General features: G+C 39.7%; 4 protein-coding genes across 10 annotated transcripts; 1 reads left to right on the top strand and 3 right to left on the bottom strand.

Annotated features, from left to right (window-relative positions):
• The first annotated feature begins 717 nt into the window (after positions 1 to 717).
• On the top strand, positions 718 to 52942 carry phc2a (polyhomeotic homolog 2a (Drosophila)). 3 transcript variants are annotated; one of them, XM_036592509.1, is made up of 15 exons: positions 718 to 818; positions 25371 to 25632; positions 28358 to 28498; positions 29869 to 29946; positions 31352 to 31516; positions 32395 to 32547; positions 33954 to 34272; positions 44544 to 44914; positions 45416 to 45581; positions 49438 to 49646; positions 50051 to 50180; positions 50337 to 50451; positions 50561 to 50684; positions 50771 to 51059; positions 51724 to 52942. In XM_036592509.1, exons 2-15 carry the CDS (start codon positions 25435 to 25437, stop codon positions 51876 to 51878), a joined length of 2613 nt encoding a protein of 870 aa, XP_036448402.1. In that variant the 5' UTR covers positions 718 to 818; positions 25371 to 25434; the 3' UTR covers positions 51879 to 52942. The 3 variants fall into 3 exon arrangements, with proteins under 3 accessions (XP_036448402.1, XP_036448401.1, XP_036448400.1); XM_036592508.1 differs by lacking the exons at positions 718 to 818; positions 25371 to 25632; positions 28358 to 28498; ... (4 more) ...; positions 44544 to 44914; positions 45416 to 45581 and adding an exon at positions 48459 to 49179; XM_036592507.1 differs by lacking the exons at positions 718 to 818; positions 25371 to 25632; positions 28358 to 28498; ... (4 more) ...; positions 44544 to 44914; positions 45416 to 45581 and adding an exon at positions 48459 to 48772.
• Positions 52943 to 53220: 278 nt separating this feature from the next.
• Positions 53221 to 87759, bottom strand: eif4g3b (eukaryotic translation initiation factor 4 gamma, 3b). Of its 4 annotated transcripts, none has more exons than XM_036592510.1 (35): positions 87114 to 87759; positions 83282 to 83354; positions 80801 to 80977; positions 76560 to 76652; positions 76154 to 76186; positions 72275 to 72454; positions 71516 to 71630; positions 71300 to 71406; positions 71074 to 71199; positions 69753 to 69843; positions 69577 to 69666; positions 67718 to 68578; positions 67220 to 67299; positions 66888 to 67104; positions 66675 to 66799; positions 66459 to 66578; positions 65192 to 65347; positions 64788 to 64985; positions 64452 to 64598; positions 63946 to 64182; positions 63251 to 63355; positions 61841 to 61976; positions 61409 to 61497; positions 60952 to 61048; positions 60747 to 60867; positions 59758 to 59972; positions 58228 to 58343; positions 57896 to 58068; positions 57455 to 57580; positions 57254 to 57335; positions 56973 to 57071; positions 55237 to 55383; positions 55062 to 55143; positions 54735 to 54881; positions 53221 to 54620 (listed from the first exon to the last, which is right to left on the bottom strand). In XM_036592510.1, the coding sequence occupies exons 1-35, from the start codon at positions 87272 to 87274 to the stop codon at positions 54439 to 54441; spliced, it is 5304 nt and encodes a 1767-aa protein (XP_036448403.1). In that variant the 5' UTR covers positions 87275 to 87759; the 3' UTR covers positions 53221 to 54438. The 4 variants fall into 4 exon arrangements, with proteins under 4 accessions (XP_036448403.1, XP_036448404.1, XP_036448407.1 ...); XM_036592511.1 differs by having other exon boundaries at positions 80870 to 80977; positions 83282 to 83381; XM_036592514.1 differs by lacking the exon at positions 69577 to 69666 and having other exon boundaries at positions 69753 to 69840; positions 83282 to 83381.
• Positions 87760 to 90691: 2932 nt separating this feature from the next.
• On the bottom strand, positions 90692 to 92110 carry LOC118822876 (guanylin-like). The gene is made up of 3 exons (XM_036592198.1): positions 91934 to 92110; positions 90989 to 91181; positions 90692 to 90800 (listed from the first exon to the last, which is right to left on the bottom strand). The coding sequence occupies exons 1-3, from the start codon at positions 92003 to 92005 to the stop codon at positions 90736 to 90738; spliced, it is 330 nt and encodes a 109-aa protein (XP_036448091.1). The 5' UTR covers positions 92006 to 92110; the 3' UTR covers positions 90692 to 90735.
• A 3906-nt stretch (positions 92111 to 96016) lies between these two features.
• Positions 96017 to 104022, bottom strand: lactbl1a (lactamase, beta-like 1a). 2 transcript variants are annotated; one of them, XM_036592020.1, is made up of 6 exons: positions 103917 to 104022; positions 101917 to 102026; positions 101522 to 101679; positions 99946 to 100193; positions 97954 to 98059; positions 96017 to 96995 (listed from the first exon to the last, which is right to left on the bottom strand). In XM_036592020.1, exons 1-6 carry the CDS (start codon positions 104020 to 104022, stop codon positions 96017 to 96019), a joined length of 1707 nt encoding a protein of 568 aa, XP_036447913.1. The 2 variants fall into 2 exon arrangements, with proteins under 2 accessions (XP_036447913.1, XP_036447914.1); XM_036592021.1 differs by having other exon boundaries at positions 101917 to 102003; positions 103903 to 104022.
• Between the last annotated feature and the right edge of the window lie 13579 nt (positions 104023 to 117601).

Raw genomic sequence — 117601 nt, forward strand, 5'->3', positions numbered from 1 at the left:
GACTGGGGGTGTTCAAACTTTTGCAAACAACTGTATGAGTGTGTCATGTGGTGTTTCTCATTTGTGCACAGCATGTATTACATAATAATACTCTAATATAATAGTAAACGTATACATTCTTTTTTTGCACAAAATATGATTCTCTATATATTTTCAAATGTAAACATCCCCATTTTTATTGTCTTGTATTACTATTGTAGTACTATTTTATTACTATTGTATTACTGTTTTGTACTATTATTTAAACAGTTTCTCCAGCTACTTTTGTGTATTATTAAAAATCATAAATTAATCAAATCAAATTGATCTAGTGAAATTTAAGCTTTCATAAAACATTTTCTAAAGAACTGTAACTGAATTGAATCACTGTTACATAGCAGACATAAACCACTATTCAGGTATACTAATACTAAATGGAACAAGCATTATGCAGCTAAACCTTGTTCCTCTCCCACTAACTCTGCACTCTTACATTGCTGTGTACGAATGTGATGGTGGAATCCCACAATTCTTTTTGTAGTCAGTGATTACATCCTACGTACTACAATTCTGTCACAGCCATTCTACTGGAAAGGAGAAGAAGAAAGCAAGGCAGCGAGAGCCTGAGTGACACGGAGGTCTGTGATTGGTGAGATGAAGTCATGTGCTTCCTTTTGGAATGCTAATTCATGCTGATTTTCTCCCCTCCTACCCAGCTCCTCCTCTCTGACTGGTGTAGTCTGTCCTGTCGGACAGAGCTGTGCTCAGAAATGGTGTAGGATATCAGGAAAGAAAGGAGAGGCTGCAGCCGAGGAGAGAGGACGAGGTCTGTGTTGAAGGTATGGAGGCAGTGATTTGTTACTTTATGCACTTCATTGTTGCCTTTTGTGTGACTGTTCATGCTACTGAGCCAAGGACCATCTCACTTCTCTGTCCACGCATGCATATGTGTGTTCATACATTTGTGTGAGAGAGTATCAGTATGTATCTGTGTGTTTTGTATGTACACTGTAAATGTCTGTAGGGATAAGAGAGAAGAGGAATATGTCCTTCTCTGCATGTGCCGTATACAACACGTGTGTTCATTCAGTTGAATTCCACCACATACTTTTCATGCTGTGCATGAAAATTGTGCTCTGCAGTGCACAGCTGGTCTGGACTGAGGTGTATCTGACTGGGGTTTGAAGCATACAGGCATTCACCTCTCTGCAGGCACTTCCTGGGATTTGAATCATTTCACCTGAGAGATTAACAGAGGCAGAAAGCAGAGGCTTTTTAACCCTAACCAAACAAGAGACCAGCAAGACCAGCAGACAACTGACTTGGACATCATATCTATAAATAATGGTGTTAACTAATTCAAACAGCACATAATTATAGACTTTTCTGTTCCACTTAAGGGTGGGCGATATGCAAAACTACTAACATCATGATACTTCATGATGCGTGATATGTACCGTAATTTTACGTTTTAAGGTTTGTGAACTGTTTAAAAGCGGCAAACCATTCAAAGTGGAACTACATTTGAAAATGCTATGAAAACTGAAAACAAGAGGAAAAATCAAGTAATCTGAAAAAATAAAATTAACTATACACTCGCAGAAAAAAAGGTTAAACTGTCATTGGGGTGGTACTCTTAAGGGTATCATTTCAGTACCTTTAGTTCGGGAACATAATTGTACCATAATCCATAGAAATTATTTATTTTTATATTTGTTAAGATCTCCCTGTGTTCACTCCACTTTTTATAGTATTGTTGCATTAGGTTATGAAAAAGTACAAATCTGTACCCTTCACCTGGGAAAAAACTTATTTAAGGTTCACAGTTGGACCTTTGAAGGTACATTTACATTGTTTTTTCTGACAGTGTATCAGTTGAGGTCACATGGGCTGAGATTCAATCATTTACTATGCCATTTATGCAGTTATTGTACACTGGTGGTTGTTATAGGCACTTCATCATCAGTGTTAGGGTAGTTGCTCAAAAGTAATCCGTTACAAATTTCTGATTTCTTCTCTCAAACTGTAATTGGATTACTTGTACTTATATTTCATTACTCATTACTTTACGTCTGAGCTACTTTCTTAACCTCTTAAATGGCTAGCTGCCCACCGCCAGACCCAATTTTTATTACACACTTCTGTAATCTAAGAATAGCTCTGACAGTTTGCATTGAAGTCCCTGTAGTCCACTGTATAATAAGACTTAGTATGTAATAAGCCTGAGATTTATTTTAAGGGGTCAAATCCACACAACTGTACACGGCAAAATCCGATAGTCCTTTTCCGTAATTCATTTATGAAGAAATATACAATTACAGTAAGCATCATTTAAGGCCTGTCACTATCATGCCTTTGAATACGGCATAGCTAGATATGGTTGACTAAAATTACGAATGGCTGAGGCTTTTGAATGCTGAGAAAATTAGCTGAAATACTTCAAACCTGCTGCCCCAGAATCTTTAAAATAAAATGTAAAGCTTACAGAACTGTTTCTGAAAGGAAGCCATGTCTGGCCTGTTGAGGTGAGTTTGGGGATCTGTCTTCATCTTCGGGGTTCTGTGTCTGTTAGCAAGATTAGATGCTTCAACAGATTGTTTGCTGAGTCTACAGCTCTTCCAGCACTCATGCTGCTCACATTTGCAATCAAAGTCAGCGATCAGTTGTCGCAGGTAGCACACAGGTGTGCAGACTATGTACAAGCACTGACACGGATAATATACAAAGAGGAAAATTACGACTAACATATAAGTAGCGCATGTAAATGTTATGTGTTACACCACTTTGTTACTGGAAAAATAATTACATTACTGTAATATGTTACTTTACCACGTTATCCATATAACTGTCTACTGTTGGTCTTAATCTTTTTATGTTGCTCGTAGTTGTTCAATGTTCTGATGTACTGAAGAAAAGCATATTGTGATGTCAGTTGTCATGATAATGCATATCATATCTCCCACCCCTAGTCTTGGACTAAACTGCAATGGCAATTGCATTTAACCATTAAAAATTCCATTTAGATTAATAGTGTTGGCTTAGGTTTAATCTGGGTCTGTGAATCTGCCCAGTAATTGTCCAAAAAGATACAGTGCATCCAGAGCCAGATGAGTGTTACACTAGTTGTTCAGCATGGCAGGGAGAGATGGGGTGCTAATATGATGTGTTTAACCACACTGCCTCTCAAATAACACGGCCATCTGCACCCTCTCCGCACACTTTGGTCTGACCCCACTGCTCTGTAAACAAAAGCTTAGACCACGGTCATACTTGCATTGCACTTGTGCGCAGTCTCACATGAGCCTATATCTTCTTAAGAATTTGATAGCCCCTTGTGTTTCGGGTATTCCTGTGTAACTTCAGCTGTCCTAAGTGCAATTAGTGTGATAACAGACACCCAAGCTATGATTGTTTACCTGTTCTTATTTCAAACAAGATCTGTTCACTCAATATAAGACACTAAAAGTCTGTCAGTGTGTGTTAGGTTTTCTTGATTTGCCCAGTTTTATCTATTCTATGTCTGCAAAGTAGCTTCAGCATTGTTCACAGACACTCTTTCAAAATAAGACAAAAACAATGCTTTGACTTCATGCTGTTACATGCTTGAGAGAGTTTCACTGGAAATGAGAAGTGAAGCTTTTTTGGCTGGTTGATCTCACAGCTCTGCTGAGGAGATCTGCTATACAACGTGGCTGGAGTGAGTAGCTCAGGCTTCACACTTGTCTCTCTGGGGGGTTGATAAGTCAGTCTTCAGTTCTGATCTGAGGATCCATCGAAGATATTGAGGTTTTTGGCTGGTTCTCCTTTAAAGCACCAGGGAATGAGGTACTCACTCTAAATACGGTGGAGAATCATGTTGCCAGAATCGTCACTCTTTTAACAAAACCTCACGTCTTCAGAATGGAAACTTTGAAGCAGGAAGAACAAAATGTTCTTAACTCTAACCTTAATGTAGGTTAGCTATGATATATTGTTCAGCTGTAGTAAATGTAGTACAAACAGCTATTTCTTGTAAAACTAATGCATTACAGGAGTTGCGTGATTTGAAGCTAGCGTAGCGGTAGCTTGTGGCAATTCCTTGTGATTTTCATCCACTTTCATGTTTTGCATTATAGCATGGCATTTTGTTTTGCTTATGAGGTTATACAAAACTCGCCTGTAACATTTCCAACTGTCTAGATTACATTTTGTAGGAGACTATAGGAGGTGTCGAATGCTGGCATCACTGAATATCGTTTTAGCAGTAAAAAAAATTATTAAACTGTACAATTTTACAACAGTCGGATACCGTTATTTTAAGGGTAAGTTCCTGGCAACCCTGCTGCCAGTTCTATACCATTTTTTTTACAGTGAAAAGCTGGTTCTAACAGTCGCTAAAAAGTCTGGTAAATCGATGCAAACACAATTAATTTACTGCAGTTCTGTTTTTGAACCAGTCAAGCCTTCCAACTTTGTACAAACATATTAATCAAACTAAATATGACTTGTGCCACGCACTGATAAATGTAACAACCTACAGTACATGTTTGATGAATCTGTGCATAACATTTTTTAAAAAAGTAATCATTTTGAGGTCAGATGGAGGGATATGGAATTTTCTCTTTGTCTGTTTGGGGTGACTTGGTTGTAACACCATGTTAAAACTACCTCCGCCATGTGGAGGCTGTAGTTTGGCCTAGCTAGCTCCTTTTGTGAGTTATTCTGTGACTTATATGCACAACTCAGTAATCGAAAAACACTTGAAAAAGATTACTTTTACAGTACAAAATGCAGCAGAATCATAACAAATATGTGTCAAAATTGCTGTCAAAATCTAAGACAATGTTTTTATAGCAATACAAGAGGTTGACCAAAAGCACGTGTTTAACTGCATAAAATATCTACGTTACATTTTACCCTACGTTAGGCTGTGCCCCGCTCTCCCCTATAGGTTGACTCCAGTGATGTGATGCATATTGAAGTGCTGATAGCCCTGAGAAACAGAAGCAGGTGAGTGGGGGTCTCCTGGGCCGCAGCATTTACAGTGGTCTCCGCGCACACGTGGGGTGCAGACAGACGCTCGGCTAAATAAACTCCTTCAACTCCTGCACTTGTCTTGACATTCTTATGTCATGGGTAATGCATCCCTCTCTGACTCAACCCAGCCACAAGCACAAAACCAGCCAGGCTTACTGTATCAGTCTTTCTCTCATTATGACTGTCCATCATTCGTTACCAAGCATGTTTGCTGAAGCCTCTGCAGGCCGTCTTGTCTTTCCCTGCAGCCTCAGATTTGACCCTGAAGGAATGTTCTCAGAGCTGTTCTGTGTTTGAGCCATTCTGTTCTGTCATTAAGTCATTCAGGTACTTGTAGCACCCAATAATTACTTTATCAGTCAGTCAGCGAACTGATGAGCTAAATCAGATGTTGTCACATTAGAGTGATGGAGGTGCTGTACAGTAACCCATCAGGAATAGAGCTGGAAGGTTTGAAGGAGCTGCTGGGAGGAATGAGTACCTGTGTAAGATATTATGAAGTGAGTGAGGATGGCCCTGAGGTCTCTCACTCGCTCTTTCTCTCTTTCAAGAGCTGACAGCAACACAGCTGGTTGACATAAATCTTACATCTCTTTCAGTAGAAGCAGATTTTTAGACTTTAATGATTTGATCTCTGACAACTGACCTGTATTCCAACCTGTGTTTACAGCTCCTTTCACTTGGGCTCTGTACACTTTCAGAAATAAAGGTCTGAAACTGTCACTGGCAGTGCCCCTCTTGTCACTGGGGTGGTACCCTGAAGGCTACATCTCAGTACCTTTAGTCAGGGAACATAATTGTATCATAATCCATTGAAATTATATTTTCTAAATTGTATTGCCTCCACCCCGTCTCTTCTCCAGGCTTTTTATTTTATTGTTCTGTTTTAAAACATTCGGTTATGAAAAGGTACAAATGTGTAATTTTCACCTGGAAAAACTTTCACAAGGTTCACAATCGGACCTCAAAACCGCTGCTGTACCTTTGAGGGAACACTTACATTGTTTGTACCTTGATGAATGAAAAATGAACCTGCACAGAACCTTTATTTATAGTAAAAACAAGTGTATATAAAGAGCCATATGTTTTATACAGGTTCTTCTATTGTTACAATTTTGGGATCATAACAATAGAAGAACCTTTTTTGCCACACAGAACCTTTGTTTAAAAAGGTTCTATATAAAACCATATACAACACATTCTCCATCAATCCGAAGATCAATTTCACCATGCAGAGAGCCATTTGAGCATGAAATGGTTTTATATTGAACATATGGTTCCAAACAGAACCTTTGCCTTTACCAAAAATTCTTGGAGAACAATCTTTTAAAGAGTATGGTTCTCGGAAAAACCTTAGAACCCTTAAAAAAGGGGTTCTCCTAGGGTTCTTTCATATAGGCAGTCGTTCTACATAAAAGCATTTCTACTTGTAGAGCCTTTTGAATGCTTAAATGGTTCGTTGCATGGTTACATGGTCCTTGTAAAGTTGAATGGGTCTTTGCAAGAACCTTTTGAAAAATGATTCTATGTAGCACCAAAAAGTGTTCCACTGTTGTACAGTAGTCAGACTGCCTGAAGCCTTTAAACAAAAATGAAAGGAAACAGTTCATTGACATCATGAGGGCTATGTGCGTCAAGCAAACAAGTTAACCATGGAGGAGTCGTTCACTTCCTTTGTTGTGAAACCAACTGTTAAACTTTTTCACGCATTAATGCTCACGTTCACTTCAGAGGAAAGGCAGAGAACCGTGTTTGAAACAGTCTATTGAAAAAAAAATATAAATATAATATGTATGACGTAAAAGTAAAAGAATATTTGTCAAAAAAGACATGAATGACCGTGATGGATTATACTGCATTGGATCTGCTTATCAAGAATATTACATCGTATTTACATCTTCATTTATATTCCTAAATCTTGATCATAGTCGCTGTATTTCAGATCTAATTTGAACATTTTAGTTCAATGGACTTTAGTTATGGATTCAGCAAATGCTTAATTATTTGATGTTGTAAGGACAAATTCACTCATGATGTTTGTAACATTATTAGCCACTCAAAAATAATAGTGGAAAAAATTGTTCCTTGGAGCAATGCGATAAAAGAACCACTTTAGATCTAGAAAATATAAAGATTATTGTTTTATCTAAGCTCCACTCTGACATTTACATCATAATTCATTTTTACATGGCCATTGTCCAACATCTGTTTAACCTTTAGAATTAAACAGGCTGTTTTTGTTACTGTGATGTTGAGACTGATATATGTAAATTATCTCTGTTCTGATTGGCTGTCCTGTATCGTGCCTCATTCAAAAAGCAGTCCAGGCTGTAACACTCCTTATAACTGCGGTGTGAATGGGCGGGGCTAAACTGCTTTAGATAGATTTATGTATCTGTTTTGGTTTTTGTAGCAACACAAAAAAAGTGAATTCAAAACCAGCTGTTTAACAATCTTTGCATACTAAAGGGATTTTTCTATTCTGATATGGACACTTTAAAGAACTATTTTTGTATGTCAGTGTGAACAACCTCAACATAAAATTAAGGTTCTCTACCAGTTAAGGTTTTTTCCTAGAGCCATATTACCAAGCCAAGAACAATTTAGGAGCCTTTATTCTAAATGCATGCTTTTATATTTGTGTTATGTTCAGGACTCAACTCTGTATGGCTCTGGTGCTGCCAAGAGTCTCCCAGCACAGGGTTTAAGGGTTTCGTTGCTGTTTGCATTGATTGATGTGATTACGTGCAAAATCTGTCAACTCCTCCCTCCTTTGCTTATTCAGCAATGCCTGTCAGCTTCATGCTTGAGCGACCCGAGACAGGTGGCTGTTTGGTGAGTTTGCTCAGGTGTTCGGCTGTGTACGCAATTGTCTCCGTCTGACAAACTGCAGAGGAGACCACCATTTGTCCACTGGCAGGAAAGCAACCGCCAAAAGTCTTGTGCTGCTGCTGGAGTGATAAAGTTGTAAGATTCTTCCCTAAAGCCTTAGGGAACCAAATCCTTTTTTTCCCCCAAAATTAGCTTAACCTTGCTCTTGTGGACTCATAAGCTACATAGTATGTCCTGTGAATAACCTTCTGATGTCCACTAAATAGCCTCTTTCAATGAAAATTAGGCAGTCCTAGTGCATATGTGAGCGGTATACTCACCGTTTACAAGGCTGATGCAGGTTGTCCTGGCCACCAACTTAAAGACAACTGTGTTCCCCTACTGTGTCTAAAGGACCCAAAAAATGCTTTACTGAATATTATTAGAATTAATTATAATCAATTCGAAGAGTTGAACTAAGCAAAATCGATTTAGTGATCAATGTGTCTAATAATGTAATGATATAATATTTGAGCCATATTGTTAGATTATTAGACTGTTTGATTGTTACATTGTGAGAAGATGTTAGACTGCTGGATTATTAGATCATTATTAGACATACATAAAGTGTGTCCTAACAGTGCAGAACTCTTTTAACAATAGAATAGTCCAATAGTCTAGTAATCTAAGAGTTTTATAATTTTTTAATAATCTGACAGTGCATTCATCTAAGAGTTTAATTATTCAGTTGAATCAATTTAGTAATTAACAGTGTGGTAATATAACAATCTAGTGATCTAATATTTAGGCCAGATTATGATGTATTTATGCATTTTTCTAGTGATATAAAAGTTAACGCATTAATAACATGATAAATGATTAATGCCACTAATTGTTTCCTAGTTTGACCCTTCGAACCATCCATAGTTCCACCCTAAATCCAAGCTGCTTGTGTGTTGTTGCTGTGACTGTACGATTGTAACCTTTTCATTCAGATTCAGCTTTTAAATGGTTCCACTGATTGCCATGAATTTGTTTATCAACGAAGTGTGTTGAGTCTAAAGTATCATTTACAAGCAAAACACATTGATGATGCCTGCAACACCAGCGATATCAGTAGTGTTAGCACTAAGGATGAAATAGCAGTGAAAAGCTGAAGTTACCCTTGAAACAAGACATAAAGCATAATTGCGTAGGAACATACAGCCAGTGTTTTTCTCGCTGGATGTTGGTAATGAAAATTGGAAACACCTTATTTTCATGTTCATCCTATTTACATTATTTTATGTTCAGGTTCAAATTGAAATAAAGGTAATAAATACATTCTGATAAAGCTTATTTTATCCACTCACATAGCTATAAAAAATGCACCCCTTTTTAAATATTAAATAAAAATCTTAAGTGTCGAAGTAGAACAAAATGAATGCTGTGATATCATGATTATCTACACAAACTAATGTGATTTAATCATTTGGCGGCCTTAATTTTTACACTCTTAATTTCTTGAAAAAAAAAAAAAAATCACATGACGCTCAGTCTGTTGATTAGCTCTTTCCACCTGTGCCCTCTTAGCACTTTCTCAGCCATAACTCACGGCCTGGCTGGCTTTGAGGCCCTTTGTGAGCGCTGTTTTCCCCCGGGCCGCATGTGCTCTGATTCCTCTCCTGCTAAGCTGTGGTTTTACGAGCCACCCACCTCCCCCCACCACAAGTGTTTCAGAAAGAGAGAGAGACACGTGTGGCAGGGTGGTCCTCGCTACCTTCAGCCTTCATCTAAGGGCTGACAGAGGCAGAATACAGCTCTATAAACATGGACACTTTTGCTCACAGAGCAGCAGTGTGTGAGCTTCTTTCTACACTCTTAAAAACAGGTGCTGAAAAAAGGTTCCGTTAAACGATGCCTTTGTTGGAGACAAGTCTATTACGGTCCTTTACAGACAGAATATTGTTTTTGAGCCTTTTGCTATTACACAATATATATATATGTGATATCCAGACAAGATCCTGTAGAGCATCACTAAGTCAAACAAGTGAAAGTGCAGGTATGCAGTGAACAAATGCTGCCACATAAACCCCATCTAGAGCTGCTTGTTCCCATAAGCCGTCATCTCCAAAGGCAATGCTGCTGAAATATCTCATTTATGATAAGTGAAGATAACGTGGTGGGGAAAATAGCGTAAGGGAGAGTGAAAAAACAAAAATATAATATTGCAATGCCTGAAAACATTTTCAATATACATTTAGAGCTGTCAAACAGGTAAAATAATTCATTGTGATTAATCGTATTTTTGGTGTAGTTAATGATGATTAATCACATTTGCATAATTTGCTCAAATTTGACCCTAAACAAAGATTTATTTCATTCAAAAAGCAGTGCATTTAGTTTTATTTATGAGTGGGCAAAATGCTACATCAGTTGTTATTAATTTCAATAACATTATTTTCAACATGTTTGCAGAGTTCAGAAGAACTTAACATGAAAATAAAGTGAACACAGATTCCAGTTTTCATAACCAATGTCCAGGGGGAGCAACAGTGGCTGCATGTTCCAACTCCTCTTCCTCAATGCAACCCTCTCGCTGTCATACCACTACATTACATCTTGTTTAAGGGGAACTGTATCTCTCCACTTTGGTGTTGCTTTTGTTAGTTTGCTGCTCATTGATTTATCCATAGTTGTCACACAAACTCTGTTGAATGTGTTCTGTAACTGGAAAACACTTTGGATCCATCAGTGTAATGCAGCATTTAAAAGCTGTATTTGAATGAAATGGCTAGATTTGCAGATTCCTTTATAACAACATTTAGCACACAAACAGCTGGGCTTCAGCCTGAAACTATGGATGGATGGTTAATGGCATTAAAAGAGAGTGAGGCTAACAGTTTATCACATTAAATTGTTTTTAACGAGTTACATTTGAGCAGCATTTGGGATAATTACAAACAAAAATTACACCACATATACCACATAATGGTGCTCAATGTAAGTATAAGTTTTAATACCTGCCTATTTGCATTTAGGACTGCATTGAGAACCCCTGCCATGGAGCACTGCAGCTTTTACTGAGCTTGGTGAAGGTGCTCCATAGGGCTGTTTGACTCCAATTTTGGAGTCAAATCCAATTCCAGATGGAGTCAAAGGAGATGATTCCAAGAGTGGATTCCAATGATTCTACAAAACCAAGATGTATAGAAAGACATTTGGCAGAAATATGAAGTACAGCATAAATTATATTGGACCTTAGCAAGGAAATTGGGGGAGCTAATGCTAATTAAACTAACTTAGCTCACTAACAAGGGCTAACTAAGTTGTTTGAGGTTTTGGCACTGGCAATGTTGTTTGACTGTAAGCGCTGCACTTAGACTACACAAGATTTCTTGAATGTTTTTAATAGTTAGATGTGAATATAAGTGTACAACCGTCCAAAATGGAAACCTTTGCTTTATAAGTAACCTTTGTTTATCATCTGCTACGATAATGCTAATACCCTTATGGAATTTGATGTGTTATATTAGCATAGCAACAGCTGTGTACATTCAATTTCCCTCACTGGATTTTATAGCACACAGCTGTAGCCTACATAGGGACATTTGAAGTTTGTAACAGACACTCAGATAACCTACTTTTCACTTTGTGTGCTGATATGCTTTACAATATATATTTCCGCCTGTTAGCTTGTTAGCAGTCTGCAGAGCTAGTAGGTAAACCAAACCGTGTTCTAATGTTTAGTACACTTACAGGCCTTTTACTTCATAAACATGCAATTTGAGACTGCAGACATAAGGATATTTGTGAGATTCTTATTTTTCTACCTCTAATCTGAGAGGAACGTGAGTTTGAACCTTTTTTTAAGAGTTAAAAATGTGATAGGAGCGATGTAAACAATTGTAGTAGGAGGATCACTCCCAGAGCTTTTTTTGTAACACATGATCAGAACATGAAATCGTAGTGAAGCTAGTGCAGGGGAGATTCTACTGTGCGTGTTGAATGTCTTGGTATATAGAATTACCAAATACTGGCACTTGTCTGTCTAGAAGTACTGATGATGATGTACTCAGAGAAGTATACTGTAACATATTTTATGACGTTCAGGAAGGCCATGCTATTTTTATGAGATAATAGAGCTTGGTTGTTAAATTGAGCCTATTTCATGCTTCAGCTCCAGATGCATTTCAGAAACTCCTTTTATGACACTCCTGGCCATTTAGTTGCATCAAACAGCAGCCAGACAGCATACGACTATTGCTGTTCTACATCTCAATTTATGTTGTAAAAAGCCTAAGCTCAAATTATCTGGCTCTGTGAGCACCTAATTTATATGTTAATGAGCCCATGATAAACAATTCCTGTAAAGGCACACTTTTCCAAGTCAATGCGAAATTAGAGCCATATACAGTTTACACGGCTGACAAGGCCACAGTGAAATAGCTCTACCTTTTGATCTCGGTTCTTTTTAAAATTCATGCACTCGCATATGGCTACATGTTTATTTCCTTCTTGTTGCGCGTGATACCATCTGTTTTCATGCCTGTTTTATTGCTACAAGGTCACCTTGAAATCGTGTGATGAATTGGATATTTGAATCTTGCAGGAGGCGCCTTCCTATCTAATTTCCTGCTGCTCGTTGAGCTCAATGCATTTATAATGGCTCTTTCTTGATGTTCAGAAGATACAGAGCTCATATCGCTGCTCATGCACAAACATTATCCATATACTTTCATGACATATTCCAGCTGTTGAATAAAGGTGTGTCCACACTACAATCACTGAGTCTCTCTGCTGGGCCCTTCAGTCAGTGATACTGTGACAGCAGGGGCCGTATTTCACCACCTCAGTTCAAGCCTACAGTCCCCCTGCAGACAAAGCAGGCAGTTTTATGGTAGATCTTAAGGAAATTAGGGCCACAAATCTCCCTCTGCCTGGGTGCTACAAAGCGGGCAATGCCCTAACATGGAAGATGATGGAGACCAAAAATGTGAGGCAGGACAAATCTTTTACTTTCAGAGCCATAATCAGTAACTGGAAGGCAGAGCCTGGTGAATGATTTATTGATAGTAAGCCTGATGACTTTCCTACAGGGCGATACTAAATTTTCCATGTTTTTTTATAGAGTTTCTCTGTTGTTTTACCTCTTAGAGTAATCATTTGTTGGTTACAATAACAGCATATATCTTTTAAAAGAGATAGGATTGTCATTCCGCTATACTATGTAAGTGTAGTTACGTAATATATTACTTACATGTAATTATCTGGCTTGTTGCATTAAATAATGTACATAAATGATAATAATAATTTATAGGGCACTTTTCGTACCAGTCACAGCTTTACAGACAGGTGATAAAGCTGAACAGTAATAGAGTATTTGAGTATTAATTATTCTAAGTATTAAGTTTTCATTATTATTAGTGAGTGCACTATTAACACTATTGTTATCCGATTTATATTACTCTTCTTCTAATTATTATTTTTCTGTCAGATTCTTGTCCACTCACTCGTCCCGCAGTTTTAGAGATATTGACACCGTTCCAACTTCAGAAGGTTCGGTCTTATCAGGAATAGTGTGCTGGTATACAGCTTTTTGATCCGACGTATGGTTTTCGTACAATCTTCATTAAATTACAGTTTTTTCCCATATGAATGAATGGGGTGAAAAATTTACCCATCTACTGTACTTCGGCTAAACGGAAAGGCACCGCTTCGCATACACTATCTCAAGGCAGGCCGTCGAGAATAAATTCAATCTAGGTCTGAGCCGCACTCATCTTCCTTTTTTCCTCATCCCTCTTTTTTTTCCCTTAGACTCCTCCCCACACAAGCCCTAATATTTCCTCGCCAGACTGCTTCCAGTTTGCATGTACTCACTCAGGTCTTCAATGCTCTTGAAATTGAAAACAAAATATCCTTGCAATTTTAATACATTGTAAAAAATGTTTGTTGTTCTAACTTTGAACTGCACTGTAGTAACATGTGGTGCAGAGGTCTAAGAATTTACCCCAACGTCAGGAGATTTTGAACCCCAGCGTTTGAGTCGGGTGAATTCTGCTGTCCTCAAATTGAGTTAAATCAGTTACTTTGTCATGAAGTTTTTTACAGTGTTTCTCTTTCTCTCTGTCTGTCTCTCTTTGTTTCTCTATCTCTCTCCTGACTCTCTTTCCTTCTCTCTTTCTCTCCGTCTTTCTGTCTCTCTGTGTCTTTCTGTCCGTCTCTGGCTTTCTCTCTTTCTGTGTTTCTCTTTGTCTTTCTGTCTATGTCTTTCTATCTCTGTTTTTGAGTCTTTTGTCTTTCTGTCTGTCTTTCTGTCATTCTGTCTCTCTGTCCCGCTGTCTTTCTATCTCTCTGTCTCTCTCTTTTTCTCTTTGTCTCTCTCACATCTCTATCTCTTTCTGTTTCCCTCTATCTTTGTCTCTTTCTGTCTGTCTTTTTTCTCTCTCCTCTTCTTTACCCCTCTCTGGGTCTATCTTCCTTTCTCTTGCTGTTTCTCTCTCTCTCTCTCTCTCTCTCTCTCTCTCTCTCTCTCCTGATTTATGGCCTGTTCTCTCTGATGTACACTCAGCAGGTATGTTGGGCAGTGAGCTGGATGTGTTGAGGCCTCTAGCTGTTGTATTCTACTCACTGTTCACTGTTCAGCTCTCTCTGAACAGCGAGTGCTGCTCTCTGACCGGTGCTGAAGGCTCATAACCCTTCAGATTCAACAGGCACTGACAGGACTCCACTCCAGTAGTTGAGCTCTAGTGGCTCCTGTTCCCGTTTCTCTAAATTCATACTTGGCTGGCAGTGTCAAGATAACATGTGATTAGCCTAATATCCTGAGTGCAGCATGTCAGACCAACCACTACCCTGCTACACTCATCTCAGCCTGTCACGTTACATCAGCACTCCAGTGCCATTTAATGTGTCACTCAGGTGAACGTCATCGCTACAAAAGGTGCAGCTTGAACATCTTTTACCACATAGTGGATTACAGCATGTGTATTACAGCAGAATATGATAGGAGTTGTCTTCTCACAGTTGAAGGATGAACAGGAACACCCAGGGGTGGCACCACACCTCCAGCAGTGGTGGGACAGAACTTATTGAATGCAAAAAATGCAACTAGGCCTCTGACTGACTGACTACCTACCTTTCATGTCATGCTAATAACACATCTCTATTAACCTGCTGAGGAACAGTGTCAGTGTCAGAGCTTGTGCTGTACTGGGTTCAGTTTCAAATAGCAAACTCTACCAGCATCTCTGAAGAACATTGGCTGTTTTCATACCTAGTTCATTTTCTAAAGTCCGTGCCAGAGTTTTTGTGATATTGTATCTTTTTTAATTTGGTTCAGAGGGGTTTGGTTCCGGCTACAGTGCACCAATTTGTGCATGTAGGAGATCGTTTATCGGTCAGAAATGTTGCAGGGATGCTCTGTTACTCTTACATTCACCACCATGAAAACAGAAAATAAAGACACTTGTCATCGATGTGAATAACAGTCAAACAGATGATAATACACCTTGCTTGATATCTACTTCTTTATGGTTTGTTTACCAATTTGAATTTAACCAATCAAATCATTGATGCTTGGCCAAAATATGTTCAGTAATCCATGTGCCAAAATCAAAAGCATATCTTTGCTATTATTTTATTGCTCATCTGCTGCAGGAATGATGAGTGTTTGTAAAGAGTAAAATGTTAAAACAGGCAGTACAGCACTGATGTGCACAGTTGAAAGCATGTGATGAATTCCCTAGTTTGGTGTGGACCTTTATAAAAAAATGCATTTCCCCAAGCAGCGACTGAAGTAGGGGTCACTTAAAAGTGTCCCAAGACAAGCAATTCTTTCCAGATCACCATTCATTTCTTTGGTGCTGTCCTGAAACGGGTGTGGTGTTCCACATCAGAAAGGACTGAACTGAATTTTCTGTTTTATCTCTGTATGTCAGCACTCCATGCAGGGAGAAAGTGGGGATTTTCTGATGTAAGCGTTCTGAACTCAGTCAGAAAGTGATGGGTCTCTGCCCCAGTACTTTGAAAAGTGGTGGGTCAAATGCCCACTTGTCCCCCATGGTTCCAACAACACCTGTGGATTTGGGACTCCCATTTACAAATTAGACCTCAGACAGACGTTGGTGAACGACGTGTCTTCTGAGCATGTAAGTTTAATTATCTTAGTGGATTATATTATATTATATCTCTTGGAAATGTCTCCTTTAGTGTGATGAAAATTAGAAACTGTGCATACTTTATGGAATTTATGTGAAATTCATGTTTGGGTTCATGTGAACCCTGCAGTCACACAATGAAAATAATATTACTGAATCATTTAAGAAATAATAAGCACATTCTGATGAAGATGATTTGGTCCAGGATAAACTACACTGCTTTTTAAATGAAAAAAATCTTTGTTCTTTGTTCAAATAAGATAAATTTGCATAATTGATTGTTTTTAACTACACCAAATAATGCGCTCAGTTGAGATTCATTATTTTAATCATGTTCAACTCCATTTTTTTCCATGATATGAAAATGGCACTTGTCCATTACACTGAACATTTCATATAAAATAAACCAATAGAAATGGTCTTATGTCTGGCTTCTGAATACTGCACTTACAAAATACAAAACACTTTATTTATGAATGTGAGTATGACTAGTTGTCTATACAACAGACAAAAAAAAAAGATGTAAGAGCTACTTGAGATAAATGTATTGTGGATTATTCTCATAAACATGACAAATACTGGCGCCTAACTTAATTAAATAACTTTTTTGGTTATTGAAGTGGTGATGAAAAATAATTAAAAAAATATTTTTAATTAACATTTTCCAAATGAAAATTCTCATTACTGAATTTTAGACACCCCCCCCCCACCTGACTTTTGTTGTTATAAAATGTTAACAGCTTCTTTACATAGGTATATTTTACAAAGTACAGTATTTTGCACACTTATCTCATCACATTGTTAGAAATAAAGGTACTGTTAAGCTACGTTTTTCATTCATCAAGGTACAGACAATGTACTTGTATCTTCAAAGCTGCAGTTGCTGGTTTTAAAGTCTGATTTTGTACCTTCAGTATTTTTCTTCCCAGAGGAGAAGTATATGTTTGTACTTAAAATAGACCAATAAAATGCAAACAAGACAAGACAGGCTGTATTGAGTCAATGCAGCTTAAAAAAATTAATAGCTTTGGAATATTGTACAATTATGTTCCCTTTCTAAAGGTACTGAAGAGATACACTTGAGGTTACCACCCCAGTGACTCTGTACCATACAGAGCTCCAATTGATCTACTAAATTATATGAATATTGTTCATCAGTATGATAATTATGGTGCTCAAATAATTATATTTTGTATAATTATCTATAATTATGGTTTGAGGCTGTTTTGTGAGAAAGAATTGAACATTCTTGGCCCAGACAGTCTGATTCTGACACAGACAATATAAGCTGTCCAGCGCTGCACTGCATGCTCTACTCAGAAAGAAGGTGGACGGTCAGTTGTTAGTCAGTAATAATGGCCATGTGTGTGAGATTTTCCTGGTGGCTGGTTGATGGGCTGAATACAGCGCTGGCCTGTCCAGACAGGCACAGATTGGATGTCTCATCCATCTGGTGTCAGTTCACCCTGAGGGAGAGCAGACTGGGCTGTTTGATGTGGTCTAGGCTAACAACCCATCTTTGCCTTAACACCTCTCTCCAGCCCTGAAACTCCAGCAACTACCACTATCTCACAGTGTAAAAACGGCCATGAACTGGCTAACTCTGTATGCTAACTCCCTACACTGCAACCAAAAGTGTAATATTGACCTGGTCAGAGACTTAGAGGAATGATTTGATTCAGTGGTTCTGTGTGTTTGGGGCAGATGGATGGTGTCTGTTTTTGGGATTTCCAGGACAAAAAACATCAGATATTCACCTCCCTCTTATAGACTAGTACCTCATACTGGATAGAGGGCAAATCGAGTGGAATAATGCGCAATGTAAAATGCCAGCCAGCCAAATAATGAAGTACAAGGAGACAGACGGGGGGTTGAAAGAGCGAAAGCAAGATGAGGATGAAGCTTTTAAAAAGAGGGAGAACGACTGTGAACTGTCCTTGAAGTATTCATGTTTAATTGCTTCTGTAAATTTCCACTAATTAAATGGGATGACCTGGAGATTTTAGTCTTTAAAGAAAACCTCTCTGTCCTGCATGTTTGTGTTTCTCTTTGTTGTCTCTGTGTATTCATGGCCGCTGCTGCACTGGCAATCAAACACAATTCCTCAGACGCACTTATATATTGACGGTTAGGGAAGTATTTGAAGGCACAAGCACAGAATTTTGGGGGGCACTTGAGCACCTGCCCCTTTTCTCTCAGACTGTACCCACTTTGTTGGTATATAATAACTGTATTTTATTTTGTCTCCACCATTCTTCAAGATCCATTTCAGTTTAGCCAGAGCAGGTTTAAGGGGAGCCTGGCTGCTTCTTGTTTTTCCCATTTTATCAAAACATGACTGCAAAAATGCTAGAAGACGCCCACGAATGAGTCTTCAATGAATGGGGGTGACCAAAGAAGAATGGCCACAAACAAAAAACAAACCTTTTGCGTGAGACATTCTTTTAATGTTGGAAAGTAGAAGGACGTATTTTATTAAAAATGACAGAAAACTTACGGGTGTCTTTCGTTTTTCTACAGCAGACGGGTTTTGGGTGGTGGGACGTTAGCATTGAGATCTGATTGATTGGTGAGATGATCAGCTCATTGGTGGAGTGACGCGGTTCGCGCTCACTGATGTCATGAACATACCTGAGGCACTGTCAGAAAGTCCTGTGTCTGGTGTTCAAAAGCACTCAAAAATATAATAGCAGTGTTGGAATATATTCACCACTGCCTGTGGTCCTCCTCGGTAACTCCAGCCTGTGATGCATTTCAATACTGCTGGAAACCCCACTGAGAAAAGGCAGATATTCTTTTTAAGAAAGTGTCACATTTCATGTAAATCTTGTTCAGGACTCTCCTAAATCTGCAGAGATTTACAGCTGTTAATGTATTGTATGAATCAGCTAAACTGATTAGCTAGCCTACTTACTTCAGATCAGATTTGAAAAGATCAAATTTGCGTGTCCACACAGCTCTGAAAACATCAGATCTCATCAGAGTCACATTAGGGATTTGTGCCACTTCAATCTGGTAATGTGAACGTATTCACTATATTCTCCTGGTTTTAGGATAAAGTGTTTTATTTAAAACATTGAAAATTGTCAGTAATCACTACGAGTGATCTAGTATTCTAGTGGGGTCTAAAAGGTTAACAAAGATAAAGTTTCTGAATACTAAATCATGAAATTAATACCACCATAACAGACGAAAACATGAGTATTTGAATAATTTGCACTGTGTGATTGTGTTAATATATGTAGGTGTTATAAGATGTAATTATTTTTTGTTTAAATCTATCTATCTATCTATCTATCTATCTATCTATCTATCTATCTATCTATCTATCTATCTAGATAGCTAGATAGCTGTTTTGCTAGACTATTAATTCATTTTAGCTGTGTCCACTCTAGCTAGCTACACTACCAGTCAAATGTTTGGACACACCAGATTGTATGTTTTTCTATTTTCTTGAAACATTTTTTTAAAACGACATTTGATTAGTTAAAAAAGTGTTTTGATACACATTGCTGGTTTGTTGTGGATGTTTGTGGGCGGAGCTCGGTATGTGTGTTGACTGCAGCAATAAGTTTGTTCTCCATTTTGTTTAGAATTTTTGCGACTGAACAAAGCCTCTTTAAAGCCCAGTGTAACTGAAGGCCAATGTTTCTGACTGGAGTCATTTCATATGAACTATTTCATTGTTTTGATGTCTCCATTATTATTCCAAATGTGAAGAACAATCAAAAAGAAAGTGTTAACGCCAAACTTTTGACTGGTAGTTTAGCTGTATGTTCCATATGATGGAGTGGCTTGGGAAAATTCGGGCGATGGCACAGTCATTACATTTAAATCTAGAGGACTATGTTGGAAAATGTGCAGAGAAAAATGTAGATATTATGGAGCAGTGAAGAATGCATGAGAAGCATAATGTAAAAAACATTGTGGGCAGGGGGCTCTATGGAATACTGAGAAAGAAGTGGTTTTTGGAGGTGTCAGTGAAAAAACAACAACACTTGAGCAAATCTTTTTGCCTTTTAGCGTATACGTTTTTGACTATGCCTCATGCTAGACATGTTCTAGCATGTGTGCTGCTTCACCTGAGCACATATCCACTCCTGTTTGGCTGATAATTGTTGGGATGCTCCTTTCCTTTTTTTTATGTTCCACCAGTAAATAAAGGAAAGGGTGTCTATTTGATCTACTATACCCACCAACCCCCTTTTTCCTTGAAAAGTACCTCTAGCACCCCATCCCACCCCCTATTCCCCTTCCAGCACCCAGGCTGGCCTTTGAAGTGCGTGTGTTTAATGATTGCACTGGGTCTCAGTCACTTGTAATGGGCGGAGTTCAGGGGCTAAAGGGAGTGACTGAATGGGTTTTACTGGACATAAGTGATCCCTTGTGGCCTGTGAGTGGATGCAAGAAAGGCTGCCTCACTGCTGAGACAGCTACACTCCTACCCATGTGAGTAGAGCGCATGTGTCTGGATTGTTTATCAGTTATGATTTGTACCTAAAGGAGGGCGATATTGCAAAAATCATCATGATACTTGTAGGCATGTTTACAACTCACAACATGTGTCATTATAGTATTAGTTGTTAATTGAGTGGTTACAAAAGTAAACTGTTTAAGAAGGAACAGGAGGAAAACTAAAAATAGGTAAATACATTAATAAAATAATGGCTAACATTCAATCAGCTGCTTGTTACTGTGCAGTTTGTGTAGTTACTGTACACTTTGTAAACCTGTTGTTTACAGGCTTTCCATATTAGTTCACATCTGTTTTTTATGATATATGCAAATGTTCAGTGTTCTAGGAATACTGTATGTCCAGTCAGAATGGCCATTAAGTACAAAACTTTAATTTTTCAGGAGATATTACTGAGGAGATTAGATATAAGATTTCTTTGAAAGTGAAGGGGAGAGTCAAGGGACAATAAGTGAATCAAACAGGAGTTTCCAAAACTGGAGTTCAAAAAAACATTAAGAAGATATAGAATAAAAAGGACTCCTAACACCATTGCAAGGCCTGATAGACCACCAAAACTGTCATCATCAGATAAACTGTGCTTAAATCTTCAAGAGATAGGAGAAGCTCCACTCTTGCTTCAGATCTGACAAAAATCCACAGGTGTTTCTGTCCATCGTTCCACTGTGAAGAGGACATGTAGCTGTAAAGAAACTGTTACTAAATGAAAGTAAATGAAACAGGCACAAAAAAGAAAATGTGAAAATCTTACTGAGAAGCTGCTGGTATTCTCAGAGCAAAGGACAACCCCGGAGTCCAGACCTCAACATCAATGAATGTGTTTGGGATTACTTGGTTTGTGAGAAACAGAAGGTGTGAAAAAATATCCCTGCAGATTTATGAAAGCAAGTCTCGTAAAGAGAATGAAAGCTGCAATACAGGCAAAGAGTGGATGCACTAAATACTGAAAAACATTTAAATGAAATTCAATTGTTGAGGGCTCTGTTTAGTTTTCTGTTAAAATATATACTTTCTGTCTTTTTCTGATGCTGAAAAATGAACTTACTGGCTGGAAAATAAACATTTGCACAGTACTATATTCACAATAGTTTATCACAATAACAGTAATATGTCATAATATTGATCTCTAGACATGGCAAAATAACACTTTTTCTTTTTTTGATACCAATACAAAAACCTTTCAATATCATTCGAAACACTGAAACTACTGCGCTTTACTACTAGCACCCTAACATTGCTAATATTGGCATATCGATACCAATGTGTCATTACTTTTGCCCACCCATAATTTCAGTCTCCAGCAAATAATGTGGTTTGGGGGTTAAACATGCTTTAGTTTTAAACTCCACTATAAAGTAGTGTGTGATATTCTTTGTATAGTATTGCATTCTTCTACAACAAAGTTTCAGTGTTATTGATGTAGTTAGTGGGACAAAGGCAACACACTCTGTACAACTCATGTCACCTAACTGAGATTTACCTGATGCTTTTAAACTGAATCCAAACGAGCCCTAAGATCACCATCACCATCCTTAACCTAAGCTCCTTTGTGAAGGCAGCGTTTTCTCAAATGCATACCAAAGCAATGCAACAGTGTACGGTTGTGGCTCTCAGACAAGACTGAGCCATAGATCCTGTTGACTCATGTCCTGCAGCCACAGAGATGCCCTGGCACATCAAAGCACAATGCTGGTGATTGGGCTGATGTTTCGTGTGTGGTATTGTTCACACACCTCAGTCTTAAGAGCTGCTAAACCTGGAGCAGCAGAGTGGGCTGTAAACGCATCACAAAAAAGGCCTGTGATCATGACACAGTTTGGTGCTTCATCATCGCTGTTCACTTCAACCCCTCCAGCAAACTCTCATTATACCTGCAGTCTTTAGTGAACAGGAGCTACACTGTAAACTGATGTAAATTTACAGCACAGATTTACAGCATGTTGGGAAAGTGACCAGTACTTCATGCAGCTTGTCACGGAATACTGTAGTGACAGGGTGGACCTTCCCAGCATTCCTCACGTTTTTTGTTAGTTTTGGTTGATTCGCTTAATCTACAGGTTATTCACTTTTTAAATTTTAACATTATTTTCATGTATGAATGCATTTAATATGTTTTGTCATGCTAAACATGATGGTGTTCTGTGTTTTAGTTCATTCTGTTACATGACAACTAATAGATTTCGGTTACTGTCATCTTTGCAATGTTAATGACTGGTTTAAGTGCATGTAATTGCTGTAATAAGATGTTCAGTTCACAATGTGACTGACAAATCGTACTGTGCTCTTGTGAAAAATAGCATGATCATTCTTTTAAATATGTCACAAATTGCATGAACGTTCAAGCATTTGCTACTGGATACTAGCTAGATAGATTTGTTGTGTTTGCCTGTATCATCACATGTTGTACTACATAATCTAGCAAAACTGAGAATCTTCAGACAGTTGTGGGGGCACATTACAGCACATATGAGAAAACTGTACAAATACAGTAATCAAATCTATTTACAAATACAGTCAAGGAGTGTAATTATATAATACAGTATGAGTACTGTAAATAAACAGTAAATGACTGGAGAAATTGCTGCCAGTATATTACTGTCATTTTACGCTAAAATGTTTTACAGTGTAGATGAATAGGCTGATGGGTAGAAGCACATGACCTAGAACTTGCAGCAATGATGTGTAAATCAGAACAACCTTGATGTCATTTTGAACTGGAACCCTGATTGTTAGTGTTTGTTTTCAGAACATTCACTCCAAGTAATCAGTAAGAACCAGTTAGAACTTGAATATGAACACTTGCTTACTCTTTCATAGTGTGCATGCAGTGATTCTAACGTAATGGAAGCTCATGATTCATATTGCTCAAGTTTCATTTAAGTGACAGCTGCAGGCTGACCATGAGACCGGAGGTTAGGATGTGACACGGTCACAGTATTAACACCATCGCTAAGCTTTAATTCAACTCCTCAGAGCATAAAAGCATAAAAGACTAGAACTGTAGAATTGATTTAGTCCACCCTAGTTTGGTGATTTCCTGCTCAAACACACCAACGAGTTAAACCAAGTGTCCCTCAGAACCAGAAATCAATTCTACAGTTCTAGTCTTTTATGCTTTTATGCTCTGAGGAGTTGAATGAAACCTTAGCGATGGTGTTAATACTGTGACCGTTTCACATCCTAACCGCAGAAATAATGACAAAACTATGCTGGCCCTCCTGGACTGTAACTGACCATTTGCAAAATTTATACAAGCCCCCCTTCCTTAGTTACTATCCATCAATCTTTCAGCTCAGGTGACCTGGAATCCCTAACAATTTTGCTAATGGACAAACATACACAGAGGAGACCCTTTGAAAACATTTAATTATTCAAAAAGTGACTTTACAAGATATTCTGCCCAAATTGAGAAATGAAAACATAAATGTAAACCAATTTTAATGAAAAAAAAAAATAAAAATTCTGGAAACCATGTTTACATTAATCAAATCATGAAAATCTTTTTGTCACTGGAATAATGCAACAGGTTTTAATGTCTCATCAGGAGGAGGTGTGAGCTAAGATGAGCCAAAGCTAGCACTAAACACTGGAGCTAGTCATCATTTATCTCATCACCTTTTACAAACTTTAGCAAACTTTAGTCCAACAATACAAAGAATGGCATGTGTACAAGTGAATATACTGTTATACTGATGTATATTTCTACATGTAGAAAGTACATTAATATTGTTAAAAAGTACTGTACTGTACTGTTTCATGTGACTAATTTATCAAGGGGACTGTCAGCAGCTAAGCTAATAAATAACGTAGTTAGCTAACTGATCTTGACATTGCTCTGTAGCATTATTTATCTTTAGGCATCATCATAAAATCAACATTAGTTAATACAGTAACTATAAAAGTTTAGCTTACTTTACAGCCAGCCCGAGTCAGTAGCTTCGACACTGAGCAGTGAGTGTGGTCTTAAACAGAGTTTATTCCAAAACTGTTTCAGCTTTGGGAAGAAAATGAAAACAGCACCACTTTCCAGAAGATCACAATAGTGTTTGTCTGAATTACACATTCCTCAGTAACACCTTTCTACCATTTCTAATAATTCAGGCTAATTTACTGCTGCTGCCACTCTCACTGCAGGAGGTAGCTCTTAGAGGCAATCCTTATCTGTGTGTGAACCACTGCTTTGTGAATGTTCAGACTGAATACACCTGCAGTAGGCGTGCTTATATAAACCTGGAAAGAAGTGCATTATATCCACTAAGTGTGATTGTTATGGATTGTCACAAAACTGTTTTGTTTTTATGTAGAATTAAAGGTATGATATTGACATCATACCTCTCGTTCTGCACATTTAGGACATGGATATCCACTCTGGTACTGGAGATCTACCAAATTGCAGAGTTTAGTTCCAACCCTTATCCAACACACTGAATCCAGTTAATCAAGGCCTTAAAGGGCATGTGAATATTAGAGCAAGAGTGGTGGAACTAAACGCTCCAGGGCTGTATGTCTTCAGGACTGTAGATACTTCTGATATACACTGTCAGAAAAAAGGTACTGCACAGACACATTTTTCCCTCATTAAAGTACGAGCAATGTAAATGTACCTTCAAAGGGACAACAGTGGTTTTAGGGTTCAATTGTGTACCTTAAATAAGTTTTTTCACAGGGAAGAGTACATATGTGTGTGTGTGGTGCGTGGAGTCAGTATAGCTTAAAAAATAGAACTGCAGTGGATTACGGTACAGTTATGTTCCCTAACTAAGGGGAATCAAGACATACCCTTGAGGGTACCGCCCCAGTGACCTTTGAGTACCTTTTTTCTGAGAGTGTAGGATATCTTAAAGAGGACATAGCACGCATGAATGTGGTGAATTCTTGCGGTTGGTCTCTTGAAGTGGGCACTCCACATGTTGAGACTGACTCTGGTGACTGTGCTTTTTTGGTGGCAGGTGGAAGAGAGTGTAACGGAGCAGCAGTAGCCGTGGATCTTGCTCAGCAGGACAAAGGGCTGCCATGGAGAGGGAGCAGGGGTCAGTGAGCTCCAGCCCCAGCACTGCTGCCCCCAGCAACTCCAGCACCACCACCACCACCACCACCAGCAACAGCACCAGCAACAGCCATGGCAACACCAGCGCCACCGCCACCAACAGGCCACAAACTCTCTCACAGATATCAGTGTATGGCGGAATCCCAGACAGACAGACGGTACAGGTAGAGTACTCTTACCACACTGACCACAATGATTCTGTTATACATTACAGAATGCCGTACCAGCTTGGTGTATTTTGGTTCAGATGGCCAGCTGGATGAGTATTTTTCATTCAGTTGGCCATTTTGGATCTACTTTCAGTGGAATTAGAAAGGAAGTTTACCATATGTTGATTCTGGGCTTCCATTGAGGGTAAGTTTCTCTATTTTCCCATGTGGTGCAGTTGATATAGTGTTGACGTTTCAGCATTATTTTAAGGCAAAGTACTGGCCTTGTACTCTTATAAAAGAATGGTTTACTATTTTGATAGTTTACATTAAGATCCATCTGAATTGCATGTTCCTCTACTGCCCTCTACAGGCAGACAGCCACCTGTACTCTTTAGTTTTTCTTATGAAACTGACTGATACTCTCTGTGTAATTCTAACAGATAACAGCAAGTAGTATTAAAAACATACTGCAGTTTTAATGAACGCTGTAGATTCATTGTGGGGAGGAGAAACAGCCAAAATCTGACCAGATTAGCACTAAACAAGAGGATCCTGATGATGATAAGTTTTAGAGATGAAGAGACAGACCACCAATTCGCTGCTGTCGGAAGAGAACCTTGTTTCTCCAAAATGGTAACTTTACAGAAGAAGGAAAAAACCTAATTTATTTTTATTGTAAGCCAATGGAATGAATGTTTTTCCAAGTAGTTTTGGGATGTTTTGTGTGGTCCTTTCATCATGAAATTTACACACAATGCAAAGGGCGAAAGGCATTTTCAAATGATGTCAAAAACTGAAAAATGACAAAAATGGAGATACAAGGTTTTGTTCGACAGCAGCAAATTGTTCCCAGAAGTTATAATCAAGTTGGAAAATGGCTGGAAAATAATAAGAATTAACAATATTTTACTGTTGTTGAATGTTATATATATATAAAATATAACATACAATATAATATTACTTATCACAGTATTATTTATCTCAGATTCAACAGCATAGATAAGAATGGGTTCACTATTTGGCAAGCAACAAGTCACTGCTGCTCTTTTTATTTATGTATTACAACTACTTATTTATGATCTGTAAGGAGTTTTAATTAAATCATTAACAACCATTTTAACTTATTTAAACCATTTTTAAACCCTTATAAGACTCTCTGAGTTTGAGTTCTCTCTGTTTAGCGGGAGGGAGGGAGGGATATCCCCAGACTGACTGACCGAAAGGGCAGGAGTTCCTCATTTATCTAGATTTGCGTGGGACATGCACGAGACAGATGAGTGAACAAGCAGAGGATTCTCTCAAATGGACTTCACACTTCCATCTGCTGCTGAAATAGAACACACTCAGTCGGAGTTGAAGATATTAAGGCTGGCTTGCTCTGCTTTGAGGTATTGGTTTTCATTGTGTCACTATGCTGTGGAGAACTCTGAACAGAAGTCCTGGGCTGGTTAGCCATTCCAGTTGTTGATGAATTAGGCGTCAGATCTTTATCCTGATGTTTGAGATGTTCAGTTATAGTCTCCTAATGACAGAGCTGATGTTTAATTGGATTGTTGGGGTGACCACTGATATTGATCTGACATTTTGCTATTACTTTATCATGCTCACATTGCATTGAGGAGGTTTTGATAAATAGCTGATTTGAGCTGTTTTTGGGCCATTTTGACTTGTAATTTGAAGAAAGTCCAGCTGAAAACTAGCATAACTTGATTGCAGCTTTGTGTCAAGATTTGAAGATTTCTTGCTCTTTTGGTTGCAAGTTCATCTCCTCTGTTCTTAAATAAATCTTCTGTGGCTGTTGATCTGTGGCTAAAGACCATGTAAAGGCAAATGAGAGATATTAAGCCGGCATGCAGTAGTTTTATCATTGAAATTTGGATAATTTTAAACATTATGTAACAGCTAAAGGACAATTATTCATTGTTGTACATAGTAAACAGAACAATTCCACCAAAATGATGTTCAGGCCAGTTATTAATGGTTCATATCATATGCTGCTGTCACCTGTAAACAAGCTTAGCACTTTGTGTTAAAAGTTAGAGTTAAGAGTTTCTCTATAGCTGTAACAGACAGCCGTGTGCACTGCTGGGAGCTCTGTAGCCTCCAGTGGGGTTTTGGCCAGTGCAGTCGGGCTGTCTCTGCTCTGACTGATTATCTGCTGTGATGGATGGCAGTGACCCCTCATGCCATGCTGGGCGTCCAGCACTGCAGCCGAGGACTTACACAGTGTCTAAAGTTTATTGTTTCAGCACTGAGCTCTCCCACAATGAAGGCATTTCCTAAGCCTGACAAGGTACTTTCCATGGAATTGTTGATTGATTACATTCTTGGAAAAAGGGTAGGACACTTTCCAGCATGAGAAAGGTTTGCATTTTCCTTCGTTAGAACTGCATTCAGTGTAATAGAAGACCTTTGAGCCTTGCTGACAAATTGACTTTAACAGCACATTTTGATCACCCATGGTTATTATTATTAAGTCACCAATCAGTTGACTTTTAAAACAGATTTTAGACGTCCATTTACGTTCGTAACGTGACGGACTGACTATTTGTAAAGAGATTTTGATTAGGATGCTCTTTGTTTGCTGGGTTCAGATTGATGTTAGTTTTAATTTTTAATGTAAATTTTAAATACTTTTGTTACTGTGTAAAAAAGGGCAGCTGGCAATTAAAACCATGTAAAAAAAAAAAATCTCTTTCACTTTCTCCCTTCCTCTCTCTCTGTCTTTCTCTCTCAGGTGATCCAGCAGGCTCTGCACAGGCAGCCCAGTACAGCAGCTCAGTACCTGCAGCAGATGTATGCAGCACAGCAGCAGCACCTCATGCTGCAGACCGCAGCCCTCCAGCAGCAACACCTGAGCTTGGCCGCAGTGCAACAGGTCTATTACACACACACACACACAAACACACAAACACATACACACACACACATACAGTTTACCCGTGACAGAAGAAATCTTAGATTTCTTCCTCGTAAGCATTTTCTATACTGGTGTGTGAGAAGTTTCAGAAGTGCCGTTACTCAGAAGCACGGATATCATACATCACGTTCACACCTTTTCGTCTGTACATGTTTACCGACCTTGTCCTTAGGCAACTCAGATGAAAGTAAATTCGCCATAAATCACTGATTGCTCAAGACCTTAAGCTTCAGTGCAGAATCGCAGTGCAGCCACATCAGGCGTGCCAGTAAAAGCAGATCTAATGTATGACATAATGTATGTTTACTGAGAGGTTGTTTTTGCCAAAATAACATTGTCAGCAGTTGATTTAGCGAGACAGTAACATTCACTTCCCTTTGTTTTTTGCAGTTTAGAACTGAGTTACTACATTTAGATTGGGGTATTTTGCAGGTATGTCCCCCTGTGCTTGTGTTTTAAGGGCCAAAAACCTTGCATTTGGGGGCATATTACCACTGACCAGTCCTATATAATCTTCTAAATGTAGAAACTTGTATTTTTAATGGGAGGGCTGTTATCACCCAAATAATAGTATTTCCCTGAACAGCGCATCATAGGGTCCATGGGTAGTGAAGATGTTTGGGCATGAAACAGTCTTTAAAATAAGGTTATTCTGCAGATTAATTAAATTAACGATATAAGAAGATATATTCTTCTATTGTTTTGATGTGCCTAAACTCTTTTAAAAATGAAAGAAAAAAAGGCCTCTTTAAAACCTCTCCATCATATTTATTCATGCAGTTAAGTCTTCCTGAGACATCTGTGGATATTTATCACATTCACTGCACTTCTCAAATCCTAATTTTCAGCTATTATATAAAAAAAAAACACTGTTGTTTGCCAAACCACATCCTGCAATTGTGGACCCTGAGGCGAATGAAAACAAGAGAATAGCCATTAGTTAGCCATACAGGATCAAAATCTACCACTTCCAGGAACTCACCAAACATAGGCAGAGCCACAGGCACTTAAACTCACTAATTACATACAATGTGGTTTCTAGTGGTGGCGAAAATATGCAGGTTTATCGGCTTATCCGGTCAGTACTTTTGTAAAGTTGCATGTTTTGAAAAGCACTTTGAGTGAATGCTGGCCTGATGTGTGGGGTTTGAGTGACAGACTGTGGAGCCAGGCCAGAGGGGAGAGAGATCTGTTTCCTGCCATAGTTGCTAACATCATGTGTGGTGTCTTTATATGTGGAGAGCTTTTACTGTTGATTAATGAGGGCTGGATATGACTTGTGACCCTCTCTCTCTCTCTCTCTCTCTCCCTCCTTCTCTCTCATCCAGGCCAGCATTGTGGCAGGCAGACAGAACTGTAGTCAGAACGGCACGGCATCTCAGCAGGCTGTATCCTCCCAAACCACGGTAAGCTTTATAAAACCTGGCACTGACGTCTCACTCAGCGAGCGTCCGCTTCCGTGGAACAAATGACTGTAAATCTCATTCCAGTTTACTGATCTATAACCGCATATTTCATCCTCGCAAGGTCAGCATGTTATAGCATTCTTAGTATCGGTTTGAATGGACCTCGCTGACATAGAAAAAGACGTTTTAGTTAAGAGAAAAATAGAAGCTGAAGCTTATAGAGAAAATGTGACAGAACTGTGTAGCATGTTTTTATGCGCACAAAAATGTTTTATCAAATTCAAACCATAATAAGACCTCTTATATCTACAAATACAAACATTGGATCAGAAGTTTAGGATCTGTTCTTTCTACAGAGTTTCTGTACTTGCTTACATGAGTAAGAAATAATCAATATTGAATTCTGTGTTTTTATTAATGCCAGCAATAACTGTGACTTCTGTGGGTTAAAGACGTTTCAATGTAAAGGTTTAGAGTTAAATGCTTGAAATTTGTTGATGCTTAGGAATGAATTTATTCCCAGAATGAACCATTCAAAAATATATATACATATTTTTTAAATTTTCCCCAAAAGTAATGGTAAGTCTATGCATTCAGTTTGGGCAGCTCTGTTTAAATGACATGCTTTGCTGATTTTCTAATTGAAAATAAGTTAACACATTTCTGCACATTTTAGTTTTATAATACATAAAAACATATTTAGCATATTTAAATGTAACACATTTTAACATTAAGGGGAAAAATAAAAGATAAAATGTGGCCTGTGCAAATGTTATGGCACGTTTAATATTTTTTGTTTTATTTTTTTTCCAATAAGTTAAACTTTTCAATCACCAAAACATGTCATTTGATCGAGATTACTTGAGACAGTGCCAAGAGTTTGCCAAGCTGGACCCAAACAAAGGAAGGCTACTAAGACTTTACGATTTTTAGGTTTGGATTTAGTACTTTTTGGTCTCTACATGATTCCATGCAGGAGACCACATAGTTCTGCTGTCTTCACTTTTACTTTAAAATGTGCAGAATAGTAACAATAAAGTAGGAAGTAATTAATAATACTTACTTTCTAATGGGCAATTTTGGGCCTCACAACCTGAGATTCATAATAACTTTCTACGAACATGGGGACACTTTATAAAAAATTCAAGATAGCTTATTCAGAATAATTTAATCTGAATACTATCTGGCAGTTTAATCTCTACTGAGATTAAATTTTCTGCCCTTTTGATTCTGTTAGATAAAATACAAAACTAGAGAAGGGAACACACTTGGATTAATACACTGTACGCTGCAGCTTCTTGTATAACAGTCGGTGTATTTTTATTTTATGGGGCAAAATTTGAATAAGTGGTTGGTACTGGTACTGTAGTTTCACACACTATGTTTCCATAATTTTTTCTCCTAGATTAAGCTGGCCAGCTCTCCTGCAGCAGCTGCCCAGCTGATTAGCAGAGGTCAGGGAGTGACCTCCTCTCCGGTCAGCATTAGCCAGCAGGCCATTCTTCTGGGGAACTCCTCCACCCCCACCCTCACCGCCAGTCAAGCACAGATGTACCTGCGCGCACAGATGGTAGGGTGATACCTACACATGTGCACCAAAACACACACAAACAAGCGCTGTTAAACTAGCAGTATATTTATGACCCACTGAAAGTCCCATTCCGAGAAAAAGCCCACCTCTGTTATACAGGGTTAGAAATGAATAGAAGTAGATCTTTGCTATTATTTTTCATGGTTAACCCACAGCTTCCCGGCGAGAGTGAGTCTAATGGTTTTTCCCTCCACATATAAAACAGGAATAGTTGTATGGCACATGGTGTAGAAATAGAAATACCATGTGGTGTGTCCTCCTTTTATAGTGGAAATATGCCCATGCCTCTCTGTTCTGGGTTGTCAGGTCAAGCTTTCCACATTTACAGCTGGAACCAGTCCTTTCTTGTGGCCTTGGCTTATAGCTTTGCCATGGCAGCAGTTCTTTTAGAAAACAAATGAGACCTGAGGTGGTGAATCTAAAACATTATTGTTGGCAAATTCTCCATTCCCTTCATAGCTTTGGTGGAGTATCCAATGGCAAGAAGGAACTGGGTAACACCAGGATGTGAAATGGAGCCTCATCAGTTTCCACTCGTGACTTTATGGCCTGGATAGGCTTAAAATAACTGCTTCAAAATCTAATGATGCTCTAGTGTAGTCTGTTTATTATTATTATTATTATACTTCCATTGTAAATATATTGTTATCCAAAGTGTAAAACTAAAACACCTAAATTGTGAAGTCCTCAGTATGAGGAAAAGCATTTGTTACTTTTTAGAGTATAACTGCCAATGACAAAAGCCTGTGCTGTATTCTGATATACTTAAAAACAGTCATCTTTGACTCATTATAATTTATGATATAATTTACATGTAAACATATAATTATATTTACAATATAATTTATAATTTTCAGGCACAGCAAAATAATCTTGTGCAAGTAGCTAGGAGCCTAGGCCGTGCTGTTCCTTTGTCCCCCCAGCTCATACTCACTCCAACCGCCACAGTCGCTGCCGTCCAGCCGGAGGTGTCCTCACAGTCGGTCAACCAGCAGACCACAAATGCACAGGTACTGCTTTCATATCATTGTACCTGAACCCATATAATATAAAACTTTTTTTTTTTACTTTTTTGAGATAATTCTACAGTTCATACGTTTCATGTATGAAAACTAATCTGCAAAACAGCCCATTTTTAATTAAATATCTACATATTTAGACTACAGCAGTTTAATCCTGCTTATTAACACTGATGTCATAAGGACTGCATTTTGAATGAGGCACAAAACAGGACAATATATTTATGTATATATATATATACATATACACATAACCAAAGTCAAGCGATAAAAATGGGCTTAACTCATGGGGGGCCAAATTCCAGTCCTGCAGGGTTGGAGTCTGGCGGAGTTTAGTGATTTTTCTTTATTTAAAACACATCTGATTCAACTCAGCAGTTAATTGCCAAGTTTAGTTGGTGTGTTAAGAGCAGCAAAATCACCAAATTGTGCTGGATACCAGCCCTCCACAGTTCACCACCCCCAGGGTTTGACAACATACTTTTCAGCAAAAGTAGCGATGGCTGAATACAGAATACACTGCTCTGAATGTATTCAGTAATGTATTCTGTTACAATACATAAAAAAAGAACATATTCAGAATAGATGTAGAATACATTTACAACACATCTTGTCCGCTGCTGCTCCTTCAATCCCCTCAGCAAGAGTCCAGTACAACACAGATGCTAAACTTGCTCACTTGCAAACATGTTCACTACTGAGAAGATTATAAGTTTGATCAGCTCTTTAAAAGATTTCAGTAACACTAAGATTAATAACTGGCTCATCCCATTGATTTATCAGTCTACTCAGGCTTTAGCAGGAACTTGTAAAGAGGTTGTTAACTGAGGTCCACTTTAGAATTCAACAAGCATGTTTGCTGCATGTTGTGTGCTGATTCTAAAAAAGTTTATAAACAAGCATTGATGGTGTTTCTTTTGCATATTGCATTTTTTTTATATTTAGCAGTTAATTATTTTAAAAGTATTCTCCTGAAAATTTACTTTATTTTTACTTTTATTCTAAGTAACTTTTTTCTGAATACTGCTTTTATAGAATGGAACTTGGACAGAATACAAATACTTAATTTTTGTGTCCTGAATATTCCCAATACTATACTGAATAACTGAAGACAAAACAATCACGCATATTTTTTCTAAATATTCCGACATATATTACTGGAGGATGATAAATAAGGATTTTTTTTAAAACAGACTTAATTGAAAATGTATGAAAATGCTATGTGGAAAAAATACATGCAGGAGAATTTAAATTATGCATTATAATCATGGAAATTGCCAACTAATCATTGCAGCTTCATTGAGAATGTACATTTTAATCAATTCATGTTTTAAAATTTAGTAATTGAGTAATCATGGGAGTCCTCACACGCACAAATTTGTTTTGAAATCTCACAGATGCAGGGCCTGGTGCTGCATGGCCAGCAGGGGGCAGTGGTCTCCTCCTCCACTCAGCCTCAGCTGCAGGGTCTTGGTTTGAAGCCAAGCGCTGGAGGTGCAAATCAGCTCACACTGCCCAGCCAACCAGGGCCACAGCTAAAGAGCTCCAGCCTCCCAGGACAACAGGGCCCCACAGCAGCAGGAGCAAAGGCCAGCCCCGCAGACGCTCCCTCAGAGCCAGGGAAGACGAATGAGAGTGCCAATGATGTTGGCGCACGTATGGTCAGTGTGAGCCACAATATGACCACAGTGACCAGCCATCCCCTCATTAACACTGGTAAGAGATCTTAACAAGAGGTCTTGTTTAACTAATTTGGCAGGAGTTACAGTACATGGTACAGGGGAGAGGGGTAAATCTGCTGGAGACTCTTGAATTCACAGTCATCAAAGAGACGGAACTGTATTGTTCTTGAAGAATTAACATTGAGAGTATTCCACCCATTTAACCCTTAAGTGCGTACTTCGGGTCACTAATGGTTTGTGACCTCATCTCTCCCATGTACCTCATCCATCGCCTGTTTTTTGTTGTCAGTTTTATACCACCGTGGCGGTTTGTGAACCACTATCTGTTAGATATAAGACTGTTTTACTAATGATCCAAGGCATGAAGCACTGGTGAAATACTCATTCATTTAAGGGTTACTGGATCTGATCCTCTCTGTCTCTCTTGAAAAAATCATTTATATGTTTATTTATATTTTAGATATCTAGGTATGTGTGACAGTAGAAGAAAGCATGTGAATGAGACAGAGAGAGAGAGAGAGAGAGAGAGAGAGAGAGGAAGAGATAGATAAGAGTGAGAGCAGCAGCTGGCCTTCTGCTATGGAGTGACGGCTGGGTTGGCATGGTGGGCAGCAATAGCTTTCAGTTGAAGACAGCACACCTGCTTTGGGAATGAGAGAAAGAGAGAGAGAGAGGGAGATGGAAACAATAGAGAAAAAGAGAAAAGAGAGAAGGAGAGTATGAAGAAAAACAGAGAAGAGAGATAGAGGAATCAATAGAGAATGATAAAGAAGTGAAGGAAGGAGAGAGAGAGAGCAAGAGAGGGGAAGAAAGAGAGGAGTAGATAAAGAAAGACAGAAAGAAAGAAACAAACAAACAAAGTGAGAGAGAAAAGGGGGGAAGAGGAGGAGACAGAGAAAGAGAAATAAGAGGAAGAGAGAGGGAGAGAGAAACAAAGCAAAGGAGAGAGAGAAAGGGGGATGGATAGAGAAAGAAGGAAAGGAGAGAGAAGGAGAGAAGAAAGAGAAAAAATGAGAACGAAAGAAAGAGTGTGACAGAAAGGGGAGAGAGAAAGAGAGGGGAAGTAATAGAGAAAGAGAATAAGGCATGAAGGAAAGTATAAATAAAGAGAGAGAACTGTGACAGAGAAAGGAGGACAGAAAGAAAGAGAGAGAGAGAAAGAAGGGAATCAACAGAGAAAGAGGGAGGAGGGAAGGAGAGAGAGAGAAAAATAATAGAAGAGAAAGGGAAGAAAGAATGGAAGTGAGAGAGAGAAAGAGAGGGGAAGCAATAGAGAAAGAGAGGGAGGAGGGAAGGAGAGTATGAAGAGACAGAAAGAAAGAAAGAGAGAGAGAGGGAGAAATAATGGAAGAAAGGAGAGAAAGACTGGAACAAAGAGAAAGAAAGGGAAAGAGAGAGAGAAAGAGGGAAGCAATAGAGAAAGAGACGGAGGATGGAGGGAGAGTATGAAAAAAGAAAGAGAGAAAGCATGTGCCAGAGAAAAGGGAGGAAGAGAGAGAGAGAGAAAGAGAGAGCGCGCAAGAGAGAGAATGGAAGAGAGAGAGAAAGAGAGAGAGAGAGAAATAATAGAAGAGAAAGGGAAGAAAGAAAAGGAGAGAGAAAAAGAGGGGGAGGATGGAGGGAGAGTATAAAAAAAGAATAAGAGAAAAGGGAGAAAAGGGAGGAAGAGAGAGAGCGCGAGAGAGAGAATGGGAGAGAGAGAGAGAGAGATAATAGAAGAGCAAGAGGAGAAAGAATGGAAATGTAAGAGACAGAAAGAGAGGGGAGCAATAGAGAAAGAGGGAGGAGGGAAGTAGAGTATGAAGAAAAAGAAAGAAAGAAAGAGTGGGGGAGACAAAGAGAAAGTCAAAGAGAGAGAGGGAGAAATAATGGAAGAGAGGAGAGAAAGAACAGAACAAAGAGAAAGAAAGAGAGAGAGAGAGAAAGAGAGAGAGAGAGAGAGAGAGAGAGAGAGAGAGAGAGAGAGAGAGAGAGAGAGAGAGAGATGCTCTGTCAGCTCTCAGTCGTAGGATATCGTTTACAGCAGAGACAGATGCAGAGCCTTATGCTCAGCCCTCCCTCCACATGCCATTTGGAAAGGAGAAGCCTCTGAATGTGTGCACGCTGCATGAGCTGTATCTGGTGTGGAACCCAATGCAGTGTGTGACCTTGACTCTACATTCCTTTCTAAGATAACTTTCTGAGACTGGATTCTGAGTTGGATTTTTTCTTTTTATATAAACCTCACTCCTGAATGAGTTTTGACACCCGCTCTCTGTTTCTTTAACACAAAAGCCGCAGCATATGTGACTGTGGAGTGTGTGTGTGTGTGTGTGTGTGTGTGTGTGTATGTGTATGTGTCATTCGCTGTGTTCTCAGCACGCTGAGCTCTGTGTGAGTGTAGGAGAGCAGTATGAGTCCTGTCACCGACATTCTTTTAGAGGACGCCTCAACCTTGTCCTCTTTTCCTATAGTTAGCATAATAAGAATAAATCAAAATCAAATCAAATTGTTGCCAAATTTCTTTGCATTTTATTTAAATGAGGGAAACACTTTAATAAGTCTATGGCCTGCACTGCAAAATGTGCATGTATTCCCTCTGTTTGTTTAGAGAGAATTACCTCCCTGCCATGTATTTACAGTATGGGGGGTGAGTAGTGATGTAATATTTGCAAATATGTACCTCAAGATACTTTACATTTTCTTTTCTGTGGCTGGCCTTCATGTTACTGAATGGCCACAAAAGAGCTGCATGAACAGAATGTCACGTTAAATGAATATATGCCAACCGGCCACTTCATTAGAACCACCTCCTTGTTTCTACAAGGTTGTGTCCATTTTATTAGCTCCATTTATTATATAGGATGGGTAGTTATTCAGTTACTGCATACTTTGTTAGCCCCATTTTACCCTGTTCTTCAATGGTCAGGACCCCCACAGGACCACCACAAAGCAGATATTATTTGGGTGGTGGATCATTCTCAGCACTGTAGTGACATGTTAGCGTGTGTTGTGCTGGTGTGAGTGGATCAGACGCAGCAGTGCTGCCGGAGTTTTTAAACACCTCAGTGTCACTGCTGGACTGAGAATAGTCCACCAACCAAAAATATCCTGCCAACAGTGTCCTGTGACCTCTGATGAAGGACTAGAGGATGACCAACACAAACTGTGCAGCAGCAGAGAATATATATATATATATATATATATATATATATATATATATATATTCTCAGGATAATAACAGCACAGGTATGTGTATGTATATACATTATATATATATATATATATATATATATATATATATATATATATATATATATATATATGTATATATATAAACATACATTATCCTGAGTTGCGCTCTTCATTCACATAATGGCCCTAAAGATGAATAGTTGGTGCACATAGACTGGAAGTTCAGTGTATAATGCAGTAATTTATTATAATTATATCACGATAATTATTATAAATATGTTGAGTGGATCAATACAAATGCTCCAGAATGCTACATGGAATACATTCTTTTATTGTAAGAATACTTTTTTCCTTCTCCTATAAAATTAAAAGTGAATTCCAAAATATATTACTCAAAATGTAATAATTGAGATGTAAACAAAGTCACTCAGAGATGTTAGACATGAAATGATTCATAGTTGATAAACTTTAATACATGGATTTCTTTGTAGTGGTGGTGATAGTAATCAGGGGTCATGATGTCTAAAATGCAAACATAGCTATTTTAATTACTATCCAAAACAACCAGTGAACCTGCATGTGTCATGAACTTTTATATTTAATGATGAAAATGGTAAAATATTTTTTAATCAGGTGCTATTTTTCCTGATATTGCCCTGCATGTACCTCTTCACCATGAATGGATTTTAAAAATATATAAAGTATATTTTAGGTTAAACCAGAAGGATAAGTGGTTTAGATGATGTGTGTGTGTGTATTTTAGGTTAACCACCACTGACTCGCCAAGTTTCTCTAGAACGGTGCATTTCACATTAAACCACTTTGTTTACATCTTACCAATTTAATTATCCATACATGTAAGAAAATGGTGGAATTCCCTGTTAAAGCTTTAAAGTGGTTTTGTTCTGACAGCATTGATATATACAGTCATAGTCCTAATAATGTGGCAACTTTAATCAAATCTTGACAGCAAGAGAAGCCAAAAGAAATAGAGTTAAAGTCTGACACCTGTATGTATCTGGATATCTCACATGCTTATTTCCTTCATCCTTCTGCCTGGCCCATTATATTCCTGACACATCATCCATCACAGTCATATTAATAGAAATGAGCTGCCCTCAAGACAAGCCAGGCCTTCATTACACTGCACCAAACAAGTCAAATGGGAGCCACAAGCAGTGCTGGCGTGTTATTTGTGGGTGAGGGTTTCGGATCGGGTGGCAAGTATCAGATCAGGCTGACACATTTCCTGTAGTAGAAACCTGACAGAGAGCTTTAGGAAATCAATAACCTAAGCAACTATATAAGAAGCCAGTGGAACCACTGGAACCCAAACAGACTTGATACCTAATAGCCACAACATCAATCTTTATATAGAGCTTCACTCCTTGTGACTGAGTCAACCACCAGGAACTGTGAGCTAGCGTTACAATAACAGCGGCTTGACTCTTACTGCACTCTTAGTGCTGTCCTCTGGCCAGCTTCTTCCTGGAGCACAGCAGTTCTAAAAGGGATCTGTTATTATAGTAACTTGGCATATATGCTAAATTTACTAAATTTAGAGAGGACGGCCCTTCAGAAGGACTAGCACTGTGAATCTACAGGGAAGTGTGCAGAGAAAAAATGCCTCTCGTACAACCTATATTTTCTTCATGAGGAACTCATTAGAACTTGAAAAGCGCATAGCCAGAAGCACGGACCTCAATATAGCATTTGGACCATGATTGGAGAAAAGCCTAAGCAGGACCAGACGTTTTCTGTGCTGACTCCCTACAACTAGATCTAAGGGCAACTCCAGTGAACCTGTAAAGGGGGTTGGGTGAAGCCCCAATCTCCCGTGTTATGTATGGTGCTGGGTGATATACTGGTATACTATAACTGTACTGTTTTAGTTTCAGTGGTGTTGATAGATAACAAAAACACAATGCATAGAGCTTCAGACTGATTTGGAAGAATAGTTCACAATATATAAAAACTAAATAAAAAGCATAGTTCTTCACTGTAACATTAGTATGTAGCAATTTTCTTTTGAAATGCAGAAAAAATGGAGATACTTGTTTTTTGTTTGTTTTTGGGCAGTGGCAATTTACAATATTGCATAAGGCCCCATTTGATTTAATTTTAGTAGAAAAGAATACAGTGAATAATACAGAAACAGTGAGAGGTGAGAAGCTAGCCTATATCAGGTCTTGTGTAGAGTAATACTCATAGGGTCATTAACTTTATTAATACAAATCATCAGATACTGTGATATACAGGACTGTGCAAAAGTCAGAGACTTCATTTATTTATTTTCCAGTCAAAACAGCCTTTAGTGACTTAATAATTATTCAACAATTAGTGTCAGAAAAAAAATACAAATCATATATTTAACAGAGAATTACACAGAAGCCTCAGCAACTAAATATAATGTCATATTTTTCAGTTTTTAATGTGTCCGATCTTAATCTTTATTACAGCTTCCATTCTTTTCAGGAGGCTTTCAGTTTTTCAAAGAAAAATCTGCTGGGATATTTTTCCACACCTCTAAAGTTCAGTCTTAGATGTAATCCCAAATCACAATGCAAGTAATCCCAAGCACATTCAAGGATTTTGAGGTCTGGCCTATTGCTCTTTTTCTTTATTTCCTTTTCTCAGTAACATCTTCTTGAAAGCTACACATCCTCTACACATCCTTTAGCGCTGAGCTGTTCTCTCACAGTGGAACGATGGACAGAAACACCCATGAATTTTCTTTACATATATGATTTTTATATATAATTTATATATATGACATAATGTGAGAACAGAAGCCTTGTTTTGACCTATTGGCTGACCTTCTATGAAGTATCACGGATTACACTTCATATATGCAGAACTGTTATGTGCTTTTGTACAATTCCACTTTACTGTAAAGGGAGTCTGAGTAATTCTTAAAGTAAACTGAAACTGCTGTCGACCTTCTTTGTACTGCTACTGTTTCCGTCGTCCCTGAAGCGTAACTCATAGAGAAACACTACATGCTGTTCTCCGCTCTCTTTCCTCAAAGCCAGGAAGTCTTACAGACATTTTTTTTCAATGAAGGGCTGCGTTTAACATGACTGGGAGCCTAAAGAGCAGGAATTCATTATTTATTAACATGAATGCAACTTAAACCTGAGACCACCAGGTCCAAAGAAAGCCTCACATCTGAGGCCGTGATATTCAGCAAATGCTTTGAACTTGGCAGGCTATCAAATGTGCGTATCAGAGTAATGTTTGCATTGTGCACAGTGTGGCACTACATGCTCATGAGGTTTGAGCATAAACACACTCCCAGTGGCTCTGTAGAGGCCTTTCAGACCTCCATCCAGTGTAAATGACTGAATGGAAAGAGAATGGAAACCAAGACCTGTTTCTTTTAATTTATATATTTATCTGTGGGTGTCTTTGAACACATGCAACAAAGAAAGAGGTTATAAATAGGGGAGGGTGGAGAAGGTTGTAAGACTTAAGTTTCACCAGTCCAAAATAAGCTACATGGGTGACATCATTACTGTCAATACACACCATGCTGCTGAGCTGACCGGAGACATTTAAAGACTTTGTGTGAAACAGTGACATGCTTATGAAACAAAAATTTAATTTTGAGGTAGAATTTAGGTACAATTTCATGTCTGGACTATAGCTTGGTCAGCACTTGTATTAATAGAGGTTAACTGTACTAATTGGTATTGTCTTAATCAGCAGTTAAACTTAATCTAGTTTAATTTGATGTAAGCAAGTTTCCAACATATTGAGCTGTATAAAAGCACATTGTTAAAAATCTTTTCAGTAGGTGTTTTTGCATGTAAAAACACCATGTAACATTAGAATGAATGCAAATAAACGAATACTGTAAAAAGTAATACTAGAGGCGGGGGGGTGTCTCCATACAAATGGGTGTGCGGAGAGGCTCTTGGGAGGCACCACGCTTCCAGAAAGAACTGGTAAATATGTGCTGTTGCGATGTTGTTTAAGTTGTTGATGGTAGTTGGGATGTGTCCATGTGATACATGTGCTGTTCTGTGCTGGGCTAAGAGGTTGTTGGTGTGGGTAGAGTGTCTGCCATGAAGCATTACTATATTCCTAGAAGTGAACGTGTTATTTTCAAAAAAGTAGTTGATGTTTTGTGTGTTTAAAGAACAAATTTTTGGTTCAGTTCCATTAGCAGCATATTTGATTTAACATATTAGAAGTATTAATTAGCCAAACCAAGAACTGGAAGATAACTACAAATAATACTGGGCTTCCTGAAGGAGAGGTCTGGAAAGGGTTGAATGGACATGTTAGCGATGTAAAATCAGCTACTTGTTGTACTCTTATTTGTATTTATTCTATTATTAATGTTTTTCTAAGTAAATAAGTGTTTACTGACCACAAAAATCACTTTGTAATTCTAAGTTTCTTGAATGCCTAAAACTGTTGCACAATATATACATGCTTAAAAAAAATCTGCCAGTTTCAGGACTGACCAGGACAGTGAAGGTTATAACACACAATGTAACATAGAGGCACTGACCAAAGAACAATACTCATATATTCCTGTGAACCCTGTCAAACTTTAACTGTCAAGAAAGATTTGACTTTTTACCACATTATATGCTGCTGCCTTCTTTCTTGAACTAACACAAACATACACAGTATGAAGCTCCTAGTCTATATTTTGGTATAGACTTACAGCTTCCGTATCAGTGTTTTTCCTGTTTGTCTCTTGCTTTGAATTTTAAGAAAAATATAGAGAAAGTAATTAAAGTGTCCTTTACAAAAAATCTTCACCTACTGTTACAATCTACCCTAGTAGTGGGGCAGGTTGTAACAACAGAACTCTGTTTTTGACACAGTCTTGCTCATTTAATAAGTATGCAGTAGATTTCTACACTATTTATTTGTAGCAGACAAATATGAGTATCCTATATCAAAGTTTGGAAGGTACAGCACAATCAACCATCAAATTATAGAGGCTAAGTCTCACCTACTTGCACATGAAAGTAAGCTTTTTGTTTGTGCTTTCACTGCATATCTTTTTTTTCTTATTAGAAGACCCTTCAGTCAATGGCAAAGGTATCCATTAAATCTTTCATTAAGAAGATGGAAAACTGAAAACGGCACTAAAATATGGTTTCAGGCATGACTTCACTCCACAGATTTATCACTCAAGGTTATTCGGAAATGGGAAGGTTAACATTCCATTCATATACCACAACAAAGTCTAACGGAGCATGACTGCAGAGCAGAAGTGGTAATGCGGTTCTCTCTGATTTAGTCATCCCTGCCGCTTCACGATGACCAGAGATGAGAGAGATAGGCTGTATGCTTCTAAAAGTTGACAGTGCTGGAGTTGAGAACTAAACTATGCCAAACGAACCCATTAACCTATAGCCAGCACTGCTGAGTTGCTAGAACAACGAAACCACCTCCTCAGGGGATCCCACAGGCATCAGGTTTAGAACACAGCACCAAATGCTCAGCCTCGGCACACTGAGGACTTTCACTAGCCAGGTCAGATGCTACCATCTTAGAAAAACAACAAAAGGCTTTATTTTTCTTGCTGAGACGGATTTACATTGCTTGAAGTCAAAGAGGGTGCCAAGAACACGTCGTTTTATGGCATTAGACAGCTTTGCCCTTTTGCCTTCTGGTAAAACCTCAAGCAGGAACTGCTGCAACTGGTTAGCTGGTGTTTGGTGCTGCAACAATAGAGCACTTTGAACATCACTACCACAACAAAACCTCGCCTTCTAGAAGGCTCTAAGGTGTTCTAAAATGCTCTTGGTTAGTAACCTCAGAGGTAATTTGAGGTTCACCTGTCACACTTGTGTCAATGCCAGCTGTTTACCAACAGCAGCAAAAACAGCTTTTGATTACCAGCATAATGTTGGCTCTTGTAGTTTGACAGCTTAGTGCTATTGGTTTGGAGGCAGTAGTCATTTTATATTGACTGGAAACTCAAAGCTAACTGCCAACACACATTAATAATAATAATAAATTTTTACCTATATAGCTTTTTTTATTTCAGTTACAAAATCTCAGTTACAAAAGTGATTTACACAGTGTATAAGTAAAACACTGAGTGGGAAAACACAATGGACTAAATGAAATAGCAGCACAGTTACAAAAAACAGGCGAAAATGAGCCACAGTACTTGTGTATGCTGCCATAAGCAAATCTGTTTTAATCTGGGTTTAAAAACTGCTTGCATTTCTAATATTCTCTGCAATGCTGCTCCAGAGTTTAGGAGCTATATAAGAAAATGATCTTCCACCAACTGAGCTGTAAGTGGTCCTAGGCCTTCCTCAGCTGGTCTGGATGGGCTATAATGCTTCAGCGGATCAGTAAGATATGCTGGAGCTCGGCCAAAGCTTTAAATGTCATAAGAAGACCTTGTAGTCAATGTTCACAGGAAGCCAGAGTAAACTGAAAAAGACCAGAGTAACACCCAAAGTTTCTTCTTGCGTAAGCACACAGGCTTTCACATTCTGAACAAGCTGGAACCTATTGAGAGATACTGCAGAGCAATCAGCCAGTGACATGTCACAGTAGTCCGATCTAGCAGTTTTCCTTATTAGCTCCCTGAATTCATTACTCAGATGAGTCAGCCACGTGTTTATTTTCCCACATCCGATTTCTCATGTATTCAGTGTACTGAGCTACACATTGCATATCATTGCTGTTGGAAGAAAACCTCATATCTCAAAAATGGTAATTTTACAGGAGAAGGAAAAAACCTACTTTACTTTTAATGTAAGTCAATGGAACCAGACTTTTTTTCAAGTCATTTTAGGTCATTTCTTTTAGTCCATTCATCATGAAATTTAAATACAATGTAAAGGGTAACAGGCATTTTCAAATTACATCAAAAACTGAAAAACATCATAAATGGAGATACAAGGTTTTCTTTTGACTACAGCATTATTCAATTAATAATCTATTGTAATTTTAGAGCTGCCAACAGTGTGCTACCATTTTCCCATTTATGTCTGTGTACTGTGACCTAAAACAGTTGCACTTTGTTTTGACACTGTTCAGTAGCATTTAGCTTGTGTGAAATATGATAACTTCATGAATTTTAAATTGAAAACATGACATCCATTTAATAAGAATGCTCACGTACAATGCCTCTGTTTGTTTCAGCATACACACAAATCCAGACCCACCAGCTACTCCAGCAACACAAGCAGCAGTTTGTGATCCAGCAACAGTCCCAGTTGTCTCAGAGAAGCCAAGCCCAGCTCTTACAGCCAGGCTCCATCCAGCCCTGCCTTCAGCCCCAAGCCCAAACCGTGCAGACCGTGGCCATACAGCCCGCCCTGGCAGGCCAGCACTGTGCAATCTCTGTGCTGCCCAAAGCACCAGCTCCCTGCCAGCAGGCCACTGTCTTCCACTCCACTGTGACTCCTCAGGTGCTGGCCCACAACGGGCAGCCTCCCTTGCTGAACTCCGTCAAAGCCAAACAGGTGCAGATAGCAACCGTCAGTCTCCAGTTTCAGCCGCCACCAGCCCAAGTAAGCGAAGATAAAACATATGTTGTTGCTGTCATGTCAAAATCTCATAACTCTTACATCAGCTGTTCTTCAAATTGGGTGTAGCTTCCTATAGAATGGACTAGTAAGAGTAGTTGATTCTTGCTAAGATTGCTTTACATTAATGCACACTAAAACTGAAAAATCTGCATAATTAATCACAGAGATATAAACAAAGTCATTCAAAGTGGTTTGATGTGAAATGGTTCACTGTAGAGAAACTTACTGACTCAGATTTCTTTACAGTGATGGTGATAGGAACCAGGGGTCGTGATGTCTACTGTGCAAATATAGCCTTTAGTTTACTTTACAAAAAACCAGTGAACCTAATGAGTTTTCATATGTAATGTTAATAATGGTAAAATAGTTGCAAATCTGAAACAATAGGTTTTCTTTGGGGTGCCTCAAAACACCCCACCTGTACCTCTCCACCATGAATGGTCCTCCTCTTTGATCTTGTCCTTTTCTGATGCCGATTTTCAGACTGCTACGGCTGCGCAGGATGATGCTGAGGATAAGAATCCTCTTCCAGCAGCCACAGAAGACTGCCCTGTCCAAGGTGAACAACAGCTTCTGTCCTTACCCACACAAGAGCCAGCCAGGACAGAACAATGCCAATCTGACCACAGTCAGACAGAGCACTCAGAAGGTACCACCATTTTCTCAGTTACTGCTTAGTTTCATCTTTGTGAGTTAGACTGCTTGCAACTTTGTCTGAACATGATTAGTAGAGATTATTTACTGACAAGGAAGTGATGCTTAAAAGATTCCCTATATGAACAGACAATGTAGTTCAAAAATACAATAATTTCATCACGTTTTTATGATAAACATGGACCATTTTTTAAAGGCCTTAATTTCGATTAAAGCACAATTCCAGCCTAAACACCAGGCCCAAACTTCTGTCCGACTGCCAAGCTTAGTCTAAATGGCCAGGAGCACAGTGGCCACTGTGTCACTGCCATCTGTAGGCTTGCCAGCCGAAACACAAAGGCTATCCCCACTTTATCTCTCCCCTCAAGCGGAAGAGTAGATCTGTCACGCCCCAGTGTCTATTGTCCGGTCCAGGCACTTGCTAGAATGTGACAGCTTTTGCCATAATTAGAGGCGAGGGGCGCAGCTTTGTTATTCCCAGTGGGCTAGAGGAATAAAGGTGGACACACTCTAGCTGTCTGGCAGGTGTGGCTGAGGCCTATCCACTCAGACATTCAATTATGAATGATGATCAATTACTCTTTTATGAAAGCAATGGGTACTAAATGCATTTTTAGGGCACAGTCTGGAGAGGTTTTGTTGTGAGCTCAATTAAACCATTGAAACCATAAATCATGTCAAGCTGGCCTGAAATGCATGGGTCAGAGCAGCTAACTCTTTGTGAGGGATTGATATATGCCTTTATAATATTGCTTTGTTTTTGTCACTTAAAGCCTGTTCCTTTTTGCCTTTGCTTCTCTGTATGTATGGATGTATGATAAATCTTATTTTTGTATTCTTGGCAGCACGTCAGAAAGAAAACATGCTGGATATTTCCATAAGCAAGGCTGCTATGGCTACATAGTGAAACAAAGGATTTAAGTCTAAGGGGGTCAAGTTCAGGTTTCGAGCAGATAAAGAATAAATTAACAAGCTGGTTGTTGGAAAAATATAAATACAAATATAATTCTCAGAATATGGCTTTATCATTACTAAAGCTTAAATTTGAAAGATGACATAAAAACTCTTGTGCACCTTGCATACTAAACAGAAAGTGTATTCCATAAGATGCCAAATTAAGACCAATTAAGCCAAATTAATACAATAATGATTAAATGTAAAGATCCAGGGTTACCGAAGGTAAAGCAGCATCACATAAAGGTGACTTTATCTGACTGAACTCAAGCTATGCTGTTTCGACTCCCACCTGCTAAGTGTGGGATTGAGTAGCCTTTCATATCTCCTGCTGGATAGAGTTTCCTTACATATACTGTGTCACTCTTGCTTTCTCTTTGTCTCTTTGTGGAACCCAAGACCCCCTTTATCAAAACATTTGCTTCTGGCCTATTCTTAGAGTGGATAATAGATGATCTGATAACCTTTTTCAGTCAATATTGTGTACAGTTAAAGAGAGCAGTGTTTATAGTTGACTGATACAGTAGATCTGTAGTTTGGCCAATGAACTTGGGTTAAAATCTAATTTACATTATTACATTCTTACCCCAAATATAGTCGATCAGCCGAGGCATGTTGGGTGCCTGAAGATTGTTTCTTTAGTTTGTCACTTGGCTACATGGCAAAAAGATTTTGGGGAGTAATAGACTTCTGTTACTTTTTAGCTGCATTTGCCTGGGAGCTCTGGTGCAAAACTTGGCAGTTCGACTGTAGTCAATGTCAGGCTTTAAGAGTTATGATTTAGACTACAGGGGAATTCCACTGATTTTTCAAAAATTCTGTACAATTAAATCATTTAGATGTAAACAAAGTCACTTAAAGTGGTTTGATATTAATGCCCCATGCTAAAGAAACTTACTGAGTCAGAATTGTTTACAGTGGTGGTGATAGGAACCAGACATCTGAGATTTTTAACACCTTTAAAAGACATTTTTAAATTTATTAAAAATGGCTGAGAATGCTCTGCTTGGTGCCTAAATTAAGATATAGTTTTAAATAAGATAAAGTCATTCATAGTGGAGGAGCACACACAGGATGTTATAAGGCAAAATAGTCCCCAAAAGAAAAATATTGCATATAAAAACTCAGAAGACATGTAGGTTCACTAAGGTTTTTGGATAATAAATAAAAAGGCTTTATTTGCGTTGTAGACATTGCGACCCTTGGTTCCTATCTCCATCACTGAGAAATCTAAGTTGGCAAGTTTCTCTATAATGAGTCATTTCGCTTTAAACCTCTCTGCATTGTTTGCACCTCAATGACTGAATTATACAGACATTTTGAAAAATCAATGCAACTCTCCTTTAAGGTTTGATTACTCTGCTGTGTTTGCAGACTTTTCTGTTGCCATAACAGTTGACTTGTCATCGCCAAATGGCTACGGATTATTTACTTTTGCTGCACAAACTGAAGTCATATAAATTCACAGCGAGATACAGCATTCAGAGTGACTCCACTGTTAACCGAGGCTTACAGGTCCAAGGGTTGAATTGGGGACAGGGATTTAACAGGCTTTGGTTAAAGCAGTTGTGAGTTAGCAATCACGTGGCTACAGATTATTCGCTTTTGATCATTTCCAGAATATTTGAGGGTTTTAATCTGGGAGCATAAACTGAAGTCAAACATTACATCTTCCAACTCGAGCACAATTCGCCTGATCTCTAACCAGACAGACGCCTTTTTAATGTGTGCGTGTGCTTTTCTCCCCCTTGGCTCTGCGTGTTTTTGTCATGGAGCCGCTGAAGTCGCTTCGACCAATCACAGAAGAGCTCGGCTGTAAACCTGCGTTTCCATTGGATGGAATTCCAAGTGCGGGGACGCTCGCGACTGCGCGCTGTTTCCTTTTCAGTTCCCCCGTACAAAGAGGATTAACGGAGCGCGCGCGCGCCTCACGCTGTCGCTCGCACGTACCGCTCCGCTCCGCTTTCCGCCGAACCCGAATCTCCCTGAAAGTTTTCTCTTCGGCTCGGGCTGCTTCGCGTGCCAGGCGAACACAGGAGCTCCGTGGACCGGTACGGAGTTCCGGGATACTTTTCGGGGTTTTCGTGTAGCTCTGTCCGCTCCGCCTGAGCGTGTTTTGGCGCTGGAAAGTGCGAGGAAGGACCCCGAGCTGAGCGGAGGAGTCGCCGAGCGGAACAAAGGCGTGTGCTTCTTCTTCTTCTGCCCGCTGCCGACTATTGTGAGGTCCCCGCGGTACGTGAGTGAGCCTTCGGATAAAACTTCGGTCAAACGGATAAAGTTACGAACTTCTTTTCGCCCCCCAGCTTGACGGGAAACGAGGAGGCGAGACGGTAGCTAAGTTAGCTAACGGCGAGCGGCTCGTTTCGTAGATATATTAGCCTTGTTTACAGTCGAGGCGCGAGCGCTCTCGGCGTAAACACATTAAAACGAGGAAGCGCTGCTGCGACTGAGACTGCTGAACTTGCGGATACTTCGCTGTTAAAAAAATAAAACATAAGGGTACTTTTTTATATCTCTGTAGTAGCTTAACTTTAATCTCAGCGGTTATAACTGGTCGATATAATAGACCTAGGTTAGTTAGGCACATTGTTGTGGATGTGAGGACTCGAAGTTGCTCTGAGGAACTAACGCTGGATCGAGTGAGTGTGGCTGGGCTAACATCTCAGTCTGCAGATGTATTTGGGATGAATGTGATGGCAATTCTGTAAAAAAAATAGTCCACATTTCATTCTAGATCAGATTTGTGTGATGCGGATATCTTAGAGCTGGACGATAACTTACTTCAGCAACCAGACATGGTCACTTCAGCTTTCACTGGGCTAGTCTGTTGGGAAAAGCCTTTTTATATCTGAGCCGTGGAGAAATGTCCCCGCTGATGGATGCTGTCCCCTCCACAGGCCCAGCTGCTGCACGGTGTGTGAATGCTAAACCAGGTGTGGGCTTCCCTCCAGCCATGACCTCGGGCAATGGGAACAGTGCGCCCACTGTGACCGGCAGTACTCCTCAAAATGGCGAGAGCAAAACACCCCAAGCAATTGTTAAGCCCCAGATACTCACTCATGTCATTGAGGGATTCGTTATCCAGGAGGGAGCAGAGCCTTTCCCTGTGAGTGCCTCTCTTTTCTGTCTTCATAGCACAGTCCACTCACACATCCTTAGTAAGTTCAGATTCTGTGTCTGCTGCGGTTATATTGGGTACTGGGATTGAGACTGACATGATGCTGATAGGGTTTGTTTAGTATTGAGACTAAAATCTGCAGGTCTGTGCATGTTTGTGTTGTGTCTGGGGTTGGTGTAGGGTCAGTCGAGTCCTATTTTTAGCCAAAGCTTTTTATCTATAGAAACACACTTCCCTCTAGTGGACAGTTAAAATTTGTACTGCTAAATCTTTAATGGAAGTTTCAACAGAAGTGTAACTTGTGAGAATACATAAAAGGCTCTAATATAGCAGTTTAACTCAGTGAGTGGGCATTTACAGTCTTCTGTATAACATCTCTTGACTCATTCTAGGTGGAACGACCATCATTGTTGATTGAGAACCTTAAGAAGCAGAAACAGCAGCAGTTCTACTCAGACCTGGAGAAAAAGGCTCATGACTCTCACACAGCAGACTCTGAGATGGAAGATCTATCACAGCAAGGTGTGTAGAGGCATATATGACTGGATATCGAACCACTTGATTATTCTAAATAAATGTGACTTTCAAAGGTTGGCTGAGAATGCCATGGTTAAGCTCAAGCAAAAACAGTTTTTCTCTTTTATTGTTAAAAACTCTTACTTGAACTTCCCCCTACAGAGTTAAAGAACCAGGAGGAGGAGCCGACACTCTCCTGCGAACTGTGTGGGAAAGTAGACTTTGCTTACAACTTCAAAAGATCAAAGCGGTTTTGTTCTACAGTATGTGCAAAGAGGTATTATATAAGAAGTATAGTTCTTTGTAAAACACGATAACCAGATGCCATTCAGGTGTTTTGAGTATTTGCTATTGGTCGTTAACTCATGCAAGTATTTCGTTTAAAGGTATAATGTGGGATGCACAAAGCGGATAGGTCTTTTTCCAAGACGGCCCACTCCTGAGAACCCCAAGAAACAAAAAGCCTCCAATAACAGTCAGCACAGTACTAGCTCAGAGGCCAAAAAACAAGTAAGGTGTAGCAAGCACATTGACTTTCCTCAGTACAGTTTTCCCCTTCCTGATTTTGATCCCACTTTGTCCCTTCTGTCTTCCAGAATCACAGCACTCACACAGGCACAATGGGGTCAGTGTCATCCACACGCCTCTCCCACCTGAGTCATGGAGAATCCACCCAGTGCTCAGACATGTCCAGTTATGAAGAGCCTCCCTCGCCCCTGTCTGTGGCCAGCTCTGGAGCCCAGAGGCTACTACGCAGGGAGAGGGGGTCAGAGCATGGAGAGAGCCACAACAGGGAGCTGCCTCTTCTCACGCAGCACTTCCTGCCCAGTGACCCTGCCAAATGGAACGTGGAGGATGTGTATGAGTTTATCTGCTCTCTGCCAGGTAGGCTTTGGCACTGCTGAGACTTCAGCGCTGCGTACTGTCACTTTGGAGTCGTATGATGTTTCAGTAGAGTTTGCTTTGTCTAAGATTTGCTTTGTCACAGAAAAAGAACATAAAAGGACTGAATGATATTTGGGAAAAGTTACATTGAAATATTTTAAATTTGAGAAATGTTGCAATATTTGAAAAATAAAAAAGGAGTCAAATTTATCCAAGTAATCTATTCCTAAATGGAGTCGGTTATCAATCTAACAATGGAAAATGAACATCTTAAAGGCAGCAATAGGGCTGCTTGAAATGGACCAAATACAAAAATACTGCTACAATGATAATGCAGTATACCTTTGAGTGAACTGTGTTGTGATGTGTTAAGACTTGCCTGCGTTATTTGTTTGTTGGATCTTGTTTTGCCTTGATTCACCCAAAAACCTTGTTAGTCAGGATGCTCACAGCAGGCACTAAAACGAGTAGTGATTGGTTAGAGCAGGGATGTCTGATCTTATCCATAAAATGGCCAGTCTGGCTACACGTTTTCATTCCAGTCAGGCAGGAGCACACCTGATTCCACTTGCTCCATACTGTGGATCATTACTGATCCTCAAAGCTATATGTAACATAATGGTCTGTGAAGTTTTTAACCCAGAACCTCTCTTTCTGCCCTTAGGCTGCCAGGAAATAGCTGAAGAGTTCCGTGCTCAGGAGATCGATGGCCAGGCTTTGCTGCTACTGAAAGAAGACCATCTCATGAGCACCATGAACATCAAACTTGGGCCTGCACTGAAAATCTTTGCCCGCATCAGTATGCTCAAAGACTCATAGCTTCTCCCATGGGCTGTAGCACATCACCTGGAAAGGACTGGAAATACCCAAACTGCACTGATTTCACTTCATATCCCATAAAGGCTATGAATCCAGAGGATCCAGGGCTGCTTCTCAAATAATCCAAGAGATTTGGCTTGTATTCTTCTCACAGGCATGTGGATGGAAATATCCTTTGGCCTGGTTAGCCTTGCCATGGCTCTATGGATGAACAGTCAGCTTGAAATTGCTTGGATAAAATACAAGCACAAGTAGCTAGACAACTAAATTATGGCCACAAATGGTTCTAATCTTCACACCAGGAAGATTTAATAAGATGCGTAGTTGCAACAGGTTTACAATTCCTTTTGTTTTGGAACTGGAATTATTTTGCATTTCACTGATTTTTGTTTCAGTGTCAAGATTTGTAGTTCAGGTGTTCATCTCAGTGAATTAAGTTCTTTTTTATGAAAAAGGAACTTTAGCCTTGCATAAAATGTGCCCAACTTGTCTATTATGTGGTAGTAAACAATGAACAAGATATTTTGATGCATGCATCTGCAACTGCTTTTGTTCATTGCTTAGATACTGTCCTCTTAACGCCAGCCTGATTTATTAAATACACAAAGGATGGTGTGCATCTGAAAAGTAATTACATTGTCAATGTGCCTAACATTCCCGTCTATCCCAAAGATCAGCCAGAATTCCCATAACTCATTTCCGTTCAGTACCGTGGAGGAATGTTTCAGAATTCAAAAGGTAACTTTTTTTTTTTTTTACTCAAACCTACCAGAGTATTAGAACATACACCGTTCAAAACGAGGTCAGAAAAGTCTTTCATGGTCTGAAGATGAGACCATCTATTATATTTCTAATATGCCAACATTCATTCGTTTTCTGCATTTTGTCCCTCTTACATCCTAAAAACAACTGTGACCTAAACTCAAATTCTTAGTAAATGCCGTAAAACATGTTCCACTATTGTAATTTACATTCAACAGTCGATCAAATGTCTATTTATTGAGAGAAAGTTTCTGATATTGGTTTTGTATTTGGAAGAAATAAAACTTTGTCAAAATGTCAAATGTTTGGATCCTCGTAGTTTAATTTTGCATGGATTGCCTAGAGTTGCCCAGACCTTTTGTCAGTGGGGGCTAAATAGGAATGTGTGCGGTGGACCGAGCGCCAAAAAGACAGAACAGTTTACAAAATAGTTTACAAATAATGCTGGGTGGGTTTTAAGGTGAATTTTAAAAATATATATTTCAACATAACACTATTTTACTAAATAAAAAAAAAAAAATAAAATAAAGAAAAAAATTTTTACTAAGTTTACTAAGTTATATATAGTATAAAAGTATGTTCTCTCAGTGGATGCAGGGGTGGGGTTTGAGTAACTTTTTGGTGGCCAAAATGAATGTCTTCACAGGCCTGAGGACCAAACCTATGACAGGTCTGGTCTAGATGATACTCTACAGTGTCTACATTGTGTGAACCCTTCAGACAAAAGAACTGTTGCACTGTAGGCACTAACAATAATACCTTTCACTAGTCATTAACATACTCTTAGAAAATTTAAACTTGGGAGAATTCAATATTCACATTGTAATATTACATGTAAATTAGCCTGGGAGACAACTGCGATTGGATTCCAGCAGCACAAATACTGTTCTGAGACCACTGAAGGTGTAGAAATAGTGACAAGTCACCTTGATTTGTTTTTTCATGTATCATTTTTGTTTTTAATTTATTTACAAGCTTTAAATTTGCTCTATCAGTATGAAGAATTACAAGCACTTTAGGTTCAGCAACATCTCTTTAGTGTTTTTGTACAAGTTGCCATTTGCTCATTTAATTCCATTCAAAGTTCTTGTTTTGACTGTAATCTCAGCAGTCTCCTGAATGCATAGTTCTGCCGGATTATATGTTTCCACATAGAGCAAGCTAAAGCAGAAGGAAAATTGGTATGGTTATTGAAATAACCTTGAACATCTGACGTACGACCACGTCAATCCTCTCTAGAACCCTGACTGTGTTTTTAAATCCCCCCATGAAGCGTTTTTGTCCTTAACCGAACAATCTGAAAGTCAGGGAGGCTCTTTCACAACTGTTACCATTATTATATTAATAGAATTATTAACATTATTTATTTATTTCTATATCCACCAATGCCTCTTGACCATCTGCAAAATGTTATACACCTTTGTTTGCAGTTCTTAGAAAACAAAAACAAAACAAAAAAAGAACCCATAAATTAGAGTCTGAACTTTTTCAAAGTTTTGTTTCTTTGTAGCACATAATTGTATTAAGTCTTTTCTCTTAAAAAGTAACAAAAAAATTAAAAACTTAAATGAAATATTACTATAAATAATACATGTATTCTTTTTAGTGCTCCAGCAATTTTAAGTCATCACGTCGCTGTATGTCAGTGAACCGTACCATTCACACTGACGCACTCCATTCTTCCCATTGGTGCATAAGGTTTGCTTGTATTACGTTTCGTTTTAGAAGATGCAGTTATTGTGTCAGCGACTATTGTCTTTCAGCACATGTTGGCAAATGTGTCCGTTTTTCCCTCTCGTCAATTGTCCTCGGACTCCTCCTCAGCCTCCCGTAGCCAGGTGAAGAAGGCCGTCACCGACTTGATGGCCACGCCCTTGCCTTGCTGCTCAGCTGGGTCTTTGCTAGATTCCCACTTGTAGAAGGCGTCCTCCGAGATCACGTCTTCATCATATAAACAGTCAAAGAACATCCGGAGCAAGTCTGATGAGAGCAACAAAAGTGATAAATGTGCATTTGCTTTTGCGATTTTCAGTACAGTCCAATTTTAGAATGTGTAACACTTGACATGCATTAGAAAGCATGGTTTGTACTCACTAGGAGGCTGGTCCAGTTTTACTATCAATGCTTGAAGTGCATAAAGTGCTTGCAACTGTCTCTCCGTGTCCGAGTTAAGGTACTTGTGTAATACAGGCAATCGCTTCTGAATAATGGCCGTGTCCACTCTACAAGAGGATTTCTCCGCTGTACACAATTCCCCACAACCAGCACACATACACATACACATACAGAACAGCCATCCATTTAGACTCATGAGAGAACAGAGAAAATACTTCAACATTTGCTTAATTTAAAACATGAGCTAAAAACAATGCTGCATGTTTAAATGTGCTACATTTTCACACCAAACAGACTAACACTTACATTTTACTGCTGCTTTGCACACAGCAGTCATCAGAGCTCTGAGGAAGGGAGGTGAACTCATTTCTGATTCATCTAGGTTTGCCTGAGATGGAGAGATCACAAATTAATGAAGAAATACTAATGGATCAAGTTCAGCATCACAGTACAGTGTGACATTACTTTGGAAGCCTCGTACCTCTACCCAGTCGAAGATTTGTTCATCACTAGCCATGTCTTCCAGGAGAAGCTTTTCAAGTTGCTTGTTCAGTTCCTCAGGCGAGAGCGTTCTCTTAGAGACCGCATCAGCCGGACTTGAGCAATCAGAAAGAGTGAAGTCTAGTTTCTGGTGGAGGTTAAAAATGAAAGTGATAGTTGACATTTGCATGAAATTGGGCCAACAGCAGAACTCCATATACATACATACAGAAATACTATAAGGGCTGGCCCAAACACCATGTTGCATGCTTTGAATATTCAGTATCTGAATATCAAAAATCACCCTTAAAAACAGTAACATCTATGTTCAATAACTAACTATATTTTTTTATTTTTATTATTTCGCTTAAAATATATTCAGTGAGTACCTACAATGTATCAATAGTCAGCCTGAAGCCCAGCTGCTGTATGAGTCACCTTAGCTCCCTGGACAAAAACTTAGTCACCTTGTATGTTTAAGGTGGTAATAACTTCATCCTCGTGCAGCGCCATCTGCAGGAGGCTGATCTGGCTATAAATACTTGCGGTGTGTGTGCGACGGGATTCATAGATTGAAAAGAGGTGGTACAGTGCAGTGAATGTCTCATTCGATGTGTGAAAAATGGGTCACAAAGCAGATGTTAATGATTGGCAAAAAGGAGTGGGCGTGCCGAAGGCTATAGTGTGAAGGAAGTAGCTGAATTTGCAGGTTCATCGACGCAAACGGCCATACATCTACAGGAAACTCACGTGAGAATTGTGCCCGAAACACAAAAATGACAGTTAGTGACCTGATGAAATCTGAGAAATATAACCAAACATGACAAAAAGGGCTCTAACAATCATAACTTGACCGCTGGCAAGTTTCGCGGCTTGTGAATAAAAAAACACTTTGCTTCCAGGCAAGAACTGCTTCTAGCAGTCAGCGCAGGTCCTTCACAACCAATTTCTGAAAGAACATTCTTACTGGAGAGTGTAAGAGCATTTCAGGCTAAACTCAGAAAAAGGTTATCAGTTGTGCTATCTGTAAAGCAGACTTTAGTTGGGGCAGTGGAAGAGGAAACACATCGGCTCACTGGATGAAGAAGATTCACTCTTGGTAAGAACCGTCCCAAACTGCATACTAGCAAACTCAATAGTGTGTAAAAATAGCACATATCCCATTAGAAGTGCACTTACTAGTGTAGTTTGTGAAGTACAGAAGTGTGTGGTTTGGGACGCGGCAATAGTTGTGCTAGCGAGCTCGTTAACTAATGTTGATGTTAAAAGCTGTCCAACTTCCATGTTATGAACTGTAACATCTAAAGTTATTTTGAAATGTATGTTCTCTGGAATCATTAAGAAGTTGGAACAGAGAAGCAAGTAACTATTATTCACAATGGCCCTGTTCAGATTCCAGATAGCGTTTACACTACATAGTTGTCTTAACGTCGAGGCCACTGCGGTGTTCAAATTCGGAAAACATAGAATGTTTCCAAACAGTTTTCTATTTTCTGCAAACATTTGCCACCACTCGCAAACAGTTTCAGGAGTTAGTTCTCAGCGGACATACAGGGCAGCTGGATGGAGGGTTACCGACGAAATGAAATGTTTACACAAAATTGTTCAAATTTAACTGTTCATAGGGAACAAATTTTCTACAAACATTCGGCACTTTCCCATCTGTAGACTTTTGTACAGTTCTGTACAAATCCGCAGTCCGCGTGCATGTGTACTGAAGCAGAGGGAATAGCTCACCTGCTCAGTGACGAAGCTCTGCACATCCTCCGTTTCAGGGAGGAGATCAGACCAGCTTAACCCAGAGTCCCTCCATAAGGCCCCCACTTTCCTATGGCTCTATACACAAAGAAACCCAGAACATTTACTACAGTATCCTCAAAGTAAACAACTGCTTGTCATACATCTTACAAGTGTTAGTGACCTGACGGTATCTGAGAAATATAACCAAACATGACAAAAACAACTCTAGCAGTCATAACCAAGTATGTTAAATGTTGGAGTGTAATTTTCTGGCTTACCATTTGTTTGCATAGAAGGTGCAATATTTCAGAAAATAATATCCCAGCTCTTCCCACAGGGAGTAATGGTTTGCTAAATTCACTGCAAAACCAAAATAAAGGAAACATTGTATCATCCCATAAAACACCTGCAGATATCATTTATAAACCAATCAATCCACCCTACAAAAATGTTTGCCGAGATCCAAACAAAGACCATACCTAAATAATTCTCTCATAGAGATTCCTCCTTCTCGGAGCACAGGATTAACCAGCTCCGCTAAGTACAGCCATATATGGGGAATGTCAATGGCCATATCATCTGCTAACTCAAGGGTTTCTGAGAACCTGTGCCAAGAAAGTGAGAGAGAAATAAAAAAAAGGAAGTTCTGTCAGGAAATCCCCTCTATATTGTGCTGATGTTCTGATGAGGCTAATGGTTCCGTAACAGAGTGTGCCAGCTAAAAGCATTGCAGTCAGCAGTGGAAGCTGATGAGTCAGATTCTCCTAAATTTATAGACTAAGGTAAAAACAAGCATATAAATAATAACACAAATATATCTCCTTTATGAACATACATACACTAACAAGCTGTCATAAAGCAGAGACTGGGGACTCTAACAACAGTTAGAAGGAGCTGGATGGGGAGCACTGCACTCTTACCCTTTAAAGAACTGAGGTTTGGAGAGGCTCCCAGCCTGCAGCAGCTGATGGAACAGCTGGCCCATGTGGTCTCGCGTGATCTGGCTCCTCTCCAGTGTGGATTCCACACCCACCCGCACAAACACATACAGCATCGAGGCCTGCTCCAGCTCCTCCACACACTGCACGGCCTCCTGCACAGGCACACATACACACAGCATGATTATATGTGATGAGATTTTACTGAATGTTACCATATGTTACAGTTTTACCTCACGGTTATGTGATACAGAGACACAGACTCAGTTTGTCAATCAAATTAAATCAGATTGGGTAAAAATTGTGCTGAATACCTTGTAATCATTAATGTGCAAAAACTCATCAATGATGGACTTGGACCTTTTCTCCATCTCCTCCTCAGACAGCGCAGGCTTGTCTGTGGCAGAGCCTGACGCTGCTTCAAGTTTTACTGTCAAACAGGAGACACAAAGCAAACACAACAGAACTCTGATCACATTTCTGCCTTGGGTGCTCTGACACTTAACAGTGAAAAAAGCTGTTTTTCCTTTTCTGTCAGCACAGACACATCTGAACATTTTGAGCAGCAGCAGATAAACGGTAAAACTGTTGGCCACATGGAACTATTTCATGGTTCCTATGAAGGACATTAGACAAGCGAGTGGTATTCAGTGTTCAAGCTGATCATCAAGAGCAGGTACAATGCTTCTCCACTACAGGTTTGACACACTACTCAATATCCTGCTCCTATTGCAAAATACAGCAAAGAAACAAAAGCAGATAGGAAAGTCCTTGGAGGATGAAGGACGACCAACCATTGTCTGTTGTGAAGAATGTTGGATTTAATGGCACATACTGTAGCCTACATACTGTGGTCATTTTAGTTTGTTTGTTTCATGTATTGTCAGCTTTTTTTGGGTTTATCAGTTTTGGTTTTCGATCTCGCTTGTCCTGAATTTCGGTTTTGGTTTCAGTGCGTCTATACTTCTGACACTCACATACTGCCAGTTATAAAAGAGACAAGAGCGCACTGCGGTTTTGTTTGGCATCAACTCACAAGAGACCACTACACTGCAAAAAAAATAAATAAATAAATAGAAATAAACCTCTCTCAGCAGATGAAAACATCCAGTCATTATTTGTGATTTAATATTTCTGATTATGGGATTGTTTGAAGTATATTTTAAGATTATTTAACCTATTTCTATATTTTTTTCACTTGTTCACAAGTAATTTTATCTAGTGAAGGTGGCTTATCCTATGGGCAGGTAAGTTTGCTTGTTACAAGCATTATGTGTTAAAACAATCAAAATTATTATTTAGCAGAACTAGTAAAATTAACTGCCAATGAAATGAGACACATTCACTAGGAAAAATGACTTTTTAAAATGAAGTAAAAAACACAGAAATAGGTTGAATAATCTTATAATACTCTTAAATAATTGTGAACTAATGAAAATATTGCATATATTAATTGGTTTAAGATGTTTTTGCATGTCAAGATTTCATTTTCTGCAGTGTACTGACATCAATACTTAAAAAAAGGCTCTCTTGTTAATTATCCTTCCATGTATCTATTAATTTGCTTACGTTTCAGGTCATTAGGGATGTAAAATGCATTGATCAGAAGCTGGTGAGTCACCTGCATTGCTTTTGCAATATTACAATCGACAATATAACAATTATAATGACATTTGAAATTTCATGATGCATTTCCTGAAGAACTGCAACTGAATTGAATCATTGTCAGGTCAGAGATTTACACTCCTACAGGGCACTCAGTGACCACTCGGTTCCGAAGCACACGGACAGCAGCTGCTAGGCTGAAAGTACAAAGTTGGAGTGTGTGTAAATCTATGACTCACCAGATTCCCTGGATTGGCTGCGCTCCAGTTTGCTCCTGCTGGCTGTGCTGGGCAGCAGTTTAGGCATGTCGGAGACATGTGTCTCCTTGTGTACCTCCTCCTGTGGAGGCTCCTCAGGGGCCTCCTTACCAGCTCCACCCACAGAGGGAGGCCCTGGCCGTGAGGGGCCTGAACTCAACGGCTTATCATTGCGTTCTCGTCCTGAGCTTCCACGACTGGGAAACAAACACACACACACACACACACACACACACACACACACACACACAAAGAAAAGAAAAAACAACACAACAACGCTTTAATCATCTTTAACCCCTTAAACTCTTAGGAGATCTGTATGTAGGCCCATACTTCTTCATACTGTCAAAACATACATACTACTTTCTTAGTAGTTACTCAGTAACTCACAGTAATGACTGATAACTGAGGCTACGTTCAGACTGCAGCTAAGGCCAAATCTGATATTTTTGTTCATATGTGACACAGACCTGTCTTTTGTGTGACAGCAAACAAACAAAATGGATCCAAGAGTTTCAATTCAGATGTGGGCTACTTTTGTATGTCATACTGAAATCCGATATGTGACAATGTGACCTCTGTTTGAACAGTCAGATCGGAATTCATATAACTTTTACATAAGCCCAACTGAATTTATCAAAATTTCACATGCTTGGGAATGCTTTATAGCAACTTAATCAAAATGTGTTACTATGGTTAGGCTTTGTATCTTCTTTGTATCTAATCAGTTCAGGAGTGTGATCTGTTCAGACTAATGTCAGATATTAAGAAGATAATGTGAATAATCAAACAACAAAATCACATTTGGACAGTATATCAGATATGGGCCACTTTGACCTGCAGTCTGAATTTAACCTGACTAACTCTTAAGTTTATTGTTCAATGAGATAAAAAGAGATTGAGATTTTCCACAGTGGTTTTAGAGATGCCTACGACAGATCCTGAGCCACATGTCCAGTGTTGTGCAGTACCTGCTTAGGCTTCTCTTCGAGTCAAAGTCTGACGCAGCAGAGGAAGTGGGCGCCACTGCTGGGGCCGAGGGCTGCAGGGGTGAGTAACGGTTCAGACTGCTGGCACTGGGGCGCAAGACGTCTGGAAAATGAACAAGTACATTACAATTTGTTCACAAAATCAGGCATGGCACAGACCACTGTAATTCATCCTCTCTTGTCCTACCTGATTCACTGGCCTTAGCTCCAGCTCCTCCACTGCTGCCCTTCATCCAGTTGAGCTGTGCTCGGGGCCCCAACTGAATCTTATCATCTATTGTTGACTACAGACACACAAACACAAAGACATTCAGTCTGGTTACATTATATTTACTACATAACCATGATGCTCATTCAGGCACATGGAACAGTGGTATTCGCATCACCAGCAGGTGGGGCAATTGGGTCCTGTGTTGATAAAAGAAGGACCGAGTAGTAGGGCTAGGATGTTTTAGTTGATCCTGAGGAAATGACTGTATCTAAGATCCTCAAATACCAAAAAAGACAGGTCAGGGACAGCATGATCGTTCAAGCAAAGATTCATAATCTAACAAGCTGATTTAGTGTTTTTAATGCTATTTAATGCCCTGGAAACTGGAGACCTGACAGGGAGTAGTCTTTCCACAAATGTGGACAGTCTGTACCTTGGAGATTTTGGGGATCTTGCTGGGGTCTATCGTCCTACTGTTCTTAGGTACAGGCACAGTGTTCCAGGTCTCCTCTCTCTGCAGTACTGAAGAATAAATGGAAATAAAATTATTAAAGAGGGGTAAAGAGTGAGATTGAGATATAGAGAGGTAGGTGAGGACAGCATGTATGTCACTGCATATCTTTGAGCAATTACTGTCACACATCAAAATGAGTGTATGTGAGAGAGAGAGAGAGAGAGAGAGAGAGAGAGAGAGAGAGAGAGAGAGAGAGAGGGAGGGAGAGAGAGAGAGAGGGAGGGAGGGAGAGAGAGAGAGAGGGAGGGAGGGAGGGAGGGAGAGAGGGAGAAGAAGAGAGAGAGAGCGAGCACACAAGAGAGCGAGAATAAGCTATAAAGAGGATTAGCCTATAGTGGAGTTCTCACTGACCTGGTCTCCTCTTGTCCTTGGACAGCAGCTGCTGATGGACCTTTCTCTGCTCTTCCTGCTCTTCGATTTTGGCCTCTTTGTGGATCTGCTCAATGGTCTTGGGGCCCAGGTCAGCTCTACGCGACACCCAATTATGCTGAAACAGAGCAACACACACACACACACATGCACAGCTGTTTACAACACTGTAGTTCAAATCTTCTTGTTGGATTCCAAGTCATCATTACTTAAGTCTGAACCTTAGTGTCATTTTTAGAAATAGAAATTGTCTTAAATTAATTAAAATGCACACGAAGAATAATTCTTCTCTATCCCTTCTCCCATTGTCCATGCATGCCATTTTGCAAGAAAAAACATTTCAAACAATAGCCAGTGAGCCGTTTGTGTCTGTCCTATAAAACCCAATTTAACATGTGTACATACAAGTCATGTCAAAGTTAATGTGTTAATATTTTGTCCATTCATACAGGTATAACAAAATGGACTGCTTTTTAAATTGGGAAAAAAAACACTCTAGGTTTACATAATTGCAAATAAGACAAATGTGATTGATCATAATTAACTACACAAAATAATATGATTAATCATGATTAATTATTTTAATGGTTCGACAGCCCTTGTATATACATATTTTTGTATTGTTCCACTGATCAAACCACCTCCAACATGAATGATTCACTAGTGATAAGAGGACTAAATTCAGGTTCTCTGCAAGTTTTAAAATAGGTCTGAGATTTATTTACTATATAGTTGTACACAAAAGTTTGGGTGCCCTGGTCACAATACATGTTTTGATGATTTTCTAGGAGACATCCTCCAAACCCCATGTGAAATACGCAAAAACTTCAACAGTAAAATACAGGTACTTGACGTACACCTTAAAATATTACATGAATACTTCAAATATTCAAAATTTAAATGCCCCCAGGAGCTCAGTCTTTTAAACCTTCCTATCTGCTCGAACTAGACCCCTGGCATCCTTTCTTTGCTGCAAGTTCATTAACACTCGGGCTCAATTTCTGAGCTGCTGAGCTAACGTTTATAAAACTAATGTTTTATATTGACTGAACTGTACTTAATTGTTGTGCAGAACTGAGGTATAACCGCTGTCTCGTAGACTGTTATTGGGGTAGGAGAGTTAGAGTGCATATTGTCAAACGAGCTAATATTAATTAAAATACTTTTGCGGGCCAAGTAGGATTGTGTCGCAGGCCTTGTGCTTAACACATGGGGGTTAAGTTGTAACTTGACTGAGACACTGTCCTGTTACCTTCTCAAACCTGCAAACTCAGACTCAAGTACTACAACACTTGTTATGCCTACTAGAGGAAATGGTTACTTCCTTGCAGCTTTTTGCAATAACAGTAAACGTAAGAACACACATGCAGAAACACAGATATAGCCACTAACCAGTCGAAGGTCGATGACATCTTGGAGCATGAAACGAATGCGTGATGAAGTCTTCCTCTCCTTCACTATCTTTTCCATCTGGTTGAAGTACTGATCCATTCGAGGCTAAAGGAGAGGAAACAAAAAGCATGAGCAAAGTTCCTTACACAGCGATTCTGCTGACAAACTTTAGATACTGATGTTTGTGTTTTGGCACCACTGAAGTTTCAGCAAAGCCATGTTTTCAGCTGAACTCCTTGGGAGTCACGGTCAGCAGAAGACATTTATGGGTCTCATGAGAATTTTGTTGCTAAGCACACTGCTAAATTTTGAAAAGCAGCCATATGTTTGCTGGGGCTTTGTGGGTAGGTATATTGTCACTAGTTACACTTGGGACCCCTGAATTAAACAGCAGAAGATGGAGACCAGGGATATGCTAATTTTCAGTCTTTAGGTCCAACTCATTTGCAAGAGCTCTTTTTAACCAAGTATATAAAGCAAAACAATAATAAAACAGCACAATGTGAAGTCAAAGATCAATTCTTAACTGATTTGTCAGTCTGAACTGACAATTCTTAACCAAACAGTGACTAAATTAGCTTATGTGACAAAAAAAGCTCATTTGTATACACTTCTAGCTTAAAAATTATGTGGTGCACAATCAATCAATCAATCAATCAAGCAATCAAGCAATCAAATCTCAGTGGCTTGCTCACCTTGGCTTTCTCAAAGTCCAGGTCCTTCCCGATTGTGGTGAGGAGTCTACAGAGGCACTCAAGACTCTCCTCATCATGATTCTTCAGCAGCTTCACCACACAGTCATGCATGATGGCTTCTGTCAGCATGCGTAGTTTAAACAACTCCCCAATGAACTTGATGTTTCCGATGGATCTTCTGCGGGCCTTGTCCTTCGCCTCCTCCAACTCCTCCTGCAGTCTCTCCCGCTCACTGGCCTGAATCAAAGACAAACATAGGAGCCACTTCAGTAAACCAAATCTAGTCTGTGTGTATACACATTCCAAATAAATGATACCTAAAAAATTCAGCAGCAGAACGCTCTCTAGATTTTTCCACAAACTGGCTGCTCTACAGAATCACAGGTAAAACTGATAGCAGCTTATCTTCTTGCAGCATCTTCTGCAATTCCAGCACCTTTTCGTAATCTGTGGGGCTTGTTAATTGGAAAACGAGGTGAAATTCTACTGAGAGGAACAGTGCTTACTGATGAAGCTGCTTCCAGCTCTCGCTGTTTCTTTTCAAAGACATCGTCATCCATTTTGTCCTTCTCAAACTCCTTCTGACAGCGGTTCAGCAGCAGCTTTCGGAAATTCACAGTGCTGGAGGGCTTGTCTGCCATGGGCACCTTTAACTAAAGAGGAAGGAAGACCGGGTAATTAAAGAATTAAATAAATAAATACAAGATCACTGCAATCCCATTAAGCTGTCTGCATCTAAACAGAAGTTGAATTAAATTATAACAAGATAAAACTCAATTCTGATTGACCCAGCAACTACTTTGGTTTTCATGGAGAACTTGTAACAATAACGTGCTACTCACCGTAGCCAGGCAGCTACACATATTGCCATAGGCCACAGAGAAGTTGGGTTCATCGATAGCTTTCTCAAAGACCAGGTCGATGACACCTTTGAGGCGCTCCTCTGTGTCAATGGTGAGGTCAGTCACCTGCTTCATTAGCTGGTTAAACATCTGTGGGGTCAGTTTGTTGAGGATACTGCGAACCTTTCGGAAAAGCTCCTGATAAGACAAAGGAAAAACAGGAAAACTAACTAAGCACTCCGCTGCAGTGATTCCATCCAATTATTATATGTATTGCTCTTAACTTAAGCAAACATTTAGGAAAGGAAATATGTGATGTTTTGTACTCCTGCAAGCCTATCACATTAGATGGAAAGTCTGAAAAACACATCTTCCTCGATGTCACTACAGGATGAGGTGCTGACCTGAGTTCTCTGGGTCTCGGGGTCCTCTGGGACAATCTCCCTCTTCATGCCAGGCTTCCAGGCATTCTCAGCCTTCTTCAGCTGCACCTCATCATTCACAGACACATTCGTGATGATCTTGCGGGGAGGAGGCCGTCTCAAGCCTACATTCAGGAGCTGATTAAAAAAAATAAAAAAAAAATAAAGAAAAGAGAACTGTTAATTATATATATATATATATATATATATATATATATATATATATATATATATATATATATATATATATATATATATATATATATATGTGAGTATATATAGTATTGATTAATATGAAAACGTTTGCCACGTTCATACAAACCCAAAAAAGTTGGAACAGTATGTGAAGTTCCCATAGAAACAGAAAGCACTGATTAGTAAATTTTGTTTGAACTGTTTAAAACACATTCCAAAAAGATCACCTTTCCTTTTACCAATATTTATGTCACCAACTGATCCAGTTTAGAATTTTTTTGCCACAAGTCTTCAGCTGGGCAACCGTGTGGGGCCTTGTCTTATTTAGCACTTCATAATGCTCCACACATTTTCAATAGACAGGCAGGCTGGTCTAGCACCCACCCTCTCTAAATACACAGCCTACCAGCATTGTTTTGCTAAAACAAGCAGGAAGATCTCTGAAAAAGATGGCATCTAAAAAGACAGCATATGTTGCTCCAAAACATGTATATAACTTTTAGTATTTATAGTGCTTCACAAATGTGCAAGTTACCCACTGTTACACCCTGACACTGACTTTGTAACTTTATACTGGTAATAAAAAAAAGGTTAAAAAGGCTGAATAGAAAAACACAATAAATTTCTTCACTGTGTGTCAGCCCATTTCAGCTGAACCTAAGCCCAGAGAAGTCGGAAGTGTTTCCGGACACTGTTGACATATGACTTCCATTGTGCATAGTACAGTCCCAATCTTTTCTGGATTGTTGCGGGCATCAACTTCAGAATAAAAACAAAATAAATAAATAAATAAAAAGAGAATTAAAAAAATGAAGATGATAAGGCAAACATCTTGGTCCTGTTTTGTTTGTTTAAATGTAGATCAAAGTGGTATAACTGCTTTCTGTTTTTATTTGGGTTTTGCCTACCGTCTCATTTTTTTGGAATTGGGTTTGTACAAACAGAGAAAGTAAATATTGTCACCAGGACCAATGTGGCATTAATGTAACTGAATCAATGTTTTTAATAGATTTGTGCAAGCGAAAATAAAAGCGCAGACAAAACAGAAACCTACCGGCGCGCCTCTACTTCCAGGAATCACCCTGCCAAAGTCTGCGAAGGCTGGAGTGAAGTCTGGGCCTCTGGAGATGACCCGTGGGTCCACTTGCCGCAGGGGCAGCTTGTTTTGGTTAATCTGTAAGGGCAGGAAGTCAAGAAGAAGACTGTAAGCCCCTGTTATCCAGAAAGGCCTTATTCTGGTTCAGTAATGTCTATGGTTCAGCAGGCTTACCTTGTCAAGTACCACATCTGAGATGGGAGGAAGCCCCTCAGGCTTCTGCACGCAGGCAGGCATGAACTGGAAGCCCAACAGAAAGTCTCTATTATACTGCCTCTTCCCATTCTTCAGTTCTGGCTCTGCGGGTGGAGGAAGGACAGTGAGCAACAGATGGCAGATGGCAATCAGAAAATCTGAAGGAGACTAGTGTGAAAGAGCGAGCCTCACTTTGTATTGCGTTGGTAGAAGGCTCTTTGAGTGCAGGTGTGAGGACTCCATCACTGCTCTCAGGCTCTGAGGTGTGCTCTGGTCCGTTCCTCAGAGGCTCCACCTCCTGCTCCCCATTCTCCTCCACAGGTGCTGCTGTCGAGCTCCACCGCTCCACACCCACAGAAGGAGGGACAGAGTGCTCCACTGCAGCCTCTTCAGCTGGCTCCAGCTTCTCCTAACACGCATATTAAGACAGTTTGTATCATGACTACTGAGACGTAATTAGTTTGGTCAAAACAAATGTTTTTACCCAATGCAAACATATTACGAGCAGCATGTCTCAAACTCACCTCTTTGTCAGGACACTGGGCTTGCCCCACAGAAGAGTCCTCTTTTGGCTTCTTCCAGGTCTTTGGTACACTAGACGCAGCTGCAGCAACATAACAGGTCAACAATGCTCACACACTGTTACATCCCATCACAGCCAGCGTTTCCCTTATATTTTTAGGTAGTATACCCTTTGAAGCTACCAGCACTGTTGTGCATCTATGGTGTGATCAAATGCTTGCGGCGCCGGAGAAGTTATTTTTAAAAATGCAGTGAATGTGTTTACATGTTTTACACTCTCTATACATTTATTTTAAAATTTACATCAGAAAGATTCACAGGTGACTTAATGCCTGTCATTTCATGCTGGGTCAAAGGAAAATATGATCAGAGCGGATTTGGTATCTGAATAAACTACACTGCATCTAAGCCAAGGGCCATGCAAGTTTGGCCAGGCCGGCCATCCAGTCTAATTTATGGTCAGGAAAATGTTGATAGCATATCATGCATTTGGCATTTACCTTGACTGGAACTTGATCTAAGGTTGGACTGTAATGTGGGCTCCAGTTTTTCCTCTACTGAGACATCTGCCTCCTTTTCGGTTTCTCTCGGCTCTGGCCCGGTTGAGGCTCTCCTGACTGGGCCTGTCTCTGCAGCTCCCTGGCCTGGGAGAATGAGGCTTGGAGAAGGAGCAGGTCCAGGCACAGTACAAACAGCAGCAGCAGTAGTGGTGGCAGCGGCAGGCAGGGAGGGGGTCACAATGCCTGAAGTGACTGTCTCTCCAGCTGCAGGACTTACAGCCTTCACTGCAGGTGCGACAAGGTTGGGCTCCGAGCTGACTGGCTGGGGCCGGGGAAGGCTGAGCTGAGCAGGCTGTAGTTCGGGAGTCTGGCTAGGCTGAGAGGGCTGAATATCTACATCTTCAGAGGGAGGTGTGGCGTCCGTTTCGGCCAGCCCATTGACAGCCTTTACGGTCTGGCCTGAAGATAAAGTCAACTCGGAAGGGGCTCGCTCGGGCTCTAGTTTCTCTGGCTCTGGTGTAATGGCGCGCACAGAGCTAGGCTCCACTGAAGGGGCTGGGGGATCCGCTGCCTCCAAAGCTGAGGCAGTAGGCTTGGAGGAGCTTGGGGCTGGAACTGAGGCTGGAGCTACACTGGGGGCCAGTTCTGGGCCTGAGGGAGGAAGCTCAGATTTCTCAGAGAGATGCAGGTCTTGGGCAGGGGAAGCTGCAAGGACAGGGGCAGGGGCCAGGACAGGAACAGCAGCTGCGGGAGCGGCAGGGGCAGGGCTGCTGGGCTCTCGCCTCTGTGCAGGAGGCTCCCCAGGCCGTAGCCCCGGCGATGAAGACTTCAGCACTGCACCCTCAAGCTTTGGCTTGTCATCTACAAAAGAGGTGTTTGGAAAGCCACCATTCAATTGTGTTTCTAGGTTCATTTGCAAGGTATAATCATGTAGGTGATATCTGCTCCAGTTCTAAACCTGTAGTTACCAACTCTGTTCCTGAAGATTTACCACCCTACAGAGTTTAGCTCTAATCCACGGGAATCAAAAGCAGATCTTGGGTGGCCACAGCTTTGGAGATATTTGTGTTTTGCCACTTCTAACATTCTAAATTTTGCTCACCAAAGACTTTGCTAATCAAAATTTAATGTGATAAAAATATGCTCCCAACAACCATGCAGAGCCTGGTAGACCACCAAACCTACCACCATAGGATAAACAGTACTTAAAGCTTTAATCTTTGAGAGACAGGAGAAACTCAAGCTCGACACTCAAGCTGTTTTATCCATTATTCCACTGTGAGAAGACAATCAACACTATGGGATTAAAAAGATACGCAGCTGATAAGGAGCTTTTAATGACAAAAAGAAATAAACACAATAAATAAAAAAAGAATTGGCAAATCAACCAAAGCTGCTGGTGTTCTCACAACATTGGAAAGGCCACCCCAGAGCCCAGACCTCAACATCACTGAATGTGTTTGGGATTACTTGGATTGTGAGAAACAGAAAAAGCAAACCAAATTTTAAGAACTTTGGAAAGTGAAAAAATACCCCTGCAGACATGTCCTAAAAAGAACAGAAGCTGTAATCAAGGCACGGTGGACACACAAAAAAAAAAAAAAATATATATATTATATTTAGTTGTTCAGGCTTCTGTATATTTTCTATGAAATACATGTTTTCTGCCTTTTTTCCAGGCACTGAAAATGAATAACTAAACTAAATAAATGAATGGCGATTTTTGCACAGTACTGTAAGGCTGTGAGGTAATCCTTTATTAGTTGACTACTGAGCGTTGCTCTAAACCAGTGCTTTTAAATTCAGCTCCTGGTGACTCAGCAACCTGCACATTTTTATGTATTCTCTGCCAAACACACCTGATCCAATGCATGTAGGGTCAGTAATCAGTTGAGGGGCTTGATCAGGTGTCTTGCGACAGGAACTTTTTGAAACTATGTTGTGGGTGCCTAGGAGAATAATTAAGAAACATTGCTCTAGACCTGCACAAGTCAGAAATCAGAAAGCTGAAAGCGGCATTGAAGAGAGGCCTGACCTGGTTTCAAGTCGACAGGAGCAGGGAGGACTTGGGTGCTGTCCACACTGTACATAACGTGCCCATGTTCCGCAATCTGGCTGTTCAGCTGCTGGGATTTGAGGTAGAAAATGTGAGGATAATGAGGGTGTTGACATAAAAACTAGCAAAAGAGAGAAAGAGAGGAGTAAAGAGAAACAGAGTGAAAGAGAAAGAAAGAAATATTGCACATATATGCAGCACACAGACAGAGCGGAAGAGGGGAAATGGCAGTGGGGGGGCAGTACGGCATAGCATAAATAGACAAGTAGGTAGTGAAAGTGGCGAGGAGAGAAAGAAGAAAATAAAGAGAGATAGCATGAAAGAGTGCAAGCAAGAGACAGAAGTACCAAAGCATGAAGTTGGGTGAGGCACAAAACAGCAAAAGACAGTAAACACAAGGGTAGAGGGGGGGTTAGACAAATGGACAAGAGAAATGGGGAAAGAGAGGAGAGACGAACACTGTTAACATTTAGGGAGAGAAGACACAAAGTAAGAGTAACAACACAATAGTGAGCGTTCCCTTTACAGAGAGAGGCTTTCTCCTAGAGATGCCCAAGTTCGTAGGCTATGCCGGATCACTATGGGCATTTACATGTGCTGTCTCTGTAGAGGGAACACAAGGGGAGATCAGGATGAGACAAACGACTGTGAAGCAGAACTAGGATGAAGGCAGATGAAAGAATAGGTAAGCCACGTCAAACATCAAGAAAAGGTTTTTTTATGTACTACAATAGTCAGATTCACATGAACAACTAAAAGGTCTATACAGACAATGCCAGATAAAGTGTGCCAATTTACTCCGTTTTACCTACAGGGAGAAGTTTACTGTAGCTTAGCAACAAAAGCATGATTAACTCAGCGACTGGTAAGCAGTTAAAGCACAGGGCGGGTGACATCAGGTCATAGCCACAAGCTGTGGCTTCAGATAAAGAGATAAATTGGAGATTATGGGAAAAAAGAGGTAGCAGCTGGCTTAGTGATCATCACTATGTGCATGTGATCAATTGGTGATTTAATGTAGGAATACAAATGAAACTGCTTTTCAGCATTAAACATCTCTTTCAAAATATGTGAAGGAGGAAGTGAAAAAGGCTGGATATAGAATTCCCATTATGCCATCAGCTTTTGTTGCTGACTGCATGATGCACACTGAAATAAGGACAGGTAACAAAACCCAAACAACCGTCTCAAACTCACTAGCAATGACTAAGAGAAAGAGTTCTTTGGCGTTGTGGAAGTGAACAGCAGATTGCAGCTGTTTAAGCTCTGACATGTATCTGTATATGATTGAATATCTTACCTGTGGAGGAGTAGGGGTGGAGGATGGCCGTCCCGCTGGAGGGGTTGGGTTCCGGCTCCCGCCCACTCCTGACATGATCTCCTCTGTGATGTCTTTGCCACCCTGGTTAGGGTCTCGGATGCGGATCTTAAAGGGCATAAGCGGGTATGTAGTTAAACAATAAAGTATCCATATCTATTAATTCATTATACAGTATTCAAATTAAGATTACTAGAGAAACACTCACGGTTTTCTTCTCTCTCTTGGCAGGTGGAGGTTGTTGTGGTGTAGGCACTATTATGGATGGAGATGGTGTGTACATGGTCTGGCCAGGATAGTATGGAGGCCCCGCCGCTAAGTGTGAGGAAAAAAATAACCTTTTCCAGTTACAGTTCAAAATGGAAACCACTTGTAAACAGTGGCAAAAGCAAAGGTGGAGAGAGATAAACTAGGCCAAACTCACCATATGCTGGAGGGAAATCTCCTGGAGTGGGTCCAGGGTAGAAAGTACTGGGTCCAGCAGGTTGGACTGAGTACTGTTGGGGAGGCCCCACATATGGAGGAGCACTGTGACGGTACTGTTAATTAAATAAACAAGAAGAGGTGATTACAGGCCCGCCAAATACCACTTATATAGCTATTCTGAGATAGCTGAGGACAAAGTTAGATACAAAAAAAGTGTAAATTTTGACAATTCAAATATTACTTTCCTTAAAGGTTACACTTGAGGTCTGAAGTCTTAATTTCCCCTCTTATGTTTTAGACTTAAAAGAACTGAAGCAATACTTCTTATACAGGCTTATAACAGGAAAACACAAGCATTACCTTGAAGGACCATTATGTATAGTTACATCTGTGACATACATCATCAGTGATGTAAATAAGAGGGTTTAGCGGGGAACACTGCAGAATTCAATGCCACAGACTAGGGCTCAGTTCCCTGGCTCAGACAAGAATACCATGGTATATATTAAGAGTCCCTGAGCAAAACTCCTAACACTACATTCGCCTACCTCTGTAACACGATTAAACTTGTAAAGTCGTTCTGGTAAGAGCATCTGCCAAACGCACAAATGTAAAAACAAATGTCTTAAAAACACAGTGCAGCATTAAAATCAATACATATTTTTCATGCCCTTCTGCCTGTTTGTGGTTGTTATTTCCAATCTAATGCTAGACAGAAAACAAAGGAACAAAGTCTTCTCTGGTGCATTTGTCTAACCTGGGGTATGTAGTATTGGGCAGTCTGAGGTGAGGGGAAAGGCATAGGCGTCATGGACATCATGATGGGCTGACTTGGGGGGTAGACGGTGGCAGCTGGGGCCTGGGAGGCAGGCCTAATTGAAGGGCTGTTGCTTGAAATGGTGGGTCGGGCTGCCTGCATCTGAGTCCTCTGGAAAAACTGGGAGAGACGAGAGAGGAATGATTAGTCATAAACATCTACACTCTTGGTTGGCATTTAAACTGTGTACTGCAAGAAGCAGTCTGGACCTGAAATGTGGACCTGATAATTATGCTACGGTTACTACAGCAAAAATCCAAACTGACTGAAAATGTGTGACATAAAAAAAAATCAAATTTTTAACAGGTACTATTAACTGAAACATGCAAAATACGAAATGAAAACCTTATATTTTAATATACATGCATGGCAGTAATAAAGGGGCAATTAAACTAGCATGAGAAATGGACACGTTTGATGCACCTAATTCCAAAGAGGTGACGCATATAAGATAAAATTCAATGTTTATTCTTTCTTGTAAATTTGTCTACAGACTAATTTTAACAAAAAGACTTGAATGCTAAAAAGTCAGAAAAAGATATTTTTAAAGGCAACCCACCATTCCAGTTTGTTGTTCACTGGATGTGAATATAGCAGTGGGATTCCTTTTAAGCACCACAAAGTATGACTTCAGAGGGTAGAGGGCAGGCTGAGTAATCTAGGACTTTGGCTAGGACACTGCATATTGGTCATTATTCTGCAGTGACAGGTACTGTTGCTACAGAGTGGCCCCTCTATTGCAGAGTCATTCCTCTGAGGTCAGGACATGGTTGACACATTTTAGTCTGGCTCACTTTTAGGTCAGAAGTCAGAACAACAACCATGAACCATTTTTAACTTTTGTGGCAAAACTTTTGCCTAATCTCTCAAATCTAAAGTTGGAGATCCCCCAGTAACGGCACATGATTGTAACAATCTTAAAATCACTTTGTTTATTGCAGTGTTTTTATAAATCAGATAAAAGATTGAAATGCTGCTTAAGAAAGATTAACAACAGTTAAAGGGGCACTCCAGCCTAAACGAAAAATGTAACCATTGCTATATCTGTTGCAAACATGCCAACTCGCCTTCTACAGGTGGTGCAACAATAGTTTTGTCAGTGAGATTCTCCAGTTTGAATATGAGAAAAACCCCTTCAGATGCTGTATCTGGAAGAACTGTTTGAAATGTGTTTTTCTCTCCTGCTAACTGTCAAGTATTTCTGTATGGCATTGGAGAGGGATTTGCAAAGTTTGTATAACATATCTCCACTATACATGCTGGATATTGTAGTAAGAGAAAAGTGATGGATGAAAACACAAAACTGAATTTTGTAAAACCAAATGAGGCTGAAGGATGCAATGCTGCACTAAAGAATACTACATAACATCACAGTAACATTAAACAATAGTTTCAGTTCAGAAACCCCTTTCACATCAGTATGTGAATCTCACATAATGCCTCCAACTGAACTGTTACAAGCTCTTAATTCTTTCTGAACATAAAATTTCCCTCCAGAGTTTATGAGGCAGGTAGGAATATGCCTTTGCTGAGTCTCAGGGTAATGAAGAAGCCATAATAACATGTCTAACAAAATGATTAAGAGGCAGTGGAGGCTGGAGGAAATAAAGAAAAGGAAAATAAAAGATAAAATGGAGGAGTTGGCTTCCTCCAGGGTGGGGAGCAGAGCACAGCTGCAGTGCACAGGGTGGGGGAGCTTCACTGAGAAATGGGGACTTCATGCCATGCATTTCTTTAAGACTGCAAATTACCTGAATGGGTCTGAATCCTCCCTTGAAAATTGAAGCAGGAAAGAGAAAGAAGCTAATGGGACAGTGCACTAATTGGTATGGAGGGACAGAGAAATGAACACACAGGCGCACATTCACACACACAGAGCTTTCCGGAGTATAAAGCATGCAAAGGGTCTGCAATCTGAACAGCTCTGCTTTCAGGAAAAGGTTTTTTTTTTCAAAACCAGACAGTGTGTTGTTGAGGAAACAGAGTGACATCATCTTCACAAGGTTAAAAAAAATGTGCTCCACTAACTCTTATAGTCATTCAGAATAAACACACCCAGCTAAGCATGCTACTTCCTTTTTGAAAAGTCTCAAAGTGAACCACAAGAGCAAAGGGCAGCCTGACATTTAAGTTACTTAATTCCTGCAAATCTGGCAAACAGACTGAATACAGGCTTGCTTACATAAATCACAGTATAATTAATTAAATTACAAACAAGCAAGCACATTTTCCAGTACTTCTCTTGTCAAATTACCTTACAAAATCAACCAGAAGAACAGAAAGATGTTGCCTTTGTAAGGAGGAAATGCCTCCTACAAAAGACTCATTATTAACCTTCATTAGAGAATGAAACAAACACTTCTTTGTGGTATTTGCTTGTGTACATAGTCCAGTCAGACATTTCACTTCTCCATCTTTTCAGAGCAAAATTCCACCAAAGCCAGCATACATACAGCTCCAAATACAAATCACGACCATGTACTGTGGGGTCAAAGTTTGGTCAAGTTATCACGCAGATGCTTAATGGTAACCTGTGCTAGTCCATCATATTATATGGATTTAAGATTTAAGAGCAGTTTCCACCCTTTTTTCTCTCACCCTTCCCAGCCTGGATTCAACCGTTAAACAATACAGGTGTATGCAACGTAGAGCTGATCAATCTGAAAAATATCTAATTGCGACTGTTGATCAACATTGCGAGTTTAAATTAAAATTATTTTCCTGTAAACCAAGATCCAGGACCGTTATTTTGACCAAAAAACAGCGCATTAACATCTTCTGGCCTGAAACTTAAACACTAAATGCAGTGCACCAGACAGCCACTTTTGTTGTAGTTGTGATGTCACAGCACGAGTGTTTTGTTGCTGTCTAACTCATCTATAGGCAGTTTACAAGCTGTGTTACTATGTTAATATTGCAGATTTGATGCAATTTGATGCAAATTTTGACACAAAAACTATTAATATTTCAGCCCACCGCCAAGACTACAAAACAGTCTTTTCATAGACAACATTCATCAGTCAGTGGTTCTCAAACTGGTCCCCAGGGACCCCGAGATGGTCAATATTGTTAGTATAACTATGTGTGTTGGGAGTTACGTAAATTATCTTAAATTACCTAAATAATACTTAAAATAATTAGCATGTTATTTTTCTTAAAACACATTATCGAAGTCTGTGTAGTTGAACCATTAAAAAACAGGGTGTTTTTCATCATTATAGATGAGATGCTCTGAAACGTAGCTTTGGAAAATTATGAAATATATTTTCATATCTTAACCGCTCACTGAAACCATCAGGACACAGACGTTGTACAGAAAATACTGAGAATTTTCCTCAGATGGTATGTCAAACTAAGGGAAACTCTTGCACAGATTGCGGAAAATTTCCTCCATAGGATTATTAATTGCCCCATTAGATTTCAATGTTTATAACTAAAATGTAATAAAACATTTTATGTACACCATACTATTAAATATCATTTACTAAGCTGTTTAGAATAAAATTATTTAGTTCGCTTTTAGCTCTCTTTCCCAATAAGGTGATTATTACCTTTGAGGCATGGTCATCAGCTTACTTGTCAATCATTTCTGACATCTGATTACATCAACCTGTTGCCCAGGTCTACTGTGAGATGGAGCAAACGTGTTCCAACTAGCAGTCCCTGAGGATCGGTCTGAGAATCACTGATCTAAGGTTAGAGAGTTATACACCCTTGGGTACTGCTGGGCATCCACAGGACATCGCACAAAGCCCTGCAGGATTTAACATACAGCAAAGCATATAGTGTGACGTGCTGCACTGCATCGGAGTACATTACCTGGTGATGGGTAGGACGAGGCCCAGGGGCAAACTGAAGGAGGGGGAGCATGGCAGAGAGGGGAGGCAGGAAAAGAGAGAGAGAAAAAGAGAAAGAGAGAGAAAGGGAGACAGATGAAAAACCACTAATGAAAACTGCAAAAAACCACAAGCTGTGCGAGGCGGGTCGGCATTAATGAGGCTTGCTGCCTGAGCAGAAGACCAAAGCCTGGCGCTTTCTCGCCCACAACACTACCATCAACATAACAGAACTAACTACATCATTAGCAAAATCATCAAGCCACAGCAGTATTATCTTTTCTTTGTATAAGAACATCCAAACTCAGCTGCCTTAATTGAATGAACGTCCAGAAGATAAAGTGGGAAACACTGTAAATACTACTGGAGCGAACTAACAGGGCACTCACCGGGCGGCTCTGAGGCTGGGCGTTCATTTGTTGCGTTGGAGGAGAGTAGACCAGAGGAGTCGTGCCGGCATTCTGGCCCGCCGTGTACGGAGACTGCAGCGTGCAGGGCAGGTTCACAGGGCGCCGAGACAGAGAAAGAGGAGTGAAAAGGAGAAAGAGAGAGAGAGAAGAGAAAACAAAATTTAGTCCTGGTGAAAAACCTGGCAGCTGACTATGCTCGGCCCTCTTCTGCTTGAGGCTTCAGTGAGTGTGGGCGACGGAACGAGGGTGTCCGCTACTTGCCGCTGCAAACACTGCGGTCTGCTGACACTGACAAATCTGCCATCTCTGCCTTGAGGAGAGAGCGAGCGAGAGGAGGAGAGGCAGAGCTAGGCGTAGCCCTGGACAGCCGTGAGTGGGCGCCGGCTGAGAGGCTGCATGCGACAGGGCTTACAGAGCCAGACACTGAAACTTAGCCAACACTCCACCTCCTCTCTCCCTTCCTCACACCTCTCCATTCAGCTGGGCCTGCATGATCTCGCTGTGTTTTGGTTGTGGGTGGGGGTAATTAAGGTTTAGCCTCTGGAGCATGTTAACTGGAATCTCTATTAATAGCGGGGTCTAGCAGGGGCTGCACTTGCCAGCAGTGCGCCGCAGGCATAGAGTGGAAATCTGAGCGCTCGCCTCAGACACACAGAACAAGCTCCAGAACAGCTGAGTCACTGTGACTGACTTTCTATTTCAGGGAGAGAATCAGCTGGGTACAGTCAGGGTTTGGGTGCGTAAGTATGTGTTTGAAAGAAGACAGTTACAGACATGTGCACACATACACTTGGACACAGGACAACTCACGGCAGGGGTCTCAAACTCAAATGACCTGGGGGCTACTAGCTAGGTGTTTTTCTCCCCCCAAGGGGGCCCCAGTTATAATAAATAAAATCTAATATTTTATTATTCTAATTATTATTAAAAGCAGATATATAAGTAGAAATATAAGTGGAGTAAGAAGTCAGAGGAATGACCAGAAATCTATAGAAAAATATAAATACAACTTCTGACGCTTGTGGTATTTATCAAGGTACACATATTTACAGATAAAACCATTCCAGATGCATATTTTTGTAGACTAACAGTGGCATATTATTCTAAGACGTACCTTCATTTTTCATAAGAACCATTTATAACAACTAAAGTTAATCGAATATTTCTATACCGCATATAGATAAACCCATGTCAGCATTTCTTCCTAACTAGCCTGGCAAAAGATGAATATTATTTCACGTCGGAATTTCTACAGAGCTGATGCTGGCTGCTTATTCGCCAGCTTTTTGTATAAAATTTCCATTCCACCTTAAATAGAACAGCAGTGGAGCAACCTGAATTTTACTGCCACACCTCGAATAAGAAACCAACCTCAGCTTCTTCGATTTTCTAAAGTCGGACTGTCGAACACTGCTGGAATTTGGAAAATATTACAGTCTTTCATGCTTCAGTACCAGCTGGTCCACGGCTTACTGCACACAAACCTTGAGAACACTGTCTGATGCAGCTGACTGAGCCAGGTCAGCTGACTAAGTCACTTTTAGGCAGTATGTGAATAAACAGAAGCACTCAGGTGTCTATGTTAGGCTAAGACTAACCCCAAAAGACCAGCCATTCCTTTATGTCCGCTGCCTCAAAAAGTGGATGACTTTAGATGCAATGGACTAGACAGTGGCAGGTGATTAAGGGAGTACTACATTTTTATTTTCATGTAAAATGTGTCACACTTCGCTGGCACAGCTGTTCGGTCAAAAAGGCTAGCATTAGCATGGTTTGCACTGTTTGTATGTTGCGTTATCTGCGCTTATTTCTGGCATTCCGGTATAACGATGCTGATGAAACTCAAACCTGAAGAAGAGCTTAAATTGGTATATGCGATGAACTGGTATTTAATAAGTACTGTAGTGGTCAACTGAATCAAGTAACTTGAACTACATTTAATAGTAGAATGATATGAGACTCTTATTGTGATAGTGTGTAAAGTTACTGCAATTGTTGCATTCTCAGTAGATTTGTTTAAAATCCATAAATCCATTACTTTCTTAATTCTGACATGCAGTATCTAAAACTGTGTATGAATCCACAAAGGCAGATTTAAAGCATAAGTTTAAATTAGAATGACAGCCAAGTTAGTTTTAGGTTTCTGTTTGGTTCCTCTTGTACGCTGCAACACTATTTTTTGCGTTTGACAACATACGGTGCTGTTAGCACTGATTTTTTTATCACTTATGTTGCGTAACCAGCCACAGTGTCTGGTAGGTAAATCAAACACACCTGTCAGATGTAAATATTTAGCCACAGGAGGGTAAAAAAGGTTTATTGTGGGCCTCATTAAAGAATTAACTGCAAACACGTGATGGGCTGTATGAAGCAGCTGGTAGTTTGAGACCCCTGACCTACGGTAAATTACATGACACAGCGCACACAGACCATGCACAAACTCGGCCAAACTTTCAGGGTGCAATCACAGGTTTTAAGGTCCAATATATCTGCACTATGTTTACACTGTTTTTAACTGATTAATGACCCCTAAAGCTGTACAACAACCCCAGTCACAAAATTCACTACTGAGGCATGTGTATTTCAACTTGAAGCTCCTTCAAAAAAATTTTACTAGTTATTCCCCAGTCAAAGTGGGAAAAGGGTTGCATGGGCATTGCTAAGATTAGTACAACACAATTATGAGTGAAAATAATAATTTTGATTTTTATGACTTCTGTGACTGTGGTGATTATTTAAATTGTCAGAATTCACTGCTCTCTCACTGCTCTCTCTGAGGAAACAGCTGTGACTCATAAGACTTAGAAGCCAGTGGCGGAAATTTCTGTGGTTCACTGACTTTGTAGCACTGTAAATATCAGAGGAAGTTGAGTCTGATGCAGCAGACATCAACAGGATAATATTAAACCTGCAACATGCAATCAAAACCAACATAACACACTACTGGAGGTTACATCTTTTAAGTCAGATCTAAAAATTGAATCTACATCACAATCAGAGTCCCAATATCTCAGGGGTACTGAGATAATCAGGAGCTTTCTGAGTACAGTAGAATACAGGAGTGTGCAAAATCGAAAAGGGTAGACAGTATAGCCAAACAGAGCAAGAGGAGTTGTCACAACATTAACACAGATGATTAAATCAGTTCAACTCGTCTTATTTAGATTAGTGGTCTTTCAACCACCAGCCATTTTATAATTTTGAGTCAGTGTAAATTACTTAGGCATACTTGATTAGAATTGTAGAAAGAATAATGAGATTCATGAATACATAGCCTCCTTCAACTGGTTTTGCTCCTCGAAAGCCAGAATGTGCCTTGAGCGCTCACTGATTAAAACAGGAACTGATTTTACACACACAGTGCTGTGCAAAAGCCAAGGACCACCCTTCAGTTATTTAATTTCCAGTCAAAACAACCATTAAGTTACTCATTTTTCAGATGACTTTTCTGATGAGATTCCAACATAAGGAAGGGGAAAGTCAGAGGAAGCTAAATGAAAAACAAGAGTTAAAAAGTATTAAAAAGATACAGAGAACATGGCACTCCTGATAATCATTCAAGACCTTCTAGACCACCAAAACTGTCAGATTTCATCTTTAAGATCTGAAAAGATCTACAGGTGTTTCTGTCCATCCTTCTGCTGTGAGAAGACAACTCAGCGCTAAAGGATGTGTAGCTGCCAAGAAGCAGTTACTGAAAAAAGGAAACAAACCAAAAAGAAAATTTGCAAATCTAACAAATAAGCCACTGGTGCTCTCAGAACAATTAACTGGCTATCCCACAGCTCAGATGTGATCACGAAAGCGGTTGGGATTACTTGAATCGTGAGAAACAGTAAACGCAAACAAACTTCTAAGAATGAACATTGAAAGATGCTGCAAATGAATAATTTGAAACTTAAAACCCTTATGATGGAAATTAAATAAATGAGAGGGTGGTCTCTGACAAGTGCAATCCAATTTGTCAGCTACAATGCAATGTTTGTATTCACAGCATTATCAGCATTTTTTTTTGCATCCACGCATCCCTAATTATTCTTCTGTGTGTTGTCTGGGTAACGAGTGCAATATAATCTTTTACTCATCTCAGAGTTGAGTAAGGAGCTCGACACAAGCAAACACTAACATGCTGATCAGCTCAACAGTGAAGACATATATACACACACACACACACACACACACACAAGCTCTCTCTAAGGCAGTTGCATGGGTGCACTCACCCCTCCTCCTGCCTCCCAGCCTTTAGGGTGGCCATACAGATGCGGAGTGGATACTGTGGAAACTGATACCTGAGAAAGTCCAGGGGAAGAGGCGTGGCCTGGCGGCGTGGCCGCTAGGCTGGGGTGTCCCTTGCTGATTTCATGTGCTGTGTAGGGGGGGCCAGGGGGTCTCTGTACCTGAAACCCACCAGAAAGAAAGCACAACGTGAAAAGAGGCACAAGTAAAAGAACAAGACATACCATAGGAGTCATTCTCACTGCCAGAGAAGCGGTGCGGCCTGTCTTCACAAGCAGCGACACGGGGATAAAGAAGGAAGTTAAACAACGGAAAAAGAGCTTTATTTTTGGCCGGGTGTGACAAGGCCGTGCAGCTTCTCTCCAGGTCGGGAAGTATGCCAGCTCTGAGCTTCAGCAATGGCATGTTACACCACATGCTCGCAGATGATGAACGTCCATCTTTTTTGCATGAGCCTCATCCGGCAGAGCCTCAAACTCCCCTGTGAATTACTTTTACAACCTTGCCCGTCACGGTACATGATAACATGCTCTTGACGCAACATGAAGCGGTCCTTCTCCACGGCCAGTGCACCCGGGATTTAATACAGTGCTGCTGTAATTTTAAATTGTGAACACGGGCCGGGAACTGATAATGAGATTAACTCGGTTGCACTGAGAGAAGCCACAGACAGCACTTCCATAACTCATTAAAGAAGAGTAAAGGCAGCCAGTGAATGCTGCTTGCTGTTTTTTTTTTTCCTCTGCAGGCAAGAGTCCTTACCTATGGCCAACTACAAGGAAGCCTCCTGCCCGACCTGGCAGCACTGACTGTAAAATAAATAGTTGGGCCCAGTCTCGCACCACATGCACATAATAACAATCATTCAACCTGGCTGCTAAACTGCACATCAGCGTTTGAAAACTACTGGGCTCTGCTTCTAGCCTCTTATTCAACAGCAACCCCACTTTCCCAGGCTCCATCCACAGGTGGGGAGTGACCCACTTTCTGCAGTTTGACCGGGGATTACGCAGCTTATCTGCCAGCCCTGGCTCTTCCGGGGTGAGGAGGTGGGGGTAGAAACAGAGAGAGAGTGCGCAAAGGCATAAGATCACAAATGCAGCCCTACAGCTGGAAGATCACAAGTCCGACAGCAGGACTCTGACACAACACAGGAAGCAAGAGCAGGGGGAAAAGTCCAGCTCAGCAGAAAACCTAACCAGACTCTCTACTCCCCTCTTTAGTCAGTCACTAGTAGTCCTCTCCTCTCAGCTGATCCTCTGCTCTATGACACTTCCTCTGACTCTGCTGCTCTGACTGAGAGAATACCTGATCCTGACAGCTGTAACAATACACCTGCTTCCACTGCTCCTTCTCTACGGTTCAGGCTGGGACCTGACGAATGTATCAAAGTCTCCTTCAATAAATGTGACCTAATAAAGAGAACTGAGACATAAATCATCAAAATCTCTTGCGCTAAACAGTTCACGCATTATTTGATTGCATTAACCAAGACCGAAGCATAACAAATAAAGCTAAAGCAGCTAATGATTTGTGTATCTGTGTGTTGCATAAGTGTAACAGACTAGAAATGTAAATGATTAACCAATGAACTGTTAACCAACAAACAAACAAACAATTGCTTGACCAATGCTATCTGTTCAAAAAATCATTTCCAAAACAATGAATCCCTATTTGATCAGGTGGGTTTATCATTCAAGTGGAATAACAATCTTGAATTGCACAACTACAACAACGTACCATATCCAAAAAAAATATATCTACAAGCCTTAACACAGAAAAGGAACACTTTAATTACTCTGAGCATTAATACAGGGATCAGTTATGTGCAATCGTTGACAACATCTTAGAACGTAGCTCAGCCAGTCATCTATTGGATCTGTAAGTTTCTGTTTCATAATTCATGCCTGGATGGGCCGCGTCCTTAATTTTACCTATGCTGGTTAATGATTAATCACAACTAATGGCTGTCGTAGATCTGTCACGGTCATGAAATTTTAGCTGACAATTAATTGCCATATAAATAATTGCAATTAACAATTTAATTGTCTTTTTTGTTCAGTATGTCCAACTATGAATGTACAAAGCTTAAAAGTGGTCAAACACATTAGCTACCCTGCCTCATAGCTGTCCATACTTAATAGATGCTACACGACAACAGCCACAGCTCAAGCTCAAATGAACAAACATTACTCATCACTTCTCTCTAACATGTTAGAACTTTTGTTACTGTATAAGATGCATGACGTGTTACAGCTTTCTTTTATTTACATGCATTTGCCTCAACCCAGTGGATGAAAATGTATGTTGGAACATAAACATATGAAAGGTGTCAACTGTGGAAAAACAACTGCGATCAGGCGATTATGTAACAATTGTGACAGGCCAACACAGTCAGTCATTGGTCAAAATAATTTGCCAAGATTTGCCCTAATAAGAAGAGAGGACAAAATGATTTCACTCACACTGTAGACGGCAGTGACACCAGGCTGTGTGGAGAAGATTCGTTCATCCAAGGGTGGCTGCACTCTGGGGATCCTGGGGTGCAACGCATTAAGGAAAACTCTGGAGAAGCAACTACTTAAGGCAAAACACAGCAACAAGGTGGGAAAACACACAAGACGCATGCAGGCGACAAACAAAGCTGCATAACAGAAAGACAACCAGTTATTTGTCATCATTTCATAAGAAAACAATTTTTCTTATTCTTCCCTATTACTAGGAATCCCCTCTTTGGTAACAGGCATTAGAAAGGAATGACGAGCCTAAGTCATCAGCTCACACAAAAATGGAAACTTGTGGTATACCATTACTCATTTTTTCCACCTGCTGTTGCACTTTAAATTCTCTCTCTTTCTTCCCCACTCTTGGTAAGAAAGTGTTTGAGGGCAAGCAGCCTGAGTGAACTGCAGCAGTGATACAGGCAGCCGTGTGTGCTGAGTGGACTGGAATTCACAATGTTGTCAAGACATGCCTGTTCCCATTAGTGTATAAACTGAGGGAATCGCACCGCAGCTCTCTGAGCCACAGCATGGAAGAAACACCACGTACTTGTGCAGCACCCAGGATGGTCATCCACAGATTAAGACCTCTAGACTGCATACACAAACAAAACATTTGTCTTCTGAATTATTCATTTCGGAATAATCCCCTTTTATGTCAGCCTCAGGCTCAGATGATGCACTATACTGTAAACACAAGCCCTACCGCTGGCTGGCTAGCTGAATGAATGGTGGAACATGTCCAGTAAGGCAGTGGTGGGTGAATGTGTGGCAGGCTCTTAAAGCAGCGGAGTCCCTACAGCTGGAGATGCCTCTCCCGTCTCCAGGCCAGCAGAAGCCTGAGCGCTTCACAAACAAAGTCATTGTTAGAAGGGTGGAGGAACCCTTCCTCTACTGCCGCACTTCAATCAGATTCAGGCTGCACCCAGAGAACATGAAGGATTTACTGCAACTGGATGAATACAACAGCTGGCAGCCACCGATTTCAACTTTCTCTTTGTGCTGTGCCATGAAGTCAGGGTAATAATTAAAAGCACAGGCTTACCCCAGGTCAACTCTAAAGTGCTGCTGAGTAATGTTTGCTTTTTGCCTAAATAACTACACTTAAGAAGCCCATAGAGGTTATAGGTAATTTATAGCATTACAGTGTAATTTATAACTCTAAGCTCAGTTCTAACACTGCAGACAAGGATTTTTACATCTCCTCACTTTATGTTTCCCTCCATCTCCCAGGAGCTCTTTCAAAATAACCCATGGAGGTCAATTACTACATAAATGTGTCAATTTCTAAAAAGCACTCAGCAGAATAAAGACCAGATTCCGTAATGAAAAACTACAATTATCTGATCTTTGAAGCGCCAACTATGTAACACCCGGGCAATTTTTACTCATTACACAACCACACTTTCAGAAGTCTGCTCATTTTCACAAAACAGGTCTGGAGAGGAACCGTTCCTAGAAGTGAACACAAAGTTTATCATTGAAAGTTTAATCCAATCTTGAGCATGCATGCTAAACAGCACTGTCTTTGTCAAGGGAACAAAGTGAAAGCTAAATACCAGAGCCATCACCTTACAACACCAAGAGAATTCCTCCATGCAAGTCAACTATTTTTCTGGTGCATCAGCATGTGATGCCCTTGCATAAGCACTCTCACACCTATTCATAAGACAATGCAAACAAGAACAAGAAACGAAAGAAAACATTAACGGTAAACACACTTGGGGCATCCCCTGCCCCTCTGTGGCAGACAGTCAGAGACTCAAGAGGGTTATTAACTAGATTTTCGTCAGAGTATCTCAATACACTTTGCAAGGAAGCTGATGACAGACCAGCAACCACTAAAACCAACAATAAGGCAACTTTTTGTCCTTAAATGACCCTAATGGTTGGTACAGAATGCAGAACACTGATATTTCAACACATTGGAGAAAAAAGCAAACAAATACAACACACAGCATTATTCTACACAACCAGTCTTGCACAATTACAGACTGCACCCAAAAACCAGGCCTGAATCAGAGTCAGATAAATGAGAAAAGCAAACAGAACTATGAGCAAATATGATTCCTATTCTGTTTAACCTATCTAATGTCCTGCTATCACTCTGACCTGCAAACAGCTGCAATTACTAGGGAAGGACAAAACCGATGCATATGTGTATTTCAAAAATACATTTTTGACCAAAACTGAGTAACACGACTATCCTAATACAACGTCTCAGACACCAGGTAGCCTGTTTTTAACGATTTTGTGTCATCCATTTAACTGATATAGCTTTCAGACAATGTTTCGGATGTCTGTGTCCTATCACCGCTGTTATGAAGGAGTCTGATCGCCATATTTCACATCAGCCCACTCTGAATGACTTTACAAAACGACGACACCATCACCACACTCCAGCTGAGCACAGGTCAAACCTTCCATCATCAAACTTTGAACCATTATATGTGTAAAGGTATAATAACTCTCTGCCATCAATTTACAGTCTCTCGGTATTTACAACTGAAGCCAAGAGTGGTAAATCTGATCCTTGAACAAAGACTAGCAACATTGGTTCAACGATAAACGTTTACCAAGCATAACGATATAGGTGGCCAGTCAGTGTCTGTCATCACAAGTGGCACTTTCAGCTCCCAACTACTTCAGAAAAGCCCTCTGAATACCTTCACTATATAACATCATAACAGCTGAATAGCAAACGGATCAGTCAAACGAGTCAGAGCAGACATGATGGCACTGTATCTATGAGGACAGCACTGTCCAATGAATCCCAAAAGGGATTCCAGTGGTCTGGCACGGACACAGCAAGTGTAATAGTGTACAACCCAAAAACATTCACAAACAGCTTGTACACAAGTCTGTCACCGGTCATATAAACAGTGGGCAGTCACACGTTTCCTTCACGTTTCCAGTTTCCTCAACACGCACTGCGGTAGGACAGATTGTGAAACACTGCCCTCAATTAGAAGAGGAAAGACATGGGCTCAGCCACAGCTGTTTAAATGCCGAAAGGGAGAGTGTGGCGGTTTACTGAAAAACGTTCAAAAGACGTGAACAGCAAGTGACTTTTGGCAACTTGAGGATGTCAATCGAGAGAGACAATATGGCCCTCAAAATGTTGTCTACATCCCACCCACGTCCCCTCACCTAGCTAGCTAGCTAACTTAGCCGGCTAAACGGTGAGAAAATCAGCCGGTCTGAGTCGCTATTGCTCGTTATTGATGTAAGGTTAGCAGGCTCGCTGACACAACGACGCAAACTACCGGCAAGTAAAAGAAATGACGAGGGATGTAATAATATTGGCATAGAGGCAAATGTGCGTCACAAATCGCCATAAACAGCAACAACGCGGGCAAATAATGCCCGATATCGGCGCTCTCTCTTATTTACAAGTCACACACAGGCAGCTAGCAGAGACGCTAGCTTGCTAGGCAGGGAAAGTGGTAGTTAGCTATGTGGTTAGCCTGGAATTGTGACAGGCTTTGTACGAGGATAACAACCCACTCCCCCGAAACCAAACGCTGCCCAGCTTGACAGTAATCAAACCAGCTACCAGCCAGGCTAAAATAATTATTTACCGTAGTACAAAATGTACAAGGCACTGCGATATACATAGGTCAACTCAGGTAGCTAAACCGGCTCCTGGCAACTGACAACAATCGAAACGCCTCACGTTGCGCTCAGCCGGCACCGCACACAATCAAAAAAAGGACACAAAGCGCTTCCTAACAAACCTAAATAATCACAAATAATTTCAACACAAGGGAAGAGATATGTTTCCAATGAAGGATACTGCGTTGGTGGTACCGGAGGAGGCTGTTGGGCTACCGGGGGCCCCGGCAGCGGTACTGTGGCCAGGGGAGCCCGCAGCTGGGTCGAGGGGGGCGGCCCGGTTCCAGGTCCGGTACCAGCGACAGCGGCTGGCTTCGGCACCGCTTTCGGCGGTAAACTCATTGCCAAAAAATCTAATTATACCTAGATATTTACAGTAATCAATAACTAGCTATTTATAACTAGTAGCTTAAAAAAATAACGCGCATAAAATACAGCTAGTCAAGCAAGTTGCGTCAAGATCAGGCCTTTTACAAGCAAGTTTTGCCGGTGGCGGAAAGGCTAGCTAGACAGAAAGCTTTAGCTAGCTAGCTAACAGGCTGGCTAGCTTATTGATGGAGCAGCAAGCTAACGTTAGCTAGCTAGCGCTTATTGTGGTTTATCTTCATTGCTGAAGGTAGGGGGGCTGTTCCCCCTCCCCGGTCGGGGTTTCCGAGGATCCAGTTCGTCTCTGCTTGCCAGGGCGATCTTGACGACGTGCCCTTTCTAAAATTAATAATACTTGAGTTTACAACTGCTATTTCACGAGTATCTGTCCACTGAGTAGGATGGCTTCGTTCAACATGGCGCTGCGGCCGCCTCCAGCAGTCCTACAGGACTGACGCTTCGTGTCACTTCGGATGTTTCCGACAGCGTTCGACCGGCGGAATTCCAGCGAATGAGGAACGGCCGTCGACAGTAAGTCTTCTGGCAGATCAGTAATTTTCGTAATGTACAGTTTCATATCCTAAACTTCAATGATAGTGTGCAACAAGACACACATTTATAGGCTAACGCAGTGTGGGATTACATACAATCACATAAATCTACGCCCTGACTCCTACGCAAAAATACCCATATTAATGAACACTTGCTGAGTAAATTTTCGCTTTAATTCATTGAACTTTACTAACGTGGTTGGCAATACGTTCCCTTTATTATTATATTACTGATACTCGAGTTCAATATTTATATAAATGAGATTTATATTTCTTAATGTGTCTAAAGTGTACACAATCCCACCTTATCTCTGGATTCTTACTTTCAAGTAAATAATTCGAAACCAGTCTGGATGTAACACAAGCTAGCAGTGCAGTACTTGTTCACTAAATTCCAGTCCGTGGGTCACTGAGTCTTCTGTCAGTCGGTTTAGTTCAGCACGTTAGGTGATGTTCTAGTGACACCTTGCGGCCATAAGTGGACATGCAGCTCAGATTCCAGATCCAGATCAGCTGGAAATTAAATTATATAAGAAATTAAAGTTGACTAGAGTCAAATCAAGCCAATTAATCATGGAGAATTTTATGAGCATTATTGCCGAATATGTGTTTGTTGTTAAATCTAAAAAAAAAAAACAAAGCTATAAAATACATTACACTCACTGGGCACTTTATTAGGTACAATGGATTTTGGATTTACACTCAATTCTTATTATCCACTTGCTATCTACATGCGCTTTGTAGTTCTACAATTACAGATTGTACTCCATGCATAACAGGCTTTCTTTACCTCATTCATCAATGTTCAGGGCCCACAGGACCCCCTCCGGTGTCTACTCTATATTTAACTAAAAATAATGTAAAGACAACATATCAAATGTTGGAACTGAAAAATTTTGTGTTTTTGAATAAAAATATATTCCTATTTTTAATTTGATGCCAGTAACACAATTCAAAAAAGTTGGGACAGGGGCAACAAAATAAGTAAAGTAGTAATGCTAAAAAAAAACTTGTGATAAATTGGCACTCAGGCAGCACTGCATTAAAAACAGTCGTGGTTCTGTAGTGGAAATCACTGCACCAGCTTAGAGCCCTTCCAAAAACTTTTGTCTGTGAACACAGTTTGTTGCTGCATCCACAAATGCAAGTTAAAACTCTACCATGCAAAGAAGAAACCATATATAAACAGGATCCAGTAACGCCACCAGAGCTCATGTAGGATGGACTGAAGCGAAGTGGAAAAGTGTCCTCTGGTCCGACAAATCAAAATTTAAAAATTCTTTTTCAAAATCATGGACACTGTGTCCTCCAGGCTGAAGACCATCCAGCTTGTTATCAGTGCGCAGTTCAAAAGCCAGTATTCAGAGGTGCATTAGTGTGCATATGCTGCCATCTATACAACGTCATTTTCAGGCAAGGCCTTGATTATTCCAGCAAGACAATGTCAAACCACATTCTGCATGTATTACAACAGTAGAGCTCCATAGTAAAAGAGTCTGGGAGCTAAACTGGCCTGCCTACAGTCTAGACTTGTCACTTATTGAAAACATTTGGCAAATTGTGAAGAGGAAAATATAACAAAGGAGACCCTGAACTGTTGAGCAGCTGAAATCCTATATCAAACAAGAACAGGAAACATTTCACTTTCAAAACTACAGCAGTCGGTCTCCTCAGTTCCCAAACTACTTAGAGAGTGTTGTTAAAAGAAGAGGTGATGAAATACAGTGGTAAACACACCCTCTTCCCCACTTTTTTGAAATGTGTTGCTAGCATTAAATTCAAAATGGGTAAATATTTTTCAAAAAGCAGTAAAATTTCTCAGTTTCAACATTTGATATGTTGTCTCTGTACAATTCTAAATTAAATATAGGGTTTAAATGATTTCCACATCATTGCATTCTATTGTTTATTTATATTTTGCACTGTGTCCCAACTTTTTTGGAAATGGAGTTGTATTTGTTTGGTGGATCATTGTCAGCACAGGGATAAAGAGAGGCTGTAACTGATCATGTAAAAATGCATAAAGACTGTTTTTGGTACATAAAACTATAGAAATGTCAAAAGTGGACATCAGAGAGAAAAATAAAATACAAGAAAAAGTGTTTGATATGGACCCCTAACTATTTGACTGATAGTGCCCCCTTCTGGAGATTTAGCCTGCTGAACATGAATGAGTGAGAGTGAGTGAATGCTAACAGAGATACAGTAAATTCTTTTACCATAGTTCCAAATGTCAGTCCTGGCATCTCCTCACTATGCATATTTTTGTACTTTTCCTTGTCTAGCACACCTGATTCTACTCATTAACCACTTAACAAACTTCTCATATGGTGGATCAGATGTATTAGGAGTAGGGAACTCACAAAAATATGCAGAGTATGGGGCAGGGCTAGTTTTGGGATCCACTGACAAGCCTGGTAATGCTCTCGGATTACCAGTAGAGGGCAGTTTGGAAACAGTAAAGCAGTGAGTTTCCTTTGTCAAACAGTCAAATTTGCAAAATAGCAAATAGAAATAAGCAAACTGATTTCAAATAAAGTTCAGTTTAGTTTTAATAACAATGAAGAAAATGAATTATGTTTTAAAGTGTGTGTTATAAAAAGTGTTGACAAAAAAAGTTTTTCAGAGATATACAGTGGATCATTTAGGACAAATGAAATAACACAAACTATAGAGCTGTTATAACAGAGCTTTGAAAAAGTAAAGCATATTTACAATAGCAAGTGCACATAAAAACTGTTTAGCAAATGCAGCCTGCAACTTGATGCACATCTGTGCATCATATTTCTGTACTTCTGTGTTGTATATAAACAAAAAAGTAAATGCACAACAGAAGCATCCCTCTAAAACTTGTTCAGCAACCAGAAGTGTCCTCGTGAGACATGTTCAGCATCCAGTACAAGCAGCATATGCACAAATCTCACAAACACCAGAGCGCCTGGCAAGAAGTGCTGCAGGAAGCATGACAAGAAATCATTCATGTCCAGTAATTTACAAGAATACTTTCAGGAAAAAGGATATGTTGTTATTATCAGGAAGAGAATCAATGTAAGTAAACAAACATGGACTTCTGATATTATTATTGCTGTTTTCTGTGGAACATCCTCATCATTGTGTTATCTGTGTGCTGCATGCTTACCAAGTCTGGAGAAAGAAGCTCTTGCATGTTTGCTTTGGCACAGAGGCTCAAACTCTTTAGGAATGACTGGGTTTTTGCACACCGCCATCACCTTGTTTATAGCTAGACGATTGTACTGGTTGGCTGGGATATCTTCAGCCATGATGGCCCAGAGTTTTTTCACTGACTCTAGTGAGAAAGAGAATTCTCCTTCCTGAAGAAAGAGAAAAGCGTTTACAGTAAAATATTAACGTTTATGCACCTGGTTCCAAGGCTTTGTGTTTTACATGTTTATATGTCCAGAGGTGGAGAGAATAGCCTAAACCAGAAGCCGGCAACCCAAATGTTAAGAAGAGCCATTTTGCCCTTTATCAAACCACCTTAGGAGCTACAACATCTTATGTCCATTTTATCATCTTGGCTGTAAATATGCCCCAGTATGTGCTAATGTGCTAGTATAGGCTAAAAATATAAGCGAAAACGCAGACTTACTTTGCTCTTTAGCTCAGCTATAGCTGCTTTTTTTGCATCTCTGGTCAATGTCAAGCTTGTAACAATAGAAGAACCCTTTTTGGCAATACACACTACCATTTTCAAAAAGGTTCTATATAGAACCATATACAACACATTCTCCACCAATTTGAAAAACCATTTCACCACACAGAGAGTCATTTAAGCATGAAATGGTTCTATATAGAACTTATGGTTCTAAATAGAACCTTTTCCTTTACTAAGGAACCCTTGAAGAATCATCCTTTTGAAGTGTGTAGTAATTCATCTTCTAAGCTGCTTATCCTTCTGGGTCGCGGGGGAGCCTATCCCAGCAGTCATTGGGTGGAGGGCAGGATACACCCTGGACAGGTCACCAGTCCATCGCAGGGAGTGCGTAGTAATGTTTGATTTAAAGATGTTGCAGGTTTGTATTGCACAATAGTAGTAAATACAATCATGATGTTAAATACTTACTCGAACAGTCACAGCTTCTGAGTTTAGGCTGAAGACCAGAATCAGTAGGATTGTGGGCAATAACATCTTCATCTTTTGTTTAGCCTGTAGCGCATTCTCAAGTCGTCGTGTCCTCTGCACTTTCTCACTCTCCTTTTAAAGTTTCCTCTCTGTTCCTTATCCTCATTTTATGGTCTCCTCTCTCGTTAATGAACTCCAAGACAATTTACAACAGTAATGACTATTGTATTGTTGCTCTGGGAGAGACAAACAACGTGATTCAGCAGTGTTTACCAGGCATTCTAAAGTAAAACTTTGATAACTGATTCATGGGGTGTCAGATTTGAGTTCTGCCCAGCTTCCTGCACACAGCCAGTCCAGTGCAAAAGTCAGAGACCACTTTTCACTGATTTGATTCCCTGTCAATACCGCCATTAAATTAATTTTTCAAGTTATTCATTTTTCAGGAGAAATTTCTGATGAGATTAGATGAGGGGAAATGCAAGGGAAAGTAAGCAAAAAACAGAGTTCAAAAAAACGGAACTCCTTAGAACTTAAAGCTACGGATGTGCGGCTGTTAAGAAGCTATTACTGAAAAACAGAAATAGACTAAAAAGGAAGAACATTTACAAATCAAACAGATAAGCTGCAAGTGTTACAGTGGACTGGCCAAACCAGAGCCCTGATGTCAACATCAGTGAGTGTGTTTGGGATTACTTGGATTGTGCCAAAATATGAGGCCGCAGAGCCTGGGACAGCAGAGCTGACCTGTGGTACCATTGAGATGACAGCTGAAGCACAGGAGACCACAGAGACTGCCAGAGGAGGAACAGGACCCTCTGTAGGACATTAAGGACAGAAAAAGAGAAGGGAGAAAGGAAACAGACGCAAAGATAGTACTGAACCGTTAGTTGCCACAATCTCAGACATAAAGGTATGAAACTGTCGCTGGGGCGGTACCCTCAGCGGTGCATCTCAGTACCTTTAGTCAAGGAACATAATTGTACCATAATCCATTGAAATTATATTTTCTAAGATGTATTGACTCCACACACCCCGTGTCGTCTCCAGGCTTTGTATTTTATTGTTCTGTTTTAAAACATTAGTTTATAAAAAAGGTACAAATACATACTTTTCACTTGGAAAAACATATTTAAGGTACACAGTTGGACCTTAAAACCGCTGTTGTACCTTTGAGGGAACATTTACATTGTTTGTACCTTGATAAAAAAAAATGTACCTGCACAGAACCTTTATTTCTAATAGTGCAGGTGCAGCTTTACTGGGACCCGATCTGGACTGCAACTAGGACTGAAGCAGGCATGGTTGGAGGAGCTGGAGCACCCAGGATCAGGCTGCCAAAGCCTCCACCTCAGACTTCCCTCAGGCTGGAACCAGGCTTGAATGGCAGATGTAAGCTGAAACTGGAGGCAACAGAGCGTCTGGAGCTGGAACAAACCAATAACTACAACTAAGGTGCATGAACCAGGAACTGCTTGCCTTTGATGACCAGAATAAAATCTTCACCGAGGCTACCAAGCAAGACAGGAATGTACATTGGCAAAGGTTGTGCAAAACATGCAGGGAAAAAATTGGTCAACATGCCCCTTCTGGACGTCCTTGTCTGATAGACTGCTAAATTTAACCTGGAAAAGGGCTGTGAAGCAATGAATAGTCTTAGTTTCAGTACCCATTTGCTCAGTACTCCATGAGCTACCCCACTTATGAGCTCTGTCTGTAAATTAAGACATGATAATGGCTGATAACTTTTTCAGGAAGAGGTGTTTCTACTAGATAGGGAAAAGGAACATTAAAGGAGGAAATCCGTACATCGACTGGGAAACTTGTCGCATTTACTAGCAGGATGACTGTAAAGGAGGCACGCCTACTTCTGGAAGGCTGGACAACTCACCAGAAGCCTGCATTAATTTCCTGGACACAGAGGTACAAGGAACTAGATACTGGGATAAAATTAGAAAACAGGAAATAAGGCTTGTGTGCTGGTAACATTAGCAAGACTTCACAATAACTTAAGCAATTGAGGAGTCCTAATGAGTCAATGAAGGAGGAACAGCTGTAAGTGCTCATGAGTGCTTATTCACCCTACACTATCAGAAAAAAGGTCACTGAGGTGGTACCCTCAAGTGTACATCTTCAGTACGTTTAGTTGGGGAACATAATTCTACCATAATCCACTGAAATTTGATTTGAGTATTGACTCCACATCCCCTTTCTCTCCAGCCCTCCAGCCATTAAAAGGTAGAAATATGTACCTTAATTACAGTTGTGCCTTAAAACCATTGCTGTACCTTTAAGTGAGTGTGTTTGTGTGTGATTGTCTATGTCTGTGTGTTTGCCCTATGATGGACTGGCGACCTGTCAAGGGTGTTTCATGCCTTACGCCCAATTAGTGCTTGGATAGGCTCCAGCACCACTCGTGACCCAGGAGGATAAGCGGCTTAGATGATAAGTGAGTGAAAGAGAGTGTTTCTTACAGGGGTGGGGAACTGAGGGCCATGTTCAGCACAGTTTGGTAATGTTTCTGCTCTAGCACACCGATCAGACCTGGTAATTAACTGTTGAGTTAAATCAGGTGTGCTTAAGTATGTAAATGATCACCAAACTGTGCAGGAATCTGGCCCTCCAGGACCTGAGTTCCCCACCCCTGGTTTATATCAGTGGTTCCCAGCCCTGGTCTTGGAGGACTACATGCCCTGCACATTTTAGTGTTTGTCCCGCTCCCAACACACCTGATCCAATTAACGAGCCCTTTCTGAATTGAAGTGGGTAAATTTGGGCAGGAAAACACAAGGGCAGGGGGTCCTCCAGGACCAAGGTTGAGAACCACTGGTTTGTAAGATAGAGAAGCTGCTGGTTTAACTACTTGGTTAAGTGTTGTTACCCCAGGTTAAGAACCGCTCATTTAGTACATGGGGAGCCTTTGGGGATGCTTGATATTTTCTTTTTATGGTGCTTACTGCAGTTATGCATTCTACCTTTTCTTCTTCTATAAAATTTAAAAATTATATGAACATTTCTCAAACAAACAAGGAGAAATCGCAAAATGCAATTTCTGATCCCCGTTTAAAGCCCTAGCATAAAGGACTTATTTTTTATTTACTTATTTTTTTATTTTTATTTTTTGCTTTGACATGACATGGTTAAGGAACTGACCTGTTGAATTGGTGTCACCAGCTTATGTAGTGAATTAAAGCATACAGGTAATCAGACTAAATTTGGAGAAAGTTCAGCAGAATAGTTTATTATTTTGAGGCATGTGCATGCACTCATATCACATTAAAAAGCACAGAGCTGTTTTCAGAGCAATTTTCCATGTCACCTCTGACAAAATGTACAGACAGCCATTTAGAATATAAACATGAGCCACTCTATAGTCATGTCTCAGGCCTGAAAATCTGACTAAATTACATGACAGAGCTGAAGTCAGGATTCAATATACAGTTGTATGCAAAAATTTGAAGACCCCTGGACAAATGACATTTCAGTGAAAATAGATGAACACATTTTCTACAGAGTATAAAGTTAAATTTGACATTTTTCTTCCATTTTCTGGTGCACAATTTCAATTTATTTGCTAAATTTAACATATTGGAAAAAAACATAAAACATTAATTGTACCTTTACTTTAGCACAGGCCACATTTTCTGTTTATTTTTCCCCAATATGTTAAATTTTGCAAAAAAGCAGTATTTGTTTTACAGTTTGCAGGAGTGCTCGCTCTGTAAAGGTTTGTAGTCATTTTCACTTAAAAACTCAACAAAATGCAACTTGACTGGGCCAAAGTTTGTGTAGGACCTTATATTATAAAGGCACTTATAAGTTGTCATTCAATTAAGAACGTATGTGTCTCTACCTGAGCTTTGTGTGATTAAAGATATGTTTGCTAATAAATTCGATAAACGATCACCCTGGTGAAGTATTTATGCAGCAAAATCAAAATCATTGAAGCGTGTTCTTAGTGGGAGGCATTCATTTCGTGTCAGTATTACCACACAAATAAAAGAGCCTTTTATCATTAGTTTACATGTCTTTAAATCCAATGACAGTACCATGTCCTTCTTCACATAAGAACCACTGATTTCCTTAGTTGGTGAAAATAGGTTTGTTCGCTATTCGCATCACTTTGTACGTGTTTAGACCAGGGGCATCAAATCCAGGTGTGAGGCCCTTCTTGTTAAAGCTGTAAAAGTTAAACAGCTGTCTGTCCTGAGACTCCATTGAAACAGAAGCGGTATTGACTTTCAGCTGACATGGGTACTCCTTCTCAAACACCACCTGGAACACCCTTTCCTCCAAATAACTTAACTTCCAAGTCCTGTACTTCAGAGGCACCATTGCATCCACCTCTGGCCCAAACTGCTGCATGGACAGCACCCCTTCTGACCCAGCTTTGATCTCATAGAAGGTCATGTTACTGTAGGTAAAATAGCCCACATAGGGAGCCGAATCAGGAGGAGGGATAAGGACGCGAGGTGCGTCTCTGAAGGCACTCTCCATGGCAGGGACGAGGTAACTGTAGGCCTTGGTCACAAGGTCCGTGTTGGCAGGCTTGGTCCCAGCCATCAAAATGACTAAGCCCAGCTTTAGCCGTGGCACAAGAGAGAGGGAGGCGGAATAGCCGTCCAGATCTCCGTCTTTACGGATAATCTGGTACTCCAGCTGGTCATATACCTCCCAAGGTGTGCCCGTTTGGTTTGCAAAGTAGGTGCTGTCACAGCGGAAGAGAGGTGTCAGCATGGTCTTAAGGGTGTCGTCCCGGAGGATTCTGCGGTTATATGCACCCAGCAGAACCATCACCAGTTTGGCCATGTCTGCCACAGTGGAATACATCTGTCCAGAGGGCCGGTACCAGCCGAGGTCGTAGAGGGGCGCAGGCTGTCCACTCGAGTAAACTCCCACTGCCATCTGGCGCTCTGTGTCTGAGGTGATGTCAAAGCTGGTGTCCTCCATGCCTAATGGCTGGAGGATATTTTTGGTCACCCAGCTCTGGTAATCGGTTCCTGTCACCTTTTCTGCCATAACGTGGGCCAGCAGGGAGAAGGCCAGGTTACTGTAGTGGCATCTGGGGATAGAGAGGAGGAAGGGATACCTCTGTCAGAGAAAGCGCACTCTAGTGCACTGGAGATCGAAGCTTGCGGAAAAAATATACCATTCCTAATTTACCACACCTGATCCAGCTAATCTAGTGTTTTCTGGAGCTTCTGAATGTTACAACCAGGTGAGTAACTGTAGATTACGGTTTGAAATAAACTGTGCCAGAAGGTAGATCCCACTTGGAACCTTGCACATGTGTTGCTTGTACTTTCAAGTGTTTAATTATAATTCCATGTTCATTGTTCATCATGGCCAAAGTTAAGGACTGTGAAGGGCCAAACATGCCAAATAAAAAAGAAATTAGTAAATAAATATATGAATAAATTGTACATAGGACAAAATGTGGCAAAATAAAAAAAAATGAATGACTGATACATAAATAAATAACAGTAAAAAAAGCTATAACATTAAACCACCCCCTTGTTCCTACACTCACTGTGCATTTTATCAGCTCCACTCACCATATAGGAGAATAGTAGTTCTACAATTACAGACTGTAGTCCATCTGTTTCTCTGCATACTTTGTATACATATACCATTTTCCCCATTTCCTCAATGGTCAGGACCTCCACAAGACCACCACAGAGCAGGTATTATTTGGGTAGTGGATCATTCTGAGCACTGCAGTCAGTGTCCACTGTTTTAGACACATTTACCTTTTGGTTCATCATGTAGATGCAAAGTCAGAGACAGTAGCGGTTTAGCATCTGTAGCCTCTAAATAGTTACCTAGTTATCTAAATATAACTAAAAAGAACTCTAATAAATTCACACTCTTAAAGAAGTTCTTTACAAATATTTCATCTCATCGAATATTAACTGATAAGTGTGTCCAGCTGATAAGCTGTGTTAGATGAGTGAAAAGGCAAAAATGTACAATAAATGCAGAAAATACAGAACTGCTGTGTCACACAGTCAGTTACTTACTTTGTTCCCGGGTCTGCCACAAGAACATCGTCCTGCAATAAATCAACTGCAGTCTGAGTTTGGCCGTTCCAGAGCAGAGTGGTCCCTCTGAGTCGCCTGGGTAACCCTGCAGTCAGTGGTATATTATCTTAGACACCTTGCAGTACAAGCGGTAATTTCATTCTGGTATGTTAACAATGAATTGTCCTGTCCAAACATTTAATATAGCTGGAAAATAAAACGTAATGCTAAATTTATCACCTGGAGTGATTTCATTTTCACACCAATCTGGTCAGTGCCATTATTGCTAGCATGACAAGTGAGCACTTGCCCAGACTAAGCTCGCTGAATGTCTGTTAAGGACATTGGCAGGCTAATTTTGAACCACATGCTGAACCAGTCTGAGAGGATCCTGTTCTGTTATAATGTGTTTTCAGGTGGCAGAGCTGATTACAGCAAGCGCAGTGACTCCACATTTAGAAACGCTTTATCTAATTTCAGACCTCACCTTTCACATTTGTATATTTATAGCAACTACAGCACACTTTTATAATCAATTCAATGAGGTCAGTCAGCTCTTTTGTGTCTAGTGCCAAAATCTGTGTTAGGTAACAGTTTTGTGGTCAGTGTGGCATTCAGTACTGTGCAAAAGTTCAAGACCACCTTCATGTATTTAAATTCCAGTCAAGTTATTTATTTTTCAGGAGATGTTTCTGAAGAAAAAACAGGTATAAAACAGGACTTCTAACCACTGTGCAAAACACTCATTGACCACCAAAACTGACACTATCAGATACATAGTACTAAAGGCTTTGATCTTTGAGAGATGGGAGAAAATCAAGCTCCACTCTTGTTCAGATCTGAAAAATCCACAAGTTTCTGTCCATCATTCCACAAAATACAACTTAATGCTATGAGTCTGAAAGGATCTCTAGCTTTGAATAATCTGTTACAGAGAAAAGGAAATAGACAAAAAAGAAGACAGTTTGGAAATCAAACAAAGAAGCTGCTGGTGTTCTCAGAACAATGGACTGGCCACTCCAGAGTCCAGATCTCAACATCACTGAATGTGTTTGGGATCACTTAGTTCATGAGAGGTAGAAAATCCCACCAGCTTCTAAGACTCGTGGACACACTGAATACTTGTTGTATATATTTTTGTTAAAAACATGTTTTCTGCTTCTTTCTTGATGAAAAATGAAAAACTCATACTTAATGACTGTTTGGACTGAAAATGAAAGAATTGAATGGTGGTGTCTGATAGGGACGCATCAATATGAGAACTGTGGGCTGATATCAGACATTTTTCATGTACATATCTGCTGATACTGATATATGAACATTTCTTAAATGTAGAAAAACTAGATCCACTTGGATGAGCATTACAGAGAAATGTAACACTTGTTTGTAGAGAGTCAAAAAGGCGAGTAAATGAATAAAATGCAGATATTTTAGGAAAATATGCCAACATCAACTAAATATTCTGCTCTTCTAGAGTACAATAAATATGTCATCAAACATCAGTTTGAAATATGAGTCAAATCTAAACACCTGGCTGATGCCAATAGTTATCTGCCCATAACAACATGAGTCTGATATCATAGTGTATCCCTAATCTCTGATGCATCAGGGTACTACACTTAAACAAGGAATGCATTGAATTAACTTGATTAACTTAATTGTGCATCATTGACACAGAAAAAAAAATATCAATACACATTTCTCCTTCATTCAACTTACTTTTGATGCAATATAATTTGTTTATGTGGAAATGATTTAAACATTCAAATAATGTAAATGCAATGTATTACATTGAATTCAATGCATCACACTTCAGTGTACAAACTAGTGTTTTTCCTGCTCTAACACACCTGCGTCAACATATCAAGTAATTATCAAATCCATAATGAGCAAAATCCAGTGGGATAAAGCAAGAGAATACAAAACAATGCAGTGCTTGGGTCCCTCACGACCATGATTTAGAAGCACTGGTGTAGGAAACTCAGGACTGACCTGACAGTTGACTGGCCATCCTTCTGAGAGTGACAGAGGGACCACGGACCGGCATCTCGCCTCTGCTCCTGGACACCCGTCTATCTGGGAGAGGCTTCAGCTCTGGATCCCCCTCTTTCCCAAGAGGATTCTTTATGGTGAAATTCTTCACATACTTCCCCAGAGGGTCATCCAGAGAGCTTATGTCGCCGTCCTCCCACAACTTATACAGCATCAGAGTGGGGAAGATCTTCGACAGACTGGCAATTCTGGGATGTTAAAATGTGTGAAACTGTGCGTTACAGGGACTGCACACACTCTCTGTAATGTTCATGGGTTGGAGATACAGTTTTAGGGAAAAAAAACTAGTTGGTACATTATGTGGAAGGTTCTTTAAACTTTAAAAAATGTTCTGCACACTTGCACATCTCACTTTCAAAGCACCATCCACTGTAAGGTTCTTTAGGGAACCAAAAGGAGTTTTTAGAAGTTGGTGTAGTGTAGTGGGTTATGCTGCTGCCCTTCACACAGCAGACTGGGGATTGATCAGACAGGCACACCATACTATGCCAAAACTATGCCTTGGGAAAGACTCCTAACCCTACATTTATCTCCCTCTGTAACATGATAAAATCTTGCTTTGAACAAGTGCATCTGCTACAAACAGTTGTGAGCAAAATTCTGAATATTCCTGGTTGTGTTACATTTTGTTGTTTTGTGAAGCTTAAACATCCTCTACAGAGAATAAACATATGTTTATATGGCATTTTAATGTAATTTTTAGCACACAATTTCTATTTTTTTGTTAAACAATTTTTTCCCCAACATTAAATTCAGGAAACAAACAGCACTTGCTTATTACAATGTGCAGAAGTGTGTTCTCTGTAGAGGATGTGCTAGATTTTTTTCTTATTTTAACAATATATGTACTTTAAAAAGGGTTGCTCACACTTTTGCTGTAACTGTAAATGGTCTTTCTGCTGCTGTCGGAGCAAAACCTTGTGTCTCCAAAATGGTAACTCTACAGGAGATGGAAAAACATGCTTTACTTTTAATGTAAGTCAATGGTCAAAGTTTTTATTCCAGGTAATTTTGAGCCATTTCTTTTGGCCCATTCACTACCAAATGTACACACAATTTAAATGCCAACAGCATTTTCAAATTGTCAAAAACTGAAAAATGACAAAAATGGAGAAGGTTTTGCTCCGACAGCAGTGTTTTACAATATCGCTCCAAAGAACGCTTTTAGGCACGTCTATCTTTAAGAATGAATATACTACACATGAACCCTGACATTTCTTAAAGTTTCTGGATCTAGTCTAGATCCGGATCAAAACTGTACCACTGATTAAGGTTATGAAATTCAATCAGTAGTTTAGCCCAGTGGTTCCCAACCTTGGTCCTAGACCCTCTGCCCTGCACATTTTAGTGTTTGTCCTGCTCCCAAAACAACTAATCCCCTTCCTGGGTTAAAGTGGGCAGCGTTCTCCAAGACCATGGTTGGGAAGCACTGGTTTAGCATATGACAATGGAATGAGAATCCATATGATGTACAGCAAAGCACACATGAGAGCTAACTGATTTTATAGTTCCTCACCTGTAAACTGTGTACTCATTTGGTGGAGGAGACGTTGGGTCACTGGCATTTCTTCTACCGAAGTTTCCATTCCACAGTACAGAGTCATTATATATGACGATGGCTGAGATCGCTGGCAGTCTTGTTGTGTCAATGCTGTTCCTCAATAGAGCATCCACCTAGACAGGAATAGGTTTATTACTGCTGATCAACCTGATCATAATGCTTTTCAAATGTTATTGAACGAACATGGAGTATTTATTTACAGTATTGTACTGAGATTAGATGAATGTAATAAATCCCCTTCCTACTCTACAGGGCAACAAAAAACAGTCTGGAGCAAGTTATTGATCCACACACAGCGAATCTGCTGGGATGTCTTTCTCATGGTTTGTTGTCAAACACTATGGCCTGACCTTTTCCAGAGCCTCCATGAGGACAGGGATGGGGTGCTCCAGTGGTGCAGGCTCTGGGAAACGCGGGCATAGCTTTTCCTCTTTTAACTCGTGCATTATCGTTTCAGCCTCTGAAACAAACATGAGAAGATGTTTATTGTAAGAAGAGGAATCTGCAACATCAAGAGGTAAAGGAAACGAGACGTTTAAGATGAAAGGCTCAAAGATTTCTACTCAGGACTGTGCAAAAGTCAGAGACCCCCCTTTTTTATTTCCAGACAAAATGGCCATTCAAGTTATTCATTTTTCAGCATCAGGAAAAAAGCAACAAACATGTATTAAACAGATAATAACAACATCAACAACTAATTATAATGTAATTTTTAGTTTGTCCAGCATTTTCCTTTATTACAGCTTCCATTCTTTTGGGAGACTTGCTTTCTGTTTTTCAAAGAAATCTGCAGGAATATTGTAGCATCCCGTGGGAGACATGGCCATGCAAAGTGGCCATGCAAAGTGACTCTCAGGAGGTGCTGGGCTCCCATTAAGGAAAGAGAAAGACATTTGTTCTATTACTGTTGTTGTGGACGTTATTAGTGAGGCAGTGTTAACTGTGCTACTCTGTGCTGGGCTGTGGGTTAATTGGTGTCAGTGTTATATACATAAAGAGAAAGTGTATGGCTAAAGTGACCTGCCTGCTATCCTGGCTGCTTGAATAGCACTGACCGGCGGTCCTCCCTTGCTGTCAGTTCAATAAAAGAGCATTTGCCTGCATTCCTAATGTTTCCCTCTGGTTCTTCATGTCTAGATGCTACAATATTTTTTCCACACTTCTACAATATTCCTGCAGATTTCTTTGAAAAACAGAAAGCCTCCTGAAAGAACAGACACTGTAATAAAGGCAAAAGGTGGACACAATAAATACAGAAAAAAACATTATATTTAGTTATTGAGGCTGTTATTTTCTGTTAAAGTTCAGTCTTAGAAGTTGGTTGCATGTTTTGCTTCTCTCTATTCAAGTACTCTCAAACACAGTTGGTGATGTTGAGGTCTGGGGTGGTCAGTCTATTTTTCCGAGAACATCTGCAGCTTCTTTGTTTGATTTGCCTATTTTCTTTTTTTCAGTGAGTTCTTCTTGGCAGCTACACATCCTTTCAGACCCATAGCACTGAGTTGTTTCCTCACAGTAGCAAGATGGACAGAAACACATGGATTGTTTCAGATCTGAAGCAAGAGTGGAGCCTGATTATCTTTTGTCTCTAAACTTTGAAAGCTTTACATACTTTTTATTAATGTTTTGTTTATATTAAAATTTTTTGTGGTCTACCAGGTCTTGCATGGTTGCCCAGTTCTCTGTTATGACTAGAAATTAAATAAATGAAGCTTTTGCACAGAACTGTACGATTATGTACACCGACTGTTGAATTTGTTAGACACACTACATTGTCCTGTAGAGTTTAATAGTCCAGAAAATATCAGTTTTCTTGCAAAACTCATATATCATTATCATATAAGTGACTTGCTTTTACCTACAGAACAACAATGCTGTAATGTAATCAGGACATTCAGTCATATTTTTTTCTTTAGGCTGTTATCATAAAATATTATTATCACATTTACAGTTATTTAATGCACTGTGGCTGTGGAATGGAGTGGAACATTAGGGTGGGTACTCATCATAATATAGTCTTTTATGTTCATTCTGCGCCCCCCTCCCCCAAAGTGATAATCAGGCTTTACAGTGCAAAGTAATCTGTGAGCCACTATGTCAAGCTTTGTGTAATCCCCAGGCTTCCCCCGCAAACGATCAATTAAGCATAAGGAGATCAGAAAGCCAAATGTACAAATGTACTTGCAGGCATTAAGTGCACTGTAAGCACCTTTTTCAAATGTCATGCTCCACTTCAGGCAAAGTGAATTCCATATTTGCCACTGAGAGTAAATATGACTTTCGAAATGAGATACAAACATGAATATTATGGAACTATTGCTGATGTAGACAATCACTTTTTCACCCTTACCTGGTTTTGCTTTGGGAAGCCTGTACTGCCATATGAAGCAGCCAGTCATGACAAGAGACAGCAGCAAAAAGAAGACCATGCCTAGTTTGGTCCACTTGACCTTCATACTGAAAGATGGTTGTATGTCCACCGGTCTGGCAGGCCAAAGAAAGACTACGTTAAGCAATATCACTAACTTCTTCACTCCTGCTATGGTAACATTGTCAGTTATGAGCTATATTCCACTAGCCAATGATGTTCAGCCAATGATGTTCAGTTTATTTCAAGAACAACATATTTAAACATGAGAAGCTCCAACCAAAGCCACAACGCTTATTATTATTTTACACCACTAAAAACATGGTTCTTCATGGGTTCTTCAGTAAAGGCAATGGTTCTATATTGAACCACATATGCTTAAATAGTTCTTTGCATGGTGATGGAGCATATATTGTATATGGTTTTATATGAAACCTTTTTGGAAATGATTCTGTATAGCACAAAAAAGGGTTCTTCTATTGTTACAAGCTTGACATCATAACAATAACAGAACCCTTTTTTGGTGCTATACAGGCATTTTCAAAAATCTTCTGTATAGAACTAGACACAACATGTTCTCCATTAATTTGAAGAATGATTTCACCATGCAAAGAACCATTTAGCCTGCAAAGACAAACCATTTTTAAGTGTCACAGGTTGATCATTATATCAGTGTATCTTACCTTAAAGAATGTTCTGCCGAGGCGCTCAAAAGAAGAGGTTCCCCCTCATCATGCAGTTCTCCTTAGTTGTATCTCACCAGACAATTCCACCTCTCAGGCATTCTCATACTCAGGCAATATCATTCCAGCTAGCAGGCGAGAAACTCAACCTGCGTTTACTATTTGCTCACCAGTTGTGGTGTAATCCCAACCTTTCCCTGTCGTCTCAGTGTTAGTCCCACCAACTGTAGGCCTACACGTCATAATCTGGAGATATCCTCCTCTAACGCCTCGCACCTTACACCCACTGAGGGGAATCCTTTTTACAAATCAATTCTACCTATCCAGTGGACCATTGCACGGCTTATGTATATAAAAGTGTGTAATACACTTACACAAGCTGCGTATTCTGAGTGTAAAATAATAACCTATGTCACATGGGTCTTTTTACCCCAGCAACAACAAGCTAACAGTTGGTGTGCTGATTGAGAGATCAGACGCTGCTGTTGCTGACCATGTTCTTAACTAAAGTACAGCATATTACAGGGGTGACGTGGGGATGTGACATCATGTATATAACTACAGAACAACAAGATTCCTACTTTCAGAATAATTTGTTTCTTTGTGGCCTGAAAGTGCACCCACATTGGTCATATTTCATCAACCCCTTAAAATCCCAGGCTTATTACATATTAAAGGCTTATTATTCAGTAACTACAGGCACTTCAGTGCAAACTGGTTGAGCTATTTATCAACAAGACTTTTCTGATTGTAATAGGAGGTGTGTGATGAAAGTACACCGAATCTTACACTTACACGTTACACGTTACACATTACACGTTACACGTTAATTAAAAGATTAACCAACAAAGTCTAGTCTACCTCAGTCTTAGAAAGTCTATCTCAGTCCTAGAAATAAATAAAATTGGGACTTTATAATTTTGTACTTTATAATTTTGTAATTTCAATTAATGACACTCAAAGAGAGTCTACCATTTTGAGGACAGTGAGATAAAAGGCTTTCTGCTGCTATATTCTCTCCCACCACTTTGCTCAGAAGAAAGAAAATGCCAGCACCCATCCACATGCCAGCACCCATCCACATGCCAGCACCCATCCTCCAAGCCTGGCAGCCTCATATGATGGGGGTGTCCCAGCTGGCAATTAGCAATGACCAAAATCAGGGGAAAAAATGAGTAAAAAGAAATTCAATTTTGAAATTTTCAGATGCAGAAAATATTATCGTCTCTCAGAAAAATCATTAACATGGTCAAATGCTTTATCGCCATATAATAATAATAATAATAATAATAACATCTTCGTTTATAGAGCACTTCTCATGCTGGTGGCAGCTCAACAGATCCACAGTTCAGAAGCATAATAACAGAAATAGGCCTCTCCGTGTTGTCTGTATTTTACAGAAGGTATTTGCAGAAGGCCAGCATCTGCAGATCTAAGATTACGTGTTGGAGCATAAACAGACATTCCGTGAGGTAAGCAGGTGCTTTAAGGTCATCTAGTGGCAGAACCTTAAATCTATCCTAAAAGACACAGGTAGCTAGTGCAGTTCTTTCAAAACAGGAGTGATATGAGCTCTCTTTTTTTAGACAGACGGCTGCATTCACTCTCATTTCCAAAAATACTTCTTTAAAAAATGACCCATTGAAAGGTTATTTGGTGAGCCTAAAGTGCTTCTTCTGTGGCATTGCTCCAAAGAACCTCTCATGGTTCTTTTCTGGTTTATGGTTCTGTTTGGCACCTGTATTTTTAAAAGTGCACAGAAAAATATTTTCACTTTCATTTATAATTAAAGTTCTTTGTATTGTTTATTTAAAAAAAAAAGTGGTGCTCTATGACCAAAAGACCAGAATTAGTATGATGAATGAAGTAATTATAAACTCTTCCCTTAGGCTCAGAAAACATATGGGCCTAAGGGAAGCACAACGGCTTGAGAGAATTTTTGGACTAAACTAAGAAGCTGAGTTAGCTGAACTCCAACACCATGAATTTGAGTTAAGTCAGCAAATCTGTGAAGTATGTTATTTATTATTATTTTTAACAACAAATAAACATAAACGTTTGAGATGATTGAGATGAGTTTTAATGGGAATTCCAGATTTGAGTAAAAAAGCATATGAAGTCAGAACCTGATACCCTTTAAAGTAACAGACAGATGTAGAAAGCAGAAAATGAAACACGACCTATGGCATTCGCACAAGAAAACTATTCTTATGGATAAACACCTTCCTTTTCTCCAGGTTCTTTTTCTTATAAAGAAAGAAAGAATGTGTCAGGTGTGACATAGAATATGTGCCTGTCCTACATTTCATAAGCCACCTGCCTGTGTTTAAAGACGCTGCTGTCTGTGCTTCTCTCTGCACTCAGCTCTGCTGTAAACAGATGGCAGCAGACTGAATTATTTACAGGAGCTGTAAATCAAGAGGTAATGAGCCTGAAAGAAAAATGTCTCTGTTTTCTCTTTTTATCATTTAATAAACATCAATCTCAAATATTTTCGCAGCTCCAGCCTTTTACTGAAATGGTAATATCCATGACTGATGAGCCTGAAGAATCTTTCTTCAGAGTTTATTGCAAAATAAGAGTAAGAAGTCTTTTGTGGTTATGGTTATTATATTTTGTAGGTTTTAGTCTCTCTCTCTGTCTCTCTCTATCACCCTTGGCTTTGTATATACACCGATCAGGCATAACATCATGACCACCTCCTTGTTTCTACCCTCATTGTCCGTTTTATCAGCTCCACTTACTATATAGGTGCACTTTGTAGTTCTACAGTTACAGACTGTAGTCCATCTGTTTCTCTGCATACTTTGTTAGCCCCCGTTTTACCCTGTTCTTCAGTGGTCAGGACCCCCATGGACCCTCACAGAGCAGATACTATTTGGGTGGTGGATCATTCTGAGCACTGCAGTAATACTGACGTGGTGGTGGTGTGTTAGTGTGTGTTGCGCTGGTACGAGTGGATCAGACACAGCAGTGCTGCTGGAGTTGTAGAACTACAAAGTGCACCTATATAGTAATTGGAGCTGATAAAATGGACAATGAGCGTAGAAACAAGGTGTACATATACATATTGTATATGACAAGGACGAAAACCAATCTGGCTATGATCTTCAGGCCCTCAGACAGCACTGCATTAAAAACAGACATGATTCTGTAGTGGAAATCACAGCATGGGCTCAGAAACACTTCCGAAAACCACTGTCTGAGAAAACAGTTCATCGCTGCATCCACAAATGCAAGTCAAAACTCTGCCATGAAGAGAAGAAATCATATATAAACAGGATTCAGAAATGCTGCTGCCTTCTCTGGGCCCAAGCTCATTTAAGATGCACTGAGGCAAAGTGGAAATGCGTTCTGTAGTCTGACAAATCAAAATTTGAAATTCTTTTTGGAAATTATGGACATTGCGTCCTCTGGGCTAAAGAGGAGAGGGACCACCCAGCTTGTTATCAGCCCATAGTTTTGAAGCCAGTGTGCATTAGTGCCCATGACATGGGTGACCTGCACATCTGTGAAGGCACCATTAATGCTGAACGATATATACAGGTTTTGGAGCAACATATGCTGCCATTCAGACAATGTCTTTTTTCAGGGAAGGCCTTGCTTATTTCACATCACATTCTGCATGTATTAGAATGGTGTTACTCTGAGCCAGAGTGTTGTTAAAAGAAGCTGTGATGCAACACAGTGGTAAGCATGCCCCTGTGCCTTTTGAAACTTTTTTGAAACATGTTGCTGACATAAAATTCAAATATATTTTTCAAATCAACAATAAAATTTGTCAGTTTCTACATTTGATGTTATATTACATGTTGTTTTTGTACTATTTCAATTAAATATAGGGTTTAAATGATTTGCACATCATTGCATTATGTTTTGTGTGTCCCAACGTTTTGGGAAATGGGGAAGATAGATAAATAGATGGATAGATGGATGGATGGATGGATGGATGGATGGATGCTGCCTATTGTCTGAACAGTGTACTTATGGATGATCATAATGAGCTCTCACATTGGACCAGACACTCATGTGGCCTTGCTTTGGTCCCCTTTCATCAAACAGCACAAGAGGGCAGCAGATTCTCCCAGATATTTTTCATTTTCCTTAATTTTTCCTTGAAATCACAGTTGGATAAAAAAAAATTGACATTTCCAGTCAAATAACCACGTATTCTTGATTTTCTTAGTGAAAATAAGTTAACACATGGTCTACAAAGAACACACTTAAATGTGGCATTTTTCTGCTAATTTTAATGCACAATTAAAAGTTTTAGGTGTTGGAAAAGATAAAACATAAAATATAAATTGTGCTAAAACTTTTGCACAGGTCACATTTGATGTTTTCTTTTATACCAAAATGTGAAATTCAGCAAATACAAACAGTAATTGCACATTAAATGCTCAGAGGTGTGTTCTCTGTAGAGAATTTGTTATTTTCACTTAACCATTAACCATTTTAATACTATATATGTACTCAATATAACAAACATAATCCATTTACAATTAATATAAATCTATCTGAACAAAACAAAATCTTAAAATCTTTTAGTTAATGTATGTGTGTTATGTTTATTTCAGTCAGCCCCAAACAGTCTACCTTTTAATATACAGTTCTGTTTGCTATCTTGGAGCTCCTGTTTCTGAAGCTTCATTGTAGCAGTGTGGAACATAAAAGTGTGTCAGAAAATGTCAGATATTTTTCTTGCATAAAAGCCAGTTCCACAATGAAACACGCACGAAATTACAGCCACTAAAATGGGCTTCACTGACTGCCAACCACTTGTTTGGCTGACCTACTCATTTCATATTGTAGTCCCAGTTTTGAAAGGAAACAGAACGCCAGGTCTCCAGCTCCGTGCCCTCCACAGCATGCCTGTCCAAGCCATCAATGCCTGCATTTGTCAAACAGGTTTATGCATACAACAAACACATGGACGTTTGGCATTCTTATTATAATTACAGTCATTCTTACAGCCAGTCGTCCACCTTCTCATATCCTCAGAACCTTCCCTCTTCTTTGGAAATGAAAAGGTTTCTGTTGTATTTGTGGGTGATTAATGAGGAGCGCAGCAGATTTTGTCACTTCCAAATGGATGGTAGTCTCAGTGGCTCAGCGCCGGCCACCAAAGAGGGCACTGATAGCAACCAGGCATACTTTCCTTTTCTTCTTTTTTTAGTGGCTCTTCATTTCTGTCTCCATTTCTCCCCATTTCTGTCCTTGCCTCTGACCCAGCCCAACCTTTAAGGCTCTGAGGGCGCTGTGCAGCCGTCCATATCGCTCGCTATTTCCAGGGCCTTATTCACAGAGGGGCATGTCCATGCTCCAGATATTAAATTACTCATGAAATATTTGCTTGTCCTCCAGGCTTTGTGGCAGTCTTAACAGAAAACTCCGCCAAGACCTGGAAATGTCAGAGGGAGCAAACTTGTGTCACCCCTGAGTGCAAGGTCAATTTTTCCAATTTAGATCAACAGCATTAGAAAGACAGCCACATATCACTGTGCATTAATATCAAGGGTCTGTATATGGCGGGACAGAGTTGGGCGTCATGTTTGTTTCTCCTCACAAAGAAAAGATTTTTCTTGTTGTATTTTCAGTTTTTAAATCTACTTATTTATTTGATTTTGTGTGATATTTAGTCTTTCTGAACCCACTGAACCCACTGAACCCCTTTTTTTCACAGCAGCCATAAAATAGCATATATGAGCATATATGATAGCCTAGCCTAGCATGCACGAGCTATGCTCACATTAGTCTATCTGGCAGTCTGCTAATATGTCAAAGTATGTTACATCCTCCGTTGCACAACTCCAAATATTCTTCAGTACCGTCTTCTATCTGTGTTCTGTTTTGTATTTATTGTAAGGGTTTTTTTTTTATTTATTGCACTGTATTGTCTGCACTGTGTACTTACATATAGCTAAATTGACAATAAAGTCTCTTAAACTTGAAATATGTAGTTCCTCCTGTTTTGGAGAGTTTTTGTACTTTACACTTTTCTTCAGTTATGTTGATAGAATATATTGATGAAAATTTGTTTAAATTACAAAACCAGAAACTGGATTTTCATCTTTGCAGCAAGCACCTCAATATCTATAAAAGTGCTTTAACTGTATTTGAATGCTACTTTTTTATATTGGTAGCTGTGCAAAATGTACATACATCAAGAAAGCTGCTGTTTTAACTCAGCATGCCTTTCAATGTAGATAGGAGTGTATTATTTCCGTAGCTGGGGGTTCTCTCTTCTACCTCTCCTATTTTACCACTCATTGCTCCCTAGCAGCTCAATACAAAGTCACAACATTTCGACACATTGAGCCAACAGTGTCCTAGTAAGTTTTATAACAATTCATGGGGAAAATATTTTATTTTATCATATTCAATAAAATATCGGAGTCAATTTTTGACCCCTAGTGGCAGAAAGAGGCAACAAATAGAGTTATGAAATGTTTATAGACTTACCTGTAGATATAGGTTCACATATACTACAGTTTTACATAGCTTTGAAACATATCAGTAAACGGCATTAATGAGGTGCTGATGAATTAACCCACTACTGTCATTCCCAGAACATAAGCAACCTTTCTGTCTTTGGAAAGACAGAGCTTTGAACATCAAATGATGTATGCAGTGTTTTGGCCTGTTTCATGTAGCAGTATTTGGTGTGAGAAAACAAGCCAATCACACCACACACTGCATGAAATATTTAAAGGCCTCTAAGGTTTAAAGAGATTTACACTGACTAACAGTGAATGTGAATCAGAAATCATAAGTAATAATAAGATAATGTTGTTATATAAGAATAATTTCACCTTATCTTTCACACCAGTGGCAACTCAAAGTGCTTTACAGAGAAGTGATAATGAAAAAGAAAAAGAAATACCAAAGAGACTTAGAATTTTAATTAAACACTAATCTGAAGAGATTTTTTTCAGATGTTCCACAGTTTAGAAGCGTAACCGAAAGAGGCCCCTCCATGTTTTCTGTATTTTACAGTAGGTGTTTGCAGTAGGTCAGTATCTGCAGATCTATGATCATGTGCTGGAACATAAACAGACATTCTTGATGTAAGCGGGAGCTTTAATGTCATTTAGAGCCTTAAAATCTAGTAGCAGAACTTTAAAATCTATCCTGAAAGACACAGGTAGCCAGTGCAGCTCTTTCAAAATGAGAGTGATGTAATCTCTCTTTTTTGTTTTTGTTAGGATCCGTGCTGCTGCGTTTTGTACGAGTTGTAGAGGAAATATTGTTGTCTTAGGAAGCCCAGTAAGAAAAACATGACAGTAAACAACTCTGCTTGTAACAAATGCATGAACAAGATTCTCTGAGTCACTCTGAGATAGAAAAGACTGAACTTTGTCAATATATCTCAAATGATAAAAAGTTACTTTAGTGACTGAGCTCAGAGTCTAAGATTACACCCAGCAGCTTTCTCTAAGTTTTAGTACCAAGGATCAATATTTCAATTTTTTGTGATTTAGTTATAGAACATTTTATGACATCCACAAAGAAATATCTGACACACAGCTGGCAAGCCTGTCTAGAGAGTCTTGATCAACAGAAGGAATCAGAATGTATAATTGCATTTCATCTGCACAGCTATGAAAATTTATTTTATGTATTATGGACCTCATAACTTTAAAAAAGATTTTTAATTGCTTTGAATATCAATCATGATTATAAGACTAAAGACTACACAGAGAACATCTGTGTCAAGCTTACACACTTTGTATATTGCAATGGCACGCCAAAATTTGTGACTTGTGATTTTAATAAGACATGAAGATGACAGGATGGACAAGGACATGACAGGCTGGACCGGGATATCACAGGGTGGACAAAAACATTTCATGTTTACAAAAGTTGCAGTAGTTTTATTAATAGTGTGTCTATAATAAATAACTGAACTTATATTTGACTGTGGAGAGTGGCTTTGGGTGTGAGTGGGTGACTGAATGTATCTGTTTTGGTCATACTTACTCTTTAAGTGCCCTTGTTGCGGAATGACAGGAGGTAAAAGTAAGTTTTAAAAGCTTTCAAAAACAGTTTCCCTCTTTTAACATAGGTAGTTTAGCAGGTAATAAGAACTAATATTTTATTTGAAAAAAAAACAAACAAAAACATGAAAACAACAAAAATTGATTGTGCATGCTTTCACCCTGTCATGGCAAGATTCACGATAAGGTGGACAATGACAGGGTGGACAGTTTTAACTAAAATCAGCATTTGACATGGTTGACCTACAGTTGCAGACATGTTAAAATGTTCAAGATGACTTTGTTTTGTTTCATATATGAATTTTGATATTTTAAAATTGTTTTAATTAACTCAACATTTCTTCACAGCAGGGTGGACATCTTAAGCTAAGTACTGAGACAATGTGAGTGAAATTAACTTACATAGTTACTGAACATGCAGCAGGCGTCCTCAGTCCACTGAAGATAATCCATATAAAGGTTGTGATGTTATTGATGTTAAAGGTCACTTTCTTAAAGAGGCATTTATCTCATGAAGACAGGATGGACAACAATTTTTGGACATGTTTCAATTCATATACATATGTATAAACTTCTTTAAAAATGTAAGTTATTTAAGTATTTGAAATCATTCATGAGTCATTCAGCAATGCAGCACCTTGGACAATACAAAATCCCCATTGATCTCAATGTTAATGAAAATGATATAAAATGTACAAAATGTATTTTAAAATGAAGGTTAGTATTTCCTTATATTAATAAGGTGTTCATTAAGAGCAAAACTTGGAAAATTACTTGTTTCACAATGTTTGTATCAAAGTTACCCTTCTATACTGGGAACACCAAAGGCACACAATATTAATAATGACCCTGCTATGGAGCTTTTGTGCAAAACCATAGTTTGTAAATGTTTAATCATTTTCATATAGAAACATTTACTCACTTTCTCCACACAGAACAACATAAAATATTTTAACACTGTTGTCATATTTTTGAGCACTTCTGAACTCCAGCTAGGGGACTTTCATTCAGCCAGTAGGTTGATCAGCTTGCCAACCAATCAGCACTCAGTAGTAGTAATGCTAGCACATTAGGAGCTACTTCCCTGAACCTTTTCGCTGTAGAAAAACAGAAAGATACTGGTATATTTTCTTTGATGTTTTAATGGAATACATCCTTCTACTTTCCAAAATTGAAAAAAAGTTCCTGAGTAAATGGCTAGGAACATGTTTTACAGAACGTTTGAATGTTTTGCTGAAAATGTTTAACACTTCTAATGTTTTGCAGAACATGTTTAACACTTCAAATGTTTTACAGAACATGTTTAACACTTCAAATGTTTTACAGAACATGTTTAACACTTCAAATGTTTTGCTGAAGATGTTTAACACTTCTAATGTTTTGCAGAACATGTTTAACACTTCTAATGTTTTACAGAACATGTTTAACACTTCCAATGTTTTGCAGAACATGTTTAACACTTCGAATGTTTTGCTGAAAATGTTTAACACTTCCAATGTTTTACAGAACATGTTTAACACTTCTAATGTTTTGCAGAACATGTTTAACACTTCTCATGTTTTACAGAACATGTTTAACACTTCTAATGTTTTGCTGAAAATGTTTAACACTTCTAATGTTTTCCAGATCATGTTTCACACTTCAAATGTTTTGCAGTTTTTTTATATAGCAAATGAGAGAAATAAGATGCAGCCAGTCTCCCTTAAAACAGGCTCTGAGATTCAGCTCAGTTTCAAAGCTAGTAACAGGCAGACTTATGTTGGTTCTAAGGTAAGATAAACATTATCTGAGTTAATGTATTTGCTAAATGCTAGCATTTAATATGATGTCTAAGAATAAATAATGCCACATACCAATGTCAAGATCTGTTAGCTAGCTAGCTTGTTAACTAGCATTATGTGAGCATTATGTTAGTGGTTTGTATCTTAGCTGCTAACAATTAGCTTGATAAATTGTTCAGATTAAAGACTGTAAAGCGATTACAGTGTGATTGAAGGCGTTCTATGTAAAGATATATAATAGAAATAATAATGTACATGTAAACGTGCCCTCGTTTGTATTGTTTGTATAAAAGACTATGAGTCCATTTAGGTATATAGCCACATATGCTCTACTGATTTACTCCAGTGTTAGGTTTAGCATTAGTTCATCTGAATGGGGCATCGTCTTAGCTCTCTGTGCTTCTAAATGCTACAGACGCTGCCAGGTGGAATAACCTGAAAATAGGGATGCCCCACTCATGAATTGTTATGGCTGATTCAGTTCCTTTAACTTTTAATCTGAAGCTTGAACTTTGTGGGGTAAATGCACACATTAAACACTCCAGCACATTTTCAGTACTTTTAATTAGCCAAACTTGTAATATAAACAACACTATTTGCTGGTATTTATTGAAAGTAAGAGCCAACTGGCTATTTAGTCATGCAAAATTATGCTATGACATTTTGGTGCAAGTGTTGCAGCAGCATTGAAACACACTGCGTGTGCACTTACCTGGCTTGCATTAGTTACATTATAAAACTCCAGCTCAAATCTGCCGAAATAAAAACAATAAATTGGCCCATTGCTGATTTAGTTTTTCAAGCAAAATCTTGGCTGATTCCAAGACATCCCCAGCTGAGGCTTTGACAGACCTAACAACATTTACCAAGGGAAAACATGTAAATTACATAACTTAAATAGTAGCTACCAAATAACTCCTAGTAACTTTAATCCATAAGAATAGTCACTGAAGAATATGCTTGTAGTTTAAAGGGTCAAAAAGGATAGCTAGAAACACTTTGGCCAAAATATTACCAGCTGTGGACTCCCCTTTATCTTTACCCTTTAGGAACATGCTTGCTTACCTCCCCTGTAGTCCATGACAGTGATCCCGGCTATCCCCTGAGCCCTGCCCCCTGTCGGCCACCCAAACAACAACATAAACAAACATTTATCTGTGTTGTTGGCTGCATGCTGAAGGGGACTGGTCCACTTCCCTGTGATGACGTGACTCAGCGCTGGACGCTGCAGCTCCCTTGAGCGTCACACATGAGCGTGAGTACTGTGGCCACTTTAAACTCACTTTTCCAGGGCATCACCATCACCACTGGCATGGAACCCCATAAAAGAGCAGCCTGGCCCATAATAACAGTAATAAATATAGTTTTCTTAATAGAGACCCAAGAATATTTTAGAATGCAAAAATAAAAAATAATAAAAAAAAGCATCTGGGAATGAAAACACATGACTGTACCATGGCAAGAGAGGAAAGAGAGAGATATAAAATATATGAGAGACTATAAAAGTAATAGAATTATTAAATTGCTAACCACCAGAATCAGTTCACTTGCTGCACTGAATACTAATCTGTTGCTCATCAGCTGTAATTCTTTCACCATACTTCAAACATTAATAGCTATTAAAGAACATTGTGAATGACTGTCATTACAAATGCAAAATAATCAATAATTTCTCATTTGCACAAATGTCGTTACTTTGCGTGTGTACTAATGCACGGATTAGTCACTGATATAAGCCAGAATAGAAACCAGTTTCATGGTTCAATTCGTGACCCACAAGTCAAGACAGATTAGACTTGATTGGGTTGTTGGTGCCATATGTGACCTACAATCTGTGCTCCGCTTGCATTAGTAGACAGGAGGGTCGCTGATCTCCCTGGGCAAAGGTTTCCATGGGAACGACCCCCGGATCCTCTAGTCTGCTGTTTTTCAGTCCTCACTCATCTTGAGGCTGAATTATCCTAGATTCCTTTATGTCAGTTCCATATTCTTCTGCTCTATTTCCCCCCTCTCTCTATCTCTCCCTCTCTCCCTCTCTCTCTCCCTCTCCCTCTTTCTCCCACTCTCTCTCACTCTCTCTGCCTAGTTTGTCCCTGGTTTGCAGCCACCTCTTGCTCATAGCTTTTCTCTGATGCCTTGGCGTGGTGTATATTCTTGATCTACTTTTACAATGAGTCATCGTGATTTTTGCTCCCAATTTCACACCAGGCTCAGCCACACAGAGCCACATAAATACTTTTCTGCGAGGAAAAAAAAAAAACAATGTGTCTTAGCTGAGAAAACGACATTTGTGCATTGCTTTTTTGTTGTTTTGTTTGTTTCGTGTTTTGTTTCTGTTTCATAACAGCCTGAAGTATGACTCATATTCTAAAGCAGAGAATTGGCCCATGCAAATCTGTTACTGTGGAGTGAGATTCCCATCATATCCATAACCCACGTTTAGAAAAGGCTTTATGTTTCATGACTTTTTTAGGCCCCAACAGTGGCTAGCATATCCAGAGGCTGGCTATGAAATAAAAGACTCAGACTGAGTAAATGTTTTTGGCCTCTGGCTGCTGGCAACACACTCATCTGAACCGACCAATCCAAGTACTGTGGGTTTTTGTGGCCGACTGTGCCATGTAGAAGTTCTCACGTAGGGGTCACTGCGTACACAGATGCAAAGAAGCAAGCCAATTTTCTTTCACTGGCCGCCTTGCGTGATCTGTCATCCGTAATGCGCACGGTGATGAGATTAGAAGATTAGATATGATGAGATTAAATGATGACTTGATAGAAGTTCATGCAACACCAGTTTATTAGTGACCCACTGATCCTCCAGTCCTTTCTCCAGACTCACCGAGAGTGTGTTATCCTACCTCCAGGTGGCGCTGTTGGTGCAAGATGGTATTTACTGAAACGGGCACAATAGAAGCTTACTCAGTAACCCATGTGCGTGTAACCTGGAATGAAGATCTGCTCCGATATTTACTGATTTTACTCATCTAAATTTTTAATGGACTGGCTCAGTTGCCTCTAGAGATTATTTTTGGACTTGGCTGACACTGCAGTGTTGTTAAAGTATAGTATTGAATGAGTATTAGTGATATATTGCAAGAGAGGATGTTCATGTTAAAAATAAATAATTTTTTAATGATAAAAAAATAAGAATAGAGAAAAATCTGACTATATCTATAATGTATTAAATAAAAATAAAACGTAATATT

The sequence above is a fragment of the Colossoma macropomum genome, unplaced genomic scaffold (assembly GCF_904425465.1).
Source record: "Colossoma macropomum unplaced genomic scaffold, Colossoma_macropomum, whole genome shotgun sequence".
NCBI lineage: Eukaryota > Metazoa > Chordata > Actinopteri > Characiformes > Serrasalmidae > Colossoma > Colossoma macropomum.

Coding starts and splice junctions, on each gene's coding strand:
- phc2a (XM_036592509.1), top strand. CDS start 25,435: ATGGAGAGGGAGCAGGGGTCAGTGAGCTCCAGCCCCAGCACTGCTGCC. Junction 32,548..33,953: donor AGCAGACCACAAATGCACAG/GTACTGCTTTCA, acceptor GAAATCTCACAG/ATGCAGGGCCTGGTGCTGCA. Junction 34,273..44,543: donor CCATCCCCTCATTAACACTG/GTAAGAGATCTT, acceptor TGTTTGTTTCAG/CATACACACAAATCCAGACC.
- eif4g3b (XM_036592510.1), bottom strand. CDS start 87,274: ATGAGTTTACCGCCGAAAGCGGTGCCGAAGCCAGCCGCTGTCGCTGGT. Junction 65,348..66,458: donor CTGGAAGTAGAGGCGCGCCG/GTAGGTTTCTGT, acceptor TTTTTTAATCAG/CTCCTGAATGTAGGCTTGAG. Junction 54,882..55,061: donor GTGCAAAGCAGCAGTAAAAT/GTAAGTGTTAGT, acceptor AATTGTGTACAG/CGGAGAAATCCTCTTGTAGA.
- LOC118822876 (XM_036592198.1), bottom strand. CDS start 92,005: ATGAAGATGTTATTGCCCACAATCCTACTGATTCTGGTCTTCAGCCTA. Junction 91,182..91,933: donor CAGAAGCTGTGACTGTTCGA/GTAAGTATTTAA, acceptor CTCTTTCTTCAG/GAAGGAGAATTCTCTTTCTC. Junction 90,801..90,988: donor AGCTTCTTTCTCCAGACTTG/GTAAGCATGCAG, acceptor TGCTTCCTGCAG/CACTTCTTGCCAGGCGCTCT.
- lactbl1a (XM_036592020.1), bottom strand. CDS start 104,022: ATGAAGGTCAAGTGGACCAAACTAGGCATGGTCTTCTTTTTGCTGCTG. Junction 100,194..101,521: donor AATGAGTACACAGTTTACAG/GTGAGGAACTAT, acceptor TTAACATCCCAG/AATTGCCAGTCTGTCGAAGA. Junction 98,060..99,945: donor GATGGCCAGTCAACTGTCAG/GTCAGTCCTGAG, acceptor CACTGACTGCAG/GGTTACCCAGGCGACTCAGA.